The sequence below is a fragment of the Chiroxiphia lanceolata genome, chromosome 12 (assembly GCF_009829145.1).
Source record: "Chiroxiphia lanceolata isolate bChiLan1 chromosome 12, bChiLan1.pri, whole genome shotgun sequence".
In the NCBI taxonomy this organism is placed as follows: Eukaryota; Metazoa; Chordata; class Aves; order Passeriformes; family Pipridae; genus Chiroxiphia; species Chiroxiphia lanceolata.
Genome location: NC_045648.1, coordinates 1210569 through 1349097, shown reverse-complemented (window position 1 = coordinate 1349097; position 138529 = coordinate 1210569). Strand labels below are relative to the sequence as shown.

At 53.0% G+C, this 138529-nt stretch overlaps 4 protein-coding genes and 1 long non-coding RNA gene across 14 annotated transcripts in view; 3 read left to right on the top strand and 2 right to left on the bottom strand.

Annotated features, from left to right (window-relative positions):
• Positions 1-38686, bottom strand: part of ITGA11 (integrin subunit alpha 11) — a 57006-nt gene extending 18320 nt beyond the window's left edge. Inside the window, exons 1-20 of the mRNA XM_032700651.1 lie at positions 38529-38686; positions 31195-31306; positions 19805-19914; positions 17061-17152; positions 15193-15307; positions 13585-13712; positions 12833-12981; positions 11788-11932; positions 10916-11081; positions 9486-9556; positions 8875-9019; positions 7232-7380; positions 6890-7030; positions 5855-6058; positions 5099-5229; positions 4354-4520; positions 2250-2392; positions 1302-1412; positions 1017-1102; positions 1-81 (exon numbers count right to left, since the gene is read on the bottom strand). The exon at positions 1-81 is cut by the window's left edge and continues 127 nt beyond it. Coding sequence (XP_032556542.1) covers positions 1-81; positions 1017-1102; positions 1302-1412; positions 2250-2392; positions 4354-4520; positions 5099-5229; positions 5855-6058; positions 6890-7030; positions 7232-7380; positions 8875-9019; positions 9486-9556; positions 10916-11081; positions 11788-11932; positions 12833-12981; positions 13585-13712; positions 15193-15307; positions 17061-17152; positions 19805-19914; positions 31195-31306; positions 38529-38580 — 2498 coding nt within the window. The 5' untranslated portion in view covers positions 38581-38686. The remainder of the gene's footprint in view (positions 82-1016; positions 1103-1301; positions 1413-2249; positions 2393-4353; positions 4521-5098; positions 5230-5854; positions 6059-6889; positions 7031-7231; positions 7381-8874; positions 9020-9485; positions 9557-10915; positions 11082-11787; positions 11933-12832; positions 12982-13584; positions 13713-15192; positions 15308-17060; positions 17153-19804; positions 19915-31194; positions 31307-38528) is intronic.
• Positions 38687-61895: 23209 nt separating this feature from the next.
• Positions 61896-103031, top strand: CORO2B (coronin 2B). Of its 3 annotated transcripts, XM_032699828.1 has the most exons (14): positions 61896-62136; positions 68852-68940; positions 73678-73745; positions 81913-82113; positions 94232-94348; positions 98096-98245; positions 98797-98961; positions 99458-99574; positions 100011-100115; positions 100494-100590; positions 101164-101276; positions 101857-101947; positions 102035-102174; positions 102860-103031. In XM_032699828.1, the coding sequence occupies exons 3-14, from the start codon at positions 73695-73697 to the stop codon at positions 102989-102991; spliced, it is 1479 nt and encodes a 492-aa protein (XP_032555719.1). In that variant the 5' UTR covers positions 61896-62136; positions 68852-68940; positions 73678-73694; the 3' UTR covers positions 102992-103031. The 3 variants fall into 3 exon arrangements, with proteins under 3 accessions (XP_032555719.1, XP_032555721.1, XP_032555718.1); XM_032699830.1 differs by lacking the exon at positions 73678-73745; XM_032699827.1 differs by lacking the exons at positions 61896-62136; positions 68852-68940; positions 73678-73745 and adding an exon at positions 77548-77567.
• A 123-nt stretch (positions 103032-103154) lies between these two features.
• Positions 103155-104529, top strand: LOC116792669. Of its 2 annotated transcripts, none has more exons than XM_032699831.1 (3): positions 103155-103981; positions 104035-104150; positions 104230-104529. In XM_032699831.1, the coding sequence occupies exons 1-3, from the start codon at positions 103379-103381 to the stop codon at positions 104507-104509; spliced, it is 999 nt and encodes a 332-aa protein (XP_032555722.1). In that variant the 5' UTR covers positions 103155-103378; the 3' UTR covers positions 104510-104529. The 2 variants fall into 2 exon arrangements, with proteins under 2 accessions (XP_032555722.1, XP_032555723.1); XM_032699832.1 differs by having other exon boundaries at positions 104022-104097; positions 104232-104529.
• A 3139-nt stretch (positions 104530-107668) lies between these two features.
• Positions 107669-128845, bottom strand: ANP32A (acidic nuclear phosphoprotein 32 family member A). 3 transcript variants are annotated; one of them, XM_032699833.1, is made up of 8 exons: positions 128662-128845; positions 114979-115128; positions 114720-114842; positions 112553-112751; positions 112252-112350; positions 110394-110491; positions 109372-109432; positions 107669-109222 (listed from the first exon to the last, which is right to left on the bottom strand). In XM_032699833.1, exons 1-8 carry the CDS (start codon positions 128713-128715, stop codon positions 109161-109163), a joined length of 846 nt encoding a protein of 281 aa, XP_032555724.1. In that variant the 5' UTR covers positions 128716-128845; the 3' UTR covers positions 107669-109160. The 3 variants fall into 3 exon arrangements, with proteins under 3 accessions (XP_032555724.1, XP_032555725.1, XP_032555726.1); XM_032699834.1 differs by having other exon boundaries at positions 112252-112338; XM_032699835.1 differs by lacking the exon at positions 112252-112350 and having other exon boundaries at positions 128662-128824.
• On the top strand, positions 112931-131622 carry LOC116792671. Of its 5 annotated transcripts, XR_004359222.1 has the most exons (5): positions 127345-127436; positions 128115-128476; positions 129982-130126; positions 130331-130452; positions 130728-131622. It is a non-coding gene; the product is annotated as an uncharacterized LOC116792671 (long non-coding RNA). The 5 variants fall into 5 exon arrangements; XR_004359223.1 differs by lacking the exons at positions 127345-127436; positions 128115-128476 and adding an exon at positions 112931-112942; XR_004359225.1 differs by lacking the exons at positions 127345-127436; positions 128115-128476 and adding an exon at positions 129111-129196 and having other exon boundaries at positions 130336-130452.
• The last annotated feature ends 6907 nt before the right edge of the window (positions 131623-138529 follow it).

Here is a 138529-nt window from a genome sequence, read left to right as displayed (position 1 = left end):
ACGGACACGGACGTGTCGAAGGAGAGGCTGAAGGCCGAGCATTCCGGGGGGCCCCTCCGGAGCACCCGCCGGCAGAACTCCCTGAAACAGGGGGCAATCCCCGGGTTTTTATGCCCGCAGTGCACGGAAATCCCTGCTCTCCCTCTGCCCCGTGTTGCTAAGGACAACCCGGTTTCCTTGGGATTTTCGGCTGATGGGGTGGAGCTCCCTCAAACATCGCCAGGAGGGCTCAGGACAGACGGGATGCAAGGAAGGAATAGATCCCATGCCATCAGCAAAGGGCTAGACCAGGTGGCTCCAAGCCCCACCCAACCTTGGACACTTCCAGGGATCCAGGGAAGCTACAGTTTCTCTGGCAAAACTGTGCCAGGGTTCCCCACCCTCCCAGCCAGGAATTCCTTCCCAGTGTCCCATCTAACCAACCCCCCTTGTCCTGTCCTTCCAGGCCTTTGTGAATAGTCCCTCTCCAGCTCTCCTGGAGCCCCTTTAGGCTCTGGAAGGGGCTCTCAGGTCTCCCTGGATCCTTCTCTTCTCCAGGTGAACCCCCCCAGCTCTCCCAGCCTGGCTCCAGAGCAGAGGGGCTCCAGCCCCTGGAGCATTTCCGTGGCCTCCTCTGGACTCACCAAATAACCTTTCAAAGCTCTTTAGCCAATGAACTGTGGTGTGTAATTATTTCCTGTGCGTGAGTCAAGCCTGTAATTGCCAGGTGGGTAATGCCAGCCTTGCATTTATTCCCCCCCCTGTTATTTACTGATTTGTCTCCCTGGGACTCATCACCATGGCACCAAATATTAGTTGTTTTGTGGATTCCCTGGAAAAACACTGATTCATTCCAGACAGGGAGCAGGCAGAGGCTCAGAGAGCACCTCGTGGAGGGGCTGGATGAACCTCGAGGTGGTGCTGGGTGAAGGACCAGCTGCGATGTCAGAATTTAGGGAATGTGGGTTGGGGTTGGATTTTGGAGTCTCCCCCAGTTTGTGACACTGGCTGGAGGATGCTCTGGGTGACCTACTCACATGGCACTGGGGACATCACTCCTGGCGTCCAGGACCAGGTCAGGGACACAGTGCTCGTCCTCATTGCACCCATTCCAGAAAGGGACCTGAGGGGGACAACAGGAGCAGCTCAGGGACAATTTGTGCCCCAGGCTCGGGACATGGGGGGGACCTCAGGCTGCAGCAGTGCCCAACCCCTCCTGTCACAGGACAGGTCAAGGTAAACAGCAAATGTTACACCCAGAGACCAACCTGCTGAGCAGGTGCCCGATAAAAGGCCCCCTGGGAGGTGGGTGCTGCACCTACCGAGACCCTGAGGGAGGTGGGCCACCCATCATCCAGCATGGGGCCGTGCTCCGGGTGCTCCAGCTCGTAGTCGATGGAGAACGTCACCGGCTTCACGTAGTCTGCTGTGTCCTGGGGGTGGGAAGGGCCAGTGAGGAGGACAGGGCTGCTTCTGGGGAGGGCAGGACCACAGGGTGCCCCCTCAAGGGGGGACAGATCTGTCCTGCAGCCCCACTCGGGGCTCATCTGGCCGGTAAGGAAGCTCCAGGAGCTCCCCAGGGGTGCAGAGATGCTCTGGGGTGAGACACTTCTGGGGCTAAATCACAGGCTCCATCTCGAGCTCCAGCCTCAAACTTCCCAGAAGTTCAGTTCACTGCAGTTCAGACCAGGGCTTGGGGCCAGGCCAGTCTGGCAGCTCGGTCCTGCCTGGCCTCCACGATATTCTCATCATTCTCTGGGAATGTTTGATTCTGGCCAGGTTTGTGCATCAGCTGCTCCCCACGAGCGAGGCAGAGGGATCCACCAGCTCTGCACCCAGGGGTGGGACCCTGATGGTTAGAGGGTGCAGAGGGTGAGCCCGGCAGGGACTGGCACTCGGTTCCTGATGGAAACAGTGAGTGTTTTGGAGCGGGAGGAGCAGCCTGCCCCGGGGATCGGGAGTGCACGCCCTCCCCGAGGGCACGGCCGGCGGCTCGTGGATCAGAGCACACACAGGCTGAGCCACAATGAAGTCAGTGCCTGGGGACCCAGCAGCTGCCACGTGCTGGCAGCTCCATCCCTGACCACATCAAACCCAGCGGGAAGCGACCCAGGCTGCGGGATGACGCTCATTCCCAGCCCCGGGAAGCCTTTGAGGCTCCGATAACAACATCCCAGCGCATCCCCACGGAGGAGAGGAGAGGAGAGGAGAGCGCCTTCGCCGGGGCCGGCCGGGGAGGAGACCCCCGCCCTGAGCTCCCCCAGACTCACCAGGACGTGGAAGGGGAGCCTCTGGCAGTGCTCCTGGCCGGCCGGCAGCAGCAGCCCCCTCTGTGCCGGCCGCTCGCCGCCCTCGTCCAGGTGAGCCCTCGGCGTGTAGCGGCGCTCGTCCAGCGTGGCGTTGAACCGCAGCCCTGCGGGACAGCGGGCTCAGGGCTCTGCCGGGCTCACACACGGAGACACCCCCTCAAAGGGTTGGCTCCTGTGCCCTGGGAGCAGCCCGGCAGGGAGCACGCTGAGAGAAACCCGGGAAGATCAGGGTGTGGCCAGCGCTGCCTGTTTCTGACGGACATTCCCGTTGGGCAGAGCAGCTGCTCTCCAGGAGGAGCTTTAGAAAGGCATTGTGGCATTTGCTGCCAGACACTGCTCTGCATCTGGGCAGGATACACAATGATGTGCTCTCCTATGTTCACGTGGAGGCCTGGAGCTGTTCTGGAGGTATCCTACCCTCACATGCTCCTGGCCTGGATGCTTTATGGAGATGGTTTGCTTGCTGCACTGCTGTTGGAAAGAGGCTGAAGATTCCCAACCCAGTTCCAAGCAGGGTGGGATTTAATAGAACCACAGAATCCCAGAATGGTTTGTGTTAAAAGCACCTCAAAACCCCATCTCGTTCCACCCCCAGGGACACCTTCCACTAGCCCAGGTTGATCCAAGCCCCATCCAACCTGGCCTTGGACACTTCCAGGGATCCAGGGGCAGCCACAGCTTCTCTGGAAAACCTGTGCCAGGGCCTCCCCACCCTCACAGACAAGAATTCCTTCCCAATATCTCATCTCTCCCTGCCCTCTGGCAGTGGGAAGCCATTCCCTGTGTCCTGTCCCTCCATCCCTTGTCCCCAGTCCCTCTCCAGCTCTCCTGGAGCCCCTTCAGGCCCTGGAAGGGGCTCTCAGGTCTCCCTGGATCCTTCTCTTCTCCAGGTGAACCCCCCCAGCTGTCCCAGCCTGGCTCCAGGGCAGAGGGGCTCTCCCTACACCACTGTGATGTAAAATATGGATAAGGAAGGAGGCACCATCGACCCCCTCCGCGGGGTGGCTCTTCTGGGTGGAAACAAGTGTAAAATCAAATAAATAAAGACAACCCCACTCAGCTTTTTATCCTGCAGGAGGAAAGCACGGGATTGGGCAGCACAAAACAAAACTCCTGCTCGGGGGGGATGGGAGCTTTTCCTTTGGCTCTGCTCAGTTCCTGGTTTTCCTCTGACAGGGGATGAGCCACTCTCGCTTCCCCCGCGCCGCTGAGTCACCGGGAAGCATCCGGGGGGAGACTCGGGGTCACGGCAGCGTGGGGGGGTTTGATAGCAACAGCTTCCCAGAGATTCCCTGGGATATGAGGGAAAACACGCACATGTGGTCGGCAGCTGTGTCCTGCTGCTGCGGGGGGAGGAGGGATGAGCTCTGTGGGAGGAGAGCCGAGCACGGCCCCTCCTGCCCTGTCTGTGGTGACGCCCCTGTCACACGTCCCATGGCACAGCAAAGCTCAGGGGAACAGGGGAGAGAAGGGGTTAAACACAGGGAAGGTTCATCCTTGGGGTGTTCCTTGGCAGAGCCACTATCCCTGCTGCCCTCAGCCTGGATAGGGACAAATCAGGGGGTGAACAGGGATGTGGCAGGTGGTGTGCAAATGCTCCCTGGGGACCCTCAGACGAGCTCAGTTGGTGGTAGCAACTGAGCATAGTGGTAACAATGCCAAGGTCAGGGGTTTGATCCCACTCAATTAAGTGTTGGACTTGGTGATCCTTGTGGGTCCCTCCAGCTCAGAATGTTCTGTGGAGTTTGTGAGGAACGTGCTCTCCTCCACACACTCCAGTGCCTTGAACCACAGACTCACGGGACCAGCTGGGTTGGAAAAGACCTCTGAGATCATCGAGTCCAACCTCTGGCCCAGCCCCACCCTGTCACCCCACCCATGGCACTGATGCCACCTCCAGTCTGTCCTTAAACACCTCCAGGGACGGGGACTCCACTCCCTCCCTGGGCAGCCCCTTCCAGTGCCCAAAAGGGTTTCCCTTGGCAAACTCTGGGTGCTGCCTTGGGGCTGGAGACCCAACCAAGGCACAGGCTGGGATTGTGCCCCGGGACAGCCGTGCCCTTACCCACAGTGGCAGTCTGGAAGCGGGCCGAGAGGAAGACGGCGGTGAAGCAGAGCAAAGCTGACATGCAGGTCGCGTCCTTCCCGTTCCTCTTGCAGTCCTTGGTGAAGATGTTGATCTTGGGGGGCTCGAAGCGGATGCTGGCGTTGATCTGGACCACGCTCCGGGACCTGTGGGACGGGAACAGGCGGAGGGATGAGCTGTGGCACGTCACCCTCACCCTACGAGTCCCCCAGACCTCCAGGTTTGCACTTTTCACACCTTTGCACTCTTTTGCCCAACATCAAGAGGGTGCTGAGGAAGAACAAAGGCTCCTTGTGTGAACACAGCACCCCAGGGTGGCCCACCTCAGCTGGGCACAGACACCCCCTGTCTCAACAACTTCAAACGCTAATCAATGTTTGAAAATATTCAACTGTCATTATAAAATAAGACCAGAGGGAGCCTGGGCAAATCACCACAAATCAATTGGCTGGTTTGAAACTCCTGGAGAATGACGGACTCCTGGAGATGACGAAATTCAGTGCAAAAAAAAAAAACCAACCAAAACCCTCTGGCATCTTTCTAGGGCCCAATAGGATTGAAACCCCCAGAGCGAAAATTGAAACCCCACAGACCCTCCCACCAGACAGGGGGTTGTTATTGTGGAAGGGGGGGTCAGATTGTTGGGAAATCAGTTTTGCCTGGAAAAATACGAGAAGGTTGCAGTGGGATTTGGGCAGAGGGTGCCCAGGGGGGCCCAGCTCACCAGAGCAGCACCGCGTTCCCCAGCGAGCCCACGGCCAGGTCCACGAGCCCGTCCTCGTTCAGGTCCAGCTGCCCGTGGATGCTGCACCCAAAATACATCAGGCCTGGAGCCAGGTCAGCAGCTGCAATCCTCTGAAAAGGAATGGGCACAGTGCAGGCTGGAACATCCCCTCCTGCCAAGGGTTTGCCGTGCCAGCCTCCGCCACGCTGCTGAAGGATCCAAGGGATTGCACCAACCGTAAATTTGCAGGGATTGGGAGAATTTCTCTTTGGAGACACCATCCAGAGATTTCTGCTGAATTCACTCTGTGTAATTACTGTCTCTCACAAGTGTGAGAAACAAGTAAATAGCAATAAATTCTTTCTTTCTTTATTTATAATTAATAAATAAACCTATAGCAATCCCTTGTACCGAGTGCTGAGCATTGCCTCTAATTTCAAGCATGTTTTCCATACTTTATAGAATCGTGGGATAATCCAGGTTGGAAAAGCCCTTTAAGGTTGCTGAGTCCAACCACTCCCTCAGCACTGCCAAGGCCACCACTAAACCACGTCCCCAAGTGCCACACCCACAGGGATGGTGACTCCACCACTGCCCTGGGAAGCCTCTTCCAGGCCTTGAATTCCAATGCTTTGTCTTGGATGTCTCAGAAGAGGAAATATCTGGCCACAACAATTAAGAATTCAATACTGCTCATGCTCCATCAGCCCTTAAAATGGGCATAAATGACAAAGAGGACCAGGACAAGGGAAGCACCTGCTTGTACTTCTTGAGGACGGTCTCTTGGAAGCCCAGGAAGATGTAAATGGCTCCCTGGTGCTCGTCCTCCAAGGGTGCCCCCACCACCAGGTCGTTGTAGCTGTCCTGGTTGAGGTCGGGCACGGCGGCGATGCAGGAGCCGAAGCGCGAGTTCTGGTAACTCTGCAGGTCCACCAGGGCTCCACTGGGAACAAAGCGGCTCTGCCGGGCCAGGCAGAGAGAAAAGGGAGCAAAACAACCCCAAAACCATCAGCAGCAGCCTGGCAAGAGGAGGAGCCTCTCAAAGCAAGCAAACGAGATGCATGAATCAATACAGGAGTGACGTTAATCAACGTGGGAGTGATTTCTCTGAGGAAGGAGGTGGGAGCACTGCCGGGGCTGTGGGAATGTCTGTGGGACACCTCCGTGGGGAGGGGTGAGCCCCTGAACCCCACACCAGCCCCATGTCTGCTTTACCTTCCTTTTATAACATCCTACATAAATACTTGCATCAAATGTGTGGTTTGGGTACGGGGACCTCACTGCTCGGGGTGGGCTCTGCACCCTTGGGTGTAGAACACGACCTGTTCGCTGCCCAGGTGCCCCCAGAGCCTCATGGATTTGGCTCAGAAACTGGATTTTGAGTCAGATTTGAGGGTGGCAGGAAAGCTGGTCCTGCCCCAGTGCACCAGGAAAGGGGACAGGGGTGGCACATGTCCCGTCCCCATGGCAGAGAGAGCGACCCTGCTGCTCCCCAGAGCCCCGTGCCCGGCCCAGCCTCTGGGTGCCCTTGGAGGGAATGGGTTTGTGGGGGGTAAAGTGGATGGAGATGTTTCTCCAGAGACACACCACCTTGCAAAGCCGCTGTTTTGAGCCCTGTGGGGGTCGGGAGCAGCAGGACCTCACTTTGCACCTCCCGCACCAGCGACAGGGATGTTTGATGGGAGCTAGTGGGTGCACAAGGCAGGGGGGGCACAAGGGGACAAAGCTGCCACCACAGCACCCAAAAGGCTTATCTCCTATTCCAGATCACCCCCTGGTGCTGCCACCTACCTCCTGCAGGGTGTAGACGTAGACCTTGCCCCTCTCCCTGCCCTCGCTGAAGAACATGGGGGCTCCCACCAGCAGCACGTCGGTGACGCCGTCGCCGTTGACGTCCAGGGAGTTGATCTCGCTGCCATAGTAGGAACCAATCTGGAGGAGACAGGAGAGGGTGGGAGCGATGCCACCCTCCCTCATGGGGACATTCCAAGCCCTACCACTGCTCCAGCCCCATGGTTTGGAGCTGTGGGTGCAGCGACAGCCAGGACACCCTCGGGACAGTTTGCAGGACAAAAGGGGAAGGTTGATTTTTCTAGGGGGATAAATCGGTGCAGCATTCCTGGCTGGCATTACCTGCTCTCCTTTCAGGGCCTGGTGGATGGTGAGGTCCCTGTTGCTGTGCATGCTGAAGAGGATGACCTTCCCAGTGTGGTTGAACCTGGGAGCTCCCGCCACGTAAATCCGCTCGTGCTTGGTGGAAACGACGGAGGAGACGGTGTAACCTGGGAGGGGGGTGGGCACAGGGTGAGAACTCCCAGCTCCCGCTCCCAGGGTCTGCTTTCCATCAGCCCCCAGCTGGGGACACAGCTCTGGCCACTTCCCAGAGCGGGAAGCTTGGAAACGCAGATTTTTCCAAGGATAAAGTCACCTGGATCAATCCCATCGCCCCGGCCCTGGGCTTTGAGACTCCTGTTCAGGTGCTGCCACACCTTGGGCAGCACTGCTGTGCCAGGAGTTTTGGCACTGCCTGGCAAACCCCACATAAATCCTTCTTTCTTCCAAGATGAATCCAATTCCTGGACTCTAAAGCGTTTTATTCCAGGGGTCACATCAAGTCAAACAAACCCCAGCGGGGTGCTGAGCACCGGGAGTGCGGTTTCTGCTGCTCCAATCCCTCGAGTGCCAGGAACATCAGGCAGGAAGGGCTTTGCTGATGCAAAATCCTGGTTTTCAACCCCAGTTCCGGGTTTCTGGACCTTCACACTCAAGTTTTAAATGCTACTTAAACTATTAGAAGTGAAACAGGTTGCCCAGAGAAGCTGTGGCTGCCCCTGGATCCCTGGAAGTGTCCAAGGCCAGGTTGGAGCAACCTGGGCTAGTGGAAGGTGGCCCTGGTCATGGATCCTTCCAGGTCCCTTCCAACCCAAACCATTCCATGATTCTATGAAGCTCAAAGTTTGACCAACCATGAAACTGGATGGGATCAGCTGGAATCACATCCAGTTGAATTTTGAGTATCTCCAGGGATTACTGGGGTTTACAAACCCCTTTTCCTGGTCACAGGCCTTACCTGGGGTCCCTGTTTCCCTAAATATTCTCCTTTTTGGTGGATACTCCTAAGCCAAGCATCAGCTCTGAAACCCCCAGGTACTGATACACCAGCATCTCCTTAATATTCCTGGATTCCTCACTCCAGACAGTGGGAAAGGCAGAGCCCAGCTGAGCTCCCACACGCTGCCATGGGCACCCCTTGAACACAACTGGGACCCCAGGGGGACACTCTGCTGTCACCCCACGGATGTCCCACGTGTCCAGAGGCAGTCTGTGATCCCAGGGAAGAGCCCTGATGACCCCCCAGCATCCCACCCTGCAGGGCAGCCACAGCTCTGGAGAGAGGCTTCGTTTTCCAAGGCGGGCGGATATTTTTGCTGCAGCCACACATGGAAAGGATTAACCCAGCAGGTATTTCCTCCCTAGGCATGAAATTCCATCTCTGCTTTTAAACCATTCCAGGAAGCTCTGTGGATGACCCGGGCTGGCTGTGGCTCAGCTGTTCCCAAATTTAAATCCCTTTTGTGCTGCACACCAGGGTGGGAGCCGGGCTCTTCCCAGGTGAGGATGCTCCTGTACCGTATCCCCAAGGGATCACACCCGTGGGATCCCAGGCACAGAACCACACTGGCATTAGTCACCTCGGGAATATGCTGCTCTTCCCATTATTAAGCACAGAATCCTGAATTCCCCCCTGGCAGCACAACCTCATTCCCTTCTCTTACCTAAGTACGCCCCGTGATTCTTCAGCTCCTCCGGGAACTCCTGGAGATAAGATTCCCTCAGGGGAATGACCTTCCCACTGCTGGTTTCCTTCAGGACAGCTCCATTCCAGTCGTAGGCTCCCACTGCCCCCAGTAGGATCCCGTCCTGTGGGAGAGCAGGGGGAGTTTGAGGGGATTCCTTGCCAGGGGGAGGCAATTCCCCCCCTCCCTTCCCATGCAGACCAAGGAAACCATTCCTCAAAGCACACCTGGAGAGCTGGAGGTTTTTCCACCTGCTGGAATGACACTTCAGCCCCAGTTATATATTTTCAGAGTGCTTTTCCTCCCTAGGAAAACCCCTGGACAGAATTCCCTGCTGGCTTTTCTCTGGGCCCTGCCAGAGCCTTTGGGGTGGGGGAGTTGAGCATCCCCCTGCAGTGACAAGTGCCTTCCTCCACATCCCAGGACATCCTTCCCAAGCCTTTGTGGCATCAGGAGGAGCAGCTTGTGCTTGTGGGAGTGATTGAACATCATAATTATTAATTTGCCCCAAATCTCCATCTCCCCCCTGCAGAGGGTGGTGACAAACAGCACAAGGCAGGAGGAACAAAACCCCATATTTACTCTCTTACTTCCACAACGTGGGATGAAAATCCAGTCTGGGACATTTCCAGGCCAAAGGAGATCTCATTCTTGTTGGTTCCTTTGAAAAACAAAAGGGAATTTGTGTTTAGAGGAGAGTTTTGTTTCCTGGGGGGGTCTTTGGTGGGTTGGGGTGGGATGAGCACAAAGGATCTCAGTTGACACAAATCCCAATCACAGAATCATGGAATGTTTTGGGTTGGAAGGGACCTTAAAGCTCATCCAATCCCACCCCCTGCCATGGGCAGGGTCATCTCCCACCAGCACAGGTTGCTCCAAGCCCTGTCCAACCTGGCCTTGGACACTTCCAGGGATCCAGAGGCAGCCACAGCTTCTCTGGACAACCTGTGCCAGGGTCTCCCCACCCTCACAGTCAGGAATTTCTTCCCAATATCCCATCTATCCCTGCCCTCTGGCAGTGGGAAGCCATTCCCTGTGTCCTGTCCCTCCATCCCTCCATCCCTTGTCCCCAGTCCCTCTCCAGCTCTCCTGGAGCCCCTTTAGGCCCTGCAAGGGGCTCTCAGGTCTCCCTGGATCCTTCTCTTCTCCAGGTGAACAATCCCAGGTCTCCAGAGCAGAGGGGCTCCAGCCCTTGGAGCAGCTCTATGGCCTCCTCTGGACTCTCTCCAGCAGCCCCACGTCCTTCTTATGTTCCTATTTCTCCCTAAGTCATTCCAATCACCCAAACTCCTGCTCTTAACAGGAACTGGGAGCTCTGCTCTGGTGTCAGTTCTCCCCTTTCCCAGCTGCAGGATCCCACAAAAATGCAGATTTCAGAGGTTTTTGCTTCATAAATGCAACTGGGAGAAGCTTCTCATCCAGGGAAACTCTTCCCCAGGGAAGCATCAGGCTGGCTGGACTGGCAATCTGGTGGAGAGTTTGTGAAACTGGTCCAACTGGTTTGACCCAAATTCCCTCCAACCCAAGATGTTTAATTTCCAGTGCAAGCCCCCCATCTTCTGTTTCAATTGCTCGTCCCAGGCTGCACTTTTCCTATGAAATTTAGATAAATTTAGTTTTGGAGACCAACAAACTTGTCACAAGGCAGGGACTGAGGTGCTGACATTTAGAACAGAAATATTTCCTGAGCTTTAATTTCAGCCAATAGACCAGCAACCCCAACATTATTCCCATATTTCCAAGGTTTGCTGTAAATGCCAAAGCCACCACAGCTGCCGTGCCCAGACTGAGGGGTGTCCTTTGGAGGACAAGGGATCTGTGCTCCTGACACTCCAGGGATGCAAACCACTCAAAGATATTTCTTTCTATATGAAGCCATTCCAAGTGTGATTTTAGGTTCTGTATTGAACAGATATTGGGGAACCCCTGACGTGACTCGGCCAAACTCAGCAAAGGGAAGATGAACAGCACATTTGCAGCCTGGGGTGGCTGGGAGGTGTCAGGGGGGAGCATCACTCACCTTCCAAGCTAAATATCCTTTCTCCCAGAGCATCCACAATGTCCTTGAGTGCTGCCTCATCTGTGACATTGAAGAAATGTTTGTCGTCGGGGTCGCTCGCTATGAATTTGATCTCGTTCAAAAAGGCCTCGGGGTTGATTCCTCTTCTGTTGTAATAACCCAAGACCTGGGTTGGGATAGAAATCCAGGGCTCAGTCAATCCCAGGATGGTTTGGGCTGGAAGGAACCTTGTATCTCATCTTATTCCAAACTCTGCCATGGGCAGGGACACCCCAGGAAAAGGGGGGATAATCCCTGGACATACTGAAAATTCCATTGGATGTGATTCCAGCTCATCCCATCCAGTTTCATGGCTGGTGAAACTTTGGGTTTCACAGAATCCTGGAATGGTTTGGGTTGGAAGGGACCTTAAAGCTTATCCAGTTCCACCCCCTGCCATGGGCAGGGACACCTTCCCCTATCCCAGGCTGCTCCAAGTTCATCCAACCTGGCCTTGGACACTTCCAGGGATCCAGGGGCAGCCACAGCTGCAATTTTCACACGATGGATAGAACCATCCCAAAGCCCCTGAGGGGTGGCCATATGGAAGGATTCCCCACCCTTGACATCTGATACCCGTCCCATTGTGGGACCGAACCCTGGAGCTGCTGCAGTTCCTCCAGGCTGGACACCCCTCGTGCAATTGAGGGTCCTGCCTTTCCCTGACCTGCTCCAGCAGCTGAATCCAGAGCTGAGCACCCCATCCCACTGCAAAAGCAGGATCAGCAACGGGGATCCCTAGGGACACACTGGGAGAGGTCGTGTTGGGGTTCACGGGGTACCCCCTGCGTGGTTTTTGGAGCCTCTCAGTGCCCGTTTGTCCCCTCACTCACCGCCACCGCGTATCTGGTGACATTGTCCCTCTCGCTGTCCTCGATCACCTTCTCCAGGTCTGGGCTGTCGTGGGACTCTCCATCTGTGATGACAATCATTACTCTCTTTGCCCCTTTCCGGCCACCTTTCTGAAACGCTTCCGAGCTGCAAGTGAAGAGATGCCCTGGGCTGCTCAGCCCTGCCAGGAGGGTCCTGGTGCCACCCCTGCCCGCTGGCACAGCCCCACTGCTCGCCTCGAACCCCCCTCAGGGCAGGGCAGGACCATCAGGAAATGTTTCAGGATGTTAAAAGAGGATTTTTGCACGGGTGGAGGTGGCTTCTCGCAGGAGAGGGGCCTTAATTCAGCAAAACTGGGTGAGAGGAAACGCCCTCAATTGGTGCCAGGGGAGGTTTAGGTTGGGTATTATGGAAAATTTCTTCACCCAAAGGGTGGTCAGACACTGGCACAGCTGCCCAGGGCGGTGGTGGAGTCCCCATCCCTGCAGGGATTTAGCAGACACAGAGATGTGGCACTGGGGGACGTGGGTGAGTGGTGGGAGTGGCAGCGCTGGGTCAGTAGTTATTATTGATCTCAGACACCTTTTCCAGCCATGATTTCACGATTCTGTGAAAATACCCTCAATTTGCAACAGGAATAACTGGTTGGGACGTGGCAAAAAAGAAACAGGAGCAGGGACTTGTCCCTGACAAGGGAGGAGATGGAGCTGTGGGTCATGGCTGCAACAAGTTCTTGGGTACCCTACAGTGCCTGGGGTTGCATTTTGGGGGCTGAGAGCTCAGCTCTGGGTGCTTTCAGAAAGAGGACACAGTTCCAGAGTCTGCCTCTGCTCCTTCCTTCTGCTCCAGCTCCAACTGGGGGCGGAGCAGCTTTATGGAGCACCATTTTTAAAGTATTAATTGAGGACCAAATCCCTTTGCAAAAGCATTTTTAGTCTGGTGGTATCGCCCACTTGCTAAGCAGTGAGGAAAAGTGAAGGCAGGGGGAGGGAAGGCAAAGAAATGGTGATTTAAAAGTTGTGGGAGAGGAAGGTGAGAGGTTTTTACCGAGCAAACTCTATCCCATAGGCAGTCCTGGTCTCTGTGCCTCCCCTCTGCTCTATGTGACTGGCAGCTGCCACCACGTCTTTTACAGACCTGTAGTCATTTAAATGAAACTCATGGACAACATCTTCTCCATACTGAACAACTCCGACCTGGGGATTAAGGGAATATCACAAAGGATGCCAACAACCCCCCCCACAACGAGCTTTGTCAACCACACACAACCACCACCATTAAAATTCCATTTTTCTGTCCCCACTCGCCCCAGATTTCCCTCTCTGGGACCACTAAAAAGGCTCAGTTTGATTTCTCTCACCCCTGCCCTGCTCTGAAGGTTTGGGGTGATGCCCCAGAGTGGACCCACAGCACCTCTGGTGGGACCAAACTGGGGTTATTTGTGCAAATTGTTGGGGATATCCCTGCCCAAATCCACGTCCAAATCCCTGCTTGAATCCCTGCCCAAATCAGCCCACAATTACTAATAGGAAGAGGATGGGGAGCTCTTCACACATGGAACATGCTGCCTATATTTCCATAGGGTTTCATCCTCCTTGTGCCTGTCGGGATGTGAGGTGTGAGCTCTCATTTAGGGACATCAACAGGAGAATTATTTCCATGACATGAATTAAAACCCCTCCCGAGTTTTGTGCCAAATTAGGCCACATTTCCAGCAAAGGGACCTTGAGAAGCCCCACGAGCAGGGCTGGGGGACTCTGTGTGACACAGGGGGACACAGAGGCTGTGCAGGGTCTTACTTGGATCTGGCCGGGACCGATATAAAACTTTTTCAAGATGTTTATCAAGAAGTGCTGGACTTCAACCCAGGGGTAGATGCTGTTGGATCCATCCAGAACAATGATGATGTCCATGTAGGTCTGGCATCCTGTGGAAAATACAGGCTGTTATTGAGACACCTCAGTGGTGCTCGTGAAGGGGAGATTTATGTCTTCCCTCCCAGCCAGGTACTTCCTCTGATGATTTATTTGAAAGTAAAGCTGATTTCAATCCTTCAGAAAGAGCTCTGGGCTCCAGCAAGGTGGAGAGAAGCCACAAGAATCCTCTCTGCTGAGAAGAAATGGGATCACTTTCTAAGAATAACACTCAGTGGCATCTTTTCTGATTCAGATTCGGGCTTTTATCCGGTCTAACATAATTCCACACTTCAAAGAGCAGCAGGATCCGGCCCCTGCTCTCCCCACAGCCCATGCCTTGCTCCTGAGTCACTGCTCAGCCCTGCCTGCTCTCCCAGCCAGCACCAGCCGGGCATTTCCTCCCTTCCCATTAAATCCTCAGCGAGGAGGCAGCCAAAAAAACCCCAGTGAGGACCCCAGGGCTCGGCTCTGCAGCACGAGCCACGAAGGATTCAGGCAGCAGAGTGGTTTTCAGTGGGGAAAATTGCTCAGCATCGTCTCTGCTTTGCTTACATTTTATAACAGCCCTTGGAAAAGGGGCAGAAAAGCAGATGAAGCTGAATTTCCCCGTGACAGACATTTACCAGCTGCTTTTTCCAGGGTTTTCATGGGTTAGAGCATCGACAGATTTGAGTCACCCACCATGGGTCACTCCATCACTAGGTTGAGTGTCACCATCCCAATCCCAGTCTCACTCTGGAAGCCAGGGAAAGGAGCTGACCCCCTGCATCCCACTTACTAAATGAGAACACCCTCTAAACCCCCCTAAAATCCCAACTATCCTTTGCAGAAGGGCTAAAACACCTCCTGGCCATGAAGAGGGAGGTGACACTGAGAATTTGGTGGTGGGCTCTGCCTCTACTGCCTGGATCACCCCAAGGTCCCATTTTCCCAAGCCCCTCTCTATTCCATGGGAATTAATCCACACCAGAGGGGTGATGGAGATTGGGAATCAAATCCTGTGCCCAGCTGGGAAACGGAGCTTCCAGGAGCCCTGACAGTGCAGGACAGGCTTCTGCAATTCCTCCAAGCCTCAGGAAAGCCAGGGAGCTTTTTCAAGACCTCAAAAATAAAATCACGTCTCCAAATGTACAAATTCGGGCCAACCCTTTTCTCTCCCAGTCAATGAGGGCTTTGTTTTGTGCGGCCAAGTCCGAATTCTTTCCCTATTTTGCCTTCTGATAAAATATTCTGGATGCTTTTATCCCTAGCTTCAGAAGAAGAAGGTATTTTTTGTCTTCCCTGGGTGTCAATCAGGAGGGAAATGTTTCCCAGATGTCCGTGGACGTGACCCCCTTGGAATCACTTCCCTGCAGCCGCTTCCTCCGCTCTCCTGCCTTTCCCAATCCCTGACAGGGTTTGTTTTCTGCCTGGGGCCGGAGGGAACAGGGATCTGGAGGCTCCCTCTGCCTCCAGAGCCGGGCTGGGAGCTGAGGGCACTGGGATTCTCACTCTGCAGAGCCGGAGCCACCGTCCTGGAGAACCTGAAGTTGGAGTTGACGCGGGAGCACATTCCCGTGGTGTAGTAGGAGCTCCCGCACTCGTGGGACCAGAGGGGGCTGCAGGCCTGGGGGGAAAATCAGGATGGGGTTAAAACTGGCACCTCTTCCTTCATGGGTTGTCCTCTCCTGCGGCATCTTTTTCCCCGTAGGAGGTGATTTGTTTGGAACTCTTTGGCGCATGAAACAAGGAATCATGGGGTGGGTTGGGTTGGGAGGGACCTTAAAGCTCATCCAGTGCCACCCCCTGCCATGGGCAGGGACACCTTCCACTAGCCCAGGTGGCTCCAAGCCCCATCCAACCTGGCCTTGGACACTTCCAGGGGTGGGGAGTCCACAATAAAAATATATATATATATATATATACATACATACATACATATATATATATATATATATATACACACACACACACATATATATATGCATATATATATATATATATATACATATATATATATATATCTCGGTGTGTGTATATGTGTCTATCTCTCTGTATGTATATTTATATTATTATAAATATGTGTGTATGTATATTTTTATTTTATACATAATAAAATATATATAATTCATCTATAATGTATAAAATATATTTAATATATAAATATATTAAAATCTAAACATAAACCCAATACATGCTTAAATAAACATATATGGATATATAAAAGTATATGAATTCTATAGTCTATTACACATATGAATATCTATTTCTATTTGCATATAATAGGATATATACAATTAACATATAATATATAAATATATATTGAGTATATAAATATATAGATATATGAATTCTATATTTTATTATGTATATAAATATATTTTAATTTATATATAATTGGATATATGCAATTCATATGCAATATAAAAATATATTTTGAATATATAAATATATATATAAATTGTATATTCTATCATGCATATAAATATATATTTCTATTTCTATATAATAGGATATATACAATTCATGTGTAATAAATAAACATATATAGACTATATAAATATATATATGAATTGTATATTCTATCATGCATATATATATTCCTATTTCTATATAACAGGATATATACAATTCATATATAATATATAAATATATGAATTATACATTCTATCATGCATATATATATGTTTCTATTTATATATTATAGGATATATACAATTTATATAGAATATATAAATATATGAATTATATATCCTATCATATATATTTCTATTTCTATATAATAGGATATATACAATTCATATATAATATATATATGAATTATACATTCTATCATACATATATATATATTTCTATTTCTATATAATGGGATATATACAATTCATATATAATATATATATGAATTATACATTCTATCATACATATATATATATTTCTATTTCTATATAATGGGATATATACAATTCATATATAATATATATATGAATTATACATTCTATCATACATATATATATATTTCTATTTCTATATAATAGGATATATATAATTAATATATAATAAATATATATTTATCTACAATAGAATACATATAATTAATATATAAAATGCTATATATATACACACATATATATATATAAAATAGAATCATAGAATACTCTGAGTTGAAAGGGACCTGCAAGAATCAGTGAAGACCAACTTCATATATATATATATAAAAATATATATAATAAAATAAATATATAAATAAATATATATATATTTCTATATTTTATATATATATATATATAAAATAGATATCTAACCAGAGAGGAGCATCCTCCTGCCTTTCCACGCTGATCTACACAGACCCCCAGCAAACCCCCAAAGCCCGAGTGCCTCACCAGGAAGCTGCTGTCCCTGGGGTTGGTGGCCAGGCTGAGCCCCAGGCGCATGTTGTCCTTCCTCTCGGAGACGTTGGAGAGCGTCACCCGGCCTTGGGAGAGAGGAGCCGGTCAGGGACGGCCAGGGGCACCCAGCCCATCCCTGAGGTGCCCCCTGGCACCCCTGGAGCCAGAGGGAGCCGTGGGCAGAGCCAGGGCAGTGCCCGCCCCGCTGCAGCCCCTGTGCTCTGGGCTTGGTTTGGAGCAGTGGCACCACAGAACTGGGGGTTTTCCTCCTAGAAAAAGTCTTCCAGGGAATGAGGCTGAGTCAGAGGCAGGGTCTCTGTACAGAGCGCTTGGGAAGAAACCCCTCTGAGGGGCTCAGTCTCCTCCCTTCGTGCCAGGCCAGCAGGCATTTAGTGGCTGATCCATCTTTCACAGCCCAGAAACTGGGAATGGTCCCAGGGCAGCCCTGTGTTCCTCCAATATTATTGAGCTGTGACCCAAGTGCTGCCTCATCCATCCATTCCTCTGCCCCAGGGCTCCAGGACAAGCAGATCCCCCCAATCCAGGGCTGCCCCTTTGCTGCTTTGCCTGAAAAGTAAACTGGGAATCATGGAAACACAGAATGGTTTGGATTGGAACCACCTTAAAACCCATCTCGTTCCACCCCCAGGGACACCTTCCACCAGCCCAGGTTGCTCCAAACCTCATCCAGCCTGGTCTTGGACGCTTCCAGGGATCCAGGGGCAGCCACAGCTTCTCTGGGCAACCTGTGCCAGGGCCTCCCCACCCTCCCATCAGGGAGTTCCTTCCCAATATCCCATCTATCCCTGCCCTCTGGCAGTGGGAAGCCATTCCCCCTTGTCCTGTCCCTCCAGGTCCTTGTCCAAAGGAAAAAAAGAAGGAGGAAATCAGGCAATTAATGGTAAAACTGGGGGTTGGTTTCATTGCTTGTGACCTTTGGAAGTCTTTCAGAATCATGAAATTGTTCAGGTTGGAAAAGACCTTCAAGACCTTCAAGTCCAACCCTCCCCCAGCACTGCCCAGGCCACCACTGAACCTTGTCCCCAAGGGCCACATCCAGGTGTCTGTTAAATCCCTGCAGGGATGGGGACTCCACCACTGCCCTGGGCAGCTGTGCCAGGGCTGGGCAACCTCTGCTTTGAAGGAATGTTTCCTAATATCCAACCTAAACCTTCCCTGGTGGAACTGGAGGCCGTTTCCTCTTGCTGAGGTTTAAACCAAAACCCAGATCCACGACCTGGAGCTCGAGGGAGCTCAGCCTGAAGCCGAGCAGATTCCAACCACCCCTTGTTTGTCCCTGTGGACCAGCTGCAGCTCTGGCTTCCATCTGCACACCCCGAGTTTGATTGAATGTGGATCTGCAGCAAATCCAGGAAAAAAGGGGCTCCATCCCATGCCCTGAGTCCTTCAGGATCCTGGCTGTAGGTGCAGCCACCCCACTGGGTGTGACAGTTTGGGATCACAGCTCTCCATGGGCACCAGGATGTTCTTGCTCCTGCTGCCCACTCAGTGAGGGAGGACAAGGGCAGATCCCTGCTCCCACATCACCTCCTGCTTCTCCAGCTTGGCATCCCCCCAGGGCAGCTCCCATCTGCTTCCACTCAGAGGGCCCTGGTGGATTGTCCTCACTAAACAAGTTAATTTGGAATAAGACAAAATAGGATGTGCTCATGGAACTGCTCTTGTCATTTGAAACTCCTTCCCAGTGGAAAAAAAAAAGATTGCTTTTTAGCAGGGTTCAAATTTACACACAAAAGAGATTTATTTCCTTGAAGAGTCTCGGTGTTGTCATCCCAAATAATGAAAACAAACAGGAGAAAAGAAAACAATGGTTAAACCAAAAAATTATTTGGAGCCAATCAATCAAATATTGCAGATGATTCAAAGTTCCTCCTCTCTTATCAGATCTGGTAGAAACCCAGGATAGTTGAGATTCATAATGATGAAAAATAAAGTGAGAGCAGCAGCTGCTCCAGCTGCTCCAGTGTCAAAAATCCCAGATCTTGCCCCAAACCCTCCGTGGGACCATGGGAAAGTTCCTGGCTCTCACATTCCCTGCTGAGACAGGGATGTGCCTGTGGAGTGTCCCAAACTGGGCAGAAAAGGGGGATTTGTCTGCTCTGACTCGGGGAGGGCACGTCCCAAAATCCCAATATTGTGCCTTTGGTGCTGGACCAGCCCGAGAAGCCCCGAGGAAGGTCTCGCTCTCTCCACCCAGGGAGGTGGGATTGGGATGGCAGCGGGACTGGAGCACCCCCAGGGCCTCTCCTGCTGCAACAGCAGTGATGGAGCCCAGGGGTGGTGTGGCTGGGTGAGAATTCCCAAAACACCATGGGGCCAGGCTGGGTCCTGGGAACTAAACTTGCCTGTGCCCAGGGAACCATCTGAGACGGGCACATTGTCCAACCATCCCTGGGGAGGGAATGCAGATACTTGTGGGACCATTAGCCATTGAAAAGTTTATCCTGATCATTTAACAAACCAGTGTAAGCTATATTAAATACCTGATTTTTTACTCTATTCCAGTTTGCTCAGTTTTACCCTAACATCCCTTAAAGCTCAGCACCAGGAACAACGTGAACTCCTGAAATAATTTCTTATCCAAAAATCCTCCTAAACCACACAGACCTCACGCTTTTAGGGCGACGCAACCAGGTCTGTCTCTACAGACCGAGTCCAAAGCCCTGCCAAAAATCATCCCCTGATAAGGGCACGTTGAGGACCCCCTGGGGCTGTACCTAAGTTGAGTTTGGTGCAGTTGCTGTGGCTGTCGCTGGTCACTGGACACTTGTAGACATCTCCTGTCTTCTGCTGCCTGTTGGTCTCGTAGGGAGCTCCCACCACCAGCCTGGGGAAAGAGGGGTCTGTCAGTGCCCAGAGGGGGAGAACCCCCTGGGAAGAAGGATTCCCCAGCCCAAATCCCAGCCCAAACCCCCCTGCTTGTGCTTTGGGGGGTGTCACCAAGGTTCCCCCATCCTGATTCAGTGCATTTCTCCTTCCCATGGGAAGAGGCAGGGATAAGCTGGAGCTCTGACTCACAGCTGCCTGGCATTAATGCCCACCCGCTGGAATGGGGGTGAACAGATGCCTGGAAGGGAGTGAGGCCTCCAAAACCACCTGGAAGGACAGGAAGGAGCAGGGACCCCCATCACCACCTCATGGCCGGCACCAGGATGGCACCAAACCCCTGAGCACCACCTGAGGTGTCCGTGGTGGGCACTGGCCCTGGGCAGGGGGCACATCGTTCCTTCTCACTGCTGGTCACGGAGGAGCCTTTCCATGGAACCCTGGAATGGTTTGGGGTGGAAGGGACCTCAAAGATCACATTGTCCCACCCCCTGCCACAGGCAGGGACATCTCCCACTTCATGCCAAGAGTGTCTTCAGGACATGGATGTGTCCGAAGTCCTGCCTAGGGGAACCCAGAGGAGCTGGGAGAGCACTGACAGCCACTCACACCGGGACCCACGAGGAATTTTCCCCACCAAAAAGCTGAAAAAGGGGAATTTGCTCCAACCAAAGAGCCCAAGAGCATTTGGATCTCCAGGGTCAAGTGAGGACGTTGGGCATTAATCTGCTCTTTAAAATAAGAGGAGCTGATAAAAATCCACGCACCCATTAAAGACACAGGTCTCCAGTCAGGATGTATCTGGGACATCACAAACATTTTTCTCACTTTTTCTTCTCCTGGGCTTGACCAGAAAAACCAGCAAACCAAAGAAGGAAGGGAGCAGGACCTGAGGAATTTGCCCATTCCTTCCAGGCCGGTTCAAAAATACCCAGAACCACGAGTTATTGGAATCTTCTGCTCCCAAATGTGTCGGCCCAAAATAAATCTGCTTTTTTTTTTCTTTTTTTTTTCTTTCAAAATCCTATCTGTGGATTCAACTGTCCGAGTCTGGATCTCCAGATAAAACAGGACCTCTTTTGTTCCACACAGCCCTTCCCAGCAGCTGGCAAAGCCACTGGCCCGGCACAGATGTTCCCTGTTAGACCAGAAATGGTCATATTTTTTTTTTGTTCAATGTCGCTTCTACAAAGACACTAAACACTCATTCTTTTATTCCATCACTATGAAAGGGAATTGCTCACCAAAGGAAAAGCTCCAAAATCCACGGATTCTCATGGAAATACTTCCTGTCTTACAGCCCTGGTGTTAACGAGGGGATTAATTGCAGGAAGGCAATGTCCATCTGGAGCTGTCAGCATCCAGAAGCTCAGGGGAGTCTGGGACCTTCTCCCTGAGCTGCACCAGGAGTTTGCTTGTGTCCCTCAGCCTCTGTCCCACCATCAGTGTCCATTTGCTGGCGGCCAGAGAGGAGGGGGAAGGTTGGAAGATGGGGAAGGGTGTGAGAGGGGGAGAGAAAAAGACCTTGAAGACGCAAAGGGATAAAGGTTGAGACACCTCAGAGAGTGATGTTCTCATTGTGGAATTCTTCATTCCCCAAGAATTTAACAGAAATGGGATTTAACATGAACTTCTGGAAGGAAAGCTGCAGGAAATCCTCTCAGAGGCTTTCCCATTAATTAATATTCACAGATTAATGTTCTCACACCACCCAATAACAAACATTCCTGAACACCAGTGGTTATGAGGTCGAAGCATCCCTTCAAACACGAGATGATGCTGAGGACAACCCACCCACTCCCCAAGTCTCCAGCTCTGCCAGGGCTGGGAGCTCAAAGGAAACCCAAATATTTCCAGGCTGTGCCATGAAGGCAGAGGGGCTGTGGAGCTCACGAAACCGGAATTCTTGTCTCCCAGAGACAATGGCATTGTTTCCCTTTTTGGTTCAACTGGAATGATTCATTAGCTGAAGCTGTCAAATCCTCATGGAAACTTGGCAGCTTGGGAAAAGGCTTTTCCAGCTGTTTGGAAGGTGCTGCTGCAGGGATGCTGCTCCACTCACCAGCTCCCAGCCTCTTCCTTTACTTGGGGTTTTGCGACCCTGTGCTTTAAATGTGGGGTTTTTCCTCAAAAAGAAATAAAACTCTCATCCCAAGTCACCTAAATAACCCAAAATACTCGAATGACCCAGATCACCCAAATAACCCAAAATACTCAAATAACCCAGATCACCCAAATATCCCAAATCACCCAAATAACCTGGATCACCCAGATAATCCAGATCACTCAAATAATCCAAATCACCCAGTTCACCCAAATAACCCCAAATCACCCAAATAACCCAGATCACCCAAAACACCCAAATAAATCACCCAAAAAACCCAGTTCACCCAAATAACCCCAAATCACCCAAATAATCCAAAATACTCAAATAACCTCGATCACCCAAACCACTCAAACAACCCAGATAAATCACCCAAATAACCCAGATAAATCACCCAAATAACCCAGATCACCCAAATAACCCCAAATAGTCAAATAATCAAATAACCCAAATCACCCAAAATACTCAAATCACCCAAATCATGCAAATAACACAGATCACCCAAATATCCCAAATCACCCAGATAATCCAGATCATTCAAATAACCCCAATTCACCCAAATAACCCCAAATACTCAAATAACCCAGATCACCCAAATCACCCCAAATACTCAAATCACCCAAATCATCGAAATAACACAGATCATCCAAATAACCCCAAACACCCAGATTACCCAAAGAACCCCAAACACCCCATCACCCAAACCCTGCTGCAGCAGGGAGCCATTCCTTGCTCCATCCCAGCTCCCCCCCTCCCCACACATCCCTCATCCCCTCGGGTGATCCCAAATCTCCCCCTGATGCTCCCTGGGCTGTTGCAAAGAGCCCTCCTGGCTCTGCAGGGAGCCCTTGTGTCACGGCTTGGCTCGGAAAAGAGGCTTTAAAAGAAAATCAGAACCAAACAAGCCCTCCCTCGCCTTCCTTTTCATGCCCTGCTCATGGGGAAAACAAAAGGGAAAAAATAAGAAGAGGGATTAAGTGGGAAAAGCACAGACTGCTCAGAGCAACATGTCTGAGCACATATTTTTAACTTTCATCCAGGGTGAAAAAATAAAAAGAGGAAAACCAGGCTGCTGGTGGAAATACCAGAGGAGCTCAAGTGCTTTGTGCTGGGTCCTGCTTCCCGATGTCCTGCCTGGGCTGGGAATGGGGTGGGATGGCTGTGCCCATTGCTGCAGGCTCACAGCAAACAGGGAACCAGGAAATCCTGGAATGGTTTGTGTTGGAAGGGACCTTCAAGCCCACCCAGTCCCACTCCCTGCCATGGGCAGGGACACCTTCTACCAGCCCGGATTGCTCCAAGCCCCGTCCAGCCTGGCCTTGGACACTTCCAGGGATGGGGCAGCCACAGCTGCTCCAGACAAAAATGATGTGCCAAGCTCAATTTGCACATTTTTACACCATTTTAAAGGGTTTTGTTACATGTACGCAGACTAAAATCACAGATATTCAGGACTGGTGAATTACTGGGGTATTTTCTTCCTCTTGGTCAAAACATTTCCTGGTGGAATTCCCTGTGTCACAGACATTAATTCACTTCACTTACCTTGGTACTGAACCCAACAAATGAGCTTTGGCTGGATCATATCTCCTGGGAAAACATCCATCCCTGATTTGAAGGCAGCATTTGAAGGCATCCCGATGGAGAAGCCAAATTTTCCAGCACTTTCCCCTGTATTCACCAGCATCTTCACCTGGATGTAGCTCAACCCCTCACTCAAGGTCCTCCAGGGACCACACAGCCTTTTTGTATCCAGCAAATTCCTAATTTCCAAAGGGAATGACCCCCCTGGCAGCGCTCACTCCCCGGGTGTGTCGTGGAGAGGTTGCAAAGCTCGTTTTGAGCCTTCAGGTATTTTGATTAAAGCTCATTTTGAGCCTTAAGGTATTTTGATTAAATGAAAAGAACTCAGGAGAGGAAGGTATGTCTGGAGAGCCGGGAATGTGGGGATTAGGGAGGAAGGCAGGAGCCACTCTGCTGTTCACAGGACTTTTCAATCAATGGGACACTTAATCTCCTGTGAGGCAAATTCACTTGCAGTTAATTTATTCAAGATGGAACTGGATGAAGAAGTGATTAAGGAGGTTCAGGAAAGAGAGAGTTCAGCTGTGGAAAACTTTAAGTGGGATTGGAGCTCCTTGGAGGGATTGGGACAGAGGGATGGACTTCCAAATGTTTTCCTCCACGCTGGTCACGGTGGAAAAACACCGACAGCGGGAGTGCAAGGAGAGGCAGAAACGGTGGAGGAGTCCATGAGGTGGAGGATGTGGGACCTGAAAATGAGTCCTGGGTCTGCCAGAAGCTTCTGGGCAGCCTCCAGCAAATCATTTGATCAATCTGAGGTTATTTTCCTGGTTTTTCAACCAGCTGAAGAGCACAGGCAGCATGGGATGGCTCTGCTGGGGCTCAGGATCCCACTGGCCACTCCTGCCCACCACGAGCACAGAAAACTCGTGTGCTGGTGACCAAGGGCCACCACAAAACCACTCTTGGGACCAGCAGCTGTGGCTGAGGGCTGGGCAACCTCCAACAGGTCTCAGGGAGGGAGTTTGGGTTGGTGGTTTTTGCTTTATCAAACCAGATCCTTCCCTCGGCTGTGCCCAATGTCCTTTGAACCACTCTGGGATCTTCTCCAGCACCACCTTTGGGCTGACACAGCCAGAGAGCCACCAGGCTCCTTATTTACTGGTGGGTTTAGGGGATGTTACACCCTTTGCAAGATGGGTTTTACCCATTGAATACCTGATAAACCATCCCTCGGCAGAAGCATTCCCGGTGGAGCCATCAGAGCTGGCCTCTCGCTCCCAAGTCTCCCCACACTCCCCAAATTACCCCAGTTAATCCACAACCTGCAAAGTACAGAGCTCCATCCCCACATTTGGGGAGTTTTAGGGGATTTTTTTCCCCCAAAGAGCAGCAAATCATTGCTTTGAAGTTTGAGTCCCTCTGCTCCTGCAGCGCCCCAGCTCCAGACCCTGAACGTGAGCTTTGTCCCTGTCCCTGTCCCCTCCTGCCATCCACGTGCCACCAACACCCACGAGCAACTCTCAGCTGTTGCTTTTTAAGGGCTGCTCAGTGTTTTCTCTACTTTCTAACAAACCCTCTCATTACAGAACAAGACACAAGCACGCCCGGCGTTCCCGCAGCCGCTCCTCGTGCCATGTCCGGCCGGGAACGTCGATCCTGATCAGCCAGCAAACCCCTCCATTCCCCCCCCCCGGAGCAGCCACGTCACAGGAACAGCCCTGAGGGGACCCAGCAGCAGGACAGGGGACAGGCAGGGTCAGAGCCCCGCACGTGGCTGCAGCGATGACACAAAAATGGCCAATTTTGGGTCGCGGCCCTAAAATAGCGGCTGAGGGGCGGGTTGGAAAACACGGCTGAGGAACTCCCTGTGCTCAGCACTGAGGAGACTCTCCTGTTTTTCCTGGTGTAATTTCCCCCCTTTTACTCTGGGATGCTGCATTAGGGAGGTGTTTACAGCCCTTCTTGGCTCGGTGCTCTCTGAGGGCGGCTCGTGTCCCTCGGCTCTCATGGGATCCCTGCCTTCCTTTGGGAGGTTTCCAGAACAAACTCTGGGACTCCAGTTCTCCCCGGGTGGCTCTTGCTCTGCCCAGTCACCCCTTAGCACCAGCAAACAGTGTTTAGGGGGTTCCCCCACCCATTTGCTTCTGGAGGCACCGTTGGGCACCAGCTCCAATGGTGTTGCCCGGAAAAGTTATTGATGCCCCATCCCTGGTAGAGTCCGAGGCCAGGTTGGAGCAACCTGGTCTGGTGAAAGGTGTCCCTGCCCATCCAGGACCTGTTTAAGGTCCCTCCCAGCCCAAACCACTCCAGGATTCTCTGGGATCAGGTCAGAGCAGCACAGGCCCTGCTCCCTGGGCAGTGTGTCCATGGGGGAGCTGAGCCATCCCTGCCCTTCCCGTGCAGCCAGGGGGGGAATCTGGTCCAAAGCTCAGCCAACTTCCCAAGAAACAAGCAGGCAGGGAGAGGGAGGGAGTTTTCCAGCCAGGATCAGCCCAGAAAAGCTGTGGCTGCCCCATCCCTGGGAGCGTCCAAGGCCAGGCTAGAGTCACCTGGTCTGTGGAAGGTGTCCCTGCCCACAGCAGGGGGTAGAACAAGATGAGCTTTCAGGTCCCTTCCAACCCAAACCATTCCATGATTTTCTTGAAAACGAGGCCAAAAAATGGCCAAACCCTAGAGGCAGGAGACGGGCACCCTGTGCCTGCAGCCCATGGTGGGAGGGAGAACCGGGAGCAGCCAGTATCCATGATCCCCACAGCCAGCATCCATGATCCCCACAGCCAGCGTCCATGATCCCCACAGCCAGCGTCCATGATCCCCACAGCTACTGTCCATGATCCCCACAGCCAGTGTCCATGATCCCCACAGCCAGTGTCCATGATCCCCACAGCCAGTGTCCATGATCCCCACAGCCAGCATCCATGATCCCCAGGCTGCAGGAATGCTCTGCAGTCCCGTCCCCTTCCACCAAAATAATCCGAGCGCTCGGGCAGCGGCCAAACCACAGGAGAATTCCAGCCAAGAAAGCCTCTCTCAGTAGTAGGGAAACAGCAAACCCTGTAACTGTTTTTCCAGATCAGCACAATTATAGCTTGAAATCCAGCAGGCAGATTTTTGCCCTCCCTTCTCCCTCCTCCTTTTCCCCTTGGCCGGGCTCAGACTGGGAACGTCATGTCTGTGCCTGGAGCAGCTGCAGGGACGGGGGTCGGACGACGGTTCCCTCTCCAGGAACCCTTGGGAAGGGGGGAAAATTCTGGGGGGGCTCACAAGGATGATTTTTGTGGGAGGTTAAGGGGGGTGAACCCTTCACTGGGGTTTCACAGCTGCAGGATATGAGCTTAGGATGGGGAGGGAGCTCTGGAGCATCCCAATCACTCGACCCACAGATTCGAAGCCCACAGGGACCCACTCCCCAGTCCTGCCACCTTGCCAGCAGATCAGCGAATCCCTGCCCTCAGCCAGCTCGGGAATGCTGTATTTATTATTTTTACAGCTTCTGAGGACTAATGGATGTTTATTCCCAGGGCTCTCCTTCCACAGCCAGTTCTTCTCAAGCTTCATTTTTTACATAGCTGGAAACCCTCAATCCACAGCCACAGGCTGGTCCTGGCACTCGTGTGGAGCATCCCAGATGCTGCCACTGCCCTGTGGAGACACAACCAACCCTGGACCCCCTTTCCCTCTCCTGCTTCTCTCCTGGGATGTCTGGTGGCAATGGGAAGCTGAGGGCAGTGGTTGGAGTGTCCTCCCACACACGTGTGAGAGGAGGGAATTGTCCTTCCTTAGGGAATGACACAGCTCCTGCTCATGGGATGACAGGGAGCAACCAAGACAAACAACTGGAAGGAGATGAAAGATAGAGGGAACTTTTTTGCCTTTTTCCCCTGCTCTTGGACCCCAAATTTGATGTGATTCCAGTTCGTGTTGGCCACAAACATCCCCGAGCACCGCGAGAAGAGCACCCGTGGGAGCTTCCACAATTCAGGGACACACAGCCCATGGGAGTTTGTGGAAACCCTTGGCTTGTTTGAACAGACTTATTTTGCCCAAATAAATCCTTCCACAGCAACAAACCTGCCTGGATTTGATTCACACCCCCTCAAAATGGCCCAAACCAGAGCGTGACCCGGGGCAGAGGAGCAGCACTGAGCCAGCTCAGCCCTTCAAGTCAACCCCACAGCCACCTCCATCCTCACAGCAACTCCCTGAAACCCCTTCCAGGTCATTTTGCCCAAAAAACAGCAGCACAGGGAGCTCCCATTTCCCCCAAGATGCCCAGCCCTGGGCACTGGGCAAGCTCAGACCCCATAATCCCAAAATCCCAGGAGGCTCCAGGGCCGGGCAGTCGCTGCCCGAGCGTTGCTGCACGAGGCCCTGGAGCACTTCAGGATGAGTTTCAGTAACCCTGTTGTCATCTTTTCCATTCACATACTTGCAGAAGGCACCCCCAGCTTAATGAAGAAGAGAGAGAAGGTGTTGAGAGAGAAGTTTGAAAGCCACTTTCAAACTCACCCCCCAAATCCACCAGCTTTTCGAGCACTGGATATCCAAGTGGATTTTTTCCCCCCCTCCTCCCCTAGAGTTTAATAATCTGAATTCTTTCCTCATGGATTTTCCACTATCTGGGCTGGAATTAGAGCCCTCACGTGCAAACGATCTGGGTCATTCTGCAAAAGCTTCAAGAAAGGGGAAAAACTCATTAAAAAGATACTTGGAGAATATTATCTCTAAGTTTATACACACCTAAATATGCCTTTACACACACACATCTACGCATATCTTTATATATATATATATAGAGAGAGAGAGGTTGCTTTGAAACCCTTCTAAACCCATCCACAGCAGCCAAAAGCAGCATTAAAAGGCTCAGACTGAAGGAGAGGTGCCAAAGTCCTCGGATTCCACGCCTGGAATTTGGCAGCCGGGTCCGTGCACGTCGTTGGAACCACACGGAGCTCTGAGATCCCCCTGGAGCTCCTCTGCAGTGGATCCTGCTGAACTCCCCTGGGATGGGACTGAAGGATGCTCATCTGGCCCCTGCTTCCATCTTTCCCTCTCCATTGCTCCTGGAACTCGGGACAATCCTTATCCTGCTCCCCCTCCACGTCCCTGGTTTGGACCACGGAGCTCTGGGGTTGTTCCCTTATTTCTCCTTTAACCAGGGTGAGTCACAGTGGCTTCATTTTTTAACCACGTCCACATATTTAATGGACATTTTGTGCTGCATAACTGCAGATTTAAATAATGCTGGATTTATATTTATATATATATATATATATATGTGTGTGTGTGTGTGTGTGCATGTGTGGACACTCCTGCTGTGCAGAAAAAGTCCCTTTTTTCATGCAGAATAACCAAAACCAGAGGAAATTAAACCTCTGTCCTGCCTGACGTTGGCAGGAGAAATGGGAGAACAGACAAAATAAGCCAGGGCTGGTCTTTGCTCCAGTGTCCTGCTGGGAAAAGGGAGGATTTTTATCCCCTTTCACTGATCCTCAGCCCATCAGTGGTGGTGGCAGCTCCAAGGCATGAGAAGCAGCATAAGAGACTCCCAGACTCAGGAACTGGAGTCCCTCTGCTGGGATCAGGGATAAAACAGCACCTAGACATGCAACTGGGCTGAAAATATTCCCAAAAATGGGTGTTTTCCACCAGTCTCCCTCAAAGAGCTCCCTTTGGGTAGAAATCTCTGTAGGCACTGAACACTCCACGGTTTCCCTGCTGTTGGTGTTCCCAGGGAAAGCAGGCCCTGAGGGGTGGGAGGGAATTGCACAGGATCCCTCATAAATCATGGAATGGTTTGGGTTGGAAGGGAATTAAAGGCCATCCAGTTCCACCCCTGCCACGGACAGGGACACCTCCCACTATCCCAGGTTTCTCCAAGCCCCTTCCAACCGAGCCTTGGACACTCCCAGGGATTTGGCTGTTTGGGATGAAATGAGATCTGGAAAAGGGATGTTCTCCAGAAGAAGAGGCAGCAGGAATGTGGTGGCAGAGACACTTGGTTCCTGTTCCTTATCTGCTTCTGAGAACCACGATCCCTGAACATCCTCTCATCCTGACCTGGTAGAACCTCTGGAGCCTCTTGCAGGAGCCAGAGCAAACAGCACCGAATTTTTTTGGGTTTTGGATCCGTTCCCGACAGAAAATATTTCACATTTTGTTCATTTTGCACACGAGGAGCTCCCGTGCCCCGAAGCATCCGATCGAGTGCCCTGGAGAGCACGAGCCCATCCCACCATCCCAGACACCCCCTGGAGCAGCTGAGGGATGGAGACACCAGGCTCCTTTGGGAATCAGGCACATGGGGACACCCAGATGTGCTCCAGCACTGCCAGGAGGGAGCTGAGGATGGCAGACTTCAGGCCAGGGAGAGGAACATCATCTGTACCACCAGCTCCTCACCCAGGGGTCCAGCACAGGACCTTCCAGGGATTTGTTTCATTCACTGGAATGACCCCACAGCTGTGTTTAAGCTCCACTGACTTTGGCCATGACCTGCCTAAAATTCTTTAGCCCCAAAAAAGCGTTTCTTTGGGTGAATAGTCACATTCTCAAGCAAAGGAAAAGTGGAGGACTCTGTCCCATCCAGATGTTTCTGGATTCCTGAGTGTAAGCTCGCTTGGGAAACAGTCCCACAGCGCAGGTTCATGGACAGGGAGGAGGAAAAACATCCCAAGAGGTCACCTGGTCCCTGGCAGGGTCCCTCTGGGATGCAGGTGGGAGCACCAGAGCCCCCCCAGCCCTGGGGCTGCAGCATCAGCATCACCCCCTTAATGGGATGCTAAATTCCATTTGGGAAAAAGCCCACAATCCCTGCAGCAAACAGGTCTCAGAGCCAGTGGAAAGAGAGCCCACAACTGGCCCCAAAAATTCCTTTCCATTGAAACATCCAGCTCCGTGTCCCCCACCAGCACCAGTAAAGGGCATGAAAAGGCACAACAGGTTTGATTCCTGAATTCCAGGAGTATCCATGGGCATTAATTATGTGTTCTCTTGCTGCCTCAAGCCTGGCTGTTGCCCACCCCAGGGCAGATCCTGCAGGAATGGAGGTGCAGGGGATTCCCTGGGCTCCCCACAGCATCCAGCACCGAGGGGCTCTGCCAACATCTGGGCAGGATCCGCCCGTGGGGATCAGCCCTGGCAAGCAGCAAAACCCCCCACAAAACCCAAAACCTGGGCAGGGCCCACCCAAGGCTCATCTCACATTCCTGACAGACACAGGCAGGGCTGAGTACTTCTGCAGACCCAGCTCTGATGGGAACTCCAGAAAACGGGATGGCCCCGACCCAAAACCCGGGTGGGTTTCCAGCAGTGTCCGAGTCCAAGGGGCTCCAAGGATTGAGGAACCTGCCTGGAGCAAAGCCCTGTGCATGGGAGGCAGATGGGCAGGAGCCAGGACATCACCCTCTGTACCCAACCCTACCAAAATATCCCGTTATCCCCTCCCAAAACTCTGCTTTTTGAAAGGAAAAGGGTTTCCAGGCTCTGCTTCACTCAGCACCACCACGAGCAAACCTCAGTGTCCCCCGGAGCCACAGCTCCTCCCACCCCAAACTGGGGGTCAGATGGAGCAGGAGGAGACCAGCCAGTGTTTTGGGAGGGTTGTTTTGCACTCCCCCCCCTCCAGAGCCCAGCCCAGAGCTCACTCACCATTTCTGGCCCCCGATGTCGTGCTGCTGCACTGTGTACCCAAAATAGGCCTCCTTGGAGCCAGCGATGATTTTGGGCCTCTTGGTGTCGATGTTGAAGGTGTCACTGAGCCCTGGGAGAGAGGAGAAGGGTCCTGTCAGCCAAGGGCTGGGCTGGGAGGAGAGAACACCCCTTGGCTGTGCTCACACACTGAGCAGGTCACTCCAGGGGTTGGAGGGTCTCCACCCATGGAGATACTCAAACTCTAAGGGGACACAACCCCAGCAACCTGGACCAGGTGACCTTCAGAGGTGCCTCCAACCCCAGCCATCCTGGGAATGCTGCTCCCCCAAGCTGTATAACATGCCTTGGGATGGTCCTACCTGAGCCAGGGGTGGTTTGACCCCCTGTGGCACAGCATTCCTACAGCACCAGGACAGAGAGGAGGCTGCAAGACCCAAACCACCTCAGACCCACCTCACCTGGGGCCACCCAACACTCCTCTGCCCATTCCTGAGCCCCCAGGAGGTTTCCAGCCCCAGGGATGGAGCATTAAGCAGGATCATTGAGGGTTTAGAGGCCACAGCTGCACAAGCCCTTCCCCACCCACCTGCAAAGCTCATCCACCAGCTCATCCTGATGGAAAAGGGGACCAGCTGGAGCCAGGGTGGGCATGGGAAGGAGAAAGAAAAGCATCCTCCTCCTCTCTGACATGTCTTCAACCCCCTGCCATGGGTGATGCTGCTCTGGGACACTTTGCTCCTCCAGCTGAGGTGGAGATGGTCCCCACAATGTCCCCACCCCCCCAGCAGGGATCATGGGCTGGGGGGACATGGAAAATGTGTGGCCACAGCAGATGTGCCCCAGTTGGAGCCCGTCCCCCTCTGCCCCTGAGGGGTTTGCAGCCCCAGGGATCCAAAGCTGGGAGTCATTTCTCCCGGGTGAGAAGCTGGTGCTGCTTTGTTAGGGAGAGGCAGCTCCAGAGGGGGATGTCCCTGAGGATGGATGCTCAGAGCTGGACAGGGTGGTTTTTGGGCTCAGTCCTCTCCCCAGGGCTGCTCTGGAGACACCCCTTCCCACAGGACACCAGGAGCAGGATCCCTGCCCACAGCATCCCATCTCCACGAGCCTGCTGCTCACAGCCCACCCAGGACAAACTCCAGGAGCAATTGTCTGGCCAGGGAGCAATTTCTGGGGAGTTCTTCTGGCAGCTCCTCCCTCTGTGAGGAGCCAGACCCAGCAGCAAGGTGGGAAGTCAAGGTGCCAAGGGAATCCTGCCAGGACTGGGGTGTTTTGGGAATGCTGGAGGTGTTTCTTTGCCCATCCACAGGTGCAGGAGCTGCCAGAGCCCCCCCTGGCTGCATTCCATGGAGGAATTAGCTGGGGGCAAAGACCCCTGGATAGGGGGAAGAGCTCCATCCATGCCAGGGAGCTCTGGCATTGCACTGTCTCTGTTACAGGTCCCAGGTCCCACGGTCCATGTCCCACAGCCAGAGGCTTCCAAGCCACTATATCCCATCTTTATCCAGAGACAGACACACTTTGGCTCGGACCAGCAGCACCCTCAAACCCTCCACAGATGCAAATGCTTTGTGTTTTATACAATAAAGTGGTTTTTATACAATAGAGTGGTTTTTCCTTACTATTACTTCCCCCAGGGGGTTGTTTAAGCACAAAGGGACATCATCCAGGTCCCAGGAAGGAGCTGGAAGCTGCAGGGATGGATAGGGATGAGCCAGGATATCCTGGCTTTTCATTCCCACTTGGACAGAAAGGAGCTGCTGGATGATTCATGCAAAGAAAAGATCATTCTTAAGAAGGGCTGCAACAGAAGGCTCGTGGTTGGTATTTACAGGGACATAAAGGAGTTGTCAATAGGAGAGGTTGGGAATGCTGCTCCCAGGCAGAAAAATTCAGGATGGAGAGTGGTTTGATGGATAGGAATGTCAGGGGTAAAGCTGATTTTTGCAGGCATGGGAACAAATCTGCAGCTTTGGCTCCGTGAGGAGGGAGCGGCGCAGTCCGGCCAAGGAGGGCTGAGGTGAAGGAGCCTCCTGATCCTACAAAAAGAAATTCTAGAAAGCAGGGATCAGAAAATAAAAAAAAAAAAAAAAAAAAAAGGAGACACGGATGAGAGCCAGCATATTTTGTGGTACATTGACCTCATTTAACACTACAAAACAAATTAAAACCTCCTCTGAGTAACTGATACCCGGGGGAGAAACACAGTGTGGGACTGGGCATGGGAGAAGTGATGGGCAAGGGCAAGGGGGAGGATTTGGGGGGCTGGGAGCACCCTGGGGTGTCACTGCTGCCACCAGAGAGACCCTGGATCTGGCTGGAAAACCCATTGGAAAAGGGGGGTCTTTTAGGGAAGGGGCTTTGTGTTTCCAGCAGGTTCAGTTCCAGGTTGTGTAGAAGCCCCTCGGGTGCAGAGCGAGTGTCAGGGAGGGTCTGATGGGTTTCCAGCTGATTTATTTCTGCATTAATCACAGTTTCTCTGATTTTGCACTGCAGAGGGTTTGGGGGAGTGGGAGCACCGGGATAAGTTGGGGAATCCCATCCCATGGCTCCTTGGTTTAGGACCACATCATGGAGCTGCAGTAAAAGGCAGCCAGGACACGGAAAACAACATAAACCCTCGGCTAAACAGCAGAAATATTCCATGAAGTGGGAAATCTCTGAGCTGGGGGAAGAGCTGTGAGGGACATCCCAGCCACAGCAGCTACCAGGCACTGGGGAAGGGGATGGGGCTGGAAAAGCAGAAAGATCTGGGAGCAAAGTCTCCAGGCACTGGACAGCAGAGGGGAGGGATGTCCAAACCCAGAGGGGAGGGATGTCCAAACCGTGGGTGCACTCGAGGCACAGAGAAACCAAACAAAGAGCAGAGAAAATTTAAACTGGCTCCAGCTCGTGGGAGCTTCAGGACGGGTTGTCAAGGACATTTAGCAACCCCGAAGAGTCCAGGCTCATTTTCTTGTCAGGAGTGACATCACTGTCATAAATAAGTGACCAAAAGCCACATGTTTTGCTTGTGAGGCCGCCAAGGCAGGAAACCTCAAATTCCTCCGCTCCGAGCTCGGAGCTTCTGTCGTGTCCAAACTTTTGATTCCTGTCAGGTCAAAGATTGAAAAGAGGAGAAAATAAGACACATTTTGGGAAACAATGATGGGAATAAAAGCCACCTTTCCTGCCAAAAAGGATAAAAATAAGTCCTCCTTGTAAGGGAAACCTCTGGGAGGGGGACGGTGGGTGCCAGTGTCGTCCTCCTGCCTGGATCCTTTGGGCAAGCAGAGGGATTCACAGCTGGAAAGGGGCCCTGGAAAGGTGCCTGGCAGCACTGTGGTGCCCTAAGCCTGTTTTTACTTCCATGAGAAGTTTGAGGCTCTATTTTACTTCCTTTGCTCCAAAGCTTTCTGATTCCAGGAGCTGCGAGCCAGGCGCCGGAGCTGCCGGAAGAGTTTCCCTGGTTTTATTTGCCTGTGAGGGAAATGCAGGCAATATTTTTAGCTGAATCATGCAAATCCAGCCTTTTTCGTTCACCTCCAGCACTGTCACAGCTTGAAAGGGAGCTTCTGGAGAGAGGCTGAGCCAACACAGAGCAGTGACACTTGGAAAAAGATCCCAACGTGTCCATCCCAAGGGATTCCGTGTCATATACATGGGGCACTGCAGGTGACACAAGGAAAACGGTGTGAATGGGACATGAGAGGAGCACGTGCCATGCCAGGCTCTTGCTGCCCTGCAGGGATGAGCCAGCTGCTCACTGGAGGAGCCTGGGAGTGCATGGCAGAGGGAAAGATCCCGTCTGCCAAAACCCTGGAGTGTGCCGGGGTCAGGCAGCTCCGTCTGGCACCTCCAAACTGGCCCTGCTGTTCTCAGCCCCGTTCCCTCTCCTCACTCAAGCCCATAAGGAGTGGGCAGTGGGTCCATGGATGTGATCCCTGCCCCCTCAGCATCCCTGGAGATGCCACTGGTGAGCCAGCACTGGGCTGGGCTCCTGTGATTCCATCCCCATCCTCACGTAGGATTTGGTGGCATCAGATGCTCCTTTGCATCCCATCGCTTGTTCTTTTCCCAGGATTGAAATATTTGGCTGGACAAGGAAATCTTTAAGCCTGACAAAGGATATTTAGGCAAAAGCTGCAAGAAGGAGCAGGATGGGCCACATGTCCTCGTGCTTCCCTCCAGCTTTAATTCCCAGGAATCCCTCTGTGCCAGACGAGACGCTGACAGCCCCCAGCTCCTCTCCATGTCCCTATCTCAAAGCCAGCATTTGTCATCAGCTATTAGGGAACAGCCCAGGCTTTGGTGGCTGCTGCAGCAGGGGATGGAGAGCCAGGGAGTGCTGAGGATGAACAGAGGGATCAGTCATTCCCGGCTCGTGTGGCGGAACATTCCTGCTCACCCACAAAATCCCTGACAAACAGCTCCGGGGCTGCAGCTACACAGGTACCTTGTGCTTCCAGAATTCCAGCTTTCTGGGCCCCCCAAAACCAGGGAGGAGCTGTTTGATGGCCACGTTTTGCAGCCCTAAAGAACTCATGGATTGTTCATTTGTGATAACGCCAGCCAGGAATAAATAGTGGCAGGTCTTCCACTGCCCCTTTCCCAGGAAAATGCCAGGAAAGCCATGGTTTAGGGGCAAGGTTTGGCTTCTCAAATAAATACCTTGAGGGGGGTATTTATTGGATCTTTCCAGACCAAGCCTTGGCCAGTGGATGGACAATGGGGAAGGGGGGTGTGTCCCTCTCAGCTGCACTGCTGGGGCTCTGCAGTCACCCAAAATTAAGTCTCCACCATCAAAGCCTGGACTGGAGGGTCTTTAGGAACCCCCCTGGCCAATCCCAAATGTGCCACGTGGAGCCAGCACGATGGTTTTGTCACCTGGTGACCCTTGGGACAGGGAAGGAGCCAACTGCCTTCTCTGGGAAACCAAACTGGTGAGGGAAAACTGCTGCATGGTCTGACCCATGGGCACCTCAGGGCATCCTCCCCAGATCCTTTGGGAAGCCCTTCCCCACCAACATCCAGTGTCAGTGCCCAGCAGGACCCACCCACAGAAGGGGTTTATGACCAGCAGTGGCTCAGCACCCCTGGGCTGGGCTCTGTCAGTCCAGGACTGTGTCCTGCTTGCACTGGAGCCTCAGGGAAGAGGAACCAGCCTGTTCTGAAGTTTAGGGACACCCTGGATTGTCTCAGGATGGGTTTTGGGCAGGGGGATGTCACTGGAGTCCCTGGCTCCTGGACAATCCCGGTGCCTCCAAGGACTCCCACCCCTGGGACAAGGCAAGAGCAGGGACAGAGCCCTCGGTCAGGAGGTTCCCCACGACTAAAGGAGAGAGCCAGGGGAGGGATTTCCCTCGGGCAAAGCACCCAAGGGTTTGTGCCAGGACAGGCAGCGCTGCCTGCACAGCAGAGGGACCATTCCAAAGGATGCACATCCCACCCTGGCACCCTCAGCTCAGCCCAGAGCCCCGGGGGGTCCCACCCCACACAAACTGCTTGGGATGCAGTGTCCAAACCCTGGCGTTGGGCTCAGCAAAACACAGCGACCACGACACACCCCAGGCTGGGACCAGAGGGGAGCACCAACCCCCCTGGCTGGCACACAGGGCTGGGAGAGACCCCCTGGGCAGGGACAGCTGGGGTGGGCAACACTGTGGGCACAAAACCCTGTGGGTGCAAACCCCTGGGTACAGAAACTGCCGTGGGCAGAACCATCCAGGGGCACAAATGCTTAGGGAGGGAAATCCCTGTGGGCAGAAACATCCATGGACAGAGACCCCCGTGGGTACAAACACCTGGGGGTGGTAAAGACTGTGGGCACAAAGCCCCGTGGACACAAACATCCAAGGATAGAAACACTCAAGGATGGAAACCCCCACGGACAGAAACATCCCATGGATGGACAGAAGTTCCCGTGGCAGAAACACTTGAGACTGGAAACCCCCGTGGGCACAAACCCCTGTGGGAAGAACCACCCAAGGCTGACAAACACTGTGGGCACAAAACCCCTGTGGGCTGAAACCCCCATGGGCAGAAACATCCAAGGGCAGAAACACTTCAGGATGGAAACATCTATGGGCAGACACATCCATGGGCAGAAACATCCATGGACAGAAGGTCCCATGACAGAAACACTTGAGATTGGAAACCACTGTGGGCACAAATCCCCGTGGGCTGAAACCCCCATGGGCAGAAACGCCTGGGTACAAAAAACACCATGGGCAGAAACCTCCATGGGCAGAAGCCCCTGGATACAGAAACCCCCCGTGGGCAAATCCACTCGCAGGCAGGATTCCCCCCCAGCCCAGGGCAGGGCAGAGCTGCCCATGTGCCACATCCCCACATCCCCGAGTTCCTTGTGCGGTGCCCACCCTTTTGTGTCCGAGCAGCGTCTCCCCGGGGGGGTTTCCCCCCAGGGGCCGTGGGCAGGGCAGGGCTGTGCCCTCTCCGCAGACAGCCCCGCGCTGGCCACGGGCAGGGCACAGATGGTCCCCATTAACCGAGCAAAGCAGCTCCGCCGCCGCTTGAAAGGATCCGCCACCAGAGAAGGGGAAAAAAAGCAAAGCAGCCATATAAAAAAAAAAAAAAAAAAAACCAACCAGCCTGGCGCGCGTTTCCACCAGGATGTTTGGGAATGCTTGGCTGGGGGAGGCGTGAGCCCGTGGCCGCGCTCCTGGTTTGGGGAAAAGCTTTTTTTTCCCCCCCTTTCAGCCCAGTTTGGCAGCTCCGAGCCCGGCTGCGTGCGGGAGGATGCCAGCTGGGATCGAAACGGGAATAACCGGTGCTGGGACACTTTTCTGCAAGAAGAGAACCCTAACAAGCCGGCAAGGAGCATAAAAATCCATTCCCCCTCTCACCCCAGCCCCCGGCAGCTCGTCCCGCACGGGATAAACTGCAGGCTCAGCTCCTGGAGCCAAACTCTGCCTAAAAACCCTCTTAATTTATTTAAACCCGAGCGATTTCCTTTTGTGCAACAGGACGAGCCACCTGTGGGGCGCGACGTTAGTTCTAAATCAAAGGGTCGTTAGTTTGGGGGGTTTTCTCCCCCCCGCCATCCGATGCTTTAGGAAAACACCAATTAATCCTGTTCCTCCAGCCGAGGAGGGGAGTTGGGCGCTGCCCACCCGGTCCTGGGGAGCCCATCAAGGATCTCCATCCCTCCCAACCAGCCTCCTCAAAGGCTCCCACCTCCCTCCCTCCCTCCCTCCCGCTCCCGGCAAAACTTTTCCAAGAGCCTCATTAACCTTGGGCTTTCTCCAAGCAGCACCTTTCCCAAGCCAGTATAAATTATTCCCGGTGGGTTTCGCCTCGTTTGAGGAATTGGGGTGGGCGCGGAGGGCACTTACCGGGCAGGAGGCAGAGGGAGCAGGCGAGGAGCATCCCGCTGGGAAGGGCCATGGGAGCTGCCCCGCTGCCCGGCCCGGAGCATCCGCGGGGGCAGCCGGCCAGACTGGTAGCGCCTCTATCCCAGAGCCCTTTCCTTATCCCAGCCTTTCCCGGCTCCCTGACAGGAGGCGAGCATTGGGAGGGAGTGGGAGGGACGAGAGGACTTGGAGGAGGTGCAGCAGGAGCGGCCGGAGCGGGGACAGCCCTCGCCCGGCCCGGCACCCTTTAGGGAGCGGCTTCCCGGAGAGCTGTGCCAGCCGGGAATTCCAACCCCGCGGCAGCGTCCTCTCCCTGTGCCGCCGCGCCGGGGTCTCCTGGGGACCCCTCAGCCCAGGGAGGGCTTGGGGATGGAAGGTCTTCAAGGGGTCACCGATGGCTGTGGGGTGTCACCTTCGCTCAGGTGTCACCCCCAGCTGGGCACCATCCCCGCTCCGGTGCCACTCCTGGGGTGGAAAAGAGTGACAGCAGTGCCCACAGCACCCAGGAGGTGGCTGCGATGCCACAGGGCACCACAAAGCTCTGGGGCAGCTGGGCAGAGCCTTTAGTTTGCCCTGCACCCACCCGGGCACGGGCAGTGCTGGTGCCCAGGAGAGCCCGGCTGGGAAACCACGGCAAAGGGGCAGGAGCAGAACTGCCAAGGAGGGTTTTCTTCCCCGTTCCTGGGCACAGTGGGGGCTCCTGTTCCACGCAGGGCTTGGCTCAGTGTCCCCACAACAGCCACCCCTGGCACTGAGGTCCCTCTGGGCTGGGCTGAGCACCCCGAACACCCCATTTATATGACACAGAAGTCCATCAGCACCCCAGGGTGGCACCTTCTCCCTCCATCCTCTCCCTCACCGGGCTGGTGGCACCTTTTGGAGGTGATTCCCAGAGGCAGCTCCAGCTGGAGCTCAGCTCTGGCCGTAGTTTTGTGGCCCAGCTGGGGTGGTTCCATAGGGAGGGGGACCAGTCACATCCCCACTCCCACTTTTTCCAAGCGGGAAAGATCAATCCAGGCTTTGGTTTAGTGTCAGACACAGCAGATGTGACCCAGGAGGTCCTTCCCTGTCCAATCCATCCCAAGCATCTGTGAACAGGAGCATCTCCACATTCAGCTCTGATGGAGCTGGGTGGGAAGAGCAAGGGATGGTCCTTGATGGAGCTTTATCCCTTTTCCCACCCAGCTGAGAGCAAAGATATTTTGGGACGAGTCCAAACACCAACGTCTCTGTCTACCAAGTGTCTGTCAGACAGTTTGGGGGCTGCAGGAGGGAGATAAATTCTGCTCAAACACTCTTGGATGAAAGAGTGTCTGGGGGATCCAGGGGTTTTTTTTAGTTCTTCCCTCTTCCCTCCCAAAAATATACATTTGAGGTCTGCAGGAGGGAGAGGACACATGGCTGGGACACAGATCAAAGCAGCAGGAGGATACAAAGGGGTGTGGAGATGTGGATGCTCCTCAGCTTGTTTGTGCAGTGCTCCTTCCACCAGCAAAACGCTGCCTGACAGAGATTTCCAGCTCTTAACTACATTTCCCAGCTGGTTTTCCCCTATAAAACTTGGGAGCAAAAAACATTTCAAGGGGGCAGAAACAACTTCAAGGAAGGAGATGCATTTCTGGGTTGGTGAAAGTCCGTTTCTTAGGGACTAAAAAGCTCAGACAGGAAGCTCAGCTGTGATTTAAAGCAGAGTAAGCACAGAGGGAGGGATCCCTGAGAAGTGGATGCTCCCAGCAGAAGTCTCAGCCCTGCAGCTCCTGCTCCCAGCCCGGGGCAAATCCCTTGCTGGGAACTAAACTCTCCCAGGCAGCTGGAAGGCAAACTGGTTTTCCATAAAAAATAAATACATTTTCAATAGAATATGAAAACCCTCCGTAATCTCCAAATTTGCCTCTCGCCTCAGTTTTCCGGAGGGGGTGTTTGGAAGCAGGTCGATGGAACCAGCTGGATCAAAGGGATCTGGGGGCTGAAATAACATCAGAAAAAGGGTCCTGGCCCCAGTGTTGTGCTTCCCCTGAGGTCTCAAGCACAACATTTCCCAAGTTAAAACACTGCATGGAAAACCAAGTGGCAGCAGCTGCTCCTGCCTCCGACTGCCTGGCCTGGAAACCAGCGGAAAGTTGGATTTACTGGGATCTGCTGTCCCACTCCTGCCAAAGGATTGGCCTCGGGAGGTTTCTCTGCACCGACCATAGTTCCTGTGCAGCAAAGCAGAAGGAAAAACCCCGGGAGATGCTTTGGGGGTCACGAGTGATGCGAAGTAAAAAGGGTCTGAGGGACGCCTGGAACGGTCACAGAGCCATTTGCAAATCCCTGGGGGAGGATTAATCCAAATTGGACCTGACTGGGATGAACTGAACCGAATTTCCGCAGAGCTGGTTTAAAACAAGAAGTCCCTTGAGTGGCTGCATCTCTCCTCAGCCTCCTCCTCCTCTGCTGAGTTATCAGAGCTCACCCTTGGACATCTCAACACGACCCAACCCTTGGCACGAGCGGGAAGTGCCAGGCAGGAGTTCAAAGGAGGAGAGCTGTGCTCTGATAGGGTCGATGCAACCCTTCCAAAATGTAAACAGCTGTTGGGGGGGGGGGGGGGGCAGGGAGTGATGGATAGGGAAAGAAAAACCCGAGGAAACCAGAGGATTTCAAACCCTTGCAAAAAGTTGCCGTGGGGACGTCCCGTGACACCGGGCAGGGACTGCTCCGTGGGCTCCTCGCTGGCCAAAAAGCCAGGGGAGAGAGTTTTCATGGATCCATCATGTGATATTAATCCTGTAAAAAGAAAAAAAAAAAAAAAGAGCTGCATTACCACTTCGTTTTTTTGGATCCTGCTTGGATTTCAGGGCTGTTCCATCCAGCCCAGGGATCTCTTTCCAAAATCTCTCCGCCCGCGGTGGCGTGGAGACGGAGAGACCCACATGTGCTGCCATGGGGTGAGCCCCAAACCCAGCTGAAGGAGGAGCATTTTGGGGTGTTTTTAGGGTTTTTTGGAGGGTTTATTCTGGTTGTATCCCCTCTCCCAGCTGCAGTGAAGGCAGCAGAAGAGGGGTGGTTTCCACAGGAGCACCGTGAGGGACAAGGACCAGTCGCTTCCTCACGGGACCAACACGTGCCAACCACCTCCAGCAGAGACCAGCAGAGCTCCAAACAAACAGCCAGACCCTTGGAAGTGCAGGAAAGGAACAGATTTGCTGGGAGCTCTCCCTGGGATCTGAGCTAGACCCACCACGGCTGGTCTAGTGGAAGGTGTCCCTGCTCGTGGTGGGGTTGGAATGAGATGGTTTTAAGGTCCCTTCCAACCCAACCCATTCTGGGATTCCATGGATTTCTTTGTGTTGGGTTTTGCTGGCTCAGAGCCAGGATTCTGGGCTTGGCAGGTGCTTGCAGGATCCATCCCCACCAGTGTGTCCCACCAAAACCAACCCAAGGAGAGCAGCACCAAACCCTTGGGGCCCTCCACCGGCCAGGAATAAATCAGTGGAGAAAGTGAGACACAAACCGGTTTTCTCCTGCAAAGAGAGCAAAGCAGCAGCTTTTGGAGGGGAACAGCAGCTCTCAGCTTCCAACCCTGACAGATTCTGGCTCCCCAGGAAAGTTTCTGCTCGTGGCTCAGATGTCTGATGTTTGTGATTAAAAAACCCTCTTATTTTCTCTGCAAACCTGAGAGTTTCCAAGGAAAGTGTCGGTGCAAACTAAGGCTTGTGCACCTTGGAGATGATCCATTCTCTGTGTCCAACCCCACTGGGCTTAATCCACCCCATCCCTCCAGCAGGACAAAACCCAGGAGCTGCACCTGAGCCCTGGGAAAGGTTTTTACCTCCCCAACCGTCAGCATTTCCTGCAAATTCTACCACAAGTGGTCAAAAGCAAGGAGAGAACAGGCAAGGATGCTTTCCACAAAGGGCAGCGAGTTCAGCTGGCTGCAGAAATAATCATGGAATTAACAGCCATTCCCAAAGGGAAGATCTCGTGTCTTCCAAATTAACATCCTTGGATGGACTTCTTATGAAATCTGGATGAGGAGAAAAGCTGCACTGACCACGGCCTTGCAGCTGCTGTGGGGGTGACCCTGTGCTCCAGGGATGGACCAGGAACGAGCCTTTGTCCATTGCTGAGGTGGAAAAGCCTGGGAATAGCTGTAAATTAGTCATAGAATCCCAGAATGGTTCAGGTTGGGAGGGATTTGAAAGATCTGGTTCCAACCCCCCCCGCCAGGAGCAGGGATGACACCCACTAGAACTTCCATCCCTTCATCCAAATCCCACCCTGAAGCCTCCAAGCCTCACATGACCTCCCTGCCCTCCATCCCGAGGTCAGCCCAGCACTTCCCTGTAGGTTTTCCCACGTCTGCTCAGTTTTTCCAACCTCCAGCAGATGCCTCCTCGAGCCTGACCTTCGGAGAGGGTGTCATGCGTTGGATGCTTCTGCCTCTGGAGTTTTGGAAGAATTAAGTTAGAAACAAGGAATGTAAACAGAGGCCAGGAATGAAAACAAAATCCTGAATTCCCTGAGACAAATGGAGGAAGAGCTGACGGTGATGTGGGAGCTGCTCCTGGCTCTGGAGGGGCTGGGGTGCTCCCAGGGGGCTTCTCCCACCTTTTAGGGAAGGAGGGATGCAGGTTGGGTGCTCAGGAGCACCAAACACTGCTCCAAACCCGGGTCTGGAGGAGGATTTGTCACCCCTGGTGACAGGGAGCAGCTCCAAGCTGTTGCCTGGAGCACGTGGCTCATCCTCACTCCTGGCCATGCCGGCTCTGCTGAGCTCAGAGCTCTGGAGATTCGGTTGTCCAAAACAAAAGCTGCTGGAAAAACAGCCAAGCAGGCTCTGCAGAGCCCCAGCTCTGCCCCTGGCCAGGTCACAGCCTGTCTGCCCCAGCACGAGCCTGCAGTGACCCAGAGTGTCCCACCTCGGGATGCTCCAGGGTTATTCCTGTGCCCTGGGATTCTCCCAGTGCTTGGGACCAGAGCAAAGTGCCAGCTGGGATCGCTCTGGGTCCAGGGAAGCAGGAGGAGAGCAGGAAAGGGAGATAAAAAAAAAAAAAAAGAAATCACAGAATCCCACGTTGGTTTGGTCTGGGAGAGATCCTAAAGATCATCTAATTCCATTCCAGGGACACCTTCCACTCCATGGAGGGGCCCGAATCAGCACCCAGGGAGCAGGAAAATCCCAAATTATGTCCAAGGGTGATGTCCAACATCCACCTCCCTGCTCTGAGCATCCCGTGGTGGCTGCAGGGTCCCTCCATCTGCCCTCCCCATCCCAGGCAGGCACAGGGACACTCCCACCTATCCTCTTCTCCAGGAAAACCAAGGCTGGCACAGCCACAACCAACATTCAGCTCCAGAACCAGCAGCAGGGGATAAAATCTCTACCAACCCCAGAAAAAATCATCCAGGGAAGAGGAGCTCCAGAGACCCATTGGCTTTGCTTTTTGGTCTTTTTTTCTTTTTTCCCCAAAAAAAGAAGGAAGTAATTTAACCTCTGGAAAGTGGAGACTTGGCACCTCTGCTGTGTTTGGAAGAACTTTGGCCCTCGGCTCCCAGCACTCAATTAGCAGAAGCTGCATTTATTACCCAAGCCAAAGTGCTTCCCTGCTCCTCTGCCCTGCCACCAACCTCGGGAGGGGCCAGCTCTGAGGGGGCTCAGGGTGGCAAAAACCCCCCCCAAATTATATTTTTTTTACAAAAACACACCCCAAATCCACCAGCTGAGATGTTCCCTGTGGGATGTTTCTGGCTGTGTTGGCACAGCCACGACCCTTCACCCCCAAGCAGGGGATTTTACCCCCCCAAAAGCCGCTTTGGGGAGCACATCCAACCCCTCCTCGAGGATCTCCAGAGCCACAGTTTCCCAGGGAAAGGCAGGGAATGGCAGAGGAGGAGCAGGAGCTGCAGGGATGGGGTATCCCTCCCTATTTAAAGCCTCTCCTCCCTTTTCCCCCAATCCAAGGCTCTCCAGGTGTCCCACAGCGTCCCCACAATCCACTCCTGCTCCTGATTCCCTATTTACAGCCCTCTCACTGTAGAAGTGTTTCCAACCTGGGAATGTCTTTGTTTACTTAGCCAGCATTAATTTTTTGTCTATTTATTCAGTCTCCCCCTCTTTATTTCTTACTCTGAATAAACAAACCCCCATCCTGCCTGGATAATGAGTTATTAGGAAGAATCCCTTGGGATCCTCAGCTTGTGCTGGATAACTGAGGGCAGGATTCCTGGTCTGACCTGTGGCATTCCCTGTCTAGACCAGTTCCCAGGTACCACAGTCTGGATCCTGGGATCCAAAAAAAAAAAAAAAATAAAAATCACATGCTTGGGGTTTTTCCCTCTAAAAGAAGAGCTGGCTGGATCCCTGGGAATAATCCCTGGGAAAGTCCCTGCATCACTTCACCCCCTCTCAAACCAAGAAAGTGGAAGTAAATTATTCCCCAATAAACCCAGAATCTTTTCCCTGGGGAATTGTAGGGGAAAAAACCAACAAAAAACATTTAATGCAACTTTTCTGAGCTATTGTGAATGTTATTTAACGTCCAGGTTTCTGCTCCCTCCTGGAGCAATTTCTCCTGCCTGGAGGCAATCCCTGTGCAGTTGGAATTCTAGTTTGGGATGGAGGAGTGGGATCTTTGCACTTTTGTTCTGCTGAGGTGACACAGGAGAGCCAAGCTCTGAACACAGGTGGTAAAACCATTTCACCCTCGGTTTGTCAGAGAAGGTGCCAAACTGGCCCTGGGCAGTTGGCAGCCCCCAAAAATCCCGGGATCAGAGGAGAGCTGGATTAATTCACTGCTCAACCTCCTGCAGGGGAAAATATGCAACGGGAAAAGTGACTCCGGGCATCAAACCTGAAGGAAAAAAAAAAAAAAAGAAGATTTTCAGCCTTGCTCTTCCTGCTGGTGTGTGAAAAGGGGGCAGAGCTGGGAGGGATTGATGGATCCATCCCCAAGGACCTTCTGCTAGGACACACCATGTGTCTAATCCCCAGGAATTAGGGAAGGGATAGCACTGGCACCACACAGCTCTCTGCTTCCAAGGATCTGCCAGGGTGGGAATTGTGTTGATGGAGGGGGAAGAAAAGAAAAAAATCCAGCTGATGGTGCCCTGGACTTTTTGGACATGAGGAGGAATTTCTCCCTGGAAAGGGTGGTGAGGCCTTGGCAGGGGCTGCCCAGGGAGGTTTGGAGTGCCCAGCCCTGGAGGTGTCCCAGGAAGGCCTGGAGGTGGCACTCAGTGACAAGGTGGGGATGGGGTACAGGGGGGATCCATGGGCTGGGAGGGCTTTTCCAACCTCAGTGATCCTGGGATTTTTACACCAAGGGGGTTCAAAACCTTCAGGAAAAGGGGATACAAATTCAACCTGAAACTCTTCTTGATGCCAAAGATCACCATGACAAGTCCAAGTAGCTCCTCCTCCCTGCTCCCCTCCAGCTCCCATCCCTCCCTCCAGACCAGCAGCATCCAAAGGATGAACCCAGTGCCAGCATCTTCTTATTGGGAATTTTGCTCCTCTGGATGCAGGTTAGGAATTGAACATTTTTGGTCATTTCACTGCAGAAAATAAGCACATTCCCCACTCCAAAACACACTTGGGTCACTATAACATCCTTTTCATTTCCACAAAACCCTTCTCCAAGCAGCTCAAATGCCTTTCCAACCCCAAAATCCAGCAGGCAGCAACTCCTGATCCCCGGCTCTGCTCCCACCTGGCTCCAGGAGCACTCAGTGCTGGCACTTTCTAGCAGGCCCTCTCTAAAAAAAGGAAGGATGAGCCATTTTTAGGCTCTGGAGATGGATTTAACACGTTCCAGGTGTTTGGAGAGGGCTCTGCTCTGCTGTCCATGCTCTGGAAAGGCCATTCCTGGCCGGGTGATCCCGTGGAGGGGGAGTGTCCCTGTGCCCTGCCCAGCCCAGTGCCAGGGGCATTCCCGTGCCAGGGTGGCAGTCCAGGGAATTTCCCCTGCCTTGGCAGAGTGATGGTTGATCCCTGTGACCCTGGGATTCCTGGAATCCTAGAATTGGATGGGAAGGGATTTAAAGCTCATCCCATTCCAGCCCCAAACCTCCCACCAGCCCAGGTTGCTCCAAGCCCCGTCCAACCCGGCCTTGGACACTTCCAGGGATCCAGGGGCAGCCACAGCTTCTCTGGGAATTCTATTCCAGGGCCTGCCCACCCTCACAGCCAGGAATTCCTTCCCAATATCCCATCTAACCCTGCCCTGCTTCAGCTTAAAGCCATTCCCACTCATCCTGTCCTTCCCTGCCCTTGCCAAAACCCCAGAGGTTTGAGCTCAGTGCACACTTGTGTTGCCAATGATGATGTTTAACAGGGTTAAAAATACAATAAAAAATATAATAAATATATAAAAAGGTAACAAAATATAAAAAGGTAACAAAATATAAAAAGGTAACAAAATATAAAAAGGTAACAAAATATAAAAAAGTAACAATATAAAAATAACAATATAAAAAATAACAATACAAAAATATAACAATAAAAAACAATTAAAAATAACAATAAAAATAAAAAATAAAAATATAACAATAAAATATAACAATAAAACATAACAATAAAAAGGTAATAAAATATATAAAAATGTATGAAAATAAAAATGTATGAAAATGTATAAAAATAAAAATGTATGAAAATGTATAAAAATAAAAATGTATAAAAATGTATAAAAATAAAAATGTATAAAAATGTATAAAAATAAAAATGTATAAAAATGTATAAAAATAAAAATGTATAAAAATGTATAAAAATAAAAATGTATAAAAATGTATAAAAATAAAAATGTATAAAAATGTATAAAAATAAAAATGTATAAAAATGTATAAAAATGTATAAAAATGTATAAAAATGTATAAAAATGTATAAAAATGTATAAAAATGTATAAAAATGTATAAAAATGTATAAAATGTATAAAATGTATAAAAATGTATAAAAATGTAAAAATGTATAAAAATGTATAAAAATAAAAATGTATAAAAATGTATAAAAATAAAAATGTATAAAAAATGTATAAAAATTATAAAAATGTATAAAATGTATAAAAATGTATAAAAATGTATAAAAGTATAAAAATGTATAAAAAGTAAATGTATAAAAATGTATAAATAAAATGTATAAAAATGTATAAAAATAAAAATGTATAAAAATGTTAAAAATAAAATGTATAAAAATGTATAAAAATAAAAATGTATAAAAATGTATAAAATAAAATGTATAAAAATGTATAAAAATGTATAAAAATGTATAAAAATGTATAAAAATGTATAAAAATGTATAAAAATGTATAAAAATGTATAAAAATGTATAAAAATGTATAAAAATGTATAAAAATGTATAAAAATGTATAAAAATAAAAATGTATAAAAATGTATAAAAAATGTATAAAAAAATGTATAAAAAATGTATAAAAATAAAAAAATGTATAAAAATAAAAAAAATGTATAAAAATAAAAAAATGTATAAAAATAAAAATAATGTATAAAAATAAAAATAATGTATAAAATAAAAATAATGTATAAAAATAAAATGTATAAAAATAGAATATATAATAATGCAATAATATAATAAAATATAATAAACATAAAATATAAACAATATTTAAAATATATCCAAAACTAGACCAGGCTCCCCTGAGAGCAGAAGGGATGGGTTTGGATCTTGGACACGGCACACTGGCCCCCCCCACCCACTGGGGGTTGGGGACAGCAGAGCAAGGCAGGGTTGGTATTGGAGTCAGCACAAAATCCATGGAGTCACTGAGGTTGGAAAAGCCCTCCCAGCCCATGGATCCCCCCTGTGCCCCATCCCCACCTTGTCCCCCAGCCCAGAGCACTGAGTGCCACGGCCAGGCCTTCCTGGGACACCTCCAGGGCTGGGCACTCCAACCCTCCCTGGGCAGCCCCTGCCAAGGCCTGACCACCCTTTCCATGAAAAAAATTCCTCCTCGTGTCCAAAAAAAATTCCCTGTTTCTACCGAATATGGCAGTTGGGTTTTTAGGTGGAGATCAGCCCAGAGAAGGTGCTTTCTTTGTTAATGAGACCCGAGCTGGGTGCCAGCACATTCTCAGATTATTGCTTCTTTTCTGGGAAAAAAGGGTCGAAAACATCCCCAAAAAAGCCAGTTCTTCCCAGAGAACCTGCTCCTGCTGCTCCCTGTCCCTTGGCTGCCTGTGCTGGCAGCTGTGCCAGGAGCAGCCCCGTCTGCAGGGCAGGAAATGCCGTCCCGAGGCATCCAGGAACCCAGGGAAATGGAAAAAAGGGAAGTGTGAAGGGATTTAGTGCTGCAGCCCCAGCCTGGCTCCCACCACCCAGACAAATTCCTGCTGGATGCTGATCCACAGGGAAATACTGCAGGCTGAGGAATTTATTATCCCAGGGAGCAGGTGGTTTATTTTCCTGCCTCCTTTCCATGAACCAGCCCTGGGGTGTCCCAGGGACAAGATTCCTTTGAAACTACAGGAGCATCAGAGCTCCCTCCTGTTTCCAGCTGGGAATTCACTGAGGGTTTGACTCCATCAGCTGCTTAAATTCACATAAAAGCACTTCTAAGCGTTTTCCTTGGATTTTGGCTGCCTCCATGGCTTTTGCCATGGAATGGGATGGAGGAAGAGTCACCTCTTGGCTATGGAAGCTGCAGGGAAGAAATCCCTCAGTCATGGGGTCTGTACTCACCCTCCTTTCTTCTGCCTAATTCAAACTTCCAAACTAGTTTTCCCTGGCTTTTCCCACCTCTTCCCACGTGTTATTTTAGCTTTATCCTGCTTTTCCAAGCTGTGGCCAGGGGGGCTGCGAAGCCTGGTGGTCCTTTATCCTCTCCTGTTTTGGGATCACCATTCCCAGTGATGCTCCCAGTGCCAGGCAGGAGCAGGATGGGGAAGGGGCTATTCCAGCAGGCAGGGATGAGGCAGTGTCCCAGGAATTCCAGCTCAAGGGAAGGATGCAGCATCAGCAAGAAACCTGCCCTGGCTTGTAACAGGATAAAGATGTTTCCCTGCCCCAGGGCCTGGGATGGATTAGGAACAGAGCAGGGATAAATTAATCCCAGGGCTGTCCACCTCCCTAAAATCCAACTAAACCCCAGCACCAAGAGGAAACAGCCTCAAGTTGCACCAGGGGAGGCTTAGATTGGATATCAGGAAAAATTTCCACATGGAAAGGGCTGTCCAGCATTGGAAGAGGCTGCTCAGGGCAGCGGTGGAGTCACCATTCCTGGAGGGATTTAGAAGTGGATGTGCCATTTGGGAGTGTGATTTAGGGGTGGGCACAGGCCTCCCTAATGCTCCTCACCACGGGTAAAACCCATCCCAGAGGGATTTGTGGATCACAAGGGAATCAGAGGGATGCAAACAGGATTCCTGCTTTGCTTTCCTAGTTCGGAAAATCTCCACATTCCTGAGAGTCCTGTGATAAACGAGCCCCTTCCCAACCCAAATCCATCTGCCAGGAAGCACTTTGCACATCTTCCAGTGGACAATCCAGTGGGTGTTCCTGTGCCATCTGCATCCCACATTTGTGCTGGAATCAGGTGTAATGGAGAAAGGCACCTCTTCCAACATCAGGATGGGAGGACACACAGAGTGGAGCCCAGACGAGCATCCCAGACTGGGTCTGATCTGAACAACAGCTTGAGGTTCTGATCCACAAATCCCATTTGCCAGAGCTCCCAAATCCCAAGGAATTAGCACCCCACATCCTCCTCTGTCCCTTCTCTGTGCAATGCTGTGGGTTTGTTGTTTTTTTTTGTTTTTTTTTTTGTTTTTTTTTTTTTTTTTGGTTTTTTTTTTTTTACAGCTCTCGACATCTTTTGGTAATTCGAGATTTCAAAAAGCTTGAAAACATCCTATAAACCTGCAGGTTTAATTATTTCCATGCCCTTTGCTTTCCAGACAGCTTTTTTTCCAGCGGGATGGGCCGGGAGGGACCCTCAGCTCAAAGTGAGAAGTCACAAGAATCCCCTTTGCTTCCCTTTAATTGAGCTGGTGCCAAATAAAGACAAACTTTCCCCACCCACAATCCACATTAAACCAAACTTTCCCCTTCCTCCTGCTCCTCCACAGCTGCTCCATCCCACCCTGGAGCAGGAACCATCCCGCTCCTGGCTCCAGGAGGTTACATTTAGTAATTTAGGAGGGGAAAAAAAAATCATAAATAAATAAATACAGTTTTGCAAACTGTAACTAGAAAAATACGTCACTTTGCAGCCGTTTTCCTCCAGGCCAGACTGCTGGGAAAACACGTGTTTTTCCCCTGCTGGAAGTGGTGCAGGTGCTCAGGGAAAGTGAAGCCAGGCCCAAAACTCCTTGTTTGTTGTTGGAGAAGGGGAAAAAAACCCTCAAATGACATCATGAAACCCCTGGACACTTCACCCCCTGCTCCAGGGACTTCCCAGGTCCTTTAAAAGGTGCTTTTTTTCCCCTCAACACCATTGGGAATGTCACACAAATGCTGGTTGGAGGCTGCAGGGAATCAGGGAGCAGGCTAAGCCTGGCTTTAGAAATCCCTGCTTGTGTGGGATACCAACCAGAGAGAGAAGGTCCAAGGTAAATTTGGATTTATAAATCCCTGCTTAGGAGAAACACCCTCAGCCCCAAGTGGGAGGTCCAAGCTAAGCCTGGCTTTATAAATCCCTGCCTAGATGGGACACCCACCCCAGGGAGAAGGTCCAAGGTAAGTTTGCATTTATAAATCCCTGCTTATAAATCCCAGCCCCAAGGGAGGAGGTCCAAGCTAAGCCTGGCTTTATAAAGCCCTGCCTGGATGGGACACCCACCCCAGGCAGAAGGTCCCTGTGGGTCAGTTTTGCAGCAGAAACACCAGAGCTCCTTCCTGGGCCAAAGGCTGAGGAGCCTTCCCCCAGATCCCAATCTCACCCCCCCAACAGAGGGATCAAAGCACCATCCAGCCCTTGCTTGGATGTTTTATCCTCCAGCTCCTTCCATGGACCCCCTGGATCCCTCCAGCCCCAAGCCCTGCTAGACCCATCACCACAGGCTGCAAAAATCGCTATTTCAACTTATTTTCCATCTCCCACCATGTCAAAAAACCCTCCTGGCCAAGCCTGTGTGACGCTGGAGCCCAATGGATTGTGAAGGGATTTATGGAAGCAAACCCATTCCTCTCCTCTGGTGTTTCTGTGCTACCCATTCCCACCTGAAAACCATTCAGAGGGGCTCTAAATCATCCCCCTGCTGGAAAATAAAAAAAATAAAATAATAAAAAAAAAAAATCAAACCAGCACTGCTGGAGTTGTTTCTCCTCTTGGGCCCTTGGCAGCCAGTCCCAGCCCCCGTTTCAGCTGCAGGGATTTATGGCAGGGGAATATTTTATGGCGTTTTTCACTTCACACCCTTTTCCACAGCCCCTTTTCATCACTTTCCCCGGTGTTAAGTGGGTCTGGAGAGACTGGGAAGGGCTTTGATGCAGCCCCTGCTTTGGCAGCCAGACCTCCCCAAAATGGGGAGACAATGAAAAGCTGGGGCACCTCAAAAAAAAAAAAATAGTTTTGCAGATATTTCTGGCGTTTTTGGGGCTGCTCTGGAACCCAAGGGAATGGATTTTCTCCTCCTCCAGGTGTTTTATTTCCCTCCTTGCTCGGGGCTGGGTGAAGGGGGCAGCAGTCAGGCCTTTTCCAACCCCTCCTGCAAAGGATGGCCCAGGATTAGGATTAAATCCCCGTTTTCATTCCCCAAAAACTCCCTGGGCAGGGCAGGCAGCCCGTGCCCCAGAGCCCCTGAACATCCACTGCACTGCTGGGATGCTGTTAAGGATTTAGGATTCAGGATTCACATCCCAATCCAGGATCCCCCAACACAGTCCCCGCTGCAGCCACACAGACAACACCCAGTTATCAGCACAACTGCCCCCCTAAAGCACCTGGGGAGGCCCCCAGTCCCCAAATTCCCATGTTTTGCCCCTTCAGCTCCCTCTTTTCTCCACGTGTGCACATCCTCAGACAGATAAAACCAACGTTGCTGCTGCTTTACCCAAGGGTTTGTGGATTTTTTTCCCCCCAGGAAAACATGTAATACATAAAAAATGAGTGTTCTGCCCCCCCCTGCCGGCTCCTCCCTGGGGGACTCACTGGAAAGGAAATCCTGGGAATTCCCCCTGTGCCAACCCAGGGACACCTTCCACCATCCCGAGTTGCTCCAAGTTCATCCAACTTGGCCTTGGACACTTCCAGGGATGGGGAATCCACAACCCCTCTGGGCAACCTGTGCCAGGGCCTCCCTACCCCCACAGAGAAGGATTTTTTTCCCAAGTTTTCATCTAAATCTCACACATTCCAGTTCCCAACCATTCCTCCTTGTCCTAGAACCATCCACTGTTTTATCCCTGTTTTATAACCCCCTTTTAAGGACTGGAAGGGACCCGACTCTTCAAAGCCAAAGCTCATTTATACACCAAGAATCGAGTGACCTTTTTCCATGGAATTCACTCCCTGTCACAGCCCTTGGGGCCCCCCTCCCAGAAAATGCCCAGGAGAGCAGGACTCACCCTTTGCTTGAGGGACAAACCTCCCAGGAGGGCACACAGGGGTTCTCCAGGCACGGGGAGAGTCCTCCAGCAGCACCTCCTTCCCACAGAGACACAGATCCAGCTGGGATGAAACTTCTCTGGGGTGGAAAAATGGGCAGAAAAACTCTGGGATCTCTCCAGGACAGATTCCAGCTCCAGGAGAGCTGTAGGACACCCCAACTCCTTACAGCACCAACCCTTTTCAGCAAAGGATTCTAATCAGCAGTTGGAGCCTGATTCTAATTAGCAGTTGCAGCCTAACGAGCTCGTTTACCTTTGCACTCACAGCTGACCCCACCCCAAAAATGGAGCCCCAGGGATGGTCCCTGAGCCCCCCTGGGACAGGGACAGGGACAGGGAAGGGCACTGCCCGGGGCATCCCTGGGACAGGGCAGGATTTGGGGCTCCAGATGAAACCTGGATCAGCCCCAGGTGGACACCACAACTCATGCCATGCACCCACATTCCAACAAAACCTCCCTGTCTGGGCTCTCCCACGGGCTCTTTCCAACCAGCAGCTGTGGTGGGAGTGATGGAAATGGGCAGGGAAGGAGAATCAGGAACAAAAGCAGAGCAAAGTGGCAGCAAGAGGCATTTTTCCAGCAGTATTTGGCCTCCCATGCCTGCTGTGCTCCCAGCCTGAGCCACCCCCTGGAAGCAGGTCCATCCCCAGCTCCAAACCCATGTTTCCAACAGGACTTGGCTGATGTTTGCCAGAAAATCAACCCAGACCTGCACAAAACACAGCAGTGTGGGTGGCTGGGCTGGGAGAGCTTCTGGCCCCATGGGAGGATCAAAGAGCCTCTCAAAAAAACTGCCAGGAGAGGTGGGAGCTCATGGACCTTCTCCAAGTGTTGTCCTGGAAGGGTCCCTGTCCTCATTCCCTGGCTGGGCTGTGGAGCTGCAGAAGGGAGAACCAAAAATCTGTCCCTCCTGGACAGGAACAGCCTGTGTTTGGAAAACCAACAGGGCTGTTGGCAGTGCTGCTCAGAAATGGTTATTTTGGGGGTGTGAAGTGTTGTCTGGCCAACAAACCCAGAGCACTGCACAGCCTGGAGGGCTTGGAATGGGGCTTCCATGTTCCTTGGGGTTGATGGGGATGGGGACAGTGTGGGGATACCCTGGGAGGGACAGTGAGCCCACCCTGGGGCCCCTGGGCAGCCCCCCAGTCCTGCAGGTCTCCCTGTGATGCCAGAAAATGCTGGGGTGGAGCTTAGGATCAGCCCCCAAAATACTGGGATGAGCTCTGCCATCAGCCCCCAAAATTATGGGTGAATCATGGGATCAGCCCCCAGAAAATGCTGCAGTGAGCTCTGGGATCAGCCCCAAATTGCTGGGGTAGATCCTGGGTTCACACTCCTAAAATGTTGAGGTGGATCCTGAGCTCACCCCCCTCAAAATGCTGGGGTGAAACCTGGGATCAGCCCCCCAAACTGTGGGTGGATCATGGGATCAGCCCCCCAAAATTATGGGGTGGATCTTGGGATCAGCCCCCAGAAAATGCTGCAGTGAGCTCTGGGATCAGCCCCCAAAATGCTGGGATGGATCCTGAGGGTCAGCAGGAGAGACTGAGGGGCCCTGGTCACTCTGCCCACCCCGGGGGTGCCCCTGAGCCTGGGGGGGTTTTTGGGGCTGCTCGTGCCGGGAGGGGAAAAAGAGCAAATGGGCCAAAAGTGTCAGGTTTGCCTTTAAAATGCATGTGGGAGGCAACTGCCAAACACATCCATCTGACAACAGATCCAGCCATGGAAAACCCTTCTTAAATTCCCTGGGCTGGCTTCCCAGCACCCAGGACTCCTGCCAGGATGCTCTGCTTCCAGCAGAGCCCCGTTTCCATGCCCCAGTCCGGCCGCTTTCCGACCTGCCACCGGATCCTGCAGCTTTCCACAGTCAGTGTGTGCTTTTCCCCAGCAGATGGGACGTGGTGCAGCCTTAAATCTGGGCTCCATTTAAAGAGAAAGCCATACCCACACCTGTCTGGGCAGTGGTGGCTCAGCCAGGAAGCCCCAGGCTGGGTAGGGATGGAAAATGATCCAGGGGCTCAACTGGGATCCCTGCCAGGAGACTCCACACTGCACCACCCCATCCCTTCTGCTGCTCCTCCCTGTGTCCATCCAGCACCTCTCTCCAAAGGGGACAGTGTTTAAGACCCTGGGAACCTCCTGAGATGCATCCACAGCTTGTAGGGTCCACAGTACCCAAATGCTGCCAGGTTGGGAACATCCCCCATAAACCTGCACCTCGGTACATGGTTTCAACCCAATAATTTGTCCCAATTTGTCCCTCTGGTCCCTTGTGCTTTGTCCACTGGCACTGGAAGCAGAGAGGAATTTTGCAGGAGGATGCAGGGGGTTACCATAACACTCAGCCCGTGGTGGGAGCCCCACTCACCCTGGGGAGGGAGGATGAGGGGGCACACGTTGGCTTTGGGGGACAGGGACGGAGCAGAGCCACCCACACACAGAGGCTGCTCACCTCAGTCCAGCTGCATTCCAAAGGATTGCTATAATCACCTTGGATTCTCCCACTTATCACTCGTTTAAACCTCCCCTACCTGGGTTTAGGGTCAGAGCTGCCCTGGGATCCCACAGGTTCCTCTTCTCCCAGCAGAGCCACCCCAGGCTTCTCTTCCCACACCATCTGATGCTCCTCCCTCTGCTTTCCCACCGAAAAAATCTCAATGGGCAGAAATGAGGAAGCTGGAATAGACACAATACAAATATTTGTGTTTATACACAGATCATAGAAATCAAGGAATGCTTTGGGCTGGAAGGGATCTTAAAGCTCCTCTTATCCCACCCCCCCTCCATGGGCAGGGGCACCTCCCACTAGCCCAGGTTGCCCCAAGCCTCGCCCAACCTGGCCTGGAACACTTAAACCCACAATATTTATCTCTTTATCTCCCCAAAACACACCAGCTCCAAAATCTAACCATCTCTTCACACTGACTCCCTTGCCTTGCTCCAGCCTGTGACGTGGTGGCTGTTCCCTCTCCCTCCTCCTTTCCCAAGCAATTCCCATCCATCCCATCCTATCAGATTAGCAGCTCTGGCAAGGGCTGGCTCCAAACAGGAGCTGTGTAAACAACAAGCCACAAGAAGGGGCTGGGTTGAAGTGGCTGGTGTTGAGAGGCTCCCTCTTGCTTGGTTTTTCTTGGGAATAGCTTTTCCCACTCGTGGGAGGAGGGCTCTGCTCCCGGCTGGCTCGTGGAGCTGCTGGCACCCTCTGTGGGGAGGTGAGGGGGGAAGGCTCTCCCTGCTCCTTGCTGGAGAAAACAGCAGCTTCCTGCTGGAGGGAGGGGATGATGGATGCCAGGAGAGAAATTTGGGTCCCAGTCAGTGTGGAGGAGCCCCAGGCTGGCACTGAGCCAACCTAACCAAGCTGGGCTTGTCCCCCAAACCCACGCTCCCCCCTCAGCAGGGGTCACTGCTGCCAGTCCTGCTGGTCACCTGGGGCTTGGGCACCGCTTGGAGGTGGGAATCTCAGCTCCCACCCTCCCTCTCCCGTGCCCTTGGAAGTGATTTTCCACCGGCAGGAGCTGCCGTGGCTCCAGTTCCCTTCACACGTTGGATCTCGTTGCATTTTCGTTTGTGCACCACATTCAATTCATACTTGGAGTGAGTAGAAGTGGCTCCAAGTCCCCTCCTATTTCCCTGAGCAGAACGGGACCTGGTCCAGGGCTAATGGGAACCAGATGATGGCAGAGGGACGAGCAGGAGGGGCAGGGAGAGGGAGACGTTTCTTGCTGACACTGTTTTGAAATGGAAACATCTTGCTCTCCAGTCGCAGGGTTTGGGTTGTCAGCGAGGTCCAGAGCCAGGTCCTACCACATATTGTTCCAGATGAACCTTCATCAAAGGGGATGAAAGTCTGTCCCTGGACTTCTCCATAAATTATCTGCCATGAAATCCAAACATGAACCTCCGTATAATTGGCAGCTGGAGTAACTCTGGGATAATCCAGGACACTCTGCTGTGCCCAGGCCAGGAGGAGGATCCACACTGGATTTATGGCTCTGGAATTTTGGCCAGAGCAAACCTCGTGCTTGGCTCTGGCCACCCCACTGCAGCAGGGCAGGGACAGGAGTGTCCAAGGGGGGACCAGCCTGGATGGGCCCAGGGAGCAGCTCAGGGGATCCATCCTTGGGAATCAAGTTCTGCCGAGGGAGGAGCACACATCCCTAACTTCAGAGGGAATGGTGGCACTGGGGAAGAGCAGGGCCTGGAGGACACGAGGAGCTGTTCCTCCTGCCTCTGGGGCACCACCTGGCATGGCAGCACTGGGACCACCCTGTCCACACTGGCAGCACTGGGACCACCAAATCCAATGGACTCACTGGGATCACCACATCTGAAGGCAACATTGGGACCACCCCATCTGATGGCAGCATAGGGACCACGGCTTCCAACGGGAGCACTGGCACCATGTCCAGTGGCACCACCGTGTCCAGGGACATCTGATGGCAACACTGGAAGTGCCACATCCAGTGGCAGCACTGGGATCACCACACCTGAAGGCAACAGTGGGACCATCCCCCCTGGCAGCACTGGGACCACCTCAGCTGGTGGCACTGTGGCCACGGCCAGTCCCTGCAGCCCTGTGGTGCTGACACAGCCCAGCCAGCCCCAGGCACGGAGCATTCTCACCTCCCAGCCCTCCAGACAGACCCCTGGAGCAGGAGATTTGGGGCCTGAGCTGCATCCCCAGAGCAAACCATCATGGCCTTGGAGCAAGTGCTTTGGCCAGCATTGTTGATGAACCATCCCAGCCCAGGGCTCTCTGGTCACAGCAGGGCCTCGTTGTTGCTCTCCACAATATTGTTCTCCACGAGCCCAGCCAGGGGCAGTAGGATGTGTCTTTCCAAGAATTACATCAAGTGAAGGGTTAAACTGGTGTAACCAGCTCAGCCTCGGAGCTCAGGGAGCCAAGTGGTGAGTAAGGGGTTGATGAAGCCTCTGCAGCTCAGATTTGGGATGGGTTGGGCCATATGAAGTCTCTCCAGCTTGGATTCGGGATGGGTTGGGCAATCTCTCTCCCAGGAGCATTCCTTGTGCTGGAGCCGTGTGTCTGCAGCTCCCCGTGTCCCAAATCTCCTGGACACGGACCCCACGAGCTCTGCTCTTCCCACAGCCCCTGCCAGCCCGGCAGGATCCAGCCTTCCCGATGACTTCCCTTAATTCCTCGGGTCCACCCAGGCAGCAGCTCCTTCCTCCCGCTCGGCAGCGCCAGGAAATGGGACACGGACAACAGAGGGGTGGGATGAGGGATGTGGGAAACACAGCCCTTGTCCACGCGTGGGCTCCGGGTGCTGCGAGGTGGGAGGTGAGGGGGCACAGGGGACCCCCCCCAGTCCGGGTTTGGAAGGGTTTTGGTTCTTAAACCCGGCTCAGATTCCTGCGCATCCTCCCGCCCGTGTTCCGCAGGAGTGGGGCTCATCCCAAGGGATCCACGCTGCCACGTGTGTCCCCCGGGTCCCCACTGTCCTCCATCCTGTCCCTGCGCCATCCCCTGCAGCCGACGGGAGCTCGCAGGCTTGCGAGCTTCCCATTCCCAAGGATTTACACACAGTTTTATCCCGGCAGAGCCAGGAGAGGGAGCCCAAGCCACCCCCAGCGCGCTCCTGGCGCCCGCCGAGCCCCACGCCCACCATGGATACTCCGCTCCACGAGGCGGAATCCCACCGGGATCCGCTCTCACCGTCACCCGGGACACTTCTTCCAGCGGGAAATCCCGGCTCCCTCCAGCCAGGGCCCTGCTCCACAGCTCCGTGCAGGGAATGGGGCTGCACGGATCCAGTCCCTCTGGAGTATTCCCGCCAGCCATCCCATAGGCATCATCCTTGGCCTTGGGAGACATATTCCAGAGAGCTTGGGGACCACTCCATCCTCTCCATGGATGCAGGCTGCAGGAATGCTGCTGATGAAGCTGATAGAGGTGCAGGAATATCTAGTGCTGATGGAGAAGCAGGAATATCTGGTGTTGATGGGGATGCAGGATCTCTGGTGCTGATGGAGAGGCAGCTCCAGCTGGAAGAGGCCAGGACACAAGACATGGATCCTGCACTGTGCCAGCAGATTTTAACACCTTTCACCCTTTGCAGGTGCTGAGCATCTCCCTTTTCCAGGAGCATCTCCCTTTCCCAGGAGCTGCAGGAGGATCAAGGGAGCACAACCCCAGTAAAGCCCCATCTGAGCCCCCCTGGAGGGCAAGTCCAGTCTGAGGCTTGACTGGGGTCCCAACAAACCTTCAGAGCCAAACCCCAGTCACCAAACCCCCGAGATCTGTCACTGCCTTAATTTGGATCCAAATTAGAATCAACTCCGCTCCAGTCTGCCCCAAATTGGGTGATTTGGAGTTGCTGTGCTGTGCTGGGGGAACAAGGTGAGCTGTTATCCTGGCCATGGCACAGGAATTCCCTCAGGGCAGGGAATTGCCCCATGTTTGGCAGGGCCACTGCTGCGGCTTCCCCACCATTCCAAAATCCCACCAGATTCCCCCAGGATCCCACCTCTGCCTGGCAAGGGCTTGGTTGAGAGGCTGCACCGGCTCCCACTGCTTTCCCTGCTCCCCAGAGGGGATCCCAGCCCCTTTCCCAACATTTCTGATCTCTCCCCAGTAGCATTTGGGGTTTGGGGGGTGCCGGGATTTACAACACGGAAAATCCGGATCCCTCCACCAGCAGGATCAGACCCCGGGAGCCTCCCAGCCTTTCCCTTCCCGCCCTACCTCCTCCAGCTGTCCCAGTTCACAGCTCCAAGCGAGTTGTTTCCACCAGTTAATTGGTGCTAATTAATTCCAGCAGCTCCAGACAGTGCAGGAGGCTCAGTGGGATCCAGGCACTGCTGCTTCCACCCCACGAGCGACGGCAGCCGGGACACGGCGGCTCCTCCAAGGCTTTGGAACAACCTGGATTCTGTTCCTCTGGCTCAGCTGGGCCTCAGTGTCCCCTGTCTCAGTCACCTCCCGAGCTCTGTTTCATTTTAAGCATCATCTCTGCCCACACTGGTCCATCTGCTCCTGCCACCAGCTCCCGGGAAATGGGGTTTTGTTGGGAAAAGGTCATTGCTGGGTGGTTCTGGATTTAGAGGTGGCTTCTCTGGCTGGCTGATGTCATTAGCCCTCCATTAATTGCATTAACCTTTCTCACAGTCAGTCTCCAGCCCAGCTCACATGGTTTAGCTTTGAAAATAGTTGATTTTTAGGAGAATATCAGGGAGCAAAGGTTTTTTTACAGCTCTCGGCGTTCACTCGTTGTCAGACCCACTGTGGTTTTACAGGGAGGCTCAGCACTGGAATAAAACTAATCTTTCATCATCAGATTCTTGGCTGAATAATCTCCTTATAAAAAAGGAAATCCTTTGTTTATTGGCAGGGCTTTTCTTTAAGGGGAATTGGAAATGCATTTGGTATTGACCTCGGGCCTTTTTAATTCAGCAACAATAAAATCAGTTGGTGCAACATCCAATCTAATGGCTGGATAATTCTGGGCCTGGGCTGTATCCTGCTGCTTTCATTGCCAGGTAACCAGGAGACAAGGAGCTAAAGTGCTATTTTTTTTTTCTAAGTATTTATTCTCTCATCTCCCACGATGAGGATCTTTACATATGTGAGAAAATTCCTGGTCTGTAGCTGGTGCAAGGATGTGCAAAGTGATACAGGCCAGGGATGCTTCGGTGCCTCCTGGTACCCTGCACTCCTCAATTTATTAAATTATGTTCCTGAATTTATTTTGAGTCGGGGCCATCAGGAGGGTGATTTTCTCAGAGGTGGAAGAGGAAGTGGGATAAAAATATACAGATTTTTCTTCTCTCAGCAGTGACTTTGTGGCAGCTGTTTGGGCCTGGTCTGTGGAGGTACCTGGGCACACGAGGGGACATCAGAGCCCTGAGTAACCCTGAGTGCCACCTCCAGTCTGGGCCACCCTGCACTGGCCTGGAAAATGGAGCTGACAGCTCTGGGACACAGCAACACAGCTCTGGGACACAGCACGAGGCTCTGGGGTTGTCACTTGTCACCATCTATAACAGGAGGGGAAAAAGAAATAATTTTATACCTGAAGGGAAACGAGCACGTGGGTGGATGGTTCTGGGTGCTGCAGGACCCTGGAATACACGTGGAATATACAAATATACATGATATATGCAAATATACATGGAATATGCAAATATACATGGAATAGATAAATATACATGGAATAGATAAATATATGTGGAATATACAAATAAACATGGAGTAGATAAATATACATGCCATAGTAAATATACATGGCATAGATAAACATATGTGGAATATATATATATATGGAACATATATTCCCCACCCCTGGAAGTGTCCAAGGCCAGGTTGGAGCTACCTGGGATAGCAGAAGGTGTCCCTGCCCCCGTGGCAGGGAGAGGGAACGAGATGAGCTTTAATGTCCCTTCCCACCCGAGCCATTCCATGATTTCCTGCCCCACCGGGACTCCCGGCCGGGGGGGGGAGCGGCCAGCGAGGCGCGGGCCCTGCGGCGCATCCCCGGCTCCCAAAAAGCCCTCGTGCCGTGTCCCGATGCCCCTGCAGAGCTGTGCCGCAGCCCAGCGCCCAGAGCCCCGCATTCATCCCGTGGCTCTGGAGCCGGGAGCGCTCTCCCCTCCCGGTGCGCTCCGCCCGCTCTCCCGGTGGCCGCCGCGCTCCGGGATGCGCCGCGCCCGGGCCGCTCTGCCCTGCGCGCATCCCCGTTCGGGGCCGGGGGATTGGGGGCCGGCAAAGGGTTAAAGCGGCCGTTCCCCCCCCTCGGACCCCCCCTTCGTGGGCCGTCCCCCCCCCCCCGGGAGGCGGCTCCGGTGACATCACCGCCCCGCCGCGCCGACACCGGCCGGGCGCGGACTGCGCTGCGCTCCGCGCTGCGTGCGGGGAACAGCCCGGCCCGGCCTCCTCCTCCTCCTGCTCGCCCTCCTCCTCATCCTCCTCCTCATCCCTCTCCTCCCCTGGTTGTTATTTTTCCCCGTTCAGCGCATCCCGCGCCCCCTCTTCCCCCCCCCGCGCCCGCGGAGCGCTCGCCCCTCCGCGCCACCCGCATGACTGTCACCAAGGTAAGGACCGGGACCTGCCCACCCCCCCCGCGCCCCGCAAGGTGCCGACCGGGGGCTGCGGAGCGAGCGGAGCCCGCCCGACCCCTTCCCCTTCCCCCCCTCCCCGGCCCGAGCGTCCTGCTTTTTATTTCTCTGCTTTAATGGATTTTATTGTCCCCTCGCCCCTCCCGCTCCAGCGGCCGCTTCAGCCCCGCAGCTCTGCTGCAGTTTTAACCCTTGGAGAGGGCGGCCGGCCGGGCCGAGCAGCCCCTCGGGGGCTGAGCATCCCCCCCAGACCGAGCATCCCCCCCAAACTGAGCATTCCCCCCGGGCTGAGCATCCCCCCCAAACTGAGCATTTCCCCCCCGACTGAGCAACCCCGGGACGAGCATCCCCCGCGAGCCGGACATGCCCCCAAACCGAGCATCCCCCCCCGGCCCGGGCATCCCCCGAGGGTCGAGCATCCCCCCGGAGGTCGAGCACCGCCCCCCCGGGCCGAGCATCCCCCGGGGGACCCCGCTCTAAGCCGCTTTCCGCTCGGCAGATGCTGCCCAGACCTCTACAGGTGGCTGCCGGCATGGCTGGGAGGGGGGGGAGGTGGAAACCTCGGGAATGGGGCTGGGGGGGATTAAGGAGCGAGACGGGGGGGTTCGAGGTGGAAGAGGGTCGGTGGCGGCTGAGCGGGCTCACCCCGAGCAGAGCAGAGGGGGTGGGGGGTGTGGAGCCCCCCAAACCCTCCCTGCGGGCTCAGCCCCGCGGCTCTCCCGGGTCCCGGCGGCGCAGGGAAGGCTGTGCCCGCTGAGGATCGGTGCCCGTTTGTCCCCATCCCCACGGGAGCCGGGTTCATCCCCTCCCACTCCCCCATCCCTGAGTTCATCCCCTCCCACTCCCCATCCAGCAGCAGGTCCGGGCTGTGCCAGGAGGACGCTGGATGGGGGAAGCCCAGAGCACCCAAAATCCTGCTGGATTGGGGGTGACACGGCAGAGTCCGGAGGAAAGGGGAGCTCCCTCCCTCCATCCTGTGGGAGCCGTGGGACTGTGGGAGCAGAGCTGGACCTGCGAGTCCCACACCCACATCCCTGCTCTGTGTCCCTGACAACGATGATCTGGGGGCTCAGACACTCGGGGGGACACTGCAGCCCCCCGGCCTCGGGCAGCCCCCCCAGGCAAAGGGGGGGTCCTGGCTGTGGCTGGAAGGGTCTGGGTGGGCTCTGATCCCCATCCTGGGAGTGGGGTTGGTGCTCCCTGTGGGTGCTGGGAGCCCCAGTGCTGCTCTGGGTGGTGACAGGGCTCGTGGTGCCACGGCAGGGACTGGCACTGGGGGCGTCGGGCAGGGCACTGGATTAACTGGTTTGGTGCTCCCAGAGTGGGAGCAAACGGAGCTGAAGCTGCCCTGGTCCTTCTCCAAGCCCTGAAGTGTTCCATGTTCCAGGGGGGCAGTGGGAGTTGTGCTCTGCCTGCTGCCTTGCGTCCCAAAATCGCTGCTCTCCTGGCAGGAGGGGACACACAGCAGGGAATGTTGGGAATGTCCAAACACTCTGGGGCAGCTCCAAAGCCACGCTGGTGGCTCCCCAATGAAAATGGGGAGAAATCCCTCTTTCCCATCTTTTTCCTTGGCAAATAACTCGTGTTTTGCCCTCTCAGCTCTTTCTGGGCTCTCACCAGAGGTGCCCTTTGTGGTTGGATATTCCCATGTGCCTTGTCCTGTGCTGTGCCATCCCAACGTCCCCGCTCCAGGAAAAGTGTGTTTCCAGCAATTCTGGGTGCTGAGAGAGGGGTTGATGGGCAGAGCTCAAACTGGGTTAAAAACCAACTACAACTGGGATGAAAGAGCCACAAAGTCCCCGGTGCAGGGTCACAGTTTGAAGCCAGGCTGGTGAATATGTAGAGCTCATTAACAGGTTTGTTCTGGGTGTGAAGAGATTTATTCAGGGCTACATTTGGAAAAGGCTGCAGGGCTGTCAGGGAAGCCCCTGCAGGAGGGTGGGGAAAGACCCTGCTGGGAATTTTCGAGGAATGGAGGTGCAAAAATAGGAAGTTCTGTGTCATCTGCACCCGATTTGCTTTCATTAAATCAGTGTAAAGCTCTAATACACCCTATGGATTTTATCTCCTGCAATGGGGGTTGAAAAAGAAAACCCTGCAGTAGGTACCTGACCTGGCACAGCATCAGTGCCAGGATCTTTCCAGCCAAACTGGGGCACAAACCCCAGCACAGAGGTGGGGAACATGTCCTTCACTCACTGGTCCTTCCCTGTGGCCCAGGCTGGCGTGGAGAGGGAAAAACAAAGTGGCACAAGCACGTGAGGGAGAGGAGGTGCTTTTCCAGGGGGTTTTGGGCGAGGTGGGGATTCAGGGAAGGGTCTGGTGATCCAAAATTGGGGGAAATGGTGGGGTTTGGGCCCTGGGAATTGCCTGGGTGTTCCCAGGGAGTCTCCATCCTGCCCAGTCTGACTAAAACCAGTAAAGCCCAGAGCTCCCAGTGCTGTCAGGGACCATTGGGAATGTTTCTGCAGCAACTCCCACACTGCGGCTGCTTCCCAGGCAGTGCTGGAAACAGGAGCCCTGGGCAGGCTTTTCCAAACTTTGTAAATATTCCTAAGTCATCCTTAGAGGAAAATCCATTTGAAAATCAGGTGCAGGGGCCTAAAGCCAGGCAGAGCTTTCCCAAGGCATTGGGGGCAAAACGAGCTTTTCCCGGGATGTGGGGGGCCGTGGAAAGGCAAGGAGGGGGCTGGAATATCTGCTGTCAGCCCGTGGAACCAGCTGGTTCCATCCCTGTCCCAAGCCACCCCCTTCCCTCCCACGGGAAGGAGCACAAGCAGCCGCAGCACATCCCAGGTCCCAGTTTTTGGGGGAGTTTGGAAGCCGGGAGAGTTTCGGGAGGTTATAAATAGGCTGGAGGTGGAGCAGCTGAAATGCAGGGAGAGCCCACGCTCAGGGAGCTGCCCAAATTCTGCCCCCCTGGTGTGGCACGGGTGCCCTGGCATGGCCACTCCAGCTCTGCCTGGCAGGGCTTTCTCCAGCAGGGCCTTCAGCTGGGAAGGTGCCGTTGGAATCAGGGACAACTTCATCCCTGGTCCTGCAAGAGTCTGGGCTCAGGTTTGGTCTCTGTGCCTTGGAAACAGAAATCCAGCCCAGTTCCAGGAGTTCCTCCATGGCTGGGGGTCACTGGGGAATTCCTCATCCCAGAAAACTCTGCTGTGCACCAGGAGCAGGAGGAGCAGGGAGCCAGGCTGAGAGGGAACAGGGATGTGAGTCCTGGGATGGAGAACAGAAGCAGGAGGAGGGAAGGCATTCGTTTGGCAGCAAAGTGGTAACGGGATGGTTGGGGATGCCCAAGTGGGAATCCTGTGGTCAGGGAAGGGCTGGAGGAATTTAACCTTGGATCAGAGGGTGTTTTGGCCAGGCAGGTGCTCCCAGCTCCCACCCATTGCCAGAGGCTGATTCCAAAGCCCTAAATATAATTAACCAGGAGACAAATTAATAGGGGCCTGGGGGGGTGTTAATTTTGGGAAGGAGGTTTTTAAATAGCTAGAGATTTTCCCAAAAGAAACCATTTAAATGAGATGCCATCTGGGAGGTCCCTGGGTGAGCCCAAGGTCTCCTCTGGCTTTGCCATGTTTTCATTGGCATTGGCCATGGAGCCCAAGGAATGGCTCATCCTGGGAATGCAGCAAGGACAAGAATCCAAACCCAGGATCCAGAGAGGGAATTGCAAGAATTGCCTGTTGGGATCACAGTAAATAAATGAAATTACGCTCAACTGGGAGGCTCCTGTCCCACATTCCTGGTGGGAAGTCACAGTGTCCTCTGGTACCTTGGGAAGGGCAGATTTAGAGTGTCTGAGGGAAATGCTGATCCATGGAAAAGCTGATAGTGGTTCAATCAATCAGGTATTGATGGAAGGCACTGGGCTGTGTTATCAGGGAAAAGGGCTCTGCAGAAAATAGATTGGACAACATGGATTGGCCAGATTTCCAGGGAAATAACGGGTCCAGTCTTCTAAAAAGTGAATTTCACAGAGCACTGTGTGTGCTCTGATGTTTGAGAGCCAATTCCAAACACCTTCAGGTGCTAAAGGGGCTCCAGGAGAGCTGGAGAGGGGCTGGGGACAAGGGATGGAGGGACAGGACACAGGGAATGGCTTCCCACTGCCAGAGGGCAGGGATAGATGGGATATTGGGAAGGAATTCCTGGCTGGGAGGGTGGGGAGGCCCTGGCACAGGTTGCCCAGAGAAGCTGTGGCTGCCCCTGGATCCCTGGAAGTGTCCAAGGCCAGGTTGGATGGGGCTTGGAGCAACCTGGGCTGGTGGCCCTGTGTGACAATGGGCAGGTGCTCTTCCCAGCGGGAGAGGGAGAAGTTTTCTGCCTCGTTAGGCCTTGAAATCCATATATTTTTAGCTGGGATTCAGTGACGTGGCAGTTGGAAAAGCCCCACTCATTTGGGCTGCCCGGGCAGAGACTGATCACAGAGAAATAATGGTGTAAAACAGAAGTGATGGTGCAAAATGGAAGTGATTGTGCAAAATCAAGTGATTGTGTAAAACCAAGTGATTGTGGAAAATGGAAGTGATTGTGTAAAATCAAGTGATTGTGCAAAATCAAGTGATTGTGCAAAATCAAGTGATTGTGCAAAATCAAGTGATTGTGGAAAATGATGGTGTAAAATCTAAGTGACTGTGTAAAATGAAGTGATGGTGTAAAATGAAGTGAAGATGTAAAATCCAGTGGCTGTGCCCCCGAGGTGGGCTGGGGGTGTGTTGCAGGTCTGGGGGCTCCTCTGGAGGAGCTGCTTTGCAGCCCCTGTGCTGGCTGCAGGTCCTGGAGCTGTGCTGGTGCCACAGCTGGGAAGAGCCAAGGAGGTCGTGCTGCTTCCCGGCTGGATGAGGATGGAACAAGCCAGTCAGTGGTGGGTTGTTCGTGGAGAACAAGCCCCCTTGTCTCCAGCAGGGTGGTGCTGCTGCTCTCCAGCTTTGGGGGGATTGCTGGGGGTTGGGACGAGGATAAGGGGCTGCTTTGAGTCTAAAAATGGCAGCTCCCTGTTTTCAAGGAATATTCCTCCTCAAAGGCAACTTGTCTGGCCCGGGGCTCTTTAATGAGCTTTAATTGGGATTCAAAGCAGCATTAATGGGGTGTGTTAATGGGGCCTGGCTGTGGCCAGCAGGGCCTGTAATTCATCCCCTGCAAGGAGGGGTCACCCCCGCCCCCCCTGCTCCTTTTCATGGCAATTTTATCCGATGATGAATAGTCCAATTCATTCCCGGCTCCCAATCCTGGATTCCTATCTCTGAGTCAGTGGTAATTACCCAAACCTGGCAGGATGGAGCCAGCTGCTCTGTCCCCCCCAAAATCTGGGAATCCCAGCATCCCCTGGCCGGGAGGGGAGCGGTGCCAAGCTCAGCTCCCAGAAATCCCGCTCTCCTTTGTTCCTGGCAGAGCTGTTGGCAGAGCCAGGGTCGGGCTGCGGAGCTCCAGCGTCGCTTGGAAAAGCTCTGGGAGCAAAACTGCCCTGGGAGAGGCTGTGCCAGAGCTGCCAAGGTGTGGTTGGAGCTGCAGAGAGCAGAGGAATCGGGATAAACCCCCCGGATCTGAGCCCAACCCGGGGTCCTGCTGTGGCGTGCAGCACAGCAGGGATCCCGTGGGATGGGAAACATGGAATCCTGGAGCGGGGAAGGATGACAACCACCTCCCTGCACCAAAAACAGGGAATTCTCAACCCGTTCCATGCTCAAGGAAAGCACAGCCCAGGAAGCTCAGGTCTGTGTGCAAGGCACTGCCCTCCCTGGCTGGGTGCCAACCTCATCCCCTGTCATCCCAGTGGGATTCAGACCTGGATTTTCCCCTCCCAGAGTGGTGGTTTCTTCCACCTGCTGTGCAAATCCCTCCAACAAGCTGTTGGGCCTTATGGAAAAATCCTCTCCCACCTCCTGCACGGGAGGGTTGGGAATAGCTGTGCTCCAGCCCAAAATCCCTGTGGTGCAGCCAGGGGAGCTGTGGGGCTGTAATGGGGACGTGCCTGTGGGTGTGTTTGGGACAGGGAGGTGCCAGAAACGTGGATCATTGTCACAGAGTTCCTGCTGTTTTGGGAATGGGAATGATGTAAAGGGCTGATGGCCCTGGAAGTGTCCAAGGCCAGGTTGGACAGGGCTTGGAGCAACCTGGGACAGTGGAAGGTGCCCCTGCCCATGGACATGGATGAGCTTTAAGGTCCCTTCCAACCCAAACCATTCTGGGATTCTGGGATTCCCAGGATGTTGGGTGCTGGAGCTGTTGGCAAAGCCTGATCCATTTGTGATTCCTGGATGAGGGTCCCTGTGCAGCCATGGCCAGCCCAGCCCTTCTCCCTGGAGCATCCCTGCTGTCCCACAGGACAATGGCTGCTCTAAATTCCCAGAGAACAAGGACCTCTGTGCAGTGTGCCCAGGGGGCCTGGGGGGCTCCAGAGGGATGGGGCCATAATCCTGCCCCCTCCATGCCAGCAGCACCGGGAATGTGGCTGTGCTGCCTGGGATCCCATGACTGTGCTGGGGTCACCCCTGTGCCTGCTGCCAGCTCCCAGAGCCTCTGGAGGCTGGGAATGACAGTGGGGGGCAGGAGTTAATCCTATTCCCACCGGGATCGTTATCCCTGGCACTGGTGGCTGCACACCTGAGGATCAGGGTTTGTCCCTATTGGGGCTTGGGGCACGTGGCAGAGGTGCTGCTGTAACCAGAGGGTCTCCCTTTTGTTCCAGGCTCGAGGAGCACCCACGATTCCCTGAGCTCCACGTCCATCCCGGGGTGTCCGGAGCACCCGCCCAGCCCGCGGAGCAGAGCAGGGCAGGTGAGACCCCACCCTGAGGGATCCCGGGGGGCTGGAGAGGGATGAGAACAGCCCAGGGATGTGGTACCATGCCCAGGGTGGGGGTCTGCCATCCACAGCCCCTCTCCCAAAAATCCCCCTCCCAAAAATCCCAGATTCCTCTAGCAGCACGGCCAGGAGAGCACTTGTTATCGGGAGCGGTGCAGCAGCTGCCACAGCTCTGCTCCTCCCAGAATTTGACTTTGTATCCCCAAAAAAACTCTGTTCATCGGATCCATGGAATACTCAGTCCTTGTGGAAATGCTGACTCCTTTGAGCAAATGAGCAAAAAGCAGGAATCCTCTGCAGGAATACTCTACAGGAAGGTTGACCACGGCCGAGCATCCCGTGTGGGCTCAGCCTGTGGGACACTCTGGCCCTTCCCAAGGAATCACAGGTCCGGCTTGGATCACTCCAACCTCTGGCAAAGAGAGCTGCCCGTGCTGCTCTCATATGAAGTGCAAAAAACCCCAATTCCAGAGCTAAAACACAAGGAAAAACAGGGAAAAGGCCGGATTTGAGGCACATCCCGAGGCGGGGAGGGACATCGTGGCCGCTCCTCCACCAGCTCCTGGAGCTCTTTGTGCCGGAATAACAAGGCCCCATTTGGTTTCTGTGTATGTTTCCCTTATCCCAGGAGCTGGAGCACAAGGCAGGGCTTGTCCTGGCTCCAGCTCCCTGGAGGGCACGGGGTGGGCTGGCACAGGGGGGTCAGTGCCTCCCTCATCCCGACCCGCCCGCCCTGTGACCTCCACCCACCCTGGCTCTGGTACTTCCTCACTCTGGCCAGGAAACGGGGTCCTGGAGCCTGGAATATTTACTGGATAATGTTTGTTTTGCTTCTTCTGCTGTTTATTTCTTTTTGTTCTTTCTCTTCGCTTCATCTCTCTTGGAAAACTTTTGCCCCCCCAGCTGGGATGAGCTTCCAAAACCCCCTGGTGGGTTTGTGAAGCTGTCAGGGAGTGACAGGCTGGGATGGGAAAGGAGCCTCCTGTGGGATGCCCTCCCATGCTCTCTGGAGCACCCCAGGATGCTCATTCCCAGGAACATTTTGAGTGTTTTGGGTGGAAAACAGCGAGTGAGGGAGAGCTGTTCCCTCAAGGACTATTCCCTGCTTGCTATCCTCTTTGCCAGGATAAATAAGGTTCTGTGGATCATGTCCCATGCAAAGCTGGGGCTTGGAAGGGGTTTTTTTTCAGGCTATCCCAAAAGGAGCAATGGGAATGCTCCCAGCAGACTTTTTCTCCCAATTTTTTTACCCTCACCCACCCAGCATCTCCCCAAGGAATTTATTCCTCCCTTTCTCCAACCCACCTGAGGCTTTTCCCCTCTTCCCAACTAAAAATCAGGTGACTTTCAGAGGAATTGGATTGATGGCATTCTCCCACTGGAGGTGTTCTCTTGGAATACAAACAGCCCCGTTTATTCTGCTTCAAACTGCCGGATCCTGGCTGGAAAAACCCGTTGGAGCCAACGATGTGTGATGGGATATGAAATAACTCTCATGGATGAGCCTCTGGCTCAGTCACACGCTTGCCTTAAGACAGGAAAAGAGACTTTTCCCCCTCTCAGACTTCTCTAAAACCCCCTTCAAGGGTTTTTTTTTCCCTCAAGGAAACGTTATTCCAAGAAGCTGGAGGAGGGTGAAATCCTGTGGCCAGTGACCCAGGGCAGCTCCAGGGGCCAGAAACGCTTTGTGTTCCATCAGGATGTTTCCTCTGGCTTCCCAGGCTGGGAAGGAGCTGGGAAACAGAGTGGGAGGAAAACTGTGCTTGTTTACAGGGTTTACTGATGAGAATGAGATTTGAGTTTCTTCTCAGCACACAGACCCAGGAGAGGTTTGATTTGCCTCTCCCAGAAGGTTTCCTGGAGGGAAAAATGGTCCAAAATGGGGCTCTGTGAGTGCCAGGACAGGTTTTTGCACCATTCCAGGTGGTCCATGGTGTCTGTGGGACATGGGAAGTGCCTGGGGAGCAGCCCTGTGGTCGAGGAGGGATGGGGAGGAGACATCTGGCCTCGCTTGGTGCCTTTTTCCCACTGGCTTGGGAAGAGGAGAGGCCCTTCCCAGGCCATCAGGGGTCTCTAGGAAGAAGAAATCCTTGAAAAGTTGAACTCCAGGGAAATCCCAGTCACTTTCTTCCAGGCTGGAACAAACTCAGCTGGCAGAAATCGCTTCGGAAACATTCATCTGTCTTTTGTCCTTTGTTCTGACCGTGCTAATGGGATTAATCCGGAATACTTGGAAAGCCAACTGCTCTTCCCAAACTGCCTCTGCATCTCCTCCTTGTCTGTGTACTGAGGACGAGTGGCTTTCCCCAAGTGAAGGTGCCTGCCAGAAATCCCACCTCGGGGCTCCCTGTGCTGTGGGATCACTGCTGGGAAGCCCAGCTGTGCCTGGATGGAGGGGCTGGGAATGTGACAGTGTTTTGTAGGAATGGCCTCTTTCCTTGAGGCCCCTCTCAGTGCCTTTATTCCGGTGTTTATTGGAGCCTGAAGGTGTTTCCTGTGGTGGGTGCAGAGCTGGAGCCGCTCCCTCAGCTTCCCTCTGCTGCTCCAGCTGTTTGTGCCATCAGCCAGATGCATCCATAAGGAGGAAACGAGGAGTTTTGCTGCTTCCCGTGGGATTTGGGTCTCCAGAGTGGCCCTTCCCTGCTCTGAGGGCTGTGGGGACGTGTGGGGATGGTGGGAAGGGGGTCTGGGGTGTGACATCAGCGGTGGGAACACGCACGAGCCCCGGGGCAGGCGCTCCAGCACCACGTCCGTGGGAAAAGGGAGCTGGAGTGGGGTGAGATGGGAGCAGGAAAACCCTCTCCCTGCATGGCTGAGCCACCTCTCCCCTCCCCAAGGGAACAGGGGGCTGCTGGCACCTCATCCTGCCACAGGGATGTGGCATCATCCAGCAGGGACGGTCAAGGGCACGGTGCCCCAGGGCCAGTAAAGCCAAAATGATGCAATTGCTCAGCAGCTCTGAGGGTTTGGAGGTCAAACCTGGGCCAGGGCCAGGAAAAGAACCTTCTTCCCAGGGAGGACACTCTTCGTTCGGGGGGGAAGCAGAGCTGGCTCCATCCCCATCCTCGGAGCCTCTGTGCTCCGGTGGTGGTGGGAATTGGAGGAGCTCTGGGAGATGGAGGAGCTTTGGGAGATGGAGCAGGTCTGGGAAATGGAGGAGCTCTGGGAAATGGAGGAGCTTTGGGAAATGGAGGAGCTCTGGGAGCTGGAGGAGCTCTGGGAACTGGAGAAGCTCTGGGAAATCGAGGAGCTCTGGGAGCTGGAGGAGGTCTGAGAGCTGGAGGAGCTTTGGGACTGAGAGCTGGAGGAGGTCTGGGAGCTGGAGGAGGTCTGTGAGCTGGAGGAGCTCTGGGAACTGGAGAAGCTCTGGGAACTGGAAGAGGTCTGGGAGCTGGAGGAGGTCTGGGAGCTGGAGGAGCTTTGGGAGCTGGAGGAGCTCTGGGAAATGGGTGAAGTCTGAGAGCTGGAGGAGCTCTGGGAGCTGGAGGAGCTTTGGGAGCTGGAGGAGGTCTGGGAGCTGGAGGAGGTCCCAACACCACTGATGTTATCTCGGAGCCATCACTCGGAGCCATCCAAACCACAATGGCTGCAGGGAGCCCTGATGGGGAGCTTTATCCCTCATTATCGAGGTCCTTATCTGCAGTGGGATGGGCGAGTTTTGGCTCATAAATAATCATATTTTTAGTGGGCAGTGTCTAACCCTGAACTGACCTTGTGGAACTACGAAAATCCTGGTTCCCCCAGTCCCTGTGACCTTCTCAGGCCATCAGGACACGGTTTTGGGGCTCTGATCCCCGTCCCTGAGGTGCAGCAGCACGTTACCAGCCCGGTGTGGGGGTGTGGGCTCTGCCTGCCATCCCTGCCTGCTCCCGGGAACACCTGAACAGCCCCTGTCCATCAGCCCGTGCCGGATTTCACACAAACCACCCGTTCCTCAAAGGTCAAGCCGAGGCTTCTTGCGGAGAAGCACAAATTCCAGAATAGAGACCTCTGCAAACGCTCCAGCTGAGGAGTTTTCTCCATGGCAGCGCCCAGAGGAGCTGACTCACGGCAAACCTGAGAGAGGGAGGGAGGTTGTTTTACACCCCAGGCTGCTCCCAGGGGGAGGGATGTTGTTTTACACCCCGGGCTGCTCCCGGGGGCGCCGGGCAGGTTAACGAGCAGTTAATTGTGTGTGAGTCAGGTAATGGGCCTTGGACGTAAATACTTCCATCACCGATGCTCTCGGGAGCAGAAACGACCTCCTGGAATTCCAGAGTGGTTTGGGTGGAAGGGACCTTAAATGTTACCCAGTTCCAACCCTCTGCCACGGGCAGGGACATCTTCCACGGGCAGGGACACCTTCCACTATCCCACTTGGCTCCAAGTTCATCCAACCTGGCCTTGGACACTTCCAGGGATGCAGGAGCAGCCACAGCTTCTCTGGTGGGCAACCTGTGCCAGGCCCTCCCAGCCAAATATTCCTTCCCGATATCCCACCCTGGTAATTTAAAGGCGTTATTTGTGTGGATTACTTTGTTCTCGGGGTGGGGACTCAGCCTCCTCCTGCTCAGCTCCCGCAGGATGAATTCCCCCGGGAAAATCCCGGTGGGATTCGGCTCCTTCCTTTCCCCCCCCCACCTCAGGAGGGTGTTTGTGCGTTTTCTCTCGGCCTGCCGGGGGAGGGGGCCGGTGAATTGAATGTTTTTGCTTTCCCCCCTCTCTGCACAGAGCTCTTGTCGAGTCAAATGAGGGACCTGCACAAGTCTAACGTGCTGGGGAGCAAACACGGCAGCCTGGTGAGTGTCTGAATAAGGCCGGGACAGACAGCAGGGCGAGCCAGAGTGGTTTCTCTCGGTGCCAAGGGACTCTGAGAGCAGGGGCCAGCCCTGCTCTCAGAGTCCCTTGGCACCGAGAGAAACCACTTTTAATTCCCACCGCTCGGGCTCGCTCTGTAGGATGAAGCCCCGGCCCCGCGGCAAGGCTGGGTCGGGCTTTAAACCCGGTTTAGGGGAGCCCCGCGTGTGCCGCTCTCTTGGCACGGGAATGAAGGACCCGATGGGCCCAAAGGTTCGATCTTCGGGAGCGCCTCGTTAGCGCGAAAGCCATTAATGGGAACAAAAGGCGTTTTCAAGGTTGAATTGAGAAGCATCAGAGCATTAGAGGGGCCGGGGAGATTAAAATCGGCATTTGTTTGGCTCTAATCTGACGTGCATGGAACAATAAGCATTTGATGACTAATTTTTGGCAGCGCTGGCGCTCTCTTATCAAAATATAGCTGGTTCGTTCCGAGTTTGGCTTTAGGGGCTGGATTCCAGCGGCAGGAATCCCACATCCCTGCTTTGCTACCCGGGCATCGCCGAGCACAGCCCGTGTGTCCAGGGCAGCCTGGGCAGGACGTGTCTGGGCTGAGGCTGTTTTGGGGTGATGCAGGTTTGGGGTGATGCCGTTTTGGGTGGCGCTGTTTAGAGGTGATGCCGTTTTTGGGGTGATGCTGTTTAGGGGTGATGCCGTTTGGAGGTGATGCCGCTCTGTCCTGCCTCAGGCTCTGCCAGCTCCAGCTCCTGCTTTTCCCCCCTCAGAGGGGGGAAAAAAAAAAAATATCTTGGCTTTGTGGCTGGGATGTGGCTTTGCAGGGGCTCCCTGACTGCGGGGACAGCGTTTTGCTCTTTGCCAGTGCGGGTTTAGGCTGCGGGCACAGCCCTGCTCGTCCCAGCCCAGGCTCAGCCTCTTGCTCTTGTGGGACCCGGGCTCGCCCAAAAAAATCCATGGCCGGTATTTACCACGTCCTTTGGGAAGGGGTTTAATCCGTGAGGCTCCTAAAGCCCCCAGAGCTGATGCCCCCCAGGAGCAGGGGATCAGGGCAGGGCTGTGCCCACCTCGCACGGACCTTGGCATGGTGGCCCTGCCCTGGAATGTGGAGCGTGGTCAGGGTTGGGGCACAGCAGCGAGTCTGGGGCTGAGTTTTTCCTCTAAAATAAGCCCTGATGAGCTATTTTAACGTTTTCTCCCCTGCTCTCTGCATGAGGGAGCTGAGGGTGTCCCCGGGCAAGGGCACAGGGCTCGGGCAGCCCCTGCTCCCTCCCAGCGAATCCATCTCTGGAAAAACAGCGCTTGTTTTCGCCCCGTTGTTAAACACTTCGTTGCCTTTAATGACCAATTGATACTTGAAATGTCAAACTGGAGCACTCCTGACCTTTCTGATGGAAAATAACTTCTGCCCAGCGGCTGCCAGGGATGCGCAGGGGCTCCGGAGAGAGGGAAAACAGCCCCGTGCGCGGGGGGCACAGGGGCAGGAAGGGGGTGGCTTTCGGTCCTTTTTGGTTTTCTTCGTACAAAACCGTGCCTTGAGTTTCTCTGCAAAGCCCCAGATGGGGAATGTTTGTCAGAACCTCGGTCCGTGCCAGGAGGGAGGCAAGAAAAAAAAAAGGGAATAATGTGATTTTGGAAAGGCTCTGTCTCCTGGAGCGCCTCCTGAAAGGCCCAGATTTTCGAGGCAAAATAATGAGTGTTGGATTTCCTTTTCCCAACGCATTTTTTTCATGCAAATACCTTTCTTTTTTTTTTTTCTTTTTCTTTTTTTTTTTTTGCTAGTCGACCATACCCACGGGCAGAGTCAGACAGTCACGGTGCAGGAGCTCCGGGTTCCCATTAAAAACCTCTCCCGGGCCACGGGATGCTGGGATGTGCCATCGTGGCGACCCCTAAAGAGCTGCTGGAGGTGCCACCCCCCTGCCACGCTGCTGGGGGCGGGGGGGGGGGACACAGTGCCGAGGAGAAAGGGCTGGGGAGGGGGGGGATTTTCACCCCTCAAAATGCAGGTGAAAGCAGAAATTAATTTCTCTGAAAGCTCTGGCGATCGAGGCAGATTAATCGGGGCTATATATAGAGGCTGTCCAGATTTTGGGGGGATTACAGCCTGCTGGGCTGGGGCACTGCCCATTCCTCTGTGCCCAGAGCTCCCTGCACGGGCTCTCCCCCCCCCTCCTGCTGTTGCCAAGGCTCCCGAGGCTTGAAAAGATGCTTTTAAAAACGGAACACATTGAGACAAGAGCCGAGCCCTGCTGCTGCTGGTCAGCAAAGCTGGAGCTGCCAACGGCTCCAAAAGCCTCCAAAGAGGGGCTGAGTGTTTGCTGCCGGGCTCCTTTTCTGTTTTTTTCCAGGCAAATGGAAGTGCTGTTCCCAAGGGATGAGGGCAGAGCTCTCCCTGGTTGATCTGTGTGTGTGCTGGGCTCAGATCCCTGTGGCCCCTGTGGGGCTGGGGGTGGGTTCCAGTCCCTCATCCTGGAGAAAAACCTGCAGGATCAGAAGGGTTTTGATTGTATTTTTAATGAAATTTCTCCTCCAGCTGTAAAACCAGGCCTGACCCCCTCCCCTTGAAGGCTTCATTCCCCCCCTGCCAGAGGCAGGAGCAGCTCTGCCCTCCCTGCAGCCTCAGGGGTGTTCTGCTGCTCATCCTCCCCTGCTGACACCTCCACTTCTTGCTCCTGTGGGGTGTGATGGAATCTTGCAGCTCCTGGGATAGATGGGGAAAAGAGGGAAGTCAGCTCTTCCCAACCTCCACACTCAGGAGTTTCCCCTGGGGGAGGAAAATCCTTTCCCTGGTCTGAGCTGTGGCCTCGGTGTCACTGCCTTCATCCAGCCCTTTTCCATATGGGAAATCCCTGGATAACCACCCTCCCTCGCTGCTGGCCATTCTCTCCCACCTCTGCTTTCCCAGTGGAGCAGGGACAGAGTCAGATATGGGAGGAATTCTGCAGGAATTCTGCAGAGGGGCTGGGGGTGCTCCTTGCCTGGCACACGGGGGCTTTTCCCACCTCCAGGGCCGTGAGGAACAGCCCAGGGATGATCCCTGGTACTCCACCTTTCTCCTTACACGCTGGATTTTTGCTCCAGGAAGGATGGATGTGCCCTGGCCCGGGCACAGATCTCCTCTCCCCGATTATGAAACCTCAAAGAGCTGCTTTGTTCCTTTGTTTGCAGAGGGATGGCAGCGCTGCCTGGCCCTGCCCTCCCCTCCCCGGGCTCCCTCTGCCCCTCCCCAGGGATGCTGGAGCAGCAGGGAAAGGAGGGAACGGGAAGGGATGCTCTGCTCTGCCCTATATTCCTGCTCAGGGCTTCCCAGCCCGTCTGTTTGCTGCTCAAACTCCTGTTCCCAAAGAGTTTCCCGCCTTCCAACCCGGGATTTTGGAGTACATTCTCCCCCTCAAGCACTTAAACAAGTGAAACATTGCAGTGAGCCTTAAAACCCCAGAAAATTCCTCAGTTGCTCCTCATTCCATGAGGGTGCCGATGGGGAAGGTCCTGGCTGGGGATGTGATTGATTTTCCTGCCTCCCTTCAAGGCCTTTGTAATATTCTCATTTTCCCTGCGAGTTCTGCTCGGCTCAGAACGAGGGAGGAGTTTTGTAACGAGAGGAAAAAGCCGAGTCCAAGAATAATGCAGAGCTTGAAGGAACCTTGGAAACGGTGGCTGATCCTGGAGATGGATGAAAATGACTCCGAGAAATCAATAATCCTTTTTTTTTTTTTTTTTAATGCCTCTGAGTCACTGGGAGCCAGGGGATGGAGGAACAAAAACGCCCCATTAACGTCAGCAGAATGCAGGGAATGACTCAAAAAGTGAGGTTCATAAAAATTGGATGTTGTGGGAGTGCAAATGCTCGGGATGTGCTTCCAGAAGTGCTGGATGGGGCAGGCAGAACAGGGATGGGAGCTGGGATTTGCTTCCAAGCCTGGACTCCAGGGGTGTCTGTGGCTCCGTGGAAGTGCAGCACCCAAGATTGAATTTAGCAGGACTTTTTTGTCTTCCAGAATCTTCCATCTTCCCAAATTTCCTCCTGGTGGTGGGTGGGGGCCCAAAGAACCCCTGAATTCCTCCCACAGGTTTCTTTTATCCATTTCTCTCTTCCAGAACAGTATAAAGGATGTTCAGGGAGGGGAAATAACTTGCAATGAAAACAAGAGGTTCTGACCCAACAAAATTCAGGTCAAACAATTTGTAAATGAGGAGAAAAAGGCGAAGAAATCTGGGAAAAACATCCCAGGAGCTGGAAGTGCTGCTCAGCTGCTGCTCAGGGTTTAAATCCCAGGGGAAGGCAGGAAATGCAACATTTCTTTTGAGGTTTTAGGGGTGTTCAAGGTTTTTATGTGCCCTTGGCTGTGTCACTGTCACCACGGTGGGTCAGGGCCACCTCTCCCAGCAGGAGGAGGTTTGGGCTCCACAGCCAAAGGTCCCCTTGGAGGAAGCACCAGGCAGTGGGGCCAGTGTGGGATCACTGTTTCCAGCCTTTCCTCTCCCTCTTTGTCTCATTCCTTTGGGGAAGGGGCTCTTTTCCTTCCTGGCTGGGAAACGTCGGCACCACCTGGGCCGTGCTCGGATCCAGGCGGGAATGTGGAGCTGTGTCCTGACAATGCCCAAAGATCCCACAGCCCCCCTCCTCTCCAGCCCCTCCTTGCCTTCAAAAGCCTTCCCTGGCTGGGCCAGGAAATAGGATGTTTGTCCAGCCCGGAATTCCAGTGCACCCACTCCGAGCCAGGAAACCCCAGGGAGCGAGGGATGCGGAGGAGCAGCACGTGGAGGGAAAATAAATGAGGGAATAACAAACCATGTCCCATTTGGAACTATCTCCTGGATGGCAGAGGATTCAGGGAGAGAGATTTCCTCCTCCTGGATAGAAAATTGGTCTGATTTTCAACGATTTTCCATCATAAATCATGGAATCCTGGAATGGTTTGGGTTAGGAAAGACCTTAAAGCTCTTCTTGTTCAACCTCCTGCCGCAGGCAGGGACACCTTCCACTCTCCCAGCTTTCTCCAAGCCCTCTCAAACCTGGCCTTGAACATTCCAGGGATGGAGCAGCTTTTCTGAGCAACCTGCACCAGTGCAAGGTGGTGATACCTGTGAATCCATGGATTTTGCTGGGAAGAATTCCCACGTGCAGCCCGTGAAGAGCCAAGTTTGCAGCACAAGGTTGGAGCGTCACCCTTGGCACGCTGGATTTTTGTTGGCTTTCTTCTTCCTGGCAGCCCTGAGGTCACCTGGTGGCCTTTCCACATCCTTTGGGAGCAGCTGGATGATGGGAAAATCTTTCCATGTCAGAGCCATGGGCTGCCAGCAGAAACCAAAGGGATCCTGCTGCTTCCCCCATCCCCTGGATCCTTGGAAGCCCCATGAGATGTGTCTGTCTGCTCTCTTTGGAGGGAAGGTTTTGGTGGATACAGAGGGGAAAAATAAGTGGAATAGAGAATAAAATGAAAGGAAAAATAAAGCTGGAATCTACTTGGGAACTCGAAGTTTTCATCCATCCAGAATGGAAGCGTCACCCATGGAAACACCCAAAAGGGATATTGCAGTGGGAAAACGGGGATTTGCTTCCCAGCCAGAATATCCTTCAAGGTGTTTATTTGTAGGAAATGCCTCCAGCAGCCCAGGGGGCTCCAGAGGGAGAGGGATTTGGGAAGCCCAGGGTGGACAGACCCCAGCAGCACCTGGAGGTGTGAACAGGAGGGATGCTTCCCAAAAACCTCTGCCAGGGCTCTCTGCTGAAGGAGCAGCCACAGGGATGATGTTTGGGAAGTGGATTTTCCTGCCTGCTCCCGTGTCAAGGACTTTGTTTCAGCCACGGGGCAAAGCCCCAGCGGGAGCAGAACCAGGAGAAGGGGAAAAGGACGCTGGGATTTTTGGTGTTCAACCCCAAATCCCCCTCAGCCAAAACTGTGCCATGGACACCAAACTGTGCCATGGACACCAAACTGTGCCATGGACACCAAACTGTCCCCTCAGCACTGAACTCCCCCTCAGCTCCTTTTCCCTCCATCCCAAGGCTCCCACAGCCGCTGGGACCCCGCGCTCCTCCCACGCTCCGGCTTCTCCCACCCGGAGCAGGAGCTATTTCTGGCACAGAAAAGCCTCTGCTGGCTCCAAACCCTTGGAATGTCCCAGAAAAGGCCCATCTGGGAGCCACCCATGGCACAGGCCAGCCCTGGGCAGCTGGAGCCCCTCACCAGGGATTTTGCCAGGGATTTTACCAGTGCTTCCAGGCTCGCTCCGTGATGGGATGGTGTTCACAGGAAATCCTGGCTGGGGTTAAAGGGAAGAAACTCCGGGTTTCTCCAGCAAAACAGGCAGTTGAGCTCAGTGTTTCCTCCTGCCATGGAGACTTTCCCAGTTTTCGGGAGAGCTGGAAAAAAAGAGGGATGTGAAAGCGCCGAAATCCTGGAGCTGCATCACCTTTGTGTTTGGGAGTCATGGAAAGCAGGGAGCATCCGTGGCTCACACACAGGGATCCGTGTGAAGGATAAAAACACATCCTGGGGCTGGTTTGTGCTGGTGCTTTGTTTGGCACCACCCTGGAAGCTGAATTTTGTGGATGCACAAAATATGGGGAGCCCCTTTTTTGGCCACCCCCTCACGGCAGAGGGGGTTTCCATGGAGGTGCCTGGGGGATGTTCTGTGAGGCACCTGGAAATTTTTTGGGGGAAAGGATTGAGTAAATGGGCTTTTTGGTGGAATTTGAGGCTGGTTTTGCCAACGGTTGGAAGCAGAGGTGGAAGAAATAACAGTAAAGTTAAAATCCCGGGATTGTGGAGAAAATCAGGAACTTCAAACATACAAAACCATGTTTTTGTGCCTTTTGAATGTTATAAAAAATCTCAATTTCAATTTGAAAACTCATCAGTCAGAGGGAAGTGTCAGGTTTAGTGAAGCTCTTGCCTGTCCCCAGGCCATGGTCGGGGGGTTTTCCTGGCCCTGACTGGCTCCGACTGCTCGGATCAGTTTGGAAAAGATTCCCAGCACTTGCTTGGACCTCAGGCTGCGTTTTTTCAGAGCAGAAAGTTCTCCAGCCCAAACCAGTCTCTGTGCTCTCATTTTGGGTTAAATCCTCAAGGATTTCAAGGCCAGGTTGGACGGGGCTCGGAGCAGCCTGGGCTGGGGGAAGGTGTTGGAATGGGATGAGTTTTGAGATCACTCCCAACCCAGACCCTGGGACCCTCTGCTGCTCCTCACTGTCCCTTTTGCCCCACAGCCAGGAGGTCCCTGCTCCACCAGGGTCAGCTGCTGTGTCCTTAGGATCCCTGCTTTGATAGGATCAGCTTGTGGCTTCTTGGGATTCTTGGTCCATCGGGATCATCTGGTGGATCCTTGGGATCCCTCATCTACCCTACCAGGATTAACTGGTGTGTCCTTAGGATCCCTGGTTTGACAGGATGATCTGGTGGATTCTTGGGATCCCTGATCCATCTGAATCAGTTGGTTGGTGCTTGGGATCCCTGATGCACCTGGATCAGCTGGTTGATCCTTAGGATCCCTGATCCACCCAGATCTGCTGGTGGCTTCTTGGGATTCTTGGTCCATCAGGATCAGCTGGTTGGTCCTTGGAATCCCTGATCCACTGGGATCAGCTGGTAGATCTTTGGGATTCCTGGTCCACCAGGATCAGCTGGTGTGTCCTTAGGATCCCTGCTCTCCCAGGATCAGCCAATGGGCTCTTGGGATCCCTGGTGGACGCTGTGGTTTTCCAGGTCAACCCTCCTGTTCCAAACAAGCTGAGGCAGCTGAACGTGGCACATCTCGGCTCCCTGACGCTCCCTCCTGCCTGAGTGCTCCCATCCTGCCCCCATTCCCGCTCCCACGTGGTCCAGGCCAATCCATTTCCGAGCCATCGCCTTAGGAGCCGTAATTCCTTTGTCATGTGCACACGGAGCGGCGGCGCCGCGTCCCAGCTGGGCAGAGCCCGCTCCAGAGGAGAGCAGCTGGAATTCTGCAGCAGCACAGAGGCTTTCCATGCCTTTTGTGAGCCCTCCCTGGCACCGGGGGGGACATTTGAGATTTTCTGGGGGTGCCACGTCGGCCAAACCTCACCAGGTAACCCCCTACGGCGGCACGGCTCGGGAGCGGGAAAACGAGCGGGATCGGAGCCGGGGGAGGGATTTTGGGAATGCTGATCCCGCCGTGTCCCCCCAGATGTCATGGCGCCCGCAGTACCGCAGCTCCAAGTTCCGGAACGTGTACGGGAAGGTGGCGAGCCGGGAGCACTGCTTCGACGGCGTGCCCATCACCAAGAACGTGCACGACAACCACTTCTGCGCCGTCAACGCCCGGTTCCTCGCCATCGTCACCGAGAGCGCCGGCGGCGGCTCCTTCCTCGTCATCCCCCTCGAGCAGGTCAGCACGGGCCCTGCAGGGCACTCCCACCTGGAGCTGCTCCATCCCCATCCCCATCTCCATCCCCATCCCCATCTCTGTCCCCATCCCCATCTCCATTTTCATCCCCATCTCCATCTGTCTCCATCCCCGTTCCCATTTCCCTCTCCATCTCCATGTCCATCCCTATCCTGATCTCCATCTCCATCCCTATCTCCATCTCTGTCCCCATCTCCGTCTCCTTCTCCATCCCTATCCCCATCTCCATCCCCATGTCCATCCCCATCTCCATCTCCATTCCTATCCCCATCCCTATGACCATGTCCATGTCCATCTCCATCCATGTCCATCCCCATCCCCACATCCCCATCTCCATGTCCATCCCCATGTCCATCCCTATCCATCCCCAACATCTCCATCCCCTTCTCCATCTCCATCTCTATCTCCATCTCCATTTCCATCTCCATCTCCATTTCCATCTCCATTCCCATGGCCATCTCCATCCCCATACTCATCCCCATTTCCATCGCCTTCTCCATCCCCATACATCTCCATTCCCACCCCCATCTCCATCATCTCCATCTCCATCCCTCCTCAAAGTCTCTGCTGCTCTCTCCTGGGGTTTTCCTGGGTGGGATGGGAGGATTTCCAGCTGCCTCAGTGAATTGGGAGTTTTCTTTAGGAAGAGATGAGACACCTGTTCAAGTGCTTTTGGCATCTCTCGGGGAGTTTGGCCCTCTCCCGTGGCAATGCCAGGTGCCAGCTGGGTTTGTGATCCTGGAGTTTCACCCACACGGATCCCAGAAAGTCCCTGTGGAGCCCCTCACCCTGCAGAGCAGGCGGCGGGTCCTTGTCCTTTATTGGAGCTTCTCCATCCCAGAATCTCAGAATCTGCCGAGCTGGGAGGGACCCACAAGGATCATTGAGTCCAAATTACCCGAGGGAACGGCTGGAGCTGTGCCAGGACAAGCTTAGGTTGGATATTAGGAAAAGTTTCTTCATCCAGAGGGTGGTCAGACACTGGAACGGGCTCCTTAAAGCAGCTCTTCCCCCTCTCCCCCTAATCCTGCCTCCAGCACATCCTTCTCCTCCTTTTGTGCTTTTCCTTCTCCAGCCAAGACTCCCCCCAGCCCTTCCTGTGATCCCACGGGATCCACACTTCTCCTCCTCATGCAATTTTCCACTCCCATAAATCCAGCTGATGCTCCAGTGGGACACGCTCAGTGTTCCTGCCCCGGAGCTCATCCCTGAAGCTCCAGGAGGGAAAGGGACCTTGAACATGGAATTAGTGTTACCTTGGATAGAAGGGATGGCTTTGAACTGAGAGAGAGTTTAATAAATTAGATAAAGGGGAGATTTTTCCCTGGAAGGGTGGGGAGGCCCTGGAAAGGATTTCCCAGAGAAGCTGTGGCTGCCCCATCCCTGGAAGTGTCCAAGGCCAGGCTGGAGTGAACTAGGATAATGGGAAGGTACCCATGACAGGGGATTGGAACTGAGCAATCTTTAAGGTCGTTCCAACCCAAACCATTCCAGGATTCTTTGACCCTTGGCACTGCCCTGGGGGTACTAAGGTGGCTCCGACGCTGCTGCTTCCCGATGCTGCTCCGGCCTGTGGACCTGCAGCTCCAAGCTGGACCCCACATCCCATCCCTGGGCTCCTGGGCTGCAGGAGGGGCCGTGGGTGCTCCCAGACATTCCTCCTCAGGAGCATTTTTGGCACAGATGAGCTGCACTCCCTCCCCTTAGAGATGCACCTTCCCCACACCCCTTGGCCACAGCACACGTGGGAGCAGCTGGGTGTCCCTCAGGCTCCTGGACAGCACAATCCAGTGCCAAATCCACAGGAATGCCAGCTGGGAGGGGAAGCTGGCAGAGCCAGAGGGGTGGAGGAGCAGATCCCTCCCAGCCCCTCCACACCCCGTCATTCCTCTCAGACACTTTCCCCGCATAACATTCCCACCTCTCCTGAATTCCTCTTTAATTTCTGGAGTCGACTCAGCTACAGATGGAAGAAATTATAATCAGGGCTTTAATTGCTCAGCACAGCTTGAGGCTCATTAATATTCGGGGAAGCAGGAGCTTTGTGTGAGCCCCCGGAGCGCTCCCACCCCATCCCTGCTCCCCCAGCCCCAGCTGGGGGGATGCCCATCCTCACTCCACTTGCTCCCGATCCTAAATCCTCAGGAACAACCCAATATTGCCAGCAAATTACCCTTTTTTTTCCTTCCAAACGTGGGATAAAAGCAGAGGTGCCGTTTGCAACCTGTTCCGAAGGGAAATCCTGGCAAAATCCACCCTCTGGAGCAGACCTGGGCTCTCCGTGTCGAGTGGCAGCACGAGCCTTTGTAGCAGCTAATAATTTCATTATTTTTTTTTAAATAGGGGCTGATTAGCTCATTAAGAATAAACTAATTTTCCTTGGAAATCAGCAGCCCTCTAATTAATTGGCAGCCGGATTTAGCTGAGCATAATGAAGGTAACCCAGATACTGCAGAGCTGCTCGGGCTCGGGTTTGCTGCCACACTTTTGGAGTCTTTTCCTGCTTTTTGCCCTCTGTTGTGCTCAGCAGAGCTCCCCAGAATCTGTGACACTGCATCCCATATGTCCCTCCCCGTGCAGCAGAAATCCCGGTTCCTCACGGATTCGTGGAGCCAAGAAGGGGATGTGTGGGTTGGGAAGATGGAGCTTGGCTGTGTTTTGTTCCTCCGTCCTCTCCAAGCCTGTCCTCCCACCTTGCGCTGCCTGGATCCCAAATCCTGGCTCCTCAGCCCCTGGGAAGCGGCGTCTCCCCGGCACCACGAGGGGTTGGTGCCAGAAATATCCCCGGGGAGTGGGTGAAGGAGAGCGCGGAGGCTCTGGCTGAGACTCGGGAAGGGGAGGATTTGCTCCCCAATCCATGGCAACGGGAGAATCATGGAGTCCTGGAATGGTTTGGGTTGGAAGGGACCTTAAAGCTCATCTCATTCCACCCCCTGCCATGGGCAGGGACACCTTCGACTATCCCAGGTTGCTCCAAGCCGGCCTTGAGGACTCAGTCCAAGGAGAGGAGAGGAGACCACGTGGAAAATGTCCATTTATTCTGCTCGGCAGGAATGGCTCGAGCCCCATCACCGTGAACAAAATGCAGCCTTGCTTGGATGGTGCTGTTCCACAGGGAAGGAACTCAGGGACATCAATCCCTGCTTGTGTCCTTACAGACCATCCTTCTGGAGCTGGAGCCCCTCTGGAGCCAGGCTGGGAGAGCTGGGGGGGTTCATCTGGAGAAGGATCCAGGGAGAGCTGAGAGCCCCTTGCAGGGCCTGAAGGGGCTCCAGGAGAGCTGGAGAGGGACTGGGGACAAGGGGGTTGTGGCACACCTTGGTGGGGTGGCCATGGGGTCCCTCAGGTCCCCTTTGCAGGGGAGGGTGGTGGCATCACTTCCACCGTGCCAGAGGGATCCCTGTTCCCACAGGGGACAAGGATAACTTGTTTTCCAGAGGCAGACAATGTTATCTGCCCGGAGGAAGCAGGAGCAGGAAGGGGGAGTCTCTGTTTACACGGAGGAAGCTGAAATCCAAACCTGTTGTGGCTGGGGCTGCTCTGGGGGTGGGGCAGGAGAGGGGCTGAATGGGGCACAGATCCCTCATCCCACTGTGTCCAGGGCTGCTTTGCTCCTGCTCATGGATGGATGTGCCCATGGAGTGTGAGCTGAGGGGTCCTGGGGGCTCAGGTGTCCCTCTGCCTGGGTAAGTTTAGGTTGTTCCTTCCCCAGAAGGGTTGTCCAGCACTGGAACAGGCTGTGGTGGAGTCCCCATCCCTGAGGGATTTAAAATCCGTATGGATGTAGCACCTGGGGATATGGGTGACCTTGGCCATCGTTTGGTCTGGAACACTCCCGGGTCTCACCCGTCCCCTCACCCCCCAGCACAGGGAGGGGACATTCCCAGTGTCCCAGGGAGCAGTGCCAGCATCCCTGGAATCAAGGTCACCCCCTGGGTGCCCTGGGATGGGACATTCCCAGTGTCCCAGGGAGCAGTGCCAGCATCCCTGGGATCAGGGATGTGCTCTGGATGCCCTGGGATGGGACATTCCCTGTGTCCCAGGGAGCAGTGCCAGCATCCCTGGGATCAGGGACACCCTCTGGATGCCCTGGGATGGCAGCTGGCAAACAGGAGCACCGGGAATGCTGCCCTGGCTCCTTGTCCCAGCTCCAGCTCCCGGTGGCATCTGCTCCATTTCTGATCCCAAGAGACCCCCCTGTCACCAGCCCCCTTACCAGAGCTGGGCAGAGAACGGGCAAACTCATCACATCCCTGCTCCCTTCCCTTCCCAGAGCTGCTGTTCCAGAGCACCAGGAGTTTTCTGCAGGAAAAAAAAATCCAGAATCCTCTCGGTTCCTCTGTCCCCTGAACCAGTTCTCACGTCCTTGGAGCTTTCCTACCTCCAAACTCAGGACACAGGAGACTCCCCTGATCTGAACTCATTTGCTCTGATTTCTTCTCTGCCTGATTTGAGGCTGCAGGAGACTTTTTTTTAACCTAGAGCTGGTCAGGGGAAAAAAAGAATAAACCTGAGGGTTAAAAAATAAAAAAAAGCTGATCCTTCAGCATTGCTGTTCCCACCTGGTGTCCCTGAATTTACCAAGGAGAACAGCTCCTTGTGGGAAGCTCAGCCCTGGGATCTGGCTGGTTTTAACACTTGGATTAGTTTAAAAAAAAAAAATCAGGGTGAAATTTTAATGCTGGTTTGGAACAGAGGAGGAAACAAGAATAAAACGAGGGTTCTTGGGCCAACAGCAGCGTGGGAGGGGAAATTGGGATTTTATGGCTGGCTTTGCAGCAAAGCCTGAGGTTGAGCCTGGGCTTTGCTGGGCTCTCCGTGCAGCCCTTCCTGCCCCCTCTGCCGGCTAAAAATCCACAGGAACCTCGTCCACACGGGGGAAAAAACGGCTTTTTGTTACCAACAACCACGGATTTATTTTTAATGTCCATAATCCAATTTAACAGGGACATTAGAGGGGCTTTTTGTCTTTTTAATTAACAAGCTCGAGCCTGGCTATTGCTTTTATGGTGCAGAGAAATCCCCGCGGGGCTTTAATCTGTGCAAATTGTTTGTCACAAGCTGCTCTGTGTGTTGTTTTGGGGGTTTTAGGGATACAGGGATACAGGATCTGTGGGTCCAGTGTGGCTGGAGAAGCTCCTGTGATAGTTATTCCAAGTGGGAATTCCAAGTGCCTGCCTGGGCAGATGATGCTCACAGCCCTTGACAGTATTTATATTTAATTTAAGAGTGTTTATATTTAATTTAAGAGTGTTTCTGTTTAATTTAAGGGCATTTCTGTTTAATTTAAGAGTATTTCTGTTTAATTTAACAGCATTTCTGTCCACACCAGAGGAGTAGCTGGTGTTTAAACCTCCATCCTGGGAAAAATGGTGTTGAGTGACACTGATTTTCTGGCTTGTGGGGTTTGTGTCCTTTAAACGGGCAGTGGGGACACAAACCCTGTTCCAGCAGGTGTGCAGGATTCCCAGGGCACCTTTCCCTCCCTGTTTGCCTTTCCCAGGTGTCTCAGGGGTGAGGAGCAGCAGCTGTGGCTCCTGGGGGTGTTTTCCCAGGGATGCAGGTCTGGCTCAGGAGCTGCTGCAGTTGGAGGGGCCAGAGCACGAGATGAGCTTTTGGGGTTTATTTGCTGGAAAACTGGCTCTTGGCTCGGGGTTTTCCTCGCTGCTCTCCTTCCTGGGAGCAGGTAGGAAGCCTGGAATTGTGCTCCTGACAGGACCCAGACATTCCCAGTGCCTGGAATGTGATGCTTCAGTGAAAAACATTGTTCGCTGCATGGATGGATTTCCTTAGTGTTGGGATTTTCTTTTCCCTTGGATTTATATCACTAAAAATTCTCAGGAGCAGCTTCCAGCCAGGTCAGTGGAAGTCCCATCCCTCCCAGGGAATGATCCTGCTGGGAACACGAGTGGTTGTCCCATCTGAGCTGGCTCTGGCTGAACTGGAGCCATGGGATTGCTTTCGTCTTGTTGCTGGAGGAGTGTCCTGGGGAGGGAAAGGTGGGGAAAGATCTTTGTTGTAATCACAGAATGATTCCTGGGATGGTTTGGGTTGGAAGGGACCTTAAAATCACCCAGTGCCACGTGGCAGGGACACCTTCCACTATCCCAGGTTGTTCCAACCTGGCCTTGAACACTTCTAGGAATCCAGGGGCAGCCACAGCTTCTCTGGGAATTCTATTCCAGCACCTCCCCACTCTCACAGGGAGGAATTCCTTCCCAAAATCCCATCTGTCGCTGCCCTCTGGCAGTGGGAGGCCATTCCCCCTCTCTATACCCCTTTATTCACATTTATTCCATTGTTGGAGGGAGAGCCATTCCCTGCAGCAGCATCCTGGGAATTTCCTTGGGGAATTATCTGGCTGCTGGTGCAGCAGCTCCACCAGCTTGTTCCTTGTCCCCTCTCTTTTCTTCCATATCCCAGAGGTGATTCCCAGCCGTTCCCAGATCCTGCCTCTCGCCTCCCCCTTCCCATGGGCACCGGGATTTTGGGGATTTTCTGGGTCCCTGCCAAGGGTTTCCCTGTGCTGGTTCTGTTGGACTTGGCTCCTGCTGAAGCTCCATGAACCTGTGGTGACCTTCCCCTGCCCCCAGCCCATCCCGAGATCCGCCCCAGAGCAGGGAAATCCCTGTAATTCCCTCCTTTTGGCTCTCAAGGAGGAGAGCCCTCCTTTAAAAAGCCAACAGTAAATGTATTTACTCTTAATCTCAGCCACTGGAGACTCGTGTGTACTCAAGGATTTCCTGGGAAACCCTGTAAATCCCCTTTGGCTCCAGCAGCGCTTCCCTGATCCTGCTCCAACAGCTAATCAGGGATCAGGGAGCAGCTTGGGGGAGCTGCTGCCTGGGAAGGGTGGCCCTGGGGCTGGAGGTGGGGGCTCCTTCCTTGGAGGGGATGGGATTCTCCCCAGGGATGGCTGTGGAGGTGTTGGCATCCGGATGCTGGGAGGTTTTCCGGGTGGGATGGAAGGGCAGAGCTGAATAAAGGGATTGGGGTTTTTTTTTATTTTCCCCCCAAATTTGTAGAGCCTTGTTGGAAATGCAAGGATTAGGAAGTGCTCTGGGTTTGTATTTCCAGGGAAGCTGGTGAAGGGCAGGTTTTAGGAAATATATATATATGTATTAAAGGGATTTATCTGAGTTTCCTGCTGGTTGGTGGAGAAGGAATGTGGATTCCTGCCGTGGGCAGATCAGGCTGTGCTGCTTCCAGGGGCTGAAGTGGTGACAGTTCCCACCCCTGGAGTCTGGAGATGCTCAGGAGGGTCCCAGAGAAGGTCCTTGACAGGGAAATTCCCGTGAGCTGCTGCTCCCTCTGCCCTTGCTGCTGTTCCAGCCATTCCCAGGGAACGTTTCCTTCTCCACCCCCAAGCCCTGAAATCACTGAATTAAACCAGCTTTTAACAATCCTTGTCCTTTCTCCCCCAGGTGAAACCCAAACCATTCCCCCCTTCCCAAGATGCTCCAGCACAGGGAGGGGTTGGAGCTGTGGAAGGTTTTGCTCCTTCCAGCCCATTCCGTGGAAAACCTGGGAGCTGCCGGAGCCCGGGGAGCCACTCCTGGCTCATCACCCCGGCCCTGCAGGGACAGATCTGGGTCACTGAGCTCCCCCCAGCCTGGGCTCAGGATCCAGGGATTAGGATTCACCTTGGCTTAAGGCAGGGCTGCTGCCCAGGCCCCTCGGAGAGAGACTGAACGGCAAAATACAGCCCAAAACCCGGCTTTTTTCATTCTTTCCCCCTTTTTCTTGCCTTTATTTGGCTCCTTCTCCTCTCCTGGGTGCCCTGGGCGTGGCACAACCCACCCCTTGGGCCACTTTTAACCAAAATTCAGGGGTTTTTTGGGCAAATTCTGTCCCTGATGACTCAAAATCTGTCCCTGCTAACCCAAAATCTGTCCCTGATGACCCAGCTCTGTGATGTCTCTTAAAAGCCTGATAAATTTGGGCATTTCCCAGTGACTCCCAGCAGGGTCACTGGGTGGTACTGGGAGGCAGAACTAAGGAAGCACCAGCATTCCTGGGTTTCCCTCCTCCTCTGTCTCCCCTCGGGGTTTTTCCATCCCGAACTCCATCCCTGCAGCTCCTGCTTTGCTCCACGTGATTCCCAGGATGAGACCCAAGGCACTCCATCCTCCCTCCAGGCCTGAGCTCTCCCTGCCCATAAATTAAAGGCAGAATTATTTTTTTTCCAAGGGAAAAACTTGTAGAATGTAAAAAATCCCATTTTCCCATGAAAATGCTGGGTTTAGATATCGAGATTTTTTTAGTGAAAAGCAGCATTTTCTTAACTCTTGTCCTCCACCTCTTTTGGAAAATTAATTTTGGATCAGATCTGTTTTCTCTGCATCAGAAAGACTTTATTTTTGTTGAAGTGAAGGGTTTTTTATTGAAGTGAAGGGTTTTTTATTGAAGTGAAGGGTTTCTAATGACTCTTCTGGTGGTTTGGCCCACGAGCTCTCAGTGGCTCCTCCTCAGGTCTTGCTTTTCCTTGGAATGGGGATCCTGGGGCGCAATCCTTGGGATACTGGGGGCTGTTGTCCTCCACAGGGCAGGTTGGGTGGGACAGTGACTTCCCAGAGGTCTGGGCCACTGAGGAAAAGGGATATTTAAAACATATTTAAACATCAACGTGATATTTAAATGTTTCAAGAGTGACGTGTTCGAGGCTGGACTTGGTGACCTTGGAGGTCTTTTCCATCCTCAATGATTCTGAGTTTCTGACGTGTGGCCCTTCCTGTGGGATGCTCCAGGGTTTGGGATTTAGGGAAGGGAGGCAGGAGGAGGGATGAGGAAGGGTTGGGGCTCCAGGGCTGTGGCATCATCCAGAGGTTTGGGTCCCCCTGGGAAAACTGTCAGAAAGTCACTTTGCTTGGCTTTATCCCTAAAAAGCTGAACTGGTTTCTAACAGCACTAATCCCCCCCAGTCTGGGGTGTTCCCAGGAAATCTCCCTTTGTGCTGTTTGGGAATGTCAGGGATCTGTGTGTCAGTCGGTTTATCCCGGGGGAAGCTCCAGGGAAATGCAGCAAAAAGCTCCTCAGTGGGGGCCAGGAGGCACTTCAGGATCCAGGGGGGATGTGGCAGCTCAGGTCTGATCCGACGGGCAGAATTCCCAAAGTTTGGGCTCCCTGACAGGCCAAAGGGATGCCGTTGGCAGCCCAAGGAGGAGGCGAATTCAGCTGCCCCATCCTGGCTCTTGCTGCCCTTCCACCCCTGGAATTGTCCCCGCTGGAGGTGACATCCCCCAGGCAGGAGCCAGGCCCGGGGAACATGGGGGGGAATTTGCCGACCGTGCCCTCATTACCAGGGGCTCCTGAGCTGGGAGCCAGTCCTGGGACTCCATTGGGAATTAATGAGGGTTTGTCCCGGACTGTGGGAAGGGCAGAGGGAGGACACCAGTGACCCTGATCCAGACCAGTGACCCCGATCCAGGGCAGAGGGAGGACACCAGTGACCCCGATCCGGGGCTGGAGCTGTTTGTTCCTGCAGGTCCAGAGAGCAGGAACCTATTTCTGTCCTTCACCTCAATCCCCAGAGTGACCCACAAACCACATCCCAGGGCTGCGGGGCCAGATCAGGTCACGGCTCTGCCCCAGGGAGGGCTTGGAGCTCTGGTGGGAATTCGGGCAGGAATCTGGGCAGGAACCGGCTCTGCAGGGCCTGGAAAAATATTGTTTGATTGATAAAGGGATTTTAAAATTGAGGAAGTGTTTTAAAGTTGAGAAAGGGTTTTAAAATTGAGACAGGATTTTAAAGCTGATAAAGGGTTTCAAAACTGAGAAAGAATTTTAAAATCAGACAGGATTTTAAAGTTGATAAAGGGTTTTAAAATTGAGACAGGGTTTTAAAGTTGAGAAAAGGTTTTAAAATTGAGGCAGGATTTTAAAATTAGACAGGATTTTAAAGTTGATAAAGGGTTTTAAAACTGAGAAAGGATTTCGAAATTGAGAAATGATTTGAAAGTTGAGAAAGGATTTTAAAATTGGAAAGGATTTTAAAGTTGAGAAAGGGTTTTAAAATTGAGACAGGATTTTAAAATTAGACAGCATTTTAAAGCTGAGAAAGGATTTTAAATTTGCTGAGGGGTCTGGCAGAGAGAGGGTGGGGGTTGCCTGTGTTTCCAGGTGCCTCCTGGGATGGTTTCCTGCGGCTCCACCCCCTCTGGAGCCCAGGAAGGCTGAGATTCCCTGGGGGAATTGTTTGGTGGTGGGTTAAGGGTTGGACTTGATGGTCTTAGAAGGGCTTTTCCAACCTAAATGATTCCATGAGCCTTAAAATCACAGAATCCCAAAATGGTTTGGTTGGAAGTGAACCTAAAGCTCATCCCATCCCACCCGCTGCCATGGGCAGGGACACCTTCCCATAGCCCAGATTGCTCCAGCCTGGCCTTGGACATTTCCAGGGATCCAGGGGCAGCCACAGCTTCTCTGAGAAACCTGGGCCAGGGCCTCCCCACCCTTCCAGCCAAGAATTCCTTCCCAAAATCCCATCTCTCCCTGCCCTCTGGCAGTGGGAAGCCATTCCCTGTGTCCTGTCACTCCATTCCTTGTCCCCAGTCCCTCTCCAGCTCTCCTGGAGCCCCTTTAGGCCCTGGAAGGGGCTCTCAGCTCTCCCTGGAGAGTAGAACCTCCAGCTGAACATTCCCAGCTCTCCCAGCCTGGCTCTGGGGCAGAGCAGCTCCATCCCTTGGAGCTCCTTCCCATGGTCCCACCCTGCTCCGGGCTGGAATCCACCAGAGCTGCAGCACCGGGGCCACCTGGCACTTGGCATCTCTGTCACCTTGAGAGCAAATTAATCCAAATAAACCTTAATTCAAACACCCCCCCCCCAGCAGCCCCAGTGCAGGGGCTCACCCTGGGCCTGCCCAGAGCTCTCTCCCGGTTTCCCGGAGCTTCCCGTGGCACAGACATGGTGTGTTCCTTTGTTCCCATTAAACGGAGCCGGGAGCTCATCCGGGAGAGGTCGGTGCTGGGAGGGCCATGAAATATTTAGTGGTGTGTGGTGCTGACCTACTTTGTCTGCACGCTCCGAGCTCAGAGCCTGGGGCTGTGGGAAGGAGCCAGCATGGAAAGGGAAGGGCGGTGGGATGTGGTGGGACACGGAGACTCCCGGCCAGGGCCCTGGGAGGGGGTTCCTGGGACCCATCTGTGGTGGGAATCTCACCTGGATGCTTTGTAAGGATTTCCATCCATGTGGAAGTGTCTCATCCCTGTGGAAGGATCCCGTCGTGGGGTGGCACCAGCAGGAGTGTTGATGATCCCGGGGTCCCTGGGGGTTTGTCCCGCAGGGGAGGCACGTGGACTTTGGGCAGTGCTGCTTCCAAAGTGATATGTTCCAAGGAAATATAAAAGAATTCCACCAAGGCAGGCTGGACGGGGCTCGGAGCAACCCAGGATAGTGGGAGGTGTCCCTGCCTGTGCCAGGGGGTGGAATGAGATGATCTTTAAGGCCCCTTCCAGCCCAAACTGTTCTGGGATTCTGGGATTTGTGGCCTGATGGCTGATCTGACCTGAGGGTTTCTTTGGAGCATCTTGAGTCCCTTCCAGCCCTGTTGCCCTTGGTTTCGGACCATCCTGCAAAGGGGAGGTTTAGGTTGGATACTGGGAAAATTGCTTCCCCAAAAGGGCTGTCCAGCCCTGGCACAGCCGCCCAGGGCGGGGGTGGATCTCCATCCCTGAGGGATTTAGGAGGCCTGTGGATGTGGCACTTGGGGACGTGGGTCAGTGGTGGCCTTGGCAGTGCTGGGGGAGGGTTGGACTCAATCTCAGGGGGCTTTTCCAGCCTCACCAATTCTGTGATCCCACAAATTCCCGCTGAGCTCCCCAGCTGTGTGCTCGTGCTCGTGTGGAGCAGCGCCAGGGGGGTCCTGTTTGCAGAGCCCCCTTCTCACATTTGGATGAACCACAGCCAGCCCTGGAATTCTGATGGAACAAAACCAACCCCAGGCTTGGCTGGGGGTCTCCTGCAGCCCTAAACCCCATCCCAGGCTGGGCCATGGCTCTCACCCCTCTGACGAGTTCCCACCCTCGAAAAGCCCGATTTAAAGCCCAGTTTATCCATAAATTTGATGGTTTTGCTAATTTGTGGCTCCCTTCCCCACCACAGACAGGCCGGATCGAACCCAACTACCCCAAGGTCTGTGGGCACCAGGGCAACGTGCTGGACATCAAATGGAACCCCTTCATTGAGAACATCATCGCCTCCTGCTCCGAGGACACCACGGTGAGTGGGCTCCTCCTGCCCTTCATCCCTGCACTTGATATAGAGGCACATTTCTATTAAAATATATAAATATAGGGCAGGTATAAAAATATAAAATTACTAGGTGCATAATTAATTTTTATTTATTTATATTTGTTATGCTTTTAATTAATTTTTAATTATTACATGTTTTATAGTTATGTAATGCTTGATAATATTGTATGACAATATTTATAGTTAATTTAATTTTTAATGTCATTTATAAAGTCATACTTGATAAATTATTAAGTATATTAAATATATACATGTTTATGTATATATTTATATATTTCTACATTTATATACATTTATATTTTATTATTTATTTATATATAAATATATATCTATATTTATATATACATGTAAATATATAAACACATATTTCTATATTTCTATATTTTTATATTTTATTATTTATTTCTATATAAATCTATATTTCTATATTTCTATATACATATATATTTATATGTATTTATATATATTTTTATATATTTATATTTTATTGTTCTATATGAATATATATTTATATATTTATATATACATATATATTTATATGTATTTATATGTATTTATATATATTTGTATATTTATATATATTTATATTTTATTATTCTATATGAATATATATTTCTATATTTATATATACATATATATATTTCTATATATTTCTATATTTATACATATAAACATGCACACATTAAATATATATAGAAATTTTGCATATATATTTATATATAAAAATATATATTTATGTATATATTTATACATATAAATACACATATATTAAATATATACATAGATTTATGCATATATATGTTTATACATAATTTATACTACATAAATTACATAAGTAAATATAAATATATGTTTAAATAGATATTGATATCTATTATATCTATGATATCTATTATATCAATTTATGTTTACTTATATATCATTTGTTAAATATAAATTATATAGAAGTAAATATAAATATATGTATAAGTATAAATTTAAATATATTTATATAGCATTTATATTTACTAAATTATATAGAAGTAAAGATAAATATATTTTAAAATATATATTTATATCTATTTATACATCATCCATCTTGGGAATGGAGAGGGGGTCAGAGATTGATGCCAAGCAACAGCCAAATTGTGCCCAACCTGGATCCTGTGTTGGCATTCCCGGGGAGCCAGGGGGGGTCAGGCTCTGCTCCCAGGGAACAAGGGACAGGAGGAGAGGGAACGGCCTCCAGCTGTGCCAGGGGAGGGTCAGGTTGGACATCAGGAGGAATTTTTTCATGGAAAGGGTGGTGAGGCCTTGGCAGGGGCTGCCCAGGGAGGTTTGGAGTGCCCAGCCCTGGAGGTGTCCCAGGAAGGCCTGGCTGTGGCACTCAGTGCTCTGGGCTGGGGGACAAGGTGGGGATGGGGCACAGGGGGGATCCATGGGCTGGGAGGGCTTTTCCAGCCTCAGGGATTCCCTGATTCTGTGATCCATCCCAAAGGCTGTATCCTAAAGGGAAAAAAGCTTGTGTACAAAGGGGAAGATCAGGATCCATCACTTGCCCTGCGCTGCCAAATGCCAGGCTTGGGGTGATCCAGCTTTTATCCAGTCACAAACCTGCCTCTGTAGATCCTCGGTTTTCCACCTGATGCCTCCTCCTGATCCAGTCCAAACTGGCATTTCTTGTCAGCTGGAGGCTTGTCCAGGGGGGTTCTGAGAGGGGGAAAATCCAGCCATGAGCCACAGGAGCTGTGTCCCACCAGGAGAACCTTCCATACCCAGACACCGGGGAGGGGAGGAGCTGGGAGGGATGGGGGGCACTGGGAGCACTCCAGGAGCCTGGTTAAACTGGGAAATCAGGATGAGGATGTCAGTGTGGGGGTTCCCCACCGTGGGGATGAGTTGGAGGGGAGCCCTGCGCTGGGTGGGCTCCTGGTGACACCCCATGTCCAGTGGTCCTGCACCTTTGGGGTCTCTCTGTTCACTCCCAGGAAGTTCAATGAGGTTCAGGACAACAGCTTTTCCCTCAAGCCCAGGATTGGACAGGGATCACTGTCACAGGCCACAGGGTTATCCCTGTGCTGGGAATTCCTCCTGGATTTACCCGTTGCTGTCAAACCTGGATCCATCTGTACCAGATCCATCTGTACCTGATCCATCTCTCTGTTCCCACTTGGATAACGACCCCTGTCCTCTCCAGATGCTCTCCCAGGGATTCATGATTTGTCCTCACTGCACAATCAGCAGCAGGGCTGACCCTGGAATTCCTCAAATGCTGTGAAGGCTTTTTTGGGAAGGAGCTTTTAAGGGTAGGACAAACCAAGCAGGAAGGGGAACAGGGGAATTCTCCAGACTCCAGAAGTGTTTCAGCTCCTTGTTTCCCATGTGTTGGAGCTCTCTGTGCACACTGAGCTGTGCAGAGCTCCAGAGGGGTTTGCAGCACAGTGTCCTGTTTGCAGGATTCATTTCCTTGTGGAAAATGGTGTTTCAGGAACAATTTTATCGAGGAGGTTTCTTAGGATGGGTTGGGAGAGGAAACCTCTGTGTCCCACCCCTCCTGCTCTCCCCGTGTGCTGGAATTTCTGCTGGGGTTGTTCCTCTGGGGCCTTTTTAATGAGACTTTCCCCAAAGCACCATTTCCATGGCGGGCTGGGCTGAATTTTGGGTGAGCTCCAGCTGTGCCTGTCCTGCCAAGAGGGCAGTGTCAGTGCTGTGCCCATCCCGACACATCCATTTCCAGGTCACGGTGACCGTGGCCGTGGGGAAACCTGCCCAAAATAGCCCGTCCCTGGCACTTCCCCTGGTTTTTTGGCAAACACAAGGGATGATGTAACCGGGACAGGCCGCAGAGGTGACGCTGCTGCAGAGCCCTGGCCGTGATTCCCAGCTGGGCAGGGATGCAGGATGTGTTATTCCCATCCCTGGGCTGCCTGCCCTGCGGAGCTGCTCCCTGAGCTGAGGTGACACCACGTGGAGCTTTCCCTGTGTCCTCCTGGGCTGGTGCTGCAGGAGCCTCTCCGGAGTGTGGAGCTCTCTCTGAGCAGGAGGTTTGGTAACAGTTGTTTCATAACCCACTGCTTTCATAACCAGCTCCTCCAACACCCAACAACCAGACTCGTGTGGCTTGTCCTCGGCTCGTGTGGCTTGTCCTCGGCTTGTGCCGTGTCTACAATCCTCTGATGCTCTTGGAATTGTCCCTTGGAGCCACAGCAGCCTCAGCTGTCTCACAGCTCCCCTCCCTCTGTGCCCCAAGAGCAGGGTCCCCCTCCTTAAAACAGGCAGGAAATCCTCCTGCAGGTTTTTCACTGCAATAATTGGGAACTAATTTTTGTGGCCCCCCCCTTCCCAGATGGATGGAACAATCCTTGGGGTGCGGGGAAAGAGAGGGAGGAGCGGCTGAAGGGGCAGCAGGATCAGCCTTTGGCAGGATGGGAGAGCTGGGGGGGTTCACCTGGAGAAAAGAAGGCCCCAGGGAGACCTGAAAGCCCCTTCCAGGGCCTAAAGGAGCTCCAGGAGAGCTGGAGAGGGACTGGGGACGAGGGATGGAGGGACAGGACACAGGGAATGGCTTCCCACTGCCAGAGGAGAGGGACCTGGGACAAGGACATTGTGGCATTAGGGTGTGGGGTGAGGCTGCCATGGAGGCACCCCAGGGATTCGGCAGCTCAGAGCCCCCAGGAGGGTGTTGGGGTGTCCTGGGGCTTCCAAACCCATTCCAGCGCCCGCCCCATCCCACAGGTGCGGATCTGGGAGATTCCCGAGGGGGGGCTGAAGAGGAACATGACGGAGGCGGTGCTGGAGCTCTACGGGCACAGCCGGCGCGTGGGGCTGGTCGAGTGGCACCCGACCACCAACAACATCCTCTTCAGCGCCGGCTACGACTACAAGGTGAGTCCTGCCCGGGAACACTCCGGATCTGCCGGGAATGCCCTTGGGAAGGCCTGGAGAAGAGGAGGCTCAGGGGAGACCTCCTCACTCTCTACAACTCCCTGACAGGAGGGGGGAGCCAGGTGGGGTTTGGTCTCTTCTCCCAGGTATCAGCAAGACAAGAGGGCTCGGTCTTCAGCTGTGCCAGGAGAGGTTTAGGTTGGATATTAGGAAGAATTTCTTTCCAGAGAGGGTGCTCAGCCATTGGAATGGGCTGCCCAGGGAAGTGGTGGATTCTCCGTCCCTGGAGGTTTTTAAGATGAGACTGGATGTGGCATCAGTGCCATGGGCTGGGAACCACAGTGGGGTTGGATCAAGGCTTGGACTTGATGATCTCAGAGGTCCCTTCCAATCCAACTGATTCTGTGATTTTATGATCCTGTGATTCTTTCCCTGCTCGTGGCACGGGTGGGGGTCACCAGGGTGTGATCACGGAATGGTTGGAGTCAGGAGGGACCCGGAAGGATTCACCTTCCGCCGGGCCCGGGTCACTCCAAGGCACCTTCCCACAGGTCCTGATCTGGAACCTGGACATCGGGGAGCCGGTGAAGATGATCGACTGCCACACGGACGTGATCCTGTGCATGTCCTTCAACACGGACGGCAGCCTCCTGGCCACCACCTGCAAGGACAAGAAGCTGCGCGTGGTGGAGCCGCGCTCCGGGAGGGTCCTGCAGGTACCACGGGACCAGGGGGTTGGGAATAAGATCCTGGGCAGGAATCCCACTGAAATGTCCCAAAAACATCCACGAGTTGCTGCTCGTGCACGGGGGCAGGAGCTGCAGGCCATTCTCTGCTTGGGGAGGGTCCTTTCATCAGGTGGAGGTGATGGGGAGGGCTCGGCCTCATCCCAAGCCTCATCCCTCCACCAGGTTGGAAGGTTTTATTCCTTTGTTAATTAAGGATTTGTGGAAAATAGTGGAAATCAAAGAGGGAGGTGCAGAGGTCACAGTTTGGAGGCAGGTGGTGGGTTCTCAGTAAAGGTTGTCTCTGATATTCATGGAAATGGGTGTTTTTGGCTTGCACAGGGGACAGGTCCTGAGTCACAGCGTCCCCACACCGCTGGGGACAGAGCTGGCATGTCCCAGGGATGAGCTGGGAGAGGAAAGAGGGGCAAGGAAGGGGCTTTCCTGGGGTCTCAGTGGTGCTGACAGAGCTTCCCCTGCCCTGCAGGAGGCCAGCTGCAAGAACCACCGTGTCAACAGGGTGGTGTTCCTGGGCAGCACCAAGAGGCTGCTCACCACGGGCGTGTCGCGCTGGAACACGCGGCAGATCGCCCTGTGGGACCAGGTGGGTGCTGGGACCCCTCCAGCTATGCTGGGATCCCCATTCCAGCCCTGCTGGGACCCCCTTCATCCCTGCTGGGACCCCCTTCATCCCTGCTGGGATCCCCTTCATCCCTGCTGGGATCCCCATCCCACTCCATCCCTGCTGGGACTGCCATTCCATCCCTGCTGGGACTGCCATTCCATCCCTGCTGGGACTGCCATTCCATCCCTGCTGGGACTGCCATTCCATCCCTGCTGGGACTGCCATTCCATCCCTGCTGGGACTCCCATTCCATCCCTGCTGGGACTGCCATTCCATCCCTGCTGGGACTCCCATTCCATCCCTGCTGGGACCCCCATTCCATCTCTGCTGGGACTCCCATTCCATCCCTGCTGGACCCTCCTCAGCAGCAGCACTGGGCCATGCCAGTGGCTCAGGCCCTGTCCCTGTTTTCCAGGAAGACCTGTCCATGCCCCTGATCGAGGAGGAGATCGATGGGCTCTCGGGGCTCCTCTTCCCCTTCTACGACGCCGACACCCACATGCTGTACCTGGCTGGGAAGGTATGGGATGTCTGGAGCATCTCCCTGGGCATTCCCACCCCGTGGCCCCCCGGCACTGCCCGGGGATGTGGTGTGCTGGGGGTTGTCATCAGAGAATGGGTTGGGTTGGAAGGGACCTTAAACATCATCCAGGTCCTGGATGGGCAGGGACACCTCCCACTATCCCAGGTTGTTCCAACCTGGCCTTGGACACTTCCAGGGATGGGGCAGCCACAGCTTCTCCAGGCACTCTGTGCCAGGGCCTCCCTACCCTCACAGGGGGTGTTTCATCCCAGTATCCCACCTATCCCCGCCCTCTAACTGGTCTTTATGTCGGTCCTTATTCCCCCTCACGTTTCCCAGAGGAATAACGTGTCCCTGTTCCCGTTGCTGCTCCAGGGCGACGGCAACATCCGCTACTACGAGATCGGCTCCGAGAAGCCCTACCTGAGTTACCTCATGGAATTCCGCTCCCCCGCCCCGCAGAAAGGACTGGGTAAGGATCCCGGGCTGCTGCTGCTCTGCTGGGAGCAGGGAAAAGCTGGATCATGGAAGGTGCTTAATGAAATGTCACAGGCAAATGGGTTTGGCTCGGGTTCAGGATGGGTCTGGGATGGGTTTGGGATTGGTCAGGGATGGGTTTGGGATGGGGCAGGGATGGATGAGGGATGGATGAGGGATGGGTCTGGGATGGGTTTGGGATGGGTCTGGGATGGGTTTGGCAGGTGCTGTTCCAGCTCCAGAGCATCAGCTGCAGCTCTTGCAGGGTGACATTCCCATCCCTGTGCTGCCCTTCCCAGGGTGATTCAGCCCTGCTGGGGTTGGTGCACGTCCAGGGACACCCTTCCCACTGTCACACGTGGCTTCAGCAGGGGACATCAATGCTTGTCCCAAATAAAAGCTGCTCATCCCTTTCCCAACATCCCTGCACACCTGGCATGGCCCAGCTTGTGCTCCCACTCCTCGGGGTGGTGCCAAGGGTTGATGCAGGGCAAGGGTTGCTCCTGGGTGTGCTGGTGGGGCTGTCCTGGGTGTCTGTGCGGGGCTGACAGACGGTGCTGCTCCGCAGGGGTGATGCCGAAGCACGGCCTGGACGTGTCAGCCTGTGAGGTCTTTCGGTTCTACAAACTCATCACCCTCAAGGGGCTCATCGAGCCCATCTCCATGATTGTGCCCAGGAGGGTGAGTCCACGGGGGGGGGTCTGGGAAGGGCCCAGAGGGATGGACATGCCCCACTTTGCCCAGTCCTGTGGTTGGGTCTCTTCGCACCAGGCTCAGACCTCTCCATCGCTGCACATCCCAGGGATTCCCGGGGGGGGTTTTGCCTGAGGTTTAATGGGAATGTTGTTTGGAAATGCATCTCCACATTGCTCCTGGCAGTAGAGGTGGGACCCACACTGCACCTACCAAGGCTCTCACTTTGTTGTGCAAAATCAGCTTGGTCTGCGGTGCCGGGGAACAAGGGGCTTGTCTCACCTGAGCTTTGGGGGTGTTTTGGGAAAACAGATCTCGGATCAGGGTCTCGTGTCGGGAAGCAAACCTGGGGCTGTGTGGAGGGCCCGTCCCAGGTTCTGAGGCAGCTCAGCACCTGCTCATCCTCCTCCATCCCCTCCCAGTGCCAGCCAGCACTTCCCAGATTCGTTCCCTGTGCCCCAAGTTTCCCACCTGGGAGGTCACCCCCCAGTTCCTCCCCTCCCCACGGGTCTCTCCGTTGCCCACGGGGTGGGTTCATGGAGTGGCTGCTCTTTCCCTGTGTTTCCAGTCCGAGACGTACCAGGAGGACATTTACCCCATGACACCGGGCACGGAGCCCGCCCTGACCCCGGACGAGTGGCTGAGTGGGATGAACAGAGGTAACACCACTGGTGGCACTGGTGCCACGCCGGGTGGGTGCTGGCCGGGCAGCCCCCCCTGAGCCCGTCCCCCCTCTGCCCCCTCAGATCCCATCCTGATGTCGCTGAAGGAGGGCTACAAGAGGACATCCAAAATTGTGTTCAAGGCCCCGGTGAGGGAGAAGAAGAGCGTGGTGGTCAATGGCATCGACCTGCTGGAGAACGTCCCGCCCCGCACCGAGAACGAGGTGGGACAGCCCGGCCGGGTGGGACACGGGGAGGGGGGGACAGGCTGGATGGGGGGGACACATCATTGGGATGAACCTGGAAAGCCACCCCTCTGCAGGTCTCTGTGTTCCCAGACTGAGGCACTGGGTGTTCCCCTGCCCCTTGGAGCACCCGAAAGGAGCGGAGTGAAGCTCCTCAGCTGGTTTTGGTTTTAATTAAAAGCCTTGTCTGAGGACAACATATGGATGGGGATACATCAGCACTTGGTCCTGGAAGGAATTTGGTTTAGAATCATGGAATCCTGGAAAAGCTTAGGTTGGAAGGGACCTTAAAGCTCATCCAGTCCCACCTCCTGCCATGGGCAGGGACACCTTCCACTAACCCAGGTTGTTCCAAACCCTGTCCAACCTGGCCTTGGACACTTCCAGAGATCCAGGGGCAGCCACAGCTTCTCTGGGCAACCTGTGCCAGGGCCTGCCCACCCTCATGATAAAAAATTTCTTCCCAGTATCCCATCTAAACCTCCCATCCTTCAGTTTAAATCCATCCCCTTTTCCCATCACCACAGATCCTGCTAAAAAGCTTGTCCCCAAAATCGGCCGGATCAGGGCCTAGTCCCAGCACAGCCCCGGGGCTGGGAGGAGGGCGAAGTGGACGCTGTGGTCCCTCCAGCTCCATCCCTCCCTCTCCCTCCTTCCCTTGCAGCTCCTCCGGGTGTTTTTCCGGCAGCAGGACGAGATCCGGCGGCTGAAGGACGAGCTGTCTCAGAAGGACATTCGGATCCGGCAGCTCCAGCTGGAACTAAAGAACTTACGGAACAGCCCGAAGAACAATTAACTCCCAGGGACGTTTTCTAAATAAACTCTCGTTGTTTCTACTCGCTCTTTAATTTTATTGTCCCCACTGACCCAGCCGGGAGCCAGGACCCCGCCGAGATCCCGCGCCGATGGATCCGCGTGTGCCCGGCCCTGATCCCGCTCTAACCGCTGCCTCCGAGGGGCCGGGGGCTCCCCGTGAGTAGGAGCCCTGTGCCCCCCCCTCGGGACGATCCGGATTCCCGGGAAAGCTGACGCTTCCTTGCTATTAATTTCTTTTTCCTATGCAAAAAAAATGTGACGGCGGGGGTGGAACTGGAAGGGGTGGGAAGGGCTGGAGCACCAAAGCTGGGGGTGGTGTGGGGGGAGACTGGGAGCATTCCCATGGTGGGAAACTGGGAGCCTTTCCATGGTGGGAGCCCAGGATCCATCCCACGGTGGGAGCCTGCGATTCTTCCCATGGCAGAAGCCCAAAATCCGTCTGATGGTGGGAGCCCGGGATCCATCCTACAGTGGGAGCCCAGGACCTTTTCCCATGGTGGGAGCTCAGGACTCTTCCCATGGCGAGAGCCTGGGATCCTTCCCATGGTGGGAATCCAGGATCCATCCCACTGTGGGAGCCAGGGACCCTTTCCCATGGTGGGAGCACAGGGTCCTTCCCACAGTGGGATCCCGGGACTCTTCCCACAGTGGGATTCCGGGATCCCTCCCGTGGTGCCAGTGGCCATGGCATGGCCGGGCAGGCTCTGGCACAGCCAGGATTTGGCAGGAGCAGCCTGTGAGTGTCCCAGGGCTGCAGCCTGGGAAGGGAGCAGCTCCACGTGCCCCAATATCCTTTAAAATAACAAAAAGCCAGGCTGGGGTTCCCACCTGGGGAGGGATTTTTGCTCCTTTTTGCTCCTTCCACCTCTGCCAAGAGGGATTTTCCCTCCTGTCTGCTGGGACACTGCCAGGGCCACAGGAGGGGGAAGGATGTCCCTGGGATGACCCTGGGAAGGATGTCATGGTGCTGAGCCAAGGATGGACCCTGTGGGACGGATCCCAAGGATGGACCCAAGGGATGGACCCCAAGGATGGATTCTGTGGGATGGATCCCAAGGATGGACCCTGTGGGATGGATCCCAAGGATGGACCCTGTGGGATGGATTCCAAGGATGGACCCTGTGGGATGGATTCCAAGGATGGACCCTGCGGGATGGATCCCAAGGGATAGATTCTGGGATGGAGCCCAGGGATAGATTTTGTGGGATGAATCCCAAGGCTGGACACTGTGGGATGGGCCCCGGGGGTGTCGGTGGGTTCAGCACGTTGTACAATCCCAGGCTGGATGGATTTGACCTGTAGCACAGGGAAGGACACCAAACAGTGCTGGATTTCCTTATACATCCCTATTTTCCCTGGCTCCAAGCTGCTGAGCTGCCTGGCACCCCCCGGGCAGGGCTGTCCCCGTGCCCCCGGCGTGTCCCGCTGCCCCCGTCGCGTCCCACGTGCTGTCAGTGCCCGTTGTTATTTATGCTACCACGGAATAGTGCTGGAATAAAACCTTTTCAGGACACCACAGCCCTGGTCACTCCTGTCCTTCCTCCCCCGGGGGTTGTGTGGGAGCGCTGGGCCCCCATGAGGGGGTGGGGGGACCCCCAGGGGCACTTCTGGGGGTGCACAAAGGGGTCCTGTGGGGCAGGAGGGGGGAAACGGCCAAAGGTGAATCCTGGAATGGTTGGGGTTGGAAGGGACCTTAAAAATCATCCAGTGCCACCCCCTGCCACAGGCAGGGACACCTTCCACTAGCCCAGGTGGCTCCAAGTTCATCCAGCCTGGCCTTGGACACTTCCAGGGATCCAAGGGCAGCCACAGCTTCTCTGGGCAACCTGTGCCAGGGCCTGCCCACCCTCCCAGGGAACAATTCCTTCCCAATATCCCAGCTAACCCTGCTCTTCCAGCTTCAAACCATTCCCCCCATCCTATTACTACAGATCCTGCTAAAATTCCATCCATTACAAACCTCCTGTGTGGTGACTGAGCCCAGATTTCCAGGGAAAAATGCCTCTGTCCCTGTGTGTGAGCCAGAGGGTGCTGTGAGGGCAATTGGGATGGAAACGGAGCTTTTAAGCTTTATTTCCCATTTTTCCTGCTGTCGAGGGCTGTGTTACCATTGGATGGCAGGACTGGAGTTCCTGGGTTTATCCTGCCCCAGAACTGGAAGGAAACCCCACTCTTTGGGTCTTGGCTGTTCCGTGTGAGGTCGTTCACGTCCCATGGCCTCCGAGGGGACCCACTGCTCTAAATCATCCCTTGGAAGGGAAGAGCCAGTGTTTTTCCTTGGATTCCTGCAGAAGGAGCCCAATTACAGCTGCGGGTGGGGATGATTAACGAGCTAATTAACATATCTGCAAACTTCAGCACAAACCCAGCCGGGGCCTCCTCAGGAGGCTCGTGCAGGATGTGACCCCGTGGGGTGGCTCTGGGTGGGCTCTGGGCTGTGGATCCCTTTGCAAAGGGGGCTCAGGGGGCTCCCAAAATGTTTGGGATGTGCCAAAAATCTCCAGCCTGAGTCGTGGCTGTGCAATTCCCGGGAAAAACCCTCAGCCATTCCCAGGAAAAACCCTCCGCCAGGATCGCTGCTCTTCTTGCACCTCCCCTGTGGGGTCAGCTCCAGCTTTTCCCTCTGCACCAGCTGGGCTGGTCAAAGCAGGAATTCCCATTTTAGGGGTGACACTGAGCTGTGTCACTCCTGCAGGGAGGGGATGTCATCCAGAGGGACCTGGAGGGGATGGAGAGCTGGGGGGGGTCACCTGGAGAAGAGAAGGATCCAGAGAGAGCTGAGAGCCCCTTCCAGGGCCTACAGGGGCTCCAGGAGAGCTGGAGAGGGACTGGGGACAAGGGATGGAGGGACAGGACACAGGGAATGGCTTCCCAGTGCCAGAGGGCAGGGAGAGATGGGATACATGTGGATTTTTTAGCTGTTTCTGGGTACTTTGCAGGGTTTTCCAGGGTCTAAGTCAGACCCAGGAATCCATAACCTCCCAGCTTTTCTCCTGTATCCCATTCCTGACCTCTCCCTGCTCCTGCAGTGTTCACTGACCCTGTGCATTCCCAGCCCCCTCCAGGACTTTATCCAGCCCCCTGATCCCCAAACCCCCCATTTACTGCAGCATTTCCCAAGCTGGCCCCATCCCAGGCTGAGCTCTCCCCCTTCCCATCCCGCTGCTCCCTCACCCCTCTGCCACCCCCAGGGATAACAGGACTCAAGGAAAAAGGCTCAGAGCCCTCAGCTGTGCCTTCCCTTCCCAACAGGGCCGTGGGGTGATGCCTTTCCCACTGTTTTTCCCCTTCCCTGGTAATGCCATCCCTCCCTGCTCATCCTTATCATCCTGACCTACTTTCTGCTTCCTGGAGGTTTGGCTTTGTCTGAGGCTCCTCAGCTGCAGGATTATTGTTAATTCCCCGTTTTCCGACGTCCTCAGAGGCCCCGTTGAAACGACAAACTAAAAAATGAAAACCAAAATTAAAATCAAAATACCCCCAAATTTACAGATGATGAAGGTCCAAGATCCGGGTTTGGAAATCAGGAATTAAGCAAATGTTGTGGAGTTGAATTAACTGGGAGTTTCCCGGGAATTTTCTGAGGATGTAGCTGGTCCCCCCTTTTCCTGATATCCCTAAAATCAAGGGGTGCTTTGTCCTGACAGGAATTGGCCCCTGTGGGGTTCAGGTCATTGACCTGGGAGCACAATTCCTTCACAGCAAGGAATTACTGGGAATTTTTATAAATTTGGTGTATTTTTAGGAATTTTGCACGGCTGCCTTTTGACCCGAAGTGAGATCCCCAGAATCCAACTCTCCCATCCCCAGAAGGGGCCTTTTCCATCCCCAGAATCCAACTTTTCCATCCCCAGAATGGGCCTTTTCCATCACCAGAATCCAACTTTTCCATCACCAGAATCCAACCTTTCCATTCCTTCCCAGAGGCTTTTCAACACCCAAAGGGGAATTTGGTGCTCGAGCGGAGCTGAAGCTCTCCCAGGATTTGTGCCGTGGATGGATCCTTCTCTGGGAATCCTGGAGCTCCCAGAGAGCTGGAGAGGGATTGGGAAAAGGACCTGGAGTGCCAGGAAAAAGGGGAACAGCTTCCCACTGTCACAGGGATAGCTGGGATCTGTCACTTCCCACCTCCAACAAAAAGGCCCTTTTTTTTCCCCAAAAAGATCCAGCTAAGAAGAAATAGGGGATTTTCCAGAGCTTCTCCAGCTCCTGCAGGGCACAGAAATGGGACTGGGAGCATCCAAAACGTGCTGCTTGTTCCATAATTCACCTTTCAGACCCAACTCACTCCAGAGACAGGAAAACACGGAGGCTCCTGGCACAGGGAGCCCTTCCCTGGACACTCCCAGAGCAGCTTCCCCTGGGCTGAAGGAACCAGGAATTCTTTCTTCCAGGCCTGGATAAACAGGGAGAGGATTAAACAGCACAAAGGATCACACCACCAGGAACCCACATTCCAGAGGGAAAACGGCATTTCAGGAGCTGCATTAAAGCCACAACTTCTCCCTTTGGTTCATCCAACCTCAGCTTTTTTATGGAGCAAAAGGCCTCACCCAGCTCCTAAAAATCTCCGGGAATTTCCCAGCCTGGCTCTTGGAAAGGGCTGCGATTCCTTCTTCCCAGTGGCCCATTGGACTCAAATAAGCCACAGAAAAAATTGTATAAAAAGATTTATTGAAATTCATCAATGACAAACAGACATAAAACTCAAAGTTTGGCTCTTCTGGGAAAAAAAAAAAAACAAAAAAAACAAAAAAACAAACGAAACAAACCAAAAAAAACCCAAAAACCAAAACCTGTTGCAAATGTATTTATACAGATGAAATATTGACTAGGAAATACAAGTCACTTCTAAAGCTATTTTTAAAGAGGGATATGAAAGTAAAACTGTACATTCACTAGGCATTTTCAGTCATTTTACTGACTTCCACTAGGTAAGAAAATACAATTTTAATTAGTATCTCGTGCTTGAGTGTATGAAAAGAAACCTCCTACCCTACATGCTGAACTGCCTCCTGGATTTAGGGGTGTAAAAAGTCTTTTTTCCAAGTATAGAGCACAAGTGGAAGTAGTTTCTCATCACTTAAAATCGACTCTATTGGTGTTATATATTACAGACCAAAATAGTACACACCTTATTTAAAAGGGTTGGAACATTTTTTTTATTACAATTGTCAAATTCATCTCACTAGTAACTCAGGAATTAGGAACACTTTTTATATATATTTATATATATATTTAAATGCCTGCCATTTTCAGTGTCTTGGCTGCACCTCAGCCAAAAAAAAAACAAAACAAAACAAAAAACCCAAAACAAAACAAAAACTCCCCTTCCCTCCCCTCCAAAAAAAATTAAAAACAAATGGAAAAAGGAAAAAACCACACAACACACAGGGCAGGGATTGCAAATTCACCCCCCAAAGCAGATCCAAAGGAACACCCCAAAAAGAAAAACAAGCCCAAGGAAAACATTTGGTCACTATTTACAAAGAGCAAAAAAACAAAACAAAACAAAAAAAAAACAAGCCAAAGGAGCTCCAAAAAGCAGGGAAAAGTGGCTGAAAATGGCAGTCATTCCCGGGGGGAAAGGAAAAGCACGGAGCAAGATGCCATTCTCACCCTGTTGCTGTGGAGGGATGGTGCCCTGCCTCGAATTCCAGCAGCATTCCCCCCCAAAAAATGCTTGTTGGGTGTTTATTTAACGAGTGGGAAAATCCCAACCTCCGCCACCGTCTCCAAGTGTGGGATTTGGGGGATGAGGGATGAGCCACCGGGCTCCAGCTTTTTTTTTTTGGATCCTTATTTTCCTTCCGGGTGGCAAAGTTATCCACTCCAAGAATAAGAAACAAATTACCACTTGGTTTATACTCAAACTATTGCAGTTACAGGGACTAAAGGAAGGGATTTTAAAAAGAAAAGAAATTTCCAATGAATAGGAGGAGGAGTGGCAGTAAAAATAGTATTTTATTCCCTTGCCCACCCAGTCTCTGCTTCTCCCTCTCGTTCCCACAGCAACATTACAATCAGAAAAAAAACAAAATAAAAGAAAAAGAAAAAAAAAAAAAAGGGGTTGGGGGTGCAGGGGAGGGGAAATACAGGGTAAAAACAGTCAAATCACAATAGGAAAATTTCAAAATAGGTTCTTCAGTTTAGTCGTCCTCGTCCCCTTCATCGTCGGGCTCTCGTTTCCTCTTCTGTCCCTGTTCTTCCTCTGCAAAAGCAAAAAAAACTCGGTTAGCCCAGTGCTCCCCCAGCTCTGGCAGGAGCAGGGCATGGACACAGCCCCGCTTCCTGCAAAATTCCACACTTTCCAAGCCCACTATCCCGGGTTTCTGCCTGGGAAAAGGGGCGGGGCCGTACCGGGCTCCTCCTCATCCTCGTCGTCGTCCACCTCGCCGTCGTTGTAGCCTTCCTCGTCCTCCTGGAATTCAGGCACAGGGGAAGGTCAGGAAGTGGGTTCAGGGCAGGAATTTTAACAGGTTGACAATTTAACAACTGTTCAATTTCACAGTTTGAGCATAAAATTCCAACGGGATTTTATAAGGGAGAAACGTCGTAAAAAGGAACCACTTCCCACACAGGTATAAAGGAATAACTGGGGTTTGGGATGGAATAACTGGGGTTTGGGATGGAATAACTGGGGGTTGGGATGGAGTAATTGGGGTCTGGGATTGAATAAATGGGGTTTGAGATGGAATAAATGGGGTTTGCTACAGAAGAACAGGGGTTGGGATGGAATAACTGGGATTGGGATGGAGTAATTGGGGATTGGGATGGAATACATGGGGATTTGGGATGGAATAACTGGGAGTTGGGATGGAATGAATGGGGATTTGGGATGGAATAACTGGGGGTTGGGATGGAATAAATGGGGATTTGGGATGGAATAACTGGGGGTTGGGATGGAATAAATGGGGTTTGCTATGGAATAACTGAAGTTTGGTGTAGAATAACTGGGGTTGGGGAGGGAATAACTGGATTCTGGCACAGTTTCAGTGCAGAAAACCCCAAGGAATCACAGAACCACAGATATGGAGCTGCAAATTTTGTTCCCATGTCCTGGGTTTAGTAAAACTTGACTGGTCAGAAGGTGCTCCAGGGGCAGAGTTAAATCCTGGGCATGTCCAGAGCCTGAGGAGCTGGTTTTAGGAGGCTGAGGAACCATTCAGGAGTGGCAGGGGAGGATTTAAGGCTGGAGGACAGGGAAGAACCTCCCACAATCCCCCATCCCCGATTTCTGCTGACAGCAAAGGCCTGTCCCAGCATCAAGGAACATTCCTGGGAAGAGCCTTGAACACGGTGGGGGACTAAAAGTCCTAAAAACTGCCATTTGGGGCATTTCTTGCCCAGCTGCTCCCAGCTGGAGAAAGTTCAATCCTCACCTCCTCCTCTCCACTCACATCCTCCTCTTCTCCTTCCTCCTCTTCCTCCTCATCTTCTTCATCTTCTACTACCTGAGCATCATCATCGTACTCCTCTTCTGCACAAACACAACAAACCACTCAAGTCATTTCCAGCTGATTTTTTAGGATGTTGCTGCCCTGGCTCTGCCCTCCCAGAGACACCAGGAGCCCATAGGGAGCGTTCCCTGGGGCCAGCAGAGGATTTTAGGGAGCTGTGCAGCTGCACCCCTGCTCTGGGGCTGCTCAGCCACTCGTGGAGCCTCGGGACTGGTGCAGCTCCAGCTGCTCCCCTTCCATGAATATGCATTTCGGAGCCAGGGGACGTGTCCAGCTCTCCCAGTGTCCAGCTGCTCCCACCAGGAGGGAGCAGAACGCCACTCCCACGAGCTGGGAACCCTCCCCAGGGACCCCCCGTGCCTTGACACCCCCCCCAGTGTCACCCCCCGTCCATTTAGGGGGTCACAGCCCCTTTCCAAGGGGAAAGGGATCAAACCCAACCACCCCACGTGCTCCAACCTGGAGCGTTTTCCCTGCTGCAGAACGGCCTTTGGGAGCTTTTCCATGCATTTGTGTGGAAGCAGGCACTGCCAGGCCCTCTCAGAGCTCCCACTCAGCACTGAGGGAAAAGTGCAAGTGCAGCTGTTCTGCTTTTGCTGTGAGAGCTGGGTTTGGGATCCAGCACATTCCCTGGCTCCGGGGGCTCCTCCGGCCATGCCAGCTGCTCGGGGGCAGGTGGCACCTCCAGCTCTGGGACCCCCTCATGTCCCTGCCATTACAGGTTTGTTTGGGACCCCCCTCATTTCCCTGCCATTACAGGTTTGTTTGGGACCCCCCTCATGTCCCTGCCATTACAGGTTTGTTTGGGACCCCCCTCATTTCCCTGCCATTACAGGTTTGTTTGGGACCCCCCTCATTTCCCTGCCATTACAGGTTTGTTTGGGACCCCCCTCATTTCCCTGCCATTACAGGTTTGTTTGGGACCCCCCTCATTTCCCTGCCATTACAGGTTTGTTTGGGACCCCCCTTCATTTCCCTGCCTCTAAATGTTGGTTGTTCCTTCATTGCTTCAACACACGCTCACTCACTCCTCTCTTCTGCCTGATCTCGTTTTGTCCTCATGGAGCAGCTCCTTAATTCCTGCTGTTTTCCAGATTCTCACCCTGCCCTTCTCCACCTGGATCCACACAACTGCACATCATCCTTCTCACCCATTTCTGCCCCACATCCTCACCCCTGGCTGCTCTGTTCCCTGAACCCTCTCAGTGCCTTCCTTCTCCCACCCTTCACTAGGGCTAAAATCCACAGAATCACTGAATATGCTGAGCTGGGAGGGATCCACAAGGATCATCCAGTCCCACCCTTATCCCTGCACAGGTCCATCCCCAAGAGTCACCCCCTGTGCCCCAGAGGATCATCCAAACCCTCCTGGAGCTCTGTCAGCCTTGGGGCTGTGCCCACTGCCCTGGGGAGCCTGGGCAGTGCCAACCACCCTCTGGGGGAAGAACCTTTTGCTGAGATCCAACCTGAGCCTGCCCTGACACAGCTCCAGCCATTCCCTGGGTCCTGTCCCTGGTCCCACAGAGCTCAGTCCCTGGTCCCACAGAGCTCAGTCCCTGTCCCTGGTCACCACAGAGCTCTGTCCTTGTCCCTGTCCCTGGTCCCACAGAGCTCAGTTCCTGCCCTTTGAGGACGTGGCTCTTTAGGCCCCATCCATCTCTCTCCCCTCATTCCTTTGAGGACACTGAGCTGCAGGAGCTGCTGGGAGCCACGAGAGCTGGAAGCCAACCACCCCAGGCAGCCCCTGCATCCCTCAGGCACTCCCTCCACCCCCACCTACCATCCTCATCCTCCTCCTCGTCGTCCAGCCCCTCCACGTAGCCCTCGGCGTCCGAGTCCGGCGCTTCTTTGTCGTCCCGATCTTTCACTAGAGATAAGACTGAGAAAGTTGCTCTTTCAGGCCCTGCCCATTCCCCTCGTTCCTTTGGGGACACTGAGACACTTCTCCTTTACATCAGCCAGGAAGGAGCTGCCGAGAACACCCTTCTCTTGCCACCAAGTCAGAGCTGGAAGCAAAAGGCACCGAGAGGCAGCGTGTGGGTCTGTGACCCCGGGGCCACCCGGCAGCGCCCTGCACGTACCATCCTCATCCTCCTCCTCGTCATCCAGGCCCTCCACGTAGCCCTCGGCGTCCGAGTCCGGCGCCTCCTTGTCGTCCCGGTCGTAGCCATCGAGGTACGTGAGCTGGGGCAGGAGCTTGAACACGTTTTCTCTGTAGTCGTTCAGGTTGGTGACCTCGCAGTTGAACAGGTCTAAGCTCTTCAGGTTTTCTAACTTTTTCTGCAAAACAACAGGGACACCTCTCAGCTCTCATCCCCTCCACAGCAATGGGAACGGAGGGAAGGCGCTCGAGGGATTCCTGTGGGCACAGGGGCATTTCCAGGTGTTATTTGGGTATATTTGGGGCATTTGGGCACTTCTGGATTGGGGTGGTGAGAGATCTGCAGGGTCTGCTGTGAGATCTGGGAAGGGTAAAGGATCTCCCTGGAGTTCAGCAGCTCACAAAAGTTTGGGAGAATGCACCCAAGGGATTCCTGTGGGCACAGGGGTGTTTTGGGGTACTATTGGGGTATATTTAGGGCATTTCTGGATTGGGGTGGAGAGAGGTCTGCAGGGTCTGCCGTGGGATCTGGGAAGGGTGAAGGATCTCCCTGGAGTTCAGCAGCTCACAAAAGTTTGGGAAGAGGTGATGGTGCTGTGAGGGACCACACTGGGAATAAATAATACCCAGTCAGTTCTCCCAAACTCACACAGTTAGTCAGGTGTACTGAGAGTTTGGGAAGAGGTGATGATGCTGTGAGGGACCACACTGGGAATAAATAATATCCAGGTAGTTATCCCAAAAGCTCCAGAACCAGTCAGGTGTACTGAGAGTTTGGGAAGAGGTGATGATGCTGTGAGGGACCACACTGGGAATAAATAACATCCAGCCAGTTATCCCAAAGGCTCCAGAGCCAATCAGGGGTTGTGAAAGTCTGGGAAGAGGTGATGGTGCTGTGAGGGACCACACTGGGAATAAATAATATCCAGTCAGTTCTCCCAAAGGCTCCAGAGCCAGTTCAGTGTACTGAAACTATTTCAGATGGAAGTAGGAACAGGGTACTTGGACACAAGAACTTTGCTAAAAGGTATTTGAAATATTTGAATGATTTTTACCTCAGCCTTTGGAAAATGAAGAAGGTGTAGAAATGGAATAGGAATTGATTCCTGGGGTTTTTGGGTGAGTTTTTGTTTGGAGGGGATCTGCACTGCCCACAGCACTTTATCATGGTAATAATAAAAGCACAAGAGTTGAGGGTTTGGATCCACCCTTATTAAGTATTTCTATCAAGGCTTATGACATATCTCCCTTCTGCAGTTTAGTGTGTGGAGCAACCGAGGGAACAAGGAGCCTGAAACTGGGAGAACTGGGAGAACTGGGAGCACTTCCAGTCCTCGGAGTTTAACAGCTCTGCCCTTCCCTTCTGCTGAGAGGAAGGAGATCCACAATGGAACTGCTCCTGGAGACGTTGTAAGGAAGTGCTGGGTCTGGAGGGCAGATCCAGAGCCCGTGGAGTCCTGGGAGCTGCGGGATTCCCGGGATTCCCGCAGGGTGGGGGAGCCCGGCCCGGCCCCGCAGCCACTAGAGGGACCCAGCGGCTCACCGGGAACAGGGAGAGGGACCGGGATAAGGGCCTGGATCCGGGACACGGGGTGGCTTCCCACTGCCAGAGGGCAGCGTTACATGGGATACTGGGAAGGGATACTGGGAAGCAATTCTTCCCTGGGGAGTGGTGAAGGACTGCAATGGAATTCCCAGGGAAGCTGTGGCTGCCCCATCCCTGGCAGTGTCCGAGGCCAGGTTGGAGCAACCTGGTCTGGTGAAAGGTGTCCCTGCCCATCCAGGACCTGCTTAAGGTCCCTCCCAACCCAAACCACTCCAGGATTCTCTGGGATCAGGTCAGAGCAGCACAGGCCCTGCTCCCTGGGCAGTGTGTCCATGGGGGAGCTGAGCCATCCCTGCCCTTCCCGTGCAGCCAGGGGGGGAATCTGGTCCAAAGCTCGGTCAACTTCCCAAGAAACAAGCAGGCAGGGAGAGGGAGGGAGTTTTCCAGCCGGGATCAGCCCAGAGAAGCTGTGGCTGCCCCATCCCTGGGAGGATCCAGGATCCACCTGCTCTGTGGAAGGTGTCCCTGCCCCTTCCCACCCAAACCACACCAGGATTCCCTCATCCCCCAGCGGGGTCACCCCCCCCCGGCCCCGACTCACCAGAGGTTCTATTGTACCGAGATCTTTAATTTTGTTGCCGCTTAGATTTAGATGTGTGAGGTTTGGACACTTTTCTGCCAACACTTCCAGGCCTCCTGAGATTCTGTTGTCGCTCAGCTCGAGCTGAAAGGCACAGAAACACCTCGAGCTTGGGGTGCAAACACAGAGCCCGGAGCAAAGGGGATCCAGCTGTTTTTACCCAACTGGACACACGTGGAGGGAAAAGGGAGGGGTTGGCCCAGGAGGTTTTTTTATTTACCTTCTTAAGTTTGTTTAACTTTGGTAAGTTTGCAACTGAGGTTAAGCCTACGTTGATTGTACTTAAGAATTCCAGCTCCTCAAACTCATCCGTGAGGCCCTCGATTTTGCCTTCGTACGACCTGCAGTTGTCCAGAACGAGTTCTTTAACCTGGGGAGGGAAGAGAGGGCACAAATCAGGCAAAAAAACTCAAGGGATTCTGGGTATTTTCAGTGTCTGATCCCTCCTTTTGCTGGTCTGGGCAGCAGCGTTTCACAAACACCGGGATTTGGATTTGCTGCCTGTTTTTGCAAACGACATCCACAGTTCAAAACATGTTCTTTTTTAATTAAATAATAATTTAAGTAACTGATTCTCTATATAAACATAGAATAAATTACTCATTTAAATCATATTATTAAATTATATTATAGATTAATGCTGGCTTAACCCTTCTGCTTGTGAGAAGCAGCATCATCTTTAATAAACAGAAGTAAAAAGAATCCTAAAAACCCACGAAACCGAGTGAAAAGCATCCTAAAAATATGAAACCAAACTATTAATTTTTAAACTAACAACTCTGACACTGTACACAATTCATGGGCTGCTACAATATATTACTGATTGTTAAAATAACTTCTTCCTGCACGGAAGAATTTTTGGATCTTCTCAAGCCGGGTGTGCTCAGACACCCCCGAGAGCAGGTCCTGGGGATCCTAAACCAGGCCATGTTTGATCCTCCTCTCCAGGGCAGCTTGAGGGGGTATTTTAGGGAAGATCTCCACGGAGGGATGTGGTATTTTAGGGAAGATCTCCATGGAGGGATGTGGTATTTTAGGGAAGATCTCCATGGAGGGAACTCCTTTGTCGGGGAACAAAGGGACGTGTTTGGTGGTGCAGGAAGAGGAGGCTCCCTGAGTGTCACTGTCCCCTTATCTCCCCCACCCTGCTGCAGCAGGGGGAGGTGGAGATAATGTCCCCAAGGGTGGGGAGAATGTCCCCAAGGGTCTGGGAGCTGCAGACCTGCCCAACAAGCCCACGGGATGTTACAGCCCAGGGCTTGGGGGTTGTTTATAAACAGGTTTTTTTCTGTGTTACCATCCACTGACCCAACAGCACCGATGGAAATGAGCCCCTAAACACAGCCCAGCCCAGCTAAAACTGCTCCTTTTTTACTTAAACTGCTCATTGTTTTACTAAACTGCTCCTTTTTTTACTTAAACTGCTCCTTTTTACCCCAAAGCTCCCAGGATTCACATCCCTCCCCAGCCAACATGAGCTTTCCTGGGCTCTGCATGATTCCTGTGACTCCACAGGAAGGACCCTCCTCCCATTTGAGGAACTGCCTTTTCCACACCCCCAGAGCATTCAGAGGGGAGAAATAACTCCCAGCAGATTTCCCTGGAAAAGCCCATCCTCGTGCTGGGTTTGTTTCCAGGTGGGAAAGGGAAGAGGTGCCGCTTCCCGCCGGGAATGGGATAAACAGGACCTCGTGCAGAGACAGGAGGTGACTGCTGAGCTCACCCCAAGGGCAGTTAACATGCAAATACTGCATTTCCTCCATTTTTATCCCTGCAATCCCCCTGCCCAGGGAAGAATCTGATGGAGTTTTCCAGCTCCAAATAACATCCCTAGATTTCTAATTAAATCCCAGGCACTGAAGTCAACAGGGAAGGGAGCCCAGAGCAACACAGAGCACAAGTGATTCATTGAGAGGAGGAGGAGCAGTGCGAGACAGGAAAGGCTTTTTTCCAAGGCTCCACGGTTTTCCTAGAGGAATTCTGACAGGGAATGGCTCCACCAAAGCCCTCCAGAAGAATGTGAGGGTGGGGAGAAGGAACCCAAGATCAAGTCCACACTCCTGATCCCACGCGTGACCACGGAAAAAAAAAAAAAAAGAGTCCCCAAAGTCCCCAAATCAGCTACAAAACTCCAAAGCACTCCCTGGTTTGAAATTTTAAAGCCACTTGCAAGGTAACTTTTTATCTTTTCACTCAACAGCACCTTTTTACTCAACAGTATTTGAGTATCAGGAGCCTCCAGCGAGATCAGTCTGGGGACAGACAGAGTCCTCTCGCTCATCTGCTCCACACACACCCCGAGCTCCCGCCAAAAAAGAAGGGGAAAAAGTCAAATTAAGCTGCATTTGCCCCTATCTGGGTCCCTGCTCGGCAGCAGGAGGGTCCTGCCTGCTCCTTTATCTCCCCTGGCCAGGGAGGAGGCTCAGCCAGCACCCAGGGACACCTCTGGGAGCTGTTCTCCAGCCCGGGAAGCTCCTGCTCGAGGAGCTCTTTTTTGCCTCATCCTCTTTGCAAGGAAGTTTGTGGGAATGTAGGAGGATGAGGGAAGGTGGGAGGGGAAAGGCAAAAGGAAAGGGGCAAAGAGCACCCAAACCTCCCAGGCAGACAGAAACAGCACCTGCCCTCACCCAGGAGGAGCCATCCATCCATCCACCCATCCGTCCGTTTATCCATCCATCTGTCCATCCCTCCATCCATCTGTTCATCCTTCCATCCATCCGTCCCTCCATCCCTCCATCCATCCATCCACCCATCCCTCCATCCTCCCCAAGGACGGAGAAGAGGTCAACAGGGAACTGGACAAAGTTTCCTCAGGAGTAGAGAGGAAATTTGAGGGAGAGGTGGAAGTAGCCACGGATGCAGCAGGAAACCCTTCAATATGACAGGAGATGAGCCAACTTCTGCTTTTCCTTCGCTCCTTTTAGGATCCAGGAATGGTTTGGGTTGGGAGGGACCTTTGAGATCGTCTCATTCCACCCCCACCATGGGGGGTTTTGGGGCAAGGCTGTTTCCTCTCTGCTTTTTAAAAAACTTCAATCCAGAAGTTCCACACTCTCCTCTTCCCTGAGATCCTGGGCAAAGGCACAGGCAAACAACTCCATGGGGAAACATCTTGGAATCCAAGTGGCCAGGTCTGGAAGTGGCTTGGTGGAGCTGGAGATTTATTTAGGGAAGAGCAGAGCAGGGGCTCCTGATCCTCCCCAGGAGAAACCACAGCAACACCATGTCAGTGCTTCTGAGGCCAGAGGTGTGTTAACAACACATGGAATCACCGCTGGAACAACAGGATTCCAACCAAAATTCCAGTCAAAACTAGGATGGCTTCATGTTCTAAGAGATTGAAGAACCCCGTAGAAGACTCAGGAGGATGAGCTGGGCTCGGGGGGCTTTTCCCAACTTCCCTGCCATGGGCACCCTCCCTGTCCCACAGGACCCCATTCCCTTCATCCAGTGCAAGCAGCAGGAGCTCCCACACAGCTCTTGGAAGTGTTACATTCCCCTCATCCCACTCTCCTCCCCGTGTCCATAGGAACTCTCTGGTCCCTGTTCCAGTGGAGGTACCCTGGGAGAGCCCACGGCTCCCATGGCCCCTCCAGGACTACCAGGGCACTTCTCCAAGGCTTTGGCTGCTGCCCAGAGATCCCTTCCCAATCCTGACCCCCCAGCTGGGATGTTGGGCCTCATCCAGGCTCACTCCAGCCATCGGTGTGAGGAAGGGAAAGGTGACCTCAGGGAAGCCACATTCCAGCTAAACCAGCTCAGTGAACACAACAGAAACTCTGCAATCTACTCCTTGTTTGTGTTTCTGAAGCCTTTGTGATGTTAAGGAAAATTCCAGCTCCTGAATCACTCTCCAAATATCTGCACTTCCCTGAGAACACACAGCAAAGCTACAACTGTCACATCTCCTTCCTCACAGGATAAATGGGACACGACTGAGCAGCTCCTCTGAGTCCTGGAGAACACGTGGATGAGGGGAGGGGGATCCCACTGACATCCCTGCACTGCTGGGGATGGGCAGGGGAGCAGGAGGCTCTGGGGGGATGATTTGAACCCATCTGGGACTGTGTCCCCTCAGGAAATTCCTGTTCAGCTGCACCAAAGACAAGCAAACCCAACTTGCCATGGTTGTGTATCCTTAACTCCATCCCTGCAGCACAGAGCAGGGCCTGGAGTCAGCACTCACAGAACACAAACCACAGGACCTGCACTTATCATCCCAAAAAACTGCTACACGTGGGAAACGGTGGGAAAGCAACACCCCACGGGCACCCAACCAGCAGTGCCACCACAGCACTTACTGGGACAGCCTGGGGGGCACCCAGAGGTGAGAGGGTGGCACAAAAGCCACACAGGACATCCCGAGACATCCCCAGCCCCGACTGGATCCGTGAGAAAGGACCATCAGTGTCCGGGTTGGGATGTCACACGTGGTGCAGCTTCAACTGCCCAGTGCCCCTCACCCAGCCTGGCCTGCCTTGTCCTCTGGGCTGGCCCTGTCCTGGCCCTGTCCCCCTCTGCCCCTGTCCTGTCCTTGTCCCGTTCTGGCCCAGGGTTGTCCCTGTCCTATCCCTGTCCCCCTCTGGCTCAGGGTTGTCCCTGTCCTGGCCCTGTCTCCCTCTGTCCCTGTTCTGTCCCTGTCCCTCTGTGGCCCAGGGTTGTCCCTGTCCTGTCCCTGTCCCTCAGCAGGTGCCCCCTGCTCCAGCAGGCACTTCCTGGGTGCTCCCTCCCTTCTGCTCTGTGTTCTCCCAGGATCAGCCCTTGGCTTTCCCACAACTGAGGAGATTCCTGCTTCTCCCCCCACCTCCCCAGGCCCCACAGTGGCCATCCCAGATTCTATTCCTGACACTCCCAGGTGCTTCCAGCACATGCCACTGGGTCTGGTGGATGCCAGCATCCCCGGAGCTCCTCAGGACTCCCCTGCCATCCCCCTGCCTGGCTGATAACCAGGGCTCTGATCTCCTCCCTGCACTCCCTGGGTCCCAAAGGCACAGCCTGGATCCTTCCCTGCCCCAGATCCTTCCTGGCTCCTGAGAGCCTCCCCCTGCTCCCAGGTGAGCTGGACAGCCAGGGGGGAGCAGGGACTGCATCCCATGGAATTCCTCCCAGCTGACACCTGGGACCTGGCAGACAGACCACCCCTCTCTCCCTCATCAACACAGACACAATCATGGAATTATTATGGTTGGAAAAGCCCTCCCAGCCCATGGATCCCCCCTGTGCCCCATCCCCACCTTGTCCCCCAGCCCAGAGCACTGAGTGCCACGGCCAGGCCTTCCTGGGACACCTCCAGGGATGGGCACTCCAACCCTCCCTGGGCAGCCCCTGCCAAGGCCTGAACACCCTTTCCAGGGAGAAATTCCTCCTCATGTCCAATGTGGCCCTCCCCTGACACAGCTGGAGGCCGTTCCCTCTCCTCCTGTCCCTTGTTCCCTGGGAGCAGAGCCCGACCCCCCCCAGCTCCCCCCTCCTGTCAGGGGGTTGAGGAGTGAGAAGGTCCCCCCTGAGCCTCCTTTGCTCCAGGATAAAAGAGGCCAAAGGGCAAAGTCTCCACTTCAGAAAACCCACAACCCATGGGCAGGAGATCCCAGAATTAGTCCCAAGCCCCCAAATCCCGGTCTGTGGTTAAAGGCTTAACAAGGTGACAGAAGGACACAGTTGGGAATACAATTTTCCAAGATAAAAGGCGAATTTACAAGTACAAACCACCGGGAAGAGCAAAGGCTCCAAGAGCTCATTTCCATCACAATGGAGCAGATGCTCTCAAGTGTCCCTCCCACGTGGTACCCCAGGACAGAACATCCCACTTTGGGGTATTTTTATCAAAAAAAGGCAGGTGAAGACCAACCAAACGATCCAAGGGGGCATTGGGAGAGTCCTTCACACCTCTTATCCCAATGGAAACCTTCTTTGCAAGTGGGAAGAGCTGTGGAAAGAAGGGAAGCGAAGCCCAAAGGATTTCTAAAAGCAGAGCCAGTTTTCTTCTCTCACACAAACACTTCTTCAGACCCTGGGGTTGTGTTTTTGGGACACTGTTGGTCTCCCAATCCTGGCCAGTCCACACAGAGCGCTGTGTGTCCCCCCAGGAAGGAATGACCATCGCTGGCTGCTGTCACCAGGCTCCAAGAGCTGTGTCCTGCTGGGTCTTGGATGATATTCCAGGTCTGTTCTCACCCAGACTGGGATCTGGAGCAGAAATGGGTCTCCTCAGGCTTCTAATCCACTGGATCTGTGCAGTAGGGTTAAGAGGAGCCAACCCTCCACTGTCACAATGTCCTTGGGTTTTGGCATGGGTTTGGCAAGGCTCAGGATTTAGGAAGGAATTCTTCCCTGTGAGGGTGGGGAGGGACTGCAATGGAATTCCCAGAGAAGCTGTGGCTGCCCCATCCCTGAAGTGTCCAAGGCCAGGTCAGAGCAAGCTGGGCTAGTGGAAGGTGTCCCTGCCCATGGCAGGGGGTGGGACTGGATGGGCTTTAATGTCCCTTCCAGCCAAAGCCATTCCATGATTCCATGGCAATGCCCCAGTCCTGTAGGAGCCACCCTTGCTGCTCTGCTCCACAGTGATGGTGAGGAGACCATGTTCTTCATGCTCCTGTTGGAAGCTTCCCCCAAAATTCCTACTGGATGTTATTCCAACTGAATTCCAACGGAATGTTGCGTGAATTCCCGATTCAGATCCCATCTGGAATGTGACCAGGCCAGCAAATGCTCGGGTGAAGGGCCTGTGAAAGCCTTGGGCTGAGAGCTGCTCTGGACACTCAAAGACATGACTCAAGGTCTGCTCCGAGATGATCCAGGGACCACCAAAATGTGACCAACTTCAACAACCAAATTTACAAAGAATAAATAAATGAAGACAAGCCCCCCATGTGCCACTTGCCACCTGCACTCAGGACAGACCTTCAGGGAGAGCCTCCCACAGTCCCACCCCAGAGCAGCCTCAGGCCAGGCCAAGCTCAGCTCCTGGTGGAAAACGGCCAGGAAAGAGAACCTGGAGTGTCCCCAGCCCCAACTGGAGCAGCTGCTCCTGGATGTGCCCAGGACACACCTCAGGAGCTGTGTGGCCCTGCCAGAGCTCTGCCCACGTGGGCAGGGCCCCCTCCAGCCCTGGCGTGCTGCCCCCGGGCACGAGGGAGCCGGGCAGGTGCCACCGCTCCGACCGCTGGCCTGCGGCCACCGGGATTCCCCTTCCACTGGGAATCCTCAGCTGCTCCTTCCCAGGGTGCTCAGGGATCAGGACCTGCCCACAAACACAACCAGACCCGACAGGGAAGGGACAATTCCAGTGGTTTGACCTCCTCTTCCTCCTCCAAGATCCCAGAACAAGGCACCAACCAAGGCATGGTCCTTCCTTATCCAAACCACCACATGGATTTGGATTCATCCCTTCCAGGCTCTACTGGGAGTATCTGAGATGGGATAAACTGATTGAAGTCACTTGTATAACTCGAGCAGTGGGCCATGGCCACCTCCCTGGCACAGCCCCTGCAAACTGGATTCCATGAGCCTTGGGGGGCCCTTCCGACTTGTAACATTCTGGGATTCTGGGAAATTCCAGGACAGGGAGAAACGCTGCAAAAATGGCCACATAACACCACTCAACCCCAACCCCAACCCCAACCCCCGCTCATCACCCAACCACGGCCTCGGGTGCCAAATTCTTGCACCAAGGTCACGTGAAGGCACTGCTGGAGCTCCACATCCCCCTGGGCTTTGTCAAAGGGATGCAACTTCAGGCTTTCCCTTGGAATGTCTCTTCTGCATCTCCTTGGGAACTCCAGCATTTTTAAACACCCCCAAAAGTGACAATCCAGCATCCCAGGGTCCCTGAGGGTGGAAAAGGCCTCCAGGATCATTGATTCCACTGAGTGCCACGGCCAGGCCTTCCCGGGACACCTCCAGGGTTGGGCACTCCAAACCTCCCTGGGCAGCCCCTGCCAAGGCCTCACCACCCTTTCCAAGGAGAAATTCCTCCTGATGCCACCTTTCAAACTCCCCTCACTCCAGCTGGGCTCTGTTTAGGCTCATCCCACAAGGACTGGTGTCCTATTCCTGGAGGATCCCACATCGCCCCATCCCAAGGGAAAGGAGCAGGGGAGAGACGCAGGAAACTTCTGGTGTTTTCTTTACTTGCTTGTTGGTTTGTGCTTTGTTTTCCTTATTTTTTTCAACTCCAAGTTGCTCCATGTTCAGAGCGAGTTCTGGAAAAAACTCTGGCTCAATAAGTGAAGGTTTTTACCCTCCAATATTTTACATCACACAGCTCTAAACCCCGAGAGCGAGACAAAGGGACGCTCCAACTCATTTTACTCCGTCAAATTCCAAATATTTCAGACAGACCATCTCAAAGATGCCAATAAACAGCTGGATCTTTGCATTAAATGCTTCTGAATATTCCCATTCTTGTTCTCCAGCTGGGATCCCTCTGCTCTGCTCCTGGCTGGAGAGGGGGACTCCACGGATCGCTCCAGCTCCAGGTCTCAGTTTCGCCACTTCCAAAGCGCTTTTCCTCCACTGCCAGTTTTGTAGGAAATCAAACACAAGGAAAACCCAAGGCTGCTTTGCCCTTTCCACTTCCCAAACTCTCCAGGTTGGGATTTGGAGCCTTTGGCAAGGGCTGATGTTGAGACACATCCAAACCAAACCGCATTTTAACGAAGGGTAATTTCAAGGACTAATTAGGACACGCTGACAAGTCTTACTTGGACAAAAGGAGCTTTTCCTGGCTTTTTTATGGCTTTGAAGGGAAAGTGTTCAACCAAGTCCACGGACTCCACCAGAGCACAACATTCACACTGGGGTGTAAAGGCAAACTGGGGTTTTTTCCTTCTTTTTGGAATTCTTTCGGAGTTGTGCTTCCATGAGCTCCAGGACCCATTTGATCAATCCCATAAACCCCCAGACTCCGTATTTATGGGTTATTTTGTCGGAAGGACAGTGGAGCAAGAGCAGACAGGGAAGGGTTCTGTCCAGAACAAGTGGAGCAGTGTCCCAGAAATAGCTGGGAAGTGTCCATCATTCCAAAGCACAACATTCCTGCTCTCTGTTCCCACCTGGGATCTGCACTTGCGGTGGGCACAGAGGGTTTGGTTCAGCGACTGGAGCTGTTTGTCAATCCAGACCCTTCTCCCTCCCTTCCTGGCATCCCAGGAAAGTCCTGCTCCGTTCCAGGCACAGCACTGGGATCCCACAAACGCTGGGAATTCCGGTGCCCAAAGCACCTTCCCTTATTTTAACTCATTCAAACCCCACCCAAGACAGGACCACGCGTGTTCCAGACACCCAAATCCTTAATTTCCAGCTTCTCCAACATCTGCCCGGCAAGAGGAGGGAATAATGCCCAGAATGAATGAAATGGGAATGATCGATCAACACCAGCTTCCCTGGATGTAAATATTTACCGGGAATCACTCAACACCGGCCTTATGGGATGTAAATATTTAAGGAAGCAGCCAGGGACGCCTCTGCCACCATTCCACGGACATTTAAAGATGTGTCATCAATGAAAATAAAATGACATTTTAAATACAGCAAAACAAAAAGTATTTTAAAAGCCCTAAATCCCTTTAAAAACCCTAAGTGGTTTTGGGGCACACTTGGAGCAGAACAGCAGGAATGTGTATTTATTTATGGATAAACACACAATTCCTGCTGCAAGGAGGGGTTGGAAAAAGGCTTTTCCCCCTCCTTTTTCCACCAATTTTTGGGTAGGACAAGAACTTGTTTCTTCAGGAAATGCATTTCCTGATGGAAAACAGCACAATTCCATCAGTTAAAGCCCTGAACGTGTTTTTTCCAAGCTAGAATTTGGAGACACACCTGAAGCAGAGGGAGAATCTGTAACTGTGGCTGCACTTCCCCAAATGTTGGTCAACAGGGAATTCTCACGAGCTGTAAATTAAATTCAGCATCCCAGAAAAATGGGGAAACGGGAAGAGTCCCAAAAAACTTCTCTGCAGCCACAGGCAAGACCTAAATATCATTGAAATGGTCGTGTGTCACTTTAAACTCTTCAGTGCTCTTTTAAGTGTCACAGCAAGGAACCAGCTGGAGGAAAAAAAGCCTTTTTAAAATGTGTTTTTCACTTAAAAGTACTTTGTAAAGATGTTTGCATCCAGAGTTAATATTTCCCCCCACCACCAAAAAAGAGAAATCAGAGTGTCAGGGAAGTTTTAAAGCACAACAGAGCCAGAACTGTGAGAAATACTCCGAGTCTCAGTCAGTGTTCTATCACTGTCCCAATTCCGAGCTGATAAAGGACTAAATCCTCACACTAAAGGCTCAGTTGTAAAGCAGAAAAGCTGAATTTTGTGCCTAATTTCAAGCCCCACCTCCGTGTCCCGCAGCCAAGAGCCTTAAAACTGACTCTGCTGGGCAATATTGGTATTTTAGTGGTGATTTGATGATGGGAATGAACAGGAATGTCCAAAAATATGCCCGGGTGAGCATTGCCAGGTGATGGTTGGGGAGGAAAGCCAGGTAAAATAACTGAACCCGTTTCTGCAGGTGGTTAATTATGATAGAAAATGACACTGATAAGACAAACCCAGTGCCAATTCTACACCAACTGCACTACTGTGACTAATAACGTGATAAAAATGGAAATATCCGGGCAGAAAGTAGATGAACAAACTCAATTCTGGCTGTACAACACCCAGAAAATCCGCATTTCAACCCCCGAACCCCACACCTTTCACCAACACTGACTTCATGGGGAAAATGGAGGGAGAATTTAAAAAATAAACAACTGCAGACGAGACTGAGGAAGAAATATCTCCCACATCATCCACTTCAGGACATTTATAGTAGGTTTTATTAGTCAAGATGGAACTTTATGGGATTATATGACTTAACAGCCCCACGTAACAAGCTCAGCTGCACAGGAACACACAGAATTCCATATAAAAGTTGTTTCAGGCAGATCAAGCCATTAAATATTAAATACAGGCTCAGAAAGAAACACAACAGCCCATCAACATCCTATTATTTACCTCTGATTTACAAAAAGGTCTGATCCTTTTTAATTACAGGATATATTAAATAAAAGATACATCACAGAACCGAAGCACGTATTGGGTACAAGCACCAAAATAAGTATTTTTGGTGGTATTTTCACCAAGATTTATTTACTTTACATGTGAAAGTTGGGAAATAACGATCCCCACAGAAAAAAGCAGAAATACTGACAGTCAAAGACTGAGGAAAAAATTCCCAGAACCATCCTGCTCGTGCCCAAAGACTGACTAAAATCCACAAATAAACGACTCTGGTACCGGGATCAATCCTAAAGCCCAGTTCCAGTGGCTGGATTCGGCCGAGTTTGATTTTAACAGGTAATTTTAGAGCAGCAGAGTTCCAAGCACACGCTCGATTCTCCCCCAAAAAAAAAGCACGTGCAGGCAGCCACAATAAACACATCTGGAACAACATGGAACAACATCCCCGAGTGGCACCTTCATCCCCATTCCTAAAAAAAAAAAAAACCGGAAGGATTTGGGCTGGGAGGTCGGATACGCCAAACTCGCTGCTAAAATTCGAGGCTGGCAGGTAAAAAAAAAAAAAAAAAGCAGCAGCGACAGGTTGAAAAATGCCGATTTTCCAGCTGCCTCCTGCCCATCCCCGAGCGCTCGACTCGGAGCTCTCTCGGAACTTTCTTTGGCAGGAAGGCAAAAAAAAAAAAACAAACTGAGCAGAAACCGAACAAAAATCCGAGTGTGGAGGTGGGGGTAGAAAAACAAAACAAAAAAAAATCGAGTTTATACCTGAGGAGCTTCGCCTCGTGTTTTTTTAAAGCGTTAAAAGTCTGTGTTTAAGATGGTGAATAAGCCCCCAGGAGTAAGGGGGGGTGGACCGGGATAGGGCGAAAAATTATTAAAAAATTATTTTAAAATAATAAAAACGATTTTAAATTTTTTAAAAATTAATTTTTTAAAAAAAAAAATCGTTAAAAAACCACGGTTAAAAATAGCAGAGGACCCCTGAAGCCACACAGACCTACCTCCCCGCAGGGCCCTGCCCAGGAAGAAGGCGGATTCCCGGCTCCCTGCCCGGGGGGGGCTCCGCCGGGCTCCCCCCGCCCCACACCCGGCGCCGACCCCGCTCCCGCCGCCCTCCCGGTGCCCCGAATATTCAACAAAACCCCTGGTTTCGAAAGCTTTTTTTTACCCCGGCGCGGCCGTCCCGAGCCTCCTCCCGGCCCCGCGCCCGGCGACAAAATGGCAGCGGCGGCGCTGCCCGTCATGTCGGAGGGCGCGGGGCGGCCCCGCCGCAGCGCCGCCACATCGCCTCACAAACCCCCGCGGGCCGAGCGGCGGCGGAGCGGGGAGCGGGGCTCCCTCACGGCCCCTCACGGAGGAGGAGGAGGAGGAGGAGGAGGCGAGGGAAGGCGGGGGGAGCCCAGAACATGGCGCCGCGTCCTACTTGCGGCGCTACCCCCGCCGCCTCACGGAGCCCCCGCGCCCCCCGCGCCGCGCCGGGGATGGCGGCGGGAGCCGCGGCCGCGCCGAGCCCTCCTCCCTCCCCCGCTTTCCCCGGCCGCCTCCTCCTCCTCCCTCCCGCTCGCACACGGGGAGTTTTTTAAACTTTAAAGCGCACGTTCCGCCGCCCCGCGCCCGCCTTTGTCCCCCGGACAGCGACCGGGCGCGTCCCGCCGCCCTGCCCCGGGCGCTGCCCGCTGAGGTACGTTCGACTCCCGTTCGCCCCCCGCTCTCCCCCTGCCCGCGACCCTCCGAAGGGCTGCGGGGCCGCGGCTCCGGAGCCCTCCCCGGCACCGTGAGGGGCCCGCCGGGGATGGGGGGGACGCGGGGAAGGGGCTTCCCCGGCGCGGGTTCGCGCCCCGCCTGCCCCCGAGCGGGCACCCCCCGCCCACTCTTCTGGGGTGGTTTCCCTGTTTTTTGGGGGGTTTTTTCTCCCCCGCCGTCCTTCCCCCCCCCCTTATTTTCTTTATTTTTTTTTTTTTTGTTTTTTTTTTTTTTTCCTGTCCTGCCAAAGTTTTTCTCTCTTCCCCCGTTTATTCCGCCAGACGCGGAACAACAACCTGAAGTCCGGCCCCGGGGGGAAGGAAAAGGGGGGGAAAAGGGGGGAGAAAAGGAAAAACACGCACACACATCCAGCCTTTTTGTGCGTGTGTGGGGATGGAGGGGGTGGAGAGTGCGTTGATTTCTTCCAATATTTTTTTTAATAATAATAATTATTATTATTATTCAACGCTCGCGCTACCGGGGCGGCGATGCCCCCATCGCCCCGTTTAAAAAAAAAAAAAAAAAAAAAAAAAAAAAAGGAGGGGGGGAAAAAAAAAAGGCAAAACCCAACCAACGCTAAGCATTGGTTTAAAATTCTTTCCTTTTATCTTCTCAGCATCTGGAGAGAGGGAGAGAGAGAGAGAAAGGGCGCGTTCATGAGGACTACAAAGTTACAAATATGGCTCCCCAGTCTCTCTTGCCTGATCACTGCAAAGAAATGAAGACGCACTTTAAACTAAACCATTCGCAACTCACTCGCAGTCCCTGTCTGCCTCTCCCTGCCCAGCACCCTGCACAAATATTTGCGAACTAAACACGCCGAGAGAGAGAGGAGCGAGCAACTTATTTTTTATTTAACGCACGGCGAGCCCCCCTCCGAGGCATCGCAGCCCGGCACGGGCAGGAGCGGCCGCGGGTCCCCCCAAAGCACCCCGGGCACCCCCAAACCGGGCTGCACGGCCCCCTACACACACACAGGTAGGCACCTCAAGGGCAGCAGCGGCCCCGCCAACACCAACGCTACACCCTCCCTCCCCCCCCCCGAAAAAAATAAAAACCCCACGGGATGCCTTTTTATTATTATCACCATCGTTATTATTATTATTATTATCATCATCATCATCATCGTTAATTTTTTTTTTTTTTTTTTTGGCATTGCTTACATCTGAGGGCGTCCTGTTCCGCAGCTCTAAGTGGATCCTTTTCTTCATGTCCATGTCCGTGGCTGGCGGTGCTGGCGCAGTGACCCCTGTGCGGACCCCCCCGGTCGCGGGGCGCGGAGGGACTCGGGCTCGCCCAGCGCCGCTCGGAAGCCCGAGCGCAGCACCGCGGCGGGCACTAACCTGATAACCGCGGGGGCGGGCGCTCGGGGGGCTCGGGGCCTGACTGACGGCGCCCGCCGCCAATCGCCGCGCGCCGCCGCCGCGCCCCGGCCAATGGCGCGCGCCAGGCGCGGCGGAAGCCAATGGGGGAGCGGCGTCGACCGGGCAGGGGGACAGCCCGGCCCCGCGCCGAGCCTCATTCCGCGCCGCTGGCCGAGGGGGACGGAGCGGCCGCGGCTGCGGCTCCGCGCGGGGAAGCGCTGCGCCCCCTCCGCCCGCCCCGCTGCGGCCGCCGGGGGAGGCGGCGCGGGGCGGGAGCGGCGCTAGAGCCGGAGCCGCGCCCGGGTAGGGGCGCGCAGCCAGGAGGGAGGGAAAGGTGCGGAGCGGGGAATGGCGCGGGAATGGCGCGGGCCCCGGCGGCGGGGGGCGGGCGGAGCGCGAGGGGCGGGCGGAGCGCGGGGAGGGGCGGCGGCGCCGCCGCGGCGGCTCTGAGGGAGCGGGCGGTGGGGGGAGAGGCCGCTCGGCGGGCCGGGGCCGTCCTCAGAGGGGATCCCGCGGTCCCGGCCGCCCTCGGAGGGGAACCCTCGGGCGGGGGGCGCGGGTGGTGCCGTTCGGGCCGGGGTAGGAGCGGCTCCGGGCGGATCGGGGCGGTAGGCGCTGGCTGTGCCCGGGAGTGCCGGACGGTCGGTTCTCCCCCCAGGGAAGCGCCCTGGAGGTGTTGTGGGTGCGCCGAGGGGCAGCGGGAGCCTCGCAGGGGCTCGTGTTGTATCCAGCTGTGGGATGGAGAAGGGGCAGGGCCTGCGCGGCCGAGGAGGGCAGTCCTTCTGTTCCTGAAGGGAAGCGACAAGAAAGACCGAGAGGGAGTTTTTACAAGAGCCTGGAGTGACAGGACAGGGGGGAATGGGTTCAGACTGAAATAGGGCAGGGTTTAGTTGGAATATCGGGAAGGAATTGTTCCCTGTGAGGGTGGGGAGGCCCTGGCACAGGTTGCCCAGAGAAGCTGTGGCTGCCCCTGGATCCCTGGAAGTGTCCAAGGCCAGGTTGGATGGGGCTTGGAGCCACCTAGAACAGTGGGAGCTGTCCCTGCCCATGGCAGGGGTGGGACTGATGGGCTTTAAGGTCCCAGCGCAAACCATTCCATGATCCCGTATCCTTTCCCAGGCAGCTGCAGGGATGAGGTGCCAGCTGTGCCCTGGCAGGGTTCTCTGTGTCAGGTGCCAACCTCCTCACCTGCTCCTCTCCATGGACTCGTGACGGGTTTCATCAAACCCAGGGCACCGCTTCCATCAGGGGAAGCAGCACACAGGTAAATTGGGCTTCATTCCCTGCTGAGATTCCTGCCTGGCCCTTTGTGCAGTCCCTGGGCTCTGGGGGGACTCCCTCACCTCCACCTCCCCTGGCTCAGAAAGACAGGGCCCTAAAAATCCCTGAGAGTTGTTGGAAAGATTTCATACTCGGTATCAAAGATGAGAATTGCTGAAAAACTCTGTTTTACCAAAATACTTCGCAGTGCAGGACAGAGATGAAGCTTCACCTGTGTCTGTGGATAAACTGCCATGAATATGGGTGACAGCTAAGCAGGAATTCTGTTGGGAGAGTAAAAGGAAAAGGTCCAGCTGGATCCAGCTTCAGGTAAAAATTATAACTTACAGTACAGTGCCACTGGTGTTCTGCAGCAGGGTAATATTTTTGAGATGGTTTAGGGCCTCATTATGATTTAGCTGTTGGAACCATCAAATTTTGGTTTTGGGTGTGCCACAGGCAAGATATTCATTGTTCTGTGGTTCTGATTCCAACATGAGGGAACTTACTGCATGCAGTTAACATCCTAAACCTTTACAAGACATTTAGGACTTGGGGATGAGGGTGAATTTTATTTTAGCTCTGTTTTAAATTCTCCTTTCCAGGTGTGACCAAAGGTGACCCCTGGGCTGAGGCTGCAGGAAGGTTTGGGCTGGAATTTGTTTCCGTGGAACGGGTGAAGACCTTTGGAAAAGAACTTTTGTCAAGGAAACAAACTGTTTATAAGTATATCCTCAAACAAGGAGTTTCTGAGAGTACAGACAGGCTTTTCCCTTTGTTTTCTCAGAAGGAAACAACGCTCTAATTATTTAAAGTTGTATAAAATGCCCCCCTGTGAACTGTTGGGGGGAATTTATTCCGAGTTCAAAGTCAAAATTAGGTCTTTAAAACTTGTTGGTTGTCCCTCTGCCCTTTTCATGTGCACGTTGCTGGGGAGTCTGGGAACTAAAAATAAATGGAAATGTTTTGCAGGATAAATATCCGAGTATCTTATCAAACTGGAAATAAATTTTAAATAACATTTTTGCAGAGTACAGCTTTTTCTTAACAAAAAAAAAAACCTGGTCACTGGGCAGATCATACTTTTAGGATATAAAAAAGAAAGTCAAACAGCTTTAAAAATGGATGTGATTGTGTCACTGAAATTTAAGGTTTTTGTTCTCCACGTGCTGACACAGTGGGTGTGGAATCCCTCCTGGAATCCTTAAAGGAGTGGAGCAGGAAAAGCTGTCTGAGCCCTGCTTACTGTGCTGGGAGCTGCTCTGTGGCATCCCTGGAAGATTAAAATATTCTCCATTTCTCACTGTGCTCTCTGGGCTTTAAGGCTGAAGTACAAAGACATGGATGTTGTGAGTAATCAGTTCACGTTGCATTTTTGGACACAGTTCACATATTCCTCCAGTTTCTTCATTGCTCAGAGTAATTTGTTGTTAATGATGTGAAAAGGAAGTTCTACACATGGTTTAATATTAAATATTAAAACTCTTTAGAGGAACTCTTGAGGCCTGGCTGAGCCTGAAGTGCATTTTCGTGTGCTGCTGTGTTTTCATCTCTCAGTTCTTTCCCGATCCAGCTTTAAAAACCGTTTAAATAACAACATTTTGGGCAGTCTGTTGATTTCACCCCCAGTTTGTGTTTTGCTGTGGATCATTCACTTGCTTTTGGGTTTGTTTGGGTTTTTTTCCCCTGTTTGTTTTTTAACAGGAATTGTTTGGTTGTTTTTTCTCGGCTCTTAAACAGGAAGTTATTTCTTGTTTGTTTTATTTCTCGTTTTTATTTCTTGTTGGTTTTGAACAGGAATTGTTTGGGGTTTTTTTCTGTTGTTGACAGGAATCCTTGGAGGCTTTTTCCCTTGTTTGTTTTCCACAGGACTCCTGCAGCCCCACATCGCCCTGGTCCCATATGGAGGCTCCTGGACATTAAGATACTCATCCCATGTGGAATCCTCCTGGATTCTGTGTGTGCAAAATCCCTGGATTGCTGAGCATTTGCTGGAAGGAGCTGCTGGTTGTTTTTTTTGTGCCTTATAATACCCCTTTGTGGCTCAGTGGGGTCCTGTTTGTCCCTGCTGCCTCCACACAATACATTCCTTCATGTTTGGGGCAACATCTTCCTCATTCCCTGCTTTGTATGCAAATCTGGGAATGGCACAGGGAAAACTCCCTTCTTAAACCCTCCCTCTTCCCTCTCCCCTCAGCAGAGCTGGAAGATGGTCAGTAAGGAGAATTTAGACCAATATCAATCACTGGGATCCGGGAATTCTGTGGCAAAGGGACAAAAATGAGCCCTGGGAAACGATACAATTTTTTTACAGCACCAGTTTGTGCTTTGAGATCCTTAAAATCCGTTTTGAGCAGCATTTCAGGTGGGAAGTCGATGTTCAACCAGGAAACTCGGACAAGAAATGAAGAAAAGGGGATTTAAAGCCACGTGTGCAAGGGGAAGGAGCTGCTTGAAGGTAGAAAATGGGGAGAAAAAGAGAGAAATAATTCTGGGATGTCTCAAAAACTACCTTTTTTCCCTCAGAGTGGAGTATAGGTGTTAAATCCCTTTTTTTTTTCATCCTCTGTTAAATATATTTCCTTCCAAGACTTGTTAAGATGAGGTTTGAATATTACTTGTTTTGTAACAACATTCAGCATTTTTTTGCTGCTGTTGCTTGTCCTGCCCATGATCAACTTAAAGACTTTGATAAAATCTCATTAAAGGCAAAAAAAATTCAGGGATTAGCTCAACTGCTGGATAAATCTTCAGGATAATTTGGGGGAAAACGTGTGTAAAACATGAAAGAGAAGAAAAAAAAAAACAGCACAACTTGGGAGTGAAATGAGCAGCTGATGCAGCTTTACTGACTGGTTTGTAGGGAATCAAAATGAAAGAACTTGTTAGACCTGTGAGAGGGTGGAAAATCAGGTTTTTGGGGGTTTTTTTAGGCCCGTCATAAATCCGCGAGTGTGTCAACACGGAAGGAGGAAAAGAACTTCAGAGATCCCGGTAAAATTCCTGAAAAAAGAGGGTAAGCTCAGCAGAATAAAGCCCAGAATCAGAGGTAGGAATGAAAAAAGTCAGTTTTTTAGGACAAAATCAGACAGTTACAGGCAAATTAAAAGCTCCAACTGTGTGTTGGTGGGTTTTGTGGCTGAGGTGGAAAACAGGCGGATACAGGAACGGTGTCGAAATTCAGGTGTAGAAAGTGAAGCTTATTGCAGGGGGTTTGCAGGGTTGGCTGAGCAGCTGTTCCTGAAGAGGACAAGAGACGCTTGGAAGATGAATTAAAACAGGAAATTCGGGAATTCTGCGGCGTTGGGATAAACCCAGAGGTGTTTAGTTGGTTTTTACGGCGGTTTCCCCGAGCGACCGGAACGCGAGGGCAGGTTTTCCTTTCAGGAATCTTTACCCACCTGTGCTCTTTGCCAGGGAAAACCAAACAGGGTTTGGTTGTGGGTTTTCCCCTTTGCAGGTTTGGGATGCAGCAGAAGGAATTCCGAGCTCTGGGACCCCCCGGAGCAGCGGGAAGAGCTCCTTGCCCGGCGCGTGCGGCACCGGATGCGGGAGCTTCCAAGTGGGCCAGTTGGAGCGGAGGAGATGAAAGTGAGGACAGTTCTTGGGCAGGGATTTCCAGAGGAATGTGATTCATGGGATAGCTCCTGGGGTAATTAGGGCTGCAGCTGCTGTGGGAACCTCTGCCAGGACTAAAAAAGTCCCTGGTGGCCAGGGGAGAGTCAGGGGAAAGGTGGGAGGAATGTGGGAGTCACCTCCGGGCACTGCCAGCTCCACCCCGGGCACAGGCACAGATCCCGCTCCCAGGATCCCCTCAGTTGGCCAGACTGGGAGAATCTTGGAGTCCCAGGTGGGTTTGTGTCCTCTGTAAACACCAGTGAATGGCAGGGATGTAAAGGGACTGAGGTACTGGGATAAATCCCACGGAATTCCAACAACAACCCAGCCCTCCAACACAAACACCTTTTATTTGTGCACCTCGTTCCACAGGGTTTTGTTTCAGGAATCCTTTCTTTCAGTCCTATAATAAATAGGACTTTTCAACCTCTCTGATAATACTTTGGTATTCCTTAATTTTAGGTCACAATTTTCATCTGTTGATATTTATTTCCAGTTATGTGGAACAGAGTATTTTAGATTTCATCCAAAATGAGTGAAGAGCTCTTTAAAAATCTGGGGGGAGAAGGGATAAGGAATATCCTGCTTCCTTTTAATATACATTTCTACTTTAAATCTTTTACTGTGGGCTTGTGAAATACTAACCCCAAACTATTGTTTTCTCTCACTAATGTGCCATCAAACCTCACTTTTAAGTGCAAATTCCAGCTCTTGTTGGCTGCAGTGGATTCCTACCCACTGAAATTCAGGCAAAAAGTCCTACACCAATCCTACCACAGGATTAACTTTACTACAGGAAAGCAGGGTGAAAACTGATTATTTTTAAAAATGTAAATATTTTTTTAAAGTCAATAAAAAATAGTTCTAAAATGAAGCAGGTTTAAAAATGCTCAGTTCATGCCAGAGTGTTTTTCCTCAACAATTGGGTCCTCACAGTCTCCAAAGTAGGTTAATAAATAGAGTTTAATAATCCTTTAGTTTCTCTGTGACTTCATTTTCCTGCTTAACACGAAGGTCTGGGGTGTTGAACATCCAGTATTTTTTTTTCCTAGTTGCACAAATAATAGGATATGAAATTCCTGTTGTATCCAGCACCCTGAGAGAGGATTTTGGCAACGGATTGGTGACGGGAATGTTCGTGGGATCATTCAGAACGTTGGGTAAAGTCTGTGAGATGCAGAACTGGGAGGGTATTTGTGCCCATTTTAGGTGAGAAGGTTGAGGTGAGTGATGAATTCACCACGTGGGACACCTGGAGTGGCCAGAGCTTGGAATTCCTGATGGCAGAGTTGCCTTTCCTGCTCCCCCTGAGGGATTTGGTGCTCCTTGGACACTCAGTCTGCAGATGTGTGGGGTCTGCTGCCACTCTGAAGCCCAAATATAAAAAGAAATGCAGCTGTTTTCGAGACATGGAGGAACAAAAGGCCAAATAAATTGCAAATTGAAGGTAAAATATGCAGATACTTGATCAGAGACAAGATGAAGGGAGAAGGAAGCAAGTTGTGTGGCACAGAGGTTTTGATCAAACCCCAATTAATTTGAAAGCAGAGTTCATGGTGCTGTTTTCATTGGTTCTTTCAGCTCCACTTCTGCTCTGGGAGCAAAGAGGAACCAGGAAGTTTGAGCAGAAGCTGCTGGGAAACATCAGCCCTGAGATGTGGCATTTAATTCAGATGCAATTAAATAAATCTCCTGGAAATAATCAGGGAATGCTGCTCTTCCTGTGGTGTCAACATGGTGTTTTCCCTCCAAGGTGGGTTTGGAGCTTCTGGGTGGCAAAAGCAGGAGTTCTGTAGGTGGAATTCCAAAGGTGTGATTCCAGAATGTTCCATGTCTGCTAACAGAGGTGGCTGCAGGAGTGAGGGAGGACTTGGATAAGGAGAGAGGGACAGGGATTTTGGACAAGGGCCTGGAGAGACAGGACAGGGGGAAATGGTTTCCCACTCTCAGAGGGCAGGGTTAGGTGGGATAGTGGGAAGGAATTGTTGGCTGGGAGGGTGAGGAGGCCCTGGAATAGAATTCCCAGAGAAGCTGTGGCTGCCCCATCCCTGGAAGTGTCCAAGGCCAGGTTGGAGCAAGCCGGGCTGGTGGAAGGTGTTCCTGCCCGTGGCAGGGGGTGGAATTATCATCTTTAAGGTCCCTCCCAACCCAAACCATTCTTGGATAAGTACCATTCATTTTTCCTTCATTTGTGGGGTGGGTGTCTCTCACCTCCTTATGGAATAGGATCCATGTCCCCCTGGGAAAGGGAGGCCTTGCTGAGCCCCAGCTCCCAGTGCTGCTCCAGGGGAACACATCCCACAGTTGTTGTTCCCTGGGTTCCAGCCAGATCATTTTTTGTCCCTGCCCTTTCACACTTCCCATTCCCAAAGGAATTTTTCAGGCTTTGCCTGGCAGAGGGAGCTGTGCAGACCAGGAGGGAGCAGCTGAGATCCATCAGTTCCATCAGAGCAGTTGAGGTGCCACAGCTGAGTTCTGGGAGCTGAACAAAACACTGGGCTCTGATCGTGGGGGAGCATCCAAAGGATGCTGGGATTGGTGTGTTCCAGCCTCCAGGTAGCAGGAAGGGTTTGGGAATTCGCTGGGGTCACCCCACGTCACTGCTGGAGGGTTGTGTGGTGCTGCAGGTGAGAATGGGCTCCTGGAGAAATGGGAAGTGTTGGTGTTTTCTGTGGGCAAGGCTGGTGAGTGCAGGGAACCAGTGACAGCACCCAGGGAACGGCTGGAGCTGTGCCAGGGCAGGGTCAGGTTGGATCTCAGGACAAGGTTCTTCCCCCAGAGGGTGGTTGGCACTGCCCAGGCTCCCCAGGGCAGTGGGCACAGCCCCAAGGCTGCCAGAGCTCGGGGGGGATTCTTGGGGTGTCTGTGCTGGGCCTGGAGTTGGACTCGATGACCCTTGTGGGTCCCTTCCCACCCAGGATATTCCATGATTAACATGTTTGAACTCAGGGATGGCTCAGTCACCCCCTCTGTCCTGAGCCCCTGGATCCTGTGACAGCCACTCAGAGGAGGAATGGCTGCAGATGATTCACATCCCAGCTGATTTTCCGAGTCCCACCCTGAGCTTTCTCTCGGAGCAGAAGAGTTTGTGGTTCCTGATTTCCATCACTCCACTGACACTGCTCTGAAAGGGTGGCCTGCAAAGCCAAGGGCCCCGTGTTTGTTCCCCAGCAACAGGGGTAAGGTCTCCCACTGGCTGAAGGCAGCAATTTGTCCTCTTGCTGGTTGCCACCAGTTCATTTTCCCCTCCCCAGATGTTTCCTCACCATGTGGTGGTTGGTTTTCAGTCTGTGCTCAAAGACCCCTTCTACCAAAAATCCCTTTGTTTCCCTTCCCTGGGATGATGGAAAAGTCTCCAGCTATTTCTTGGTGTGCCCTTGGGATCATCCTGCTGGTTTGGGCCTCCCAACCTCCGTTCTACTCTTGCCTCTTCCATTGCCTTTTCTGTTCCATGATTCTATTCCATGGTGTCCTGAGGGAGAGGGACTCGGACAAGGGATGGAGGGACAGGACACAGGGAATGGCTTCCCACTGCCAGAGAGCAGGGTTAGGTGGGATATTGGGAAGGAATTCATGATGTGAGGGTGGGGAGGCCCTGGAATAGAATTCCCAGAGAAGTTGTGCCTGCCCCACCCCTGGAAGTGCCCAAGGCTGGAGCAACCTGGGCTAGTGGAAGGTGTCCCTGCCCGTGGCAGGGGGTGGAATTATGGAATTATATCATCCTTAAGGTCCCTCCCAACCCAAACCATTCCAGGATTCCCTGATCCCTGGACATCATCTCCCCTGAACTGCCACAACATTCCTCTCCTCCCCTTTTATTCCTGCTTCCACTGACACCAAACCAGTGCCTGCTCTCCAGCTCCAACCATTCCCAGGGCAGCAGCAGCCCAGGCTCTGGCTGTGGGTGCTGTGGCCCTGCTGAACATCAGCTGTGTCCAAGTGCTTTTAACTTGTTGCCCAACAAAACAATGTGTCACAGCAGCACTTTGGCAGCAGCGACGCTTTTCTGGCCCCATCCACTGCACTTTCCAGGGTCTTGTCGGGTGTTCCTGGCTCTGGAATTCTGCATCCCTGGATTTCTCTGTTGATCTTTGGTGCATTTAGTAAACACCCAGCCCGGAGCAGGTTGGATTTGGTTGGTTGTGTGCGGGGAGCTCGGCTTAGTTAAACTTGATTTTAAGCAGTGGGATTAAATAATAAGGTCGGATTTTACTGCACACGGGCTTGGACCAGGAAGGGTTTATATTCTGTGGGATTTGCATAAAAGAAAGGTGTTTCTGGCTGTCTTCAACATTATTTTATATAAATCTGTTCCTAAGGTTTTGGGATTGAAATTTCTTTGTGTCAGTGCCCTGTGATCTCTGTTATTTAATGTTTTGTTATTTACTAAGGTACTGAGGTACTGAGGAAATCCCAAAGTTAAATTATTTAGAATTGTCTTGTACAAAAGTTTTCTGTGCCCCTGATGCTTCTTTTTTGGAGACAGAGGCAAAAAAAGTTTGGGAATGTCAGGAGTGAGGATCCACAGCACTGAAACAGGAGCAGAAGGGAGCAGAGGGCTGGAAGGATTTATGTGGAGCACCGAGCTCTGTGTCCCCAAAAGGGGTTACCAGGGTAGATGGAATACCTGAGGAAGCATTAATGAGCTCCTCGAATCCCCAGGGAACACCCTGAGGAGGAGCTGCCCAAGAATGCTGAGGATCCAGTCCCGGAGCAGCGTTTCATTGGGAACAGGTGATGTCACTCAGTGCCTTGCCCAGCAGGCTCCTGGGGTGGAGAGTCCGGGAGA

Coding starts and splice junctions, on each gene's coding strand:
- LOC116792669 (XM_032699831.1), top strand. CDS start 103,379: ATGGTGGGAGCCCAGGATCCATCCCACGGTGGGAGCCTGCGATTCTTC. Junction 103,982..104,034: donor GGAAGGATGTCATGGTGCTG/AGCCAAGGATGG, acceptor CCAAGGGATGGA/CCCCAAGGATGGATTCTGTG. Junction 104,151..104,229: donor CTGTGGGATGGATTCCAAGG/ATGGACCCTGCG, acceptor ATGAATCCCAAG/GCTGGACACTGTGGGATGGG.
- CORO2B (XM_032699828.1), top strand. CDS start 73,695: ATGAGGGACCTGCACAAGTCTAACGTGCTGGGGAGCAAACACGGCAGC. Junction 98,962..99,457: donor GCTCCGGGAGGGTCCTGCAG/GTACCACGGGAC, acceptor CCTGCCCTGCAG/GAGGCCAGCTGCAAGAACCA. Junction 102,175..102,859: donor CGCCCCGCACCGAGAACGAG/GTGGGACAGCCC, acceptor CTTCCCTTGCAG/CTCCTCCGGGTGTTTTTCCG.
- ANP32A (XM_032699833.1), bottom strand. CDS start 128,715: ATGGACATGAAGAAAAGGATCCACTTAGAGCTGCGGAACAGGACGCCC. Junction 114,843..114,978: donor AGTTAAACAAACTTAAGAAG/GTAAATAAAAAA, acceptor TGTGCCTTTCAG/CTCGAGCTGAGCGACAACAG. Junction 110,492..112,251: donor CGAGGAGGAGGATGAGGATG/GTAGGTGGGGGT, acceptor GTGTTTGTGCAG/AAGAGGAGTACGATGATGAT.